This window comes from Dendropsophus ebraccatus, chromosome 1 (assembly GCF_027789765.1).
Source record: "Dendropsophus ebraccatus isolate aDenEbr1 chromosome 1, aDenEbr1.pat, whole genome shotgun sequence".
NCBI classification, from domain to species: Eukaryota; Metazoa; Chordata; class Amphibia; order Anura; family Hylidae; genus Dendropsophus; species Dendropsophus ebraccatus.
Window position 1 is genome coordinate 156,770,508 of NC_091454.1, and position 144,179 is coordinate 156,914,686.

The window sequence follows — 144,179 nt, forward strand, 5'->3', positions numbered from 1 at the left end:
TCTGCAACAGCTTTGGGTGGGAAATAGGGTGGAGGACTGTGAACAGCTGAGGGAAAGCATTGCATTCTGGAACCTGTAGTACTGTGTACAACTGATAAACCAGGAAGTGCAGAAACACAAAACAGAACAAAACCCCCCAAAACAAATGGATTTTTGGTAGTTTCAAAAATGGAATAGATAGGTAAGTAATGCTTTAGGCTTCTGCAGAAGTATATTTTTTTAACCTCTACCTGGAGTTCCCCTTTAACCACTTAAGGACAGAGCTTTAAGGGTCTTTTTAAATTTTACATTTTTTCCTCCTCACTTTCTAAGAGCTCTACCTCTTTTATTTTTCCATCTACAGGGCCATGTAAGGGCTTGTTTTTTTCAGAAATAAGTGTACTTTGTAAAATTAATGTTTGCGTGGCTGTGACAGCACACCAGCGCAAACTCTGAAATAGTATCAGAGCTCCTAACATCATAATTAATCATGATGCAGGGACCTCTGAGATCCACTCTGCAGGACACTGTCCTTGCTATGGACAGTTTGGGAAGAATGTGTGAACTCGCCCTAACACATTACAATGCTTGACAGGCAAGGCTTTTTTCCTAATAAAAATAAGCAGAAAAAAAGTGTGAAGAAAGTTGCATAAATTGCAATTCCCTAGAACTGTGTTCCTCAATCTGTGGCTCTTCTGCTGTTGTAAAACTACAACTCCTAGCCTGCATCTGTCAGTGCATAGTGGAAGTTGTAGTCTTGCAAATGCTAAAGAGCTGCTGATTGTTGAACACTGCTGTAATACATTGATGCAGTTGCTTTTTTACAAACTGGTTTTATTCCCACAACAATCTCAAATTTGCCATGCAGCAGAATACAAGTGATGTTGGATCTACTGCTACCTGTACTGGATCTAAAGGCCCTTTTACACGGGCTGATTATCGGCAAGTGTAAGGGTGGGTTCACACTACGGAATTCTTGCGGATAATCTCCGCGGAATTCCGCCGGCTGTCCGCGCGCCTTTCCGCTGGCTCCATAGACACCATTCTATGGGCCGGCGTATTCCGCTATCTGCCGAAAGAAGTGGCATCTTTCGGTGGATAGCGGAATACGCCGGCCCATAGAATGGTGTCTATGGAGCCGGCGGAAAGGCGCGTGGCCGTGCGCGCAGGCAGCTGACGGAATTCTGTGGAGTTTTGTGAGAATTCCGTAGTGTGAACCCACCCTAATAGTGTAATCGGCCAGTGTAATAGTAAGTGCAATCAGCCAATACGTGGTAAGACGTTGGCCTATCGCATCTTTTATTCGGTGGTAAAATTTGTTATCGGCCGCACATCTCTGTGTCAGCAGCAATGAATGTGATTTATTCTACCTACATATACATCACTGCACAAGTGGTAATGTTTAGTCAGTACAGCACTGTATGAAATACAGACTTGAAGCACATCCCTATACACAGTCAGTCAATGTGACATCACCAGACAAAATGTTGGCCCTTGGGCGCCACCTAGCTGTTGTGATTTTAACAAACATGAGCACATCCCTGCTGTCCTGTGTATATGGCATTAATAAAAGTTATGTTATAATGAGGTGATGAGAAGGGGGTCTTCAGTGGGCTTCTGGCCCTAGGTGGGTTACATTTCTGCTTAGTATTATCCCCCCAGCAGCCCCTCATTCCCTGTGACACCCAGTGACATTGTTCTGTTTGGTTCAGTAATGTGACACACACTCTCTCCACATGCCTGAGCTCTGCTCCCCTCCCCCTCCTGCACAGGAGGATGCACTATTATGTAGTCCCGGCCACTCCAAGGTTTCCCTATGTCCAGCGCCCCCCACCTCGGTGCACTCTCCCTCCGCCTCCTTCCACCTCTAGGAAAAAAAAGTCCTGGAGGGCTGTGAGGAGTGCCGAGTGCGAGCTACAGAGACGGAGAGCAGCCGGTGAGGAGAGCCCGGCATGTGTGCCCGTGCCCGGTGATGGCAGCAGCGGATTGTGCCAGGATGGCCCGGAGGGTCCTGCTGCTGTGGGCAGCGCTCTGCAGCCTCCCAGGTGAGTGCCGGGCCATTTCTGGGCAGGAACTTTGCTTTAGTGTAAAGAGGATGAGCCGTGTCCTCTGCAGCCGGGAGAGCACATAACGCTACGCAGTGGGAACAGTGCCCGATGGTGCTGCTGCGATAGTGTGCTCATTTGCCGGGATAGTGCGCTCATCTGCCGGGATAGTGCGCTTATCTGCCGGGATAGTGTGCTCATCTGCTGGGATAGTGTGCTCATCTGCCGGGATAGTGCGCTCATCTGCCGGGATAGTGCGCTCATCTGCCGGGATAGTGCGCTCATCTGCCGGGATAGTGTGCTCATCTGCCGGGATAGTGCGCTCATCTGCTGGGATAGTGTGCTCATCTGCCGGGATAGTGTGCTCATCTGCCGGGATAGTGCGCTCATCTGCCGGGATAGTGCGCTCATCTGCCGGGATAGTGTGCTCATCTGCTGGGATAGTGCGCTCATCTGCCGGGATAGTGCGCTCATCTGCCGGGATAGTGCGCTCATCTGCCGGGATAGTGTGCAGTGTGCTCATCTGCCGGGATAGTGTGCTCATCTGCTGGGATAGTGTGCTCATCTGCCGGGATAGTGTGCTCATCTGCCGGGATAGTGCGCTCATCTGCTGGGATAGTGTGCTCATCTGCTGGGATAGTGTGCTCATCTGCTGGGATAGTGTGCTCATCTGCTGGGATAGTGTGCTCATCTGCCGGGATAGTGTGCTCATCTGCTGGGATAGTGTGCTCATCTGCCGGGATAGTGTGCTCATCTGCTGGGATAGTGTGCTCATCTGCTGGGATAGTGTGCTCATCTGCTGCGATAGTGTGCTCATTTGCCGGGATAGTGCGCTCATCTGCTGGGATAGTGTGCTTATCTGCTGGGATAGTGCGCTTATCTGCCGGGATAGTGCGCTCATCTGCTAGGATAGTGTGCTCATCTGCCGGGATAGTGTGCTCATCTGCTGGGATAGTGTGCTCATCTGCCGGGATAGTGCGCTCATCTGCCGGGATAGTGTGCTCATCTGCTGGGATAGTGCGCTCATCTGCTGGGATAGTGTGCTTATCTGCTGGGATAGTGTGCTCATCTGCTGGGATAGTGTGCTTATCTGCTGGGATAGTGTGCTCATCTGCTGGGATAGTGTGCTTATCTGCTGGGATAGTGTGCTCATCTGCTGGGATAGTGTGCTCATCTGCTGGGATAGTGTGCTCATCTGCTGGGATAGTGTGCAGTGTGCTCATCTGCTGGGATAGTGTGCTCATCTGCCGGGATAGTGTGCTCATCTGCTGGGATAGTGCGCTCATCTGCCGGGATAGTGTGCAGTGTGCTCATCTGCCGGGATAGTGCGCTCATCTGCCGGGATAGTGCGCTCATCTGCCGGGATAGTGCGCTCATCTGCTGGGATAGTGTGCTCATCTGCTGGGATAGTGTGCTCATCTGCTGGGATAGTGTGCTCATCTGCTGGGATAGTGTGCTCATCTGCCGGGATAGTGTGCTCATCTGCTGGGATAGTGTGCTCATCTGCCGGGATAGTGTGCTCATCTGCCGGGATAGTGTGCTCATCTGCTGGGATAGTGTGCTCATCTGCTGCGATAGTGTGCTCATTTGCCGGGATAGTGCGCTCATCTGCTGGGATAGTGTGCTTATCTGCTGGGATAGTGCGCTTATCTGCCGGGATAGTGCGCTCATCTGCTAGGATAGTGTGCTCATCTGCCGGGATAGTGTGCTCATCTGCTGGGATAGTGTGCTCATCTGCCGGGATAGTGCGCTCATCTGCCGGGATAGTGTGCTCATCTGCTGGGATAGTGCGCTCATCTGCTGGGATAGTGTGCTTATCTGCTGGGATAGTGTGCTCATCTGCTGGGATAGTGTGCTCATCTGCTGGGATAGTGTGCTCATCTGCTGGGATAGTGTGCTTATCTGCTGGGATAGTGTGCTCATCTGCTGGGATAGTGTGCTCATCTGCTGGGATAGTGTGCTCATCTGCTGGGATAGTGTGCAGTGTGCTCATCTGCTGGGATAGTGTGCTCATCTGCCGGGATAGTGTGCTCATCTGCTGGGATAGTGCGCTCATCTGCCGGGATAGTGTGCAGTGTGCTCATCTGCCGGGATAGTGCGCTCATCTGCCGGGATAGTGCGCTCATCTGCCGGGATAGTGTGCAGTGTGCTCATCTGCCGGGATAGTGCGCTCATCTGCCGGGATAGTGCGCTCATCTGCCGGGATAGTGTGCTCATCTGCTGGGATAGTGTGCTCATCTGCCGGGATAGTGTGCTCATCTGCTGGGATAGTGCGCTCATCTGCCGGGATAGTGTGCAGTGTGCTCATCTGCCGGGATAGTGTGCTCATCTGCCGGGATAGTGCGCTCATCTGCCGGGATAGTGCGCTCATCTGCCGGGATAGTGCGCTCATCTGCCGGGATAGTGCGCTCATCTGCCCGGATAGTGCGCTCATCTGCCCGGATAGTGCGCTCATCTGCCGGGATAGTGTGCTCATCTGCCGGGATAGTGTGCTCATCTGCCGGGATAGTGTGCTCATCTGCCGGGATAGTGCGCTCATCTGCCGGGATAGTGTGCTCATCTGCCGGGATAGTGCGCTCATCTGCCGGGATAGTGTGCAGTGTGCTCATCTGCCGGGATAGTGTGCTCATCTGCTGGGATAGTGCGCTCATCTGCCGGGATAGTGTGCAGTGTGCTCATCTGCCGGGATAGTGCGCTCATCTGCCGGGATAGTGTGCAGTGTGCTCATCTGCCGGGATAGTGCGCTCATCTGCCGGGATAGTGTGCTCATCTGCTGGGATAGTGCGCTCATCTGCTGGGATAGTGTGCTTATCTGCTGGGATAGTGTGCTCATCTGCTGGGATAGTGTGCTTATCTGCTGGGATAGTGTGCTCATCTGCTGGGATAGTGTGCTTATCTGCTGGGATAGTGTGCTCATCTGCTGGGATAGTGTGCTCATCTGCTGGGATAGTGTGCTCATCTGCTGGGATAGTGTGCAGTGTGCTCATCTGCTGGGATAGTGTGCTCATCTGCCGGGATAGTGTGCTCATCTGCTGGGATAGTGCGCTCATCTGCCGGGATAGTGTGCAGTGTGCTCATCTGCCGGGATAGTGCGCTCATCTGCCGGGATAGTGCGCTCATCTGCCGGGATAGTGTGCAGTGTGCTCATCTGCCGGGATAGTGCGCTCATCTGCCGGGATAGTGTGCTCATCTGCCGGGATAGTGTGCTCATCTGCTGGGATAGTGTGCTCATCTGCCGGGATAGTGTGCTCATCTGCTGGGATAGTGCGCTCATCTGCCGGGATAGTGTGCAGTGTGCTCATCTGCTGGGATAGTGTGCTCATCTGCCGGGATAGTGCGCTCATCTGCCGGGATAGTGCGCTCATCTGCCGGGATAGTGCGCTCATCTGCCGGGATAGTGCGCTCATCTGCCCGGATAGTGCGCTCATCTGCCCGGATAGTGCGCTCATCTGCCGGGATAGTGTGCTCATCTGCCGGGATAGTGTGCTCATCTGCCGGGATAGTGTGCTCATCTGCCGGGATAGTGTGCTCATCTGCCGGGATAGTGCGCTCATCTGCCGGGATAGTGCGCTCATCTGCCGGGATAGTGCGCTCATCTGCCGGGATAGTGTGCAGTGTGCTCATCTGCCGGGATAGTGTGCTCATCTGCTGGGATAGTGCGCTCATCTGCCGGGATAGTGTGCAGTGTGCTCATCTGCCGGGATAGTGCGCTCATCTGCCGGGATAGTGCGCTCATCTGCCGGGATAGTGCGCTCATCTGCCGGGATAGTGCGCTCATCTGCTGCCAGTGCATGCCGACTGTGCCGGTCCCAGAGTCCTCCAGCTGATCGCTAGGAAAGTCTGAGGGTTCCTGGCATCAACGTTTTCAGTGCTGTGTGTGATGTGCTGTGCATTATGTGTGTTATGTGTGGTGGGATGTGCTGTGTATTGTGTGTGTGATGTGCTGTGTTTTATGTGTTATGTGTGATGTGCTGTGTATTATGTGTGGTGTGCTGTGTGTTATGTGTGATGTGATGTGCTGTGTGTTATGTGTGATGTGCTGTGTGTTATGTGTGATGTGCTGTGTATTATGTGTGCTGTGTGATGGGCTGTGTGTTATGTGCAGTTTATTATGTGTGATGTGCTGTATGTTATGTGTGGTGTGTTGTGTGATGTGCTGTGTGTTATGCGTGATGTGCTGTGTATTATACGTGATGTGCTGTGTATTATACGTGATGTGCTATGTGTTATGTGTGATGTGCTGTATGTTATGTGTGGTGTGTTGTGTGATGTGCTGTGTGTTATGCGTGATGTGCTGTGTATTATACGTGATGTGCTATGTGTTATGCGTGATGTGCTGTGTGTTATGCATGATGTGCTGTGTATTATACGTGATGTGCTGTGTATTATACGTGATGTGCTATGTGTTATGTGTGATGGGCTGTGCATTATGTCCTATATGTTGCCGTTCAGTAAACATTACATAATAAGGAGGGGAGGAAGTCATCCTGCCATTTAAGGTGGTTATACAAGATGCCAATCTGTAATTTAAGGTGGTCCTGCTGGTACAGATGTGGCCATTGATGTCCCTAAGCAATATAAGGTGGCCATAATAATACAGATGTTGCCAGTAAGCCCTATACGCAGGTTTTCATGTTGTTGTTATCATGGAACCCTAAGCGGCTGATATAGATACAGATGTTGCTATTGATGCCTATAGGCAGTTTGAGGTGGTTTATACTGATACAGATGTTGCCATTGATGCCAACAGAAATGCTGCTGTTTATTTTTGCAAGCAGTTTAAGGTGATTTGTACTAATACTGAGGATGCCACTGATGCCTGTGAGCAGTTTAAGGCTGGACATACTGAAACAGATGTGGCTATTAGCATACAAGACTGTGTGCAGTAAAAGACCATCTAGTCTGCCCTATGAATATTTCTTTTCTTGTTGTCTTAGGACAGTTACAAGTTTAAGGAGGTCATACTAATACGGATGTTGGCAATGCCTATGCTGTGATCACATGGTAGACTATTGGTTAAATGATAGTAATAAAATAGATAACATTTGTCTGAGCTCGGTCAGAAGAAGAATTCCATATCTTTTACTATAATCGTCTTTGAAATAAAATGCTGCTATATTTGCACCCGTATAGGTGCAGATAATCTGATGGTTGCAGAGTCTAGAGGTGCTGGCATGTTTCCATCTACTGGGCAGTCTCTGGGTATTAGCCGGGTATAGCATTACATATCATGCTTACATAAATGACAACTCTAGATACATTCCATGCATTTACTAAGGGGAGTGAATGAAGTGACAGAGTAGTGTGGCAGCATAGTTTGATAGAGCCCAGCTACAGGAGTATTGCTGGAAGGTAGATTTGTACAGTAAAACAATTCTCACGGTACAGTGTGCTCCCACTTCCATGAAGGGATTGGCAGTCTTGTTTAGTAAGCAGCGGAACTATAAACTTCCATCCATGTAATAAAGATCTTACTTAGATAATATGAACAATCAATAGTTTCTCATATACACAGGATGGTTATTGTTATGAACTGTCTGAATAATAATCTCTCTTGGATGAGGAGACTGGATGTAAGCCCCTTATAATGTCCTGCTCCTCTGTGTTTTAAGGGTTTGTAAAACTTGCGTAATACCATTTTAGTATTTGCATTTGTACACACTGGCTTCTGTATTAGGTGATGACTGGATTCACACAATATTCTTCTTTTATCCCACTCGTCACATTACTTTAGCATTATAGCCATTAACACTTTAGCTTGTAAAGAAAGTGTAGATGTCCTGGATCATTTAAGGATGTGTATTGTCAGGAAGATCAGCATGCCATTATTGAGACCTCTGATCAGATAAAGCACGCTTGTGATGGATTTCACACTTTTGGATCAACAGTGACACATCTCAGGCTGTGTAAGATTATATATATATATATATATATATATATATATATATATATATATATATATATGTGTCAGAGTCCACTTAGTGATTCTGATTTGAAAACATCAGTTGTTGATTGGGAGTCCAAAACTATGTATATGTATCACCTTAATGCCCTTGAAAACACAGCCTAGATAAAGAGACTGATAATGTGGCTTGCAGAGATTGTGTCCTAAGGCTGGGGCTCTTGGAGGGATCTGGTTTCTTTTTATCTGTGGTTTTGATGGATGGAGAAACCAGGCTTGTTGTTTTAGGTAAAGAAGGCATGTTACTTCCTTGAGAGATCTGTTCTCCTTAGAAAATGTGTATTGGGTAATTAAGTAATCCCCACCGCATGAGACAGTAAGCAGCCAATTAGTTCCGCATTTCTGTACCAGTTGGCAATACACAAACGTGGAAATAAAGGTTCCCTAATCCCTCTCCCACTGAGATCTAGCAGCAAGAGTCACAAATATTAGGAAGTTGCTTTGTCCTGCATTTAAATGCATCTGTTAAAGTGTAAAAAAAAAAATTGGTAAATCAAGCAAGTTGGAAGGTTCTGAGTAGTCCAAGCAACATAAACCATGTGGAGCATTAACAGACCCTAAACACTTTCTGACCTAGGACGTATAATCATCCAGCAGAAGGGAAATAATGGCTTTACCATTCACCTACATGCTACGAATAACTCAGGCACTCCAATAAAAAGTAATACAAGTGCAGTTATGAATCTGAAGGCAACCATGGTGGGTGTGGACGTGCTAAATGTCCCCAGGGTTAAAACCTGCCTGTTTATAAAGAGGCAGGGATGTTAATGATTTCTTGTAAAAATCAAACTTTTATGGCTTTCCTTGTTTAGGATCTCTTTGACAAGCTTGTAAAATTAGCAAACAGCTTTACCTCTTGTTTCCCTGTTAATGACGGGGAAGCCTGACATTGTGACTTCTCGTCTTCTTGAAAGTGGCCTAGTTTACGAGTGCTTGGTAAATAAATATCAGAGGGTTGGTTTGTAAAAAAGTCAAGAAGAAAGTTTTTCTTTCTTTGTGACTTCATTTGGGTTATTGGCTTAGGTGTATTTATAGATAGTATCTATGTCACCATTTACAGCCTGAATAGGTGCAGGATTTCAGTATCAGAAAAAAAGTTCTAGTTTCATTTAGCAAACAATCAGAGATCATGTTTAGTTATTGTAGTACAGTATAGAAAGGTTATCTCTGACATGTGGTGTGTTTACACAGTCAAGTTTTTAACTGCAATTAATGAAGCCAAAGCCAGGAATGGGTTTGAAAAAAGGAGAAATCTAATTTATGGTCTGTCCTCCGTTTTCCTGGCTTTGGCTTAAAAACCTGACTATGTGAACACACCAGAGGGCAGCAGCTTAAGCACAAAAGGAATCGTGGTCTGTATTTTATATAAATCTTTATAAACCCAAACCAGGAGCGGAACCTACTCAGATAAAAACTATAGTAGAAAGATTTGCACCTCCCTCATATTGTGGACTAGAGCTCTTCCTTTTGTCTTACAAATAATGAGACAAAATACTGAGGGTCCTATTACACGGTCCTATTACACAATTTTTAACGATTAACAATAAACGATCGCAAACTAGATTGTTTATTGTTACCCTGAAATCGTTTACCATACAGAACAATGGTTGTTAGATACGATCGTTATTTTGATCGTGATTGCAATTGTTACTATGATTGTTTATTCCTTCTGATCTCAGGAAAACAATGAACAATGTGCTATTACACTGAACGATTAGTGAACAAATGCGGAACTTGAGCAAACGAATGTGGAATTACAGCGAACGATTAACGATAATTTTAGATTCAGATCTAAATCAACGATCAACGACATACGAGCGATTGTCTGATCGTTGCCTGCAATTACACAGAACGATTATCATTTAAATTCGAACGATATAACGATTTTTCGCACGATAATCGTCCCGTGTGATAGGGCCCTAAGTACCATTCCATGTCAGCATGATTTACCCCTATGTTATGTGACCACTAGAACTATGTGAACACAGATGTAAAATCCAGTAATAACAAACCAATGCCACCCATCATTGTAATGTTATGGGCACCCTGGATTCTTAACAAGAAGCTGCATGGAGTTGTGAAACAGGTAATAATTTGTAAGGTAAATATATGAGGTATTTTTGGCCAGAAAACCTCTTATCTTTGACCGTGCATTGCAAGTATCACTTTGGTGGAAGCTGTTCTTGACTAATAAGATTATCTGCAGAGTATTGCACTTTATGGACACATTTGCCTCATACATTCATTTACTCTATAAGTACTCTGCTTGCTTTCTGATCAATGTTATTTTCCCCCCCATAGGATCCTGGTGTGCCAGTGACCTGTTGTTTGTGAAAGAACCGGAGGATGTCATGGTTTGTCGAAAAGATTCTGCAATATTAGATTGCTTGGCTCAAGGGGAGCCTCCAGTCACAATCACATGGCTAAAAAATGGAGCAAAGATTTCAGAGAATGAACGGATTTCAACCCTACACAATGGCTCCTTGTCCATTCAGGAGGTGGAAGGCAGGAAAGGAGAGCAGTCCGATGAAGGATTTTACCAGTGCTTGGCCCTGAACAAATATGGTGCCATTTTAAGTCAAAAGGCTCATCTTTCATTAGCAAGTAAGTTTGGTGTTTAGTTTCGTCTGCGTTGTCAGTCATGGTTTGCTATAGACTTTGGAGAACAATTGAATCGCATTCACGCTAGTATTTCAGCAAAGTGGAGACGTTGTTCATTGTGACACCCTCCAGTCTTTAATTAAGGGTGTGTATGAGATAAGAATATTTATAAGTATCTCGGATAAAAGGACCTCAAACAACCACTAGTCATGTTACCATGGTAACTATCAACCATAGCCTTTGATCAAGATGACTGCCATGTTTAGGATATCTCCAAATTGGAAACATACAAAGGCGGTTGCGTTAAGAGATGTGCAGAGAAGTAAAAGGAGGCATCAAATGCATATTTAATACATGTGATGTAGGTCAGGTGTGTAAAATGCATTCTTTATTTCAGCATTGAACAGATATGACTTTTTAATGAGATGTGTGAGTACACATCAAGGACGGTTTGATTAATTTATTTATTTCACTCCGGAGTCCATCAATTTACCAGTGGAAGGAGAATTTCCCAGTCAGTCACAGAACATGTCTAATACATTAGAGACAAGTCCACAGGGTGCAAACGTGACTGCAGACACCTTTGCATAATAACAGTCTTTGTAGTAAGATCACGCTGTGGCCAGAAGTTGTGCTATAGAATCTGACGCAAGGCCTTTTCCTGAATGTATCAAAATCAAAAGACCGATGTTAAGTGATATAAATCCCACATTGATCCAAACCGTCCTGCTTAAACACTACTTTTCCCTCCAGTCTATGCCATAACCGCTGCTTTCTCTAATTGCTTGGCCGCGGCACGTGAGAGATGCCACATATAATCCCTTTCATTCAGTTTTCTCAGCATAATGGGCTCTCCTATTTGACACCTGTGTATAGAGTACCCTTAAGGATTAAACATTTATCTGTGGTTGTAAAAGCTAGGCTGTGAACCAATTGATTTTTCCATTAGCCTGTGTTTTCAAGGCAAGCTTTTTGCCTACCATTTCATATTTGTACCAGATAACGTCTCTCTTTTCACATCCACTATTATTGTTCGCTATAAACAGTAGGGGTGTATTTAATGTCAATGACAAGCAATTCTCTCGACGACACTGTTTATTGCTACCATGCCTAAGTTTCTTCTTGCCATTGTATGCTTCTGCTTGCCATTGTGTGTTATTTGGACGTTCTGAACACTACATTTATTTATGTATTTAATATTTGTGAAAACATTGGGTTCAGTGAACACAATGCAACACAAATGAATCAGCGTCATGTTTAGATTGGCAAAAATATTTACGTGGAGATTATATATATATATATATATATATATATATATATATATATATATATGCATCTTCTTATTTAGCATTGTTACAATATCTATAGGTTCTAAATCCTTTTGGATAGATGAAGCAATGAAGGCACTTAACGGCTCTAGCACATGACCCTACTTACTTTATACAGATAATTGAGACCCATAGGGACATGCAGCAGTGCCTTGTATTCAAATTCTTAGATAATACAGGCTGTGTCAGCAAAATAGAAGCCAGTATGCTTATTAACTTATCATCATAGGTTCAGGATTAGAATTGAACACTGCAGCCGGCCATACCTTTCCTTTACAGTACTGCAGTAGGTAACTGAAAGGCCATCTGGGCCTGCCATAGTAAAAGGCTAGTCCTTGTTAGCTGTCCCTTTATGATGTCTTTATATTTTCATGGGACATATAGCCGTTATCTTACTAAAAATCTATAGTAACTGAATGTGATTCAGATCAGTTAAAGGAAATCTGTTAGCTGTATATTGTGCTAAGGGCTCAAGTAGCCAGGAGGCAATGCCCACCCCTCCCTGCCTTGACCCATAGACATACAAGGCTTGGCTTCCAGCACTGAGCCCTGTATTTCAGTCTGAGGGAGGAGGCATGCATGCAGCATCTCAGCACTGCCTTCTGGACACAAACCATGACATAGGGCTGATAGATTCCCTTTTAGTCAATGCTGCTGTTTGTTTTCAATGTTTAGATGATAATGTTATGCACCCCATATCAGTGAAAAAAAATGTAGCATCTGCTTGGGTCTTTACACTGCAATTAGTGTTTACAGTGGTACCTCGGTTCCCAAATTGCTTGGAACTTAAACTGTATTTTCAAGGAAAGTTTGCTTTGGTTCTCAAACTCTTGATCGGTTCTCAAACACTTTTTGGGCCCCCAGTCTTGAAGTACTCTGTATCTGAACGTTTTTGTGAGCGTGGTGGTGGGTTGTACCTGGTGAGTTTAGCACTGGTGAGGCTTCACATACAGTACAGTACTGTATAAGACTGCTGGAGTGCATATACAGTACAGTAGTAGTACAGTCAGTTCACCATCATCTCCCATCCTGTACAGTACTGTATAAGACTGCTGGAGTGCATATACAGTACAGTAGTAGTACAGTCAGTTCACCATCATCTCCCATCCTGTACAGTACTGTATAAGACTGCTGGAGTGCATATACAGTACAGTATTAGTACAGTCAGTGCACCACCATCTCCTATCCTGTACAGTACTGTATAAGACTGCTGGAGTGCATATACAGTACAGTAGTAGTACAGTCAGTGCACCACCATCTCCTATCCTGTACAGTACTGTATAAGACTGCTGGAGTGCATATACAGTACAGTATTAGTACAGTCAGTGCACCATCTCCTATCCTGTACAGTACTGTATAAGACTGCTGGAGTGCATATACAGTACAGTAGTAGTACAGTCAGTACACCACCATCTCCCATCCTGTACAGTACTGTATAAGACTGCTGGAGTGCATATACAGTACAGTAGTAGTACAGTCAGTACACCACCATCTCCCATCCTGTACAGTACTGTAGAAGACTGCTGGAGTGCATATACAGTACATTAGTAGTACAGTCAGTGCACCACCATCTCCCATCCTGTACAGTACTGTATAAGACTGCTGGAGTGCATATACAGTACAGTATTAGTACAGTCAGTGCACCACCATCTCCCATCTGTTACAGTGCTGGAATGGGGGAATCTATACAGTAAAGGATGAGTGAGGAGTTAGTGACTACTGTACTATAACTGCTGGTTTTGATGAATGTTCCTTGTTTAAAATGTGCTGTTCTGTAATGTATAGTGCTGTACTGTACTGTAGTCATTAAACTGGGTACTTTTCAATGTAATAAATTACAGTATTGTAGGTAATTATCGGTTGGTGCTGGACCAATACCATGTAGGCCATAGATCCTAAAGAGTAGTAAGGATGCAGAACATCATGCAAAGAAACTGGTGGATGCTTTGTCAGGCTCTAATACCCTACTCATCCTTTAGAAACTGAAACGGACATTTATTACGTTAATAACTGGTTAAACTAACAAAGTGAAGTTTTATATGAAGGTAAACCAGAAACCTAGACTGGACCCTTACAGTTTGAAGTTGAGCTGGAATGTACTCTGTTCATCCAGAAAGTGGACATTTATCTTGCTGGTTGCCACATGACCGCTAATAACCTATTGAAGTTGGTGTCTTCATTTTGTGCGAGGCATCTGATGGCTTAATGAGTCTAGACTCTCCCACAGTATGTGTATAATGCTGGGCACAACATGGCACTGTGTGTAAGCAGATACATACATTAGCAGTGGGGATGATAATGGGGAGCTGGATGGAATTAGCACTGTTTTGAATATCAAATACATTGTTAATCACTGCCCCTAATAGAGACATCAGTGGGTAACTCTGAGAATATCCTAAAGCCGTTTTCACATGGGATAGAATGGTAAATAGGAGAAAAGGGGCAGTGTGTACTCAGGCTTAAGGCATTTTTCATTCTGTTTGCCCCATGTAAACTTCTCTTTAGAGTCGCCTAGAGACAACTGCAATAGAGCTGAACGTCTTAAATGAACATCTTCTAGATAAATACACACGCCTATGGAAATTGGCGTTGGGGGTCAAATTTACCCTGGTACAAAGCTGTATAAAAATATACGAATGGCAGTGATTGCTTTATCAGCATGTGTCCTTTTTGTGATATTCATCTACTTACTAGCTTAATTTTTTGTCATGCAACATTTTTCCCCACAAAGCTATAAGCTAATATATGCAGATGCTCTGATTTCTCTGTAACCAGGGAAATTAAACCAAAAGCCTCTAATTCCTAAAGATCTTCTTTTGCCACAAGCCGTGGGTAACAGCATTAATAGCACGAACAATGTGTAGATATTTAGACGTGAATGCAAAGATTTAGCCTCAGTTTTGTTGTTTTTTTTTTTGTTTTTTTATATGAGCGCCTGGAAACCCGGATGACTTTCTGGTATATTTTTGCAGAGCTATACATATTAAACAGGTGAAGAATAGACATTAAATGGGAATTCTTTCTAGTCAAAGAGCAAGTACTATCTTAGACAGTAGCAACAGCAGGGGGCAAGGATGTGCTTTTTCTGTGGCTGCCCATAGCATTGACAAGTAAGATAGCAAGTAGCTTTAGGATCACAATGCAGTTTTGCATTTGGAGATGTGCACAGCTTTAGCTTGTGCGGTGGTTTTAGGAATTGAACACACAAGTAGACCGGGACCAGGTTTCTAGAGTTTAAGAAGTGGAAACTGGAGGTTGCACTCCATACAGGAATGTCATTATGTCTGTGCAAATGAAGGCTTCAGTGGGTTAAAAGGTTAGAAACTGGCCAGGGTGCGGCTTACCCTCCTGATAAAGGGCAGATGACCCTGATTCTATGACCAATGCTTTCATGTCTGTCCTCTCCAAAGAGTGATTGCCAGGGATTGTTCTGTAGGAATGCACAGATTGGAAAGTAAGCAGACCTCTTTTTTTGGTGTCCTTTAGAACCTTATCTCCTGTTCCCAGCAGGTCCACCAGCAGACTCTTCCTAGACTACTCTCTATTTAGTCATGCAGCTGAACTGCTTTTATCCATTAACCCAGCTTCTCTTTCAGACACTAGTGACATTATTGAGGCTGGGTAGTTTAGTGTTCACAAGCAATTTTTATTTTGAACTGAAATGTAACTGTGCTTGTATACTTATTAGCATTGCTATTTCTTTATATAGCTCATACATATATCACAGTACTATATAAACACATAGATCCTCTATGACAGAAGCAACAAAATGAAAAAAGTCCGGCTCACTAAGTGCTTGAAGGTTTACCAGGGAGGAACCGGGCCTTTCACCGGAGATACCAAATGTAAGAGAGTGGTTTCCACAGCTTCATGCAGTAAAAGTAGAGAATATTTATTTCATTACTTAAAAGTGTTTACACAAAGATTTTAAAAAGTGCCGACGCGTTTCGGGATGACTATTCCTTAATCATGGCCATGATTAAGGAATAGTTATCCTGAAACGTGTTGGGGATTTTTATTTTTTTTAAATCTTTTTGTACACGCTTTTAAGAAATAAAATAAAGATTCTCTACTTTTACTGCATGAATCTGTGGAAACCACTCTTTCTTACACCCTCAATGACTGTATGTTAATAAGCACAAGGACACTGTTTAAGTAAAATCACATGATTCCTATATAATTTCTCTTCTATGGTAATAAGTTTGTTTACTAAACAGTTGTTAGTAACAGTAACTCCTTGTTCTCATTGTATACTGTACCTTAAGGCATCTTTTTGAGATCGGCATAATAAACAGTTGTATAGCTATACAGACAGTAAAGTTGCTTCCCAGTGTACCCAAACAGGAACTCCAAAAGACTCCAGATACATTGTGTTTATCTAATATGACACAGACATGGTATTCAAAGTCAAGCCAGAGCTTTCTCCATCAGCTTGATCTTTCTGTATGGGCATGGAAAAGTTTAGTGGCAATGTTCTGGTATTGTATAGTGCTCAGTATTTGCGTAGTCTGGTCATCTGCTGTTTTCGGCAGGCAGGTAGGCTATGCTGGAGGCATTCCTTTAGAAGATGCTGGACAGCGTAGATATGTAAGGAGCCGAAACTCCCATGTGGCCAACACTTCTGAGCTGGCCACCTCCTTGGCTCGAGAATACCTAGCTGATGGAGGTATTCAACTTGTTTCTTTTGTTTGCACCCCACGACTAGTGAAGAATGGTTTCCATCTCAAAACAGTTGCTTAGTCTAAAGTCTATTGTCATGTTATCCCATTCTGCAGCTGTGCCTATTGTGTACAGTGTAGAATAATTTATGACCAAAAGTGAAATGGTTCCCATTCAGTGAGTACTTTTTAATGAATTTCTCCATTCATCCCCTTTATTATAATATCTTGGTTGAATAATCTGTCATTTAAAATCAGACGTCTGTGATTTTATAGGACATCCTTGACTATCTGTTAAGATAATGTGCTTGTGATTACATAACTATATATAAAATCTCTCATGTGTTATTACCTTTTCACGTAAATCTTCTATTTTTAAAGCACTGTATTGACATAAAATGTGTCTGTATAGTAGTTATGGTAATTCACCAAAGACTGTGATTGAATGGGATGTGAGGGTTGCATGACATGAATGGCTATATCATTTTTTCCTAGACTGCCTTGAGAACCTTACATTTTTCTTTCTTAAGTGGTCTGATTCCTCTTTGCTTTCTAAAAGGGAACTCTGACACTTTGTTTCCAATTGTAATAAAAATCACTCAAAGTGTAAATTTTTTTTTCATCCAAGGATTTGTATGTGTCAGTAGAAGGCAAATCGTAGATCTCTTATCACCACTTCCGATGAGTCAAGGAATTAGACAAAAGTAATTTCGTTTTATCTGATTAACGATAAACAATTGCAAACAAGTGCTTTTGCAAAGGACCTGAAATCAATCACAATAATACACAGATACTATAGTATAGAAAGTATACGAATGATTGTAATAGTGAACGAACGATGTGTACTTATACCGAAAGATTTGCGAATCTGCAATTTTATTGTCGGCTCAAAAGATGCGATTAATGTCACTCAAACAAGTCCATGTTGGAGTGAAGCACTGACTTAAAAGGAAAGCTACCTCTGTAAGGTAGAGAGCTATTTTGCATATTTCTTCATTTGCCCGATCGGAAGAAAACTTGGTAATTTACACCTATAGGTTAGAAATTGACTGGTCTAATTGGTCTAAACTGAATAGTCTCTAGTTTGACTATGATAGAATATATACAGTATTCCATTAATGTGGTACTGTGCTGGGCACATTCTGCATATATGATCAGATATAGTTCTGTTGTGTCATTATTATTATTATTATTATTAGAGTGAAATGACTGGATTTTAATGGTCAAGCAGTGAAATTTGATCACTGTTTGCAGTCCTGCTTGCCATTGTGGTTGACCTTTGGAGGTTGTTTAAATTATATCCAAGAAAGAGGGTTATAGAGGATGGGGGAGTACTGTGCATGTGAACATCAATACTGCTAACCTGGACACAGGGAAAGGAAAATGGATTCCTGTCATAGCAATCCACTATTTACAGTGCATGTGATACAGAGGTCCCCAATTAGTATTTACAAGACGTGATTTTTCTTTTTACAATTGACCTATTGGATGGATGTTTCAATAAAATGTAATAAAGACTTCCTGTACAGCTTGCATGTTTTGTTATAGAAGGCTAAATAAATACCAGGAGAGCTCTCCTTTAGCTCTTATACAAGCAAAGTGCTGACCACCCATTGTAAAGAACTACACATTATGTACTATCGACCTCTTAGAAATTCCTCCTTACACTTACCGATTAGGTACCACACACTTTCAATAGAAACATTCTCCTAGAAGCACTGGTTTATAAAGCATAAGCTATGTTAATATATGTGGCCTGCTACACCATTGGTGAATAGCTGCTCTGACTAAAGAAAGAAAAGAGCGAGCTGCTAAAGTTGTTGAAAAGTCTTAACAAGTGATTCAGAAAATGACAACATGTAACTGGCAGCTATGGCAAGGTGTCATTTATAAGCGCATTTATGACCTTGGAACTTGTATGTACAGTTCATAACTCATTGAACCCACGGTTGCAAGATTTTGCTTCTAATATATTCTTTCTAGCAGATAATGTGAAGGCCGCCATACAGTTTAGATATGCTTGTTTAATTGACTGTCCCCAAGTATAACTGACATCCCCAAGTATATGCACGTTTGGCTCAGATTAACGTTGGGAGGGAAGTAAACCATTGGCAGGCACCTGATGGTGGCTTATTTCTTATGGGAATAGAAGGATTAGGCATGTTAAAATGTGACATGGCTGATCTTTCTTTTCCCTGATATCTGCTTTTAGGGGAAATTTGGATCCCCAACCGCCTCCCAACCCACCCCCACACACACACTTTCAGTGGGTCACTCCTTCAGCTGACCATGAGCCACATGGAGCTGTTCAGGGTTCCTACAAGACTTGTGACCATACAAAAAATGCTGCAGACTAACGTGGAATAAAGCCATTTTTTTTTTCTGGTGGCCTATAATCATTCACTTTAAAGGTCCCCCACACCTTAAGGCCCTATTACATGCTGTCACTATTACACGCACCGACAGCAAGTGTGGGGGGGTGCCCAGGCGATCGTCAGATAGTGCGGGCAGCCCATAGGAGATAGTGGCGGTCTGCTGCTGCTGCTCCTATTACACTGGGCGACGGCAGCAGATCATTGCTAGGTTGTGCGTTTGTGCTTCAGCCTGTTGAAAGACCGCGATCAGCTGATCGTTGTCTTCTAGTCAACAAAGCGATAGTCGGCTGATATAGTCCTGATATGGCCAATAATCATTTTGTGTAATAGGGGCTTTAGACTTTATTCTCCCCTCCCCATAGAGATCACAGTAACGCTCGGCCGTTCAGAGTGTTCCTGTGTATGGGGAGGAAGGGCAGTGGGTGGGAGAGATAACTGATGGCTAAACAATTGTTGGCGGTCGGTTATTGAAAGTGTATGGTAAGGCCTGTTGTGCCTTTTAATGACGCTAAGTAATTGTGGCTCCTTCCAGAACAAAACAAAAGGTTCCTGTACTGAGTTAAAATAACTCTTTATGGTGATTGGTCTGATAAGGCTCTGTTGAAAAAAATAAAAAAATCAGTGTTTACCTACGTGTCACATTTCCTGTGATTTTTAGGAATGCTCTTATCTGAGATGTCATGTAAGTGTTATTACAGGATGATTAGTATGTTTTTGTTGTAGTCAAAGATATTGACTATGATAGCTATCCTTGCAGCCATCTCTAACAAGCTAAGTGAACTGAAGGGAGCCAAAGTGCTATGGCACCTTCCTAATAGGACATCATTCTAGCAGTCAAATGGAGGCAGGGGCTGGCATCTTGATTCAACATTGGTAGCATGTCCTTGTCACTGGCTTTATGTGCGATTGCATTCAACATTTCTTTCTATTTAGAAAGTTTTATTGTTAATGCCAATTTTGTTACTGTTTATAAACGTGTTGTAATGATAAGTAACTGAAAGGGTATTAACTTTTCTTGCCCCCTAGTGCTCTATTTGAACCTTGGTTGAAATTATAAGACAAGAGGGTGGTACTGTATATCACAGGCAGAGAAAACCACTTTATGTGGTCACCAATGTCACCAAGGGTTATCAAGCAATGATATTCTTAGGATAAACTCTTGGCACTCCCACTAATCAGTTGTTTGAAATTCCCTTTAAATGGTTTGATTTATGTTGAGTTTGGCTTTGTTGCAGTGTTGCAATGCATTGCATGTTGTCCTTGTAATTCGGCTGTGAAAAGTACAGTGTTTACATAGTGTGAAACAAGCACAAACTATGACAAAGACAGTAGCACCCTGATGAAACTGTTCAGCAGGGGTGTCCCACAGATATAGACCATCAATTTAAAACATTGGATAAACCCCTTTAAAAGGGTTATCCAGTGGTATAAAAACATGGCCACTTTCTTTTAGAGACAACACCACTCTGGTCTCCAGTTCAGGTGTCCAGTTCAGTAAGCTGCAAAACCTGCACCCAAACTGGAGAAAAGAGTGGTGCTGTCTCTGGAAGAAAGTGTCCATGTTTTTGTAGTGCTGGATAACCCCATTAATACTTGGTGTATCTTTCTGCTATGAGTCAACGAATCAGTGTTTGTTTCTTTTGGGTTTTATATGTACATACTGGCCCTCACAGTTTTTTCACTGTCACTGGTTTTTTGTGTTTTTGGTATCTTATTCACTTTTTTGGCTTTGGCTTTGAAATTTGAAATCACAATTTTATAGCCTTTTTAACCTGTAGAACCATTCATTTCACCTATGATAAATGCTTAACATTTGTAATGTAATGTTAGATTAAATAGTTGTGCTTTGTAATGTCATCTTCCTAGAACTACCTTAATTACAGTACCAACCGCCTAGGGCTGAACATATTCATGTATTATATATGCTCCCATAACTCCAGTACGCAATACCAACAGATATTTATCACTCGCTTCATTAAACTTGTCTTTGACATCCGGAAAATTAACGATGGAAATATTTTGGGGAGTTTGGACATGACACTTTGCCTGAGGGATAAAACTTTTCATGAACTTAGCACCTGCTGAAAGTGCATCATTATCCGTTTACAAGCTGTGCAGGTCCAGCAAAGTAGAGTCTCCGTTTCTCGTGACTCCTGTGCTGATTTACATAGCAGTCAATATGCAGTTATCATTACAGAGTTCCTCATGCTATACAGGTATATTATTATACACTATAAATAAAGGGTGATATTGTACCAGTTTACTTTACTCTATGGTTGCTTTTAGTTTATTGTTTTTTTTTATGCTCTAGCTCATATTCTGATCTTGTTTCAGTTTCCTCTTTTTATTTAGCAGGAATCATTTTATATCTATAGCAATTGTGTTTTTCTTTGTCGTTTAAGAAATATATTCATGCCCGCTGAGCACATAGATAGTTTATTGCTGGAATAAATTATGGGACCATCTGAAAAAAAAAAAAAAAAATTATATAATTTTTTTTTTATTCTCTATCTCCCTTACTTATTTTCTTTTCCTTTTTTGTTATTATTCCATTAAATCAGAACATTTGTGGGTCTGCTTAATTTTCTGTAGAGCGTGAAGATTTTGCAGACCACAAGCATTGCTGCATGCTGCACATCTCACTGGTAGTAATTCACTATAGAACTGGAAATGGGCATCTCCTTTGTGCTGGGGACATATGCTCTCTTTTATCTTCATTCATTTCATGGTAATCTGCCTAAAGCTGCTCAATAGCCAGTGATATTTACTTTTCCCAATCTTTGTATGTCATGGAAATGCAAATAAATGCCACGCAAGGCAGTACAAATGATTAGATTTCTCAGACAGGATACGTCCTCCTTTCCTCACTCTTTTTCATCACTATGTAGGTTTCCAAGATCAGTGGGTCTAATGATAATACCATCGTACAAGATCCAATAACCTGTTCAATAAACAATTTCATCTCACACCATTAACACTCAATGCCCATGTTCAGACTGGGGGTGTTGCAGGGCATCTTATCGACCTCTTGAGAAGCAGAACAAAAACAAAAGAGAGGCAAGAAGATTTAACCCTTTACACGGAATTAGCTGTTACCATATTTTGCGTTATCACAGGAAGCTGAACATTATAGACATTATTGACCTCCTATGGTCCCAATGTCTTTAGCTGCAGGGATTGGAATCATTGTAGACAGGTTCTGTGCTATGGAATAAGTTACGATTATGTAAACCATTATAGAAATGAATAACAAACAGATAGTATATTTACACTTGGAAGATTTGATCCAGAGTATTCTGTGACAGAAAATAGATTCCAACCATCTGCATGGGGCTATTTTGGCAGCAAGCACATGGATTTCTGCACACTTCAGATACGCCGAAGAGTCCCACTATTTCTACAACCAATCTTCTGAGTGCACATTCACCATTAATATTTTTCATAATGAACTTTTGAGTTTCATGATCTGCAAATATTTCATTGAAGCAGAACATGGCACTGGTGGTAAAATGTGGCCCTGGACCTGTACATGCCAACTAGTGCAAACCAGGTACTTCTCTGAAAGAATCCACCAAACGTTGGCTTCAGGATTTCTCATATTTCAGTATTCTCTTTTATTTTGTCAGCACATACTGCCTAACGTTGACTGGATTTTACTATATCACCAACAAGTCATGCGATTTGTAAGATCATAGTTTTTTCATTCTATACAAGTAAAGTCTGTTTTGTCTGGTTGAACACCAGAACAATGGACACAACTATAAGGAAATAGTCCTAGCTGGAGGACATCTGAGAAAAATAAATGGGAAGATCTTTCAAGGGGCATCTTCACTGACCCTGGGGTGACTGTTCCTTTCAGAAGGTCTGCAGCTTTGCAAGAAGCTTGACCACTGGTCAGTGAACCTTGTCAGGCATTTTTGCTAACCATATAGGTCGCAGGCTAGCAGCTGGAGATTGATTTGTGTGACTATCCAGCCCCACATTCTTCAGAGAAGAGCTTGTCAAGAGACAAAACAGCTCTATGGAGAGCCATTCATTTCCTTAAAATGGAGGAGACGTATTATATGATTGAGTGGATTACTTTTGGGTCAGAAGACGCCTCTTTGCTGCCAGGTTTTAATTTGGCTAGCCATCAAAACCGGATTTAGGCAAAAACTGTAAAATGTTTGCTCGAGGATGGAGTAAATTATTGCATTCCTTGAGGACAATAACCTTCCAAATTGAGGGTGTCTAGCCTAGAAACACACATAAAACACTAGCAAAAGCCTTAAAGATGTTGCCTCTTTATTGAGACTATTTCACCAATTGTGTATTTCTTATTTAAAGTTAAAAACAAGACATTTATATATGGACTGGCTAAATGGAATTCAGGAATTTGGCAATTTGACCTTTAAAATGGGTCATGGGGCTTTTGCCTTTTTGTTTGAACTTATGTAACCTATAAAGGAGAAGTCCCTCCAAACTGATTATTACACTGTGGGCAGGGGGTGGGGTGAACATAATAAAGAACCTGTACTTACTGGTCCCCGTGCCCTCACAGCGCCACATTTTAGGGCTCCCGGACCCCACCGGATGTCCTCTTCTCTTGGAACATCACAACCCGAAGTGAAAGGGTGGGAGATAGCCCACTTAGTCATGTGGTGTCCCGCCCCAGTCACTAACAGTCCCAGTCATCTATCTATCTATCTATCTATCTATCTATCTATCTATCTATCTATCTATCTATCTACTATGTTAGTCTCAGTTTTTGAAGCCTTTACATAGTCAACTATTAGATAGATAGATTGCACTTTATTGAGAGCAGATTCCACTGAATCAATGGTCTTGCAATTTAAAAGGGTGTTGCCATGCAGCAGCCATTTTGTGGCATGCACCGTGATGATTATGACACTGACTTCCTGTCCATATGAAAACCAAAAAGACACATTGCACCATTACTTCACAGTTAGGAGCTATAGTCCAACAAGTGGACCAATCTCACAATTGTGCAGTCGATTTCCCTAAAGCATGCCATATTATTTAAAGAATTGCTTGGCTGGTAGCCATGTTTCTATATATGTAGGAAGATAAGAGACTGCCATACACATAAGAACTGATGGGCAGTCCCCAAACATGTGAGATGGGGATCTGCTGACAAATAATCTCCGTTTTATGGTCAGGTTAATACTTGAGCAATTGAATTGCTTTCCTCTGTGCACATCTGGTGGCGGTGGGATGGATTTTATTGAATTTATGTGTTTACACATCAAACAAAAATCTGCATTGAAAATGGTCCTGACAAACAATAAACTCATTTACATGTCATGTCCCCTCCTGCTCGATTAAATATCAAGGTCGGTTTCTCAATAACCCAGTGAGTATAGAAATGAGTTTTGTCATAATGACTTACAGCCCTCATTTACAGGCAGTGCATTAATTGTACTACTACTTGCTGAGGGCAAATCTCCATACCCCCCTTCTCTCCTGTCCCTTGGGGTTTTCCCTTTCACAGCCTGGCCATTAGATCCCTTACCTTCAATGTATTTTATCATAAAAATGTTAGAATCCCTGATTTGTTTTTTGTTTTTTTTATTATATAGCACCAAAATAATAAACAAAAACATTAAAATAAAGGAAACTTTGTTATACTTAGTGATTTAATGGGTTAATGTTAATTACTTTACTCCTAGTTTTGAGTAGCTCAAGGTAGTCAGAAATATTTTTAACCCTTTAATTTTTTTGAAATTATAGCCCTCTCTGCGGCCACGTTCAGACCTATCCATTAACATCTCAGTCATGCTGTGTTAAAATGTAATTTAATTCCACAGCAGGCGAGTATTTGGACACTACAAAGGCAGATTGCCTCCCCCATGGCTGGAAATTTGATAAATCCTAACATACAGTAACTTTAGGAGGGCTGGTTGCCTCTGTGCTTTGCTGCAGTGGTCATTCTACTCCCCTACGGACCTAGGCCTTTGCAAAGGTCATGTAATATTATCTTTAATAATTAAAGGCCGATTGTTGTTGATTTCCCCAGGTTACCAGTTCTGTGCTCTTTATATGTAGCACCTAGTGAATGCAGCGTACGTGTGTTTAGTGTATATTTGTTATGAAGTGTGTTTGTTTATTTCTTATAACTAACATTCACTGTATGTATGTATGTGTGTGTGTATGTATGTATGTATGTATATATATATATTATACACCATGAATAAAGAATTTGTGTAACTTGCTTTTAAAGAAAACTTGTGGCTTCTTGTGCTGTCATGATCCATGCAAAGCTGGTTCTACATCAATTTTCTTTCTTTAGGCTTACCAACTGCTAACTACTAGTGCCGTTCTAATATACAATACGCTATATTGAGATATGGCTATGGGGGGGGGGGGCTCACTATAACTCTTTGTTTTAAGAATTGAGCAGTGTTGACTGTCCCCTTGCCTCTCTGGTTCCTCAACAGCATATTGGGGCTAGCGCCAATGGCTAAGGGATAGGGGGGCCTAAAAAAAGCACCTAAATCCATGGAGGAGCAGCTCCAAATGAATCATAAGGTTGCAGTTTTTTCATAGACAAAAAATGGGAGCTGTGGGAGGGGCTCCCCAGACAATCTTTAGTTTTTCCGGGAAGCCCATAGGAAACGGTGGCGGTCTGCTGCTACCGCTCCTACTACCCAGAGCGGTGGCAGCAGATCGTTGCTATCCTCGTCGTTGGTCTTTCAACGGTCAGCTGACATGCAATTTTATTACACAAAGCGATTATCGGCCAAACACAGCCGATAATCACTTTGTGTAATAGGGCCTTATCACTCCTTTCTGAAGAGTTTGTCTCAGAAGTGGTGGTGGCCACACAGAGCTGGGAACCCTGCAGACTTTGCAACAGGACACTAAGGGAGCGTGGAGAGGTAAGCACAATATAAAGGGCAGCATTATATAAAACAAATTTGTAATGCAGGAACTCCTTTAACACTCAGAATTTTAGAAGGTGATGAGCTTGAATGTGTTTTGCTGGAAGCTGTGGGATTTTATTTCTTTCTTTGTATCCTCCGTGTTGCTTTTATTTTACGCCTGTGGTAATAGTTATTGTGAAGTGTTGAGGTTTTAGCTGCACTAGAAATAATAAGCATTCGGGCGTAGATCCCACAGTTAACCTCCTGCCGCTGTCTGAGCATTTATACCAGACTTTCACAGATGAAATATGACCTACATGTTTCTTTAAGTGCACTCATATAAACCACAAATTGTTTTGATATGGCTTATTCCAAGCATTATGGTTGATTTCCAGTTGGCTCAGGGCCAGAGCGTCACACTTTAAGTCTTATGTGTGATTGAGCTGAGTGTGCAACTGTTGTTTTGGTTGTGCACTCATGATGTACTCCTGTGATGTAGCAGAATATGTAAGAAATGAAGATAATGTGTGGCTCAGGGATCCAAAGTTCAGCTTTTATATATATTATCTGTTCTTCCTGTATGGAGCTTAATTGACTAGCTGAAGGACAGGACTTATAACAAGATTACAACTTGACTGTCTAACTGGCGTGACCCATTCTCTTCTGCACAAGTTAATCCTTTGTAATTCCCCCTAAACTTGCTCTTTTCTTTAGATGGGCTATCTAATGGACTAGGCCATAATTTAGTTACAAAGGTTGATGTCTCTGGTTTATTCTGCAACCACTCTGAAAAGTATTTGTGATTAAACCTCAATAGGAATTCACATGAAAAAGTTACTTATACACATGGGAAGACACACAAGCTTCCTTGTTTTCACTTGTTTGTTCCCTTTATCAATGTATTTTCTTACAGCATTGTAGAGGTAACGTAACTATTAGGGCTCGGCCATACTAGCGTTTTTACATGAAACTGACGGATCCGTTCATTTTTTGTAAACAGATAGCTAAAGACGGATTTGCTAACAGATGCAAACGGATAGCCAAAAATGTTAGTGTATCCGTTTACTTTAGTACAATTAGCAGAAGCTTGCCATCCGTTTGCTTCGGTTGTCATCCGTTTGTAATTCCGTTTGTGTCCGTTTTTCACTTTTTTTCCCAGAAGAACTTCCTGTCTTCTCTCCCCTTCTGCGCATGCTCCAACTAGAAAACGGAATGGGACGGAAACTTGAACGACGGACACAAACTGATTAACCTTCCGTTTCGATCCGTCACTATTGACTATCATTATGAAAAAAAACCCACAATTTTTCCGTCCGTTCAGAAAAACGGAACTTGAACGGATTGCATGCTAACTGAGCACTATTTGGTCAAACGGAGCACAATAAAATATCATTGAAACCTATGGGAATTATAACTGATCCGACAATTTCCGTTTCGCTTTCTCTAAAACTGAAAAGGATGATGGAATGGTGCTGGAAGGACGAATGCTAATGTGAATGTAGCCTTAACTTTTTTTTAGTCTTTACATACGGGACTCACCTGTATCTGAAGTTCTCTGTAATATGTTATTTTTTAGCATTCCATGCTAATCTAGTTACCAGTAGAGTTTCTTGCTTGATGTCCATCTCATGTGTGCAGAGGTCTAGAAAAATGTCACCTTGATGAACTTTGCTGAGAAGTTTTGCCTGGACATGTGTCAGGAAGTCCTTGCTCAGAAGAAGAGGTTGCGCTTTGCTCAGCTGGAAGAATAACACAGACGGAGCCCTTTGAAGTATAAAAAATTGTTCAGTGAAGCTTCATATGAAGGCTGCATGAGGGAGAGAATGAATATCCCTAATTACCAACAACCTAAAATTGTGCCCCTCCAGGGTTGAAGCCTATCTGTGAAAGTTGTTGTTGCTTTCCTTCTTACTTATTATGGTATTATGCATGGCCAAGAGTGTGCCCTATTCTAGTAAGGTGTTCCTTAGGGAATGATTCTTGTGGATATACTCAGTCAACAGTGAGTTCCATAAACCTTTACAGAATGTCTCCACCAGTTTTATGTACATTTATGTGTTAAAATGCAATGCAGGTACAGTATTGTAGTTTCCCATCAGTTTCAACATCAGTTTGCAGTCTGTGAATGGCAACATTTTTGTTGACTTTCAGGAGCTGAAACTAGTACAGACCTGATACTGTCAGCTGAGAGTTTCATACAGCCCTTTTGTTTAGAGTAGCAGGGTTTTATTTGTTTAGAAATAAAATAAGGCAAACGGATACTCTTTTTTTTTTTTTTTTTTTTTTGCTGCATTGACTATAGATTTTGGCTTAAACTATGCAAAATACTGATGATATATGTCCATGTAAATGACACCTAAAAGTCTAGATAACAGGCTGATATTTTACCTCCACTCATACATTGTACTGTGTGTCCTGTTTATGCATTTAGGTCACAGAGCACTGCACAGAGTGAATGTAATTGTATCCACTTCTCTTCTGTGAGCAGTGCTGGGTCCAGCCACATTCTCACTGTAGACAAGGCTTTCAATTCACTGAGAAGAAGCAGAGATCTTACAGAGGGTGACCAATCAAAATACAGACCTTTTCGAAGGCACAAGCAATCGTGCGGCTAAGTCACATGAACGATCAGTGGCTTGTTTGTGCGGCCATTGAAACTGCTATTGGCTATACATCCTCTGTTTACACAGGCCGATAGTAGCTGCACAAAAAATGCGATCAGCCATGGATTGAACGTTTAACTGTTGCTCAGCTGAACGTTGCCTCTTTTACATGGTGCAATTGTCGGCCAAAGGAGCATTTCTAGCAACGTTCCCAGAAATAGATGTGTAGACTTGAAAAATCCGCATGGTCAGTTTTCTTGGAAAATTTCACAACATATGGATCAGATTTGTTAGATCTAATCCATATGCCTAGAACTGCAATCCGCTGTGAATTTTCCATAAGGGAATCTGCATAGAAAATTTTCATAAAGACCTCATTCACGTGTTCAGTACCGTTTTTCAGGACCTGTATATTACTTCCACAATCTGGAAAAAAAAAATGTCTGTAGTACATCCACAAAAAATAGGAAGGTGACTGTTACATTAACCCCTTTGTGCTGCAGCTAGTTTGGGCCTTAATGACCAGGCTAATTTTTCAAAATCTGACCTGTCTCCCTTTATGCTCTCATAGCTCAGTGATGCTTTAACGTATGCTAGCGATTCTGAGATTGTTTTTTCGTGACATATGGCACTTTATGTTAGTGGCAAAATTTGGTCACTACTTTGTGTGTTTTTTGTGAAAAACATCAAAATATCATGAAAAATTTAAAAAATTTGCATTTTATGAACTTTGAAATTCTCTGCTTCTAAAAAAAGAAAGTCGTAGCACATAAATTAGTTACTAAGTCACATTACCAATATGTCTTCTTTATTCTGGCATAATTTGGTAAACATATTTTACTTTTTTAGGGTGTTATGGGGCTTAGAAATTTATCAGCAAATTATCACATTTTCGTGAAACTGATTTTTTTAGGGACCAGTTCTTTTTTTAAATGGATTTAGAAGTCTGGTATCCTGAAAACCCCCATAAGTGACCCCATTTTGGAAACTACACACCTTAAAGAATTAATCTAGGGGTATAATGAGCATTTTAACCCTACAGGGGCTGGAGGAAAGTATTCAAAATTAGGCAGTAAAAAAATTGAAAATTTAAATTTTCCAATAATATATACGTTTAGATTAAAGTTTCTCATTTTCAAAAGGAATATGAGACAAAAAGCACCCCAAAATTTGTAATGCAGGTTCTCTTGAGTACAACGGTACCCCATATGTGGGCGTAAACCACTGTATGGGCACACAGCAGGGCTCAGAAGGAAGGGAGCGCCAATTAGCTTTTCCAATGCAGATTTTGCTGAAGAAGTTTCTGAGCGCCAGGTGCGTTTGCAGAGCCCCTGTAGTGTCAGCAGAGAGAAAACCCCCCATAAGTCACCCCATTTTGGAAAGTACACCCCTCAAAGAATTCATCTTGGTGTGTGGTGACCATTTTGACCCCACAGGTATTACAGGAAAGTATTCAAAAGAAGACAGTAAAAATGAAAAACTTGAATTCTTCCAATAATATGTTCGTTTAGTTTGAAATTTCTCAATTTCACGAGGAACAAGAGGAAAAAAGTACCCCAAAATTTGTAACGCAGGTTCTCCTGAGGACAATGGTACCCCATATGTGGGCATAAACCACTGCATGGGCACACAGGAGGGCTCAGAAGGGAAGGAGCGCCAATTAGCTTTTTCAATGCAGATTTTGCTGCAGAAGTTTCCGAGCGCCAGGTGCGTTTGCAGAGCCCCTGTAATGTCTGCAGAATAGAACCCCCCCAAAAGTCACTCCATTTTGGAAAGTACACCCCTCAAAGTATTCATCTTGGTGTGTGGTGACCATTTTGACCCCACAGGTATTAGAGGAAAGTATTCAAAAGTAGACAGTAAAAATGAAAAACTCAAATTTTTCCAATATTATGTTCTTTTAGTTTGAAATTTCTCAATTTCACGAGGAACAAGAGGAAAAAAGTACCACAAAATTTGTAACGCAGGTTCTCCTGAGTACAATGGTACCTCATATGTGGGCATAAACCACTGCATGGGCACACAGGAGGGCTCAAAATGGAAGGAGCGCCAATTAGCTTTTTCAATGCAGATTTTGCTGAAGAAGTTTCTGAGCGCCAGGTGCGTTTGCAGCGCCCCTGTAGTGCTAGCGGAGTAAAATCTCGCCATAAGTCACTCCATTTTGGAAAGTGCACCCCTCATAGAATTTATTTTGGGGTGTGGTGAGCATTTTGACCCCACAGGTATTTGAGGAAAGTATTCAAAAGTAGACAGTAAAAATGAAAAACTCGAATTTTTCCAATAATATGTTCCTTTAGTTTGAAATTTCTCAATTTCACGAGGAACAGGAGAGAAATGTCACCCCAATATATGTAACACAGGTTCTCCTGAGTAGAACGGTACCCCATATGTGGGCATAAACCACTGCATGGGCACACAGCCGGGCTCAGAAGGGAAGGAGCGCCAATTAGCATTTTCAGTGCAGATTTTTCTGAAGAAGTTTCTGAGCGCCAGGTGCGTTTGCTGAGCCCCTGTAGTGTCAGCAGAATAGATTCCCCCCAAAAGTCACCACATCTTGGAAAGAGCACCCCTCAAAGAATTCATCTTGGGGTGTGGTGACCATTTTTACCCCACAGGTATTAGAGGAAAGTATTCAAAATTGGCCAGTAAAAATGAAAAACTCGAATTTTTCCAATAATATGTTGGTTTAGTTTGAAATTTCTCAATTTGACGAGGAACAGGAGAGAAAACGTACCCAAAAATCTGTAACGCAGGTTCTCCTGAGTACAACGGTACCCCATATGTGGGCATAAACCACTGTATGGGCACACAGCAGGGCTCAGAAGGGAAGGAGTGCCAATTTACAGGAGCAAAACCGCAGCTAGTAATGGTTATTAGAATAGCGCAGTTACTAAAATAAGATAAAAAAAATTAGATTACAGGTAATGTGGGGTGGTTACGGGCAACCAGGGGTGGTTATGGGCAACCTGAGGTGGTTACAGGTAATCTGGGGTGGTTACGGACAACATGGGGTGGTCACGGGCAACCTGCTGTGATTACGGCAACCTGGGGTGGTTACAGGCAACGTGGGGTGGTTACAGGCAACGCGGGGTGGTTACGGGCAATGTGTGGTGGTTATGGGCAACGTGTGGTGGTCACGGGCAACCTGCTGTGGTTACGGCAACGTGGGGTGGTTACAGGCAACGTGGGGTGGTTACAGGCAACGTGGGCTGGTTACAGGCAACGTGGGCTGGTTACAGGCAACGTGGGCTGGTAACGGGCAACGTGGGCTGGTTACGGGCAACCTGCTGTGCTTACAGACAATCTGGGGTGGATACGGGCAACGTGGGGTGGTTACGGGCAACCTGCAATGCTTACAGACAATCTGGGGTGGTTACAGGCAACGTTGGCTGGTTACGGGCAACCTGCAGTGCTTACAGACAATCTGAGGTGGATACGGGCAACGTGGGGTGGTTACGCGCAACCTGCAGTCCTTACTGACAATCTGGGGTGGTTACGGGCAACGTGGGGTGGTTACGGGCAATGTGGGGTGGTTACGGATAAACTGAAGTTCTTATAGGCAATCTGGGGTGGGTACCTGTAATCTGACATGGGCACCGCAATCTGGAGGGGGTCATTGGCAATTTGGGGTGGTCAGAGGCAAGGTGCGGTGGTCAGAGGCGACGTGCGGTGGTCAGAGGCGACGTGCGGTGGTCAGAGGCATTGTGGCGTGGTCAGAGGCATCGTGGCGTGGTCAGAGGCATTGTGGCGTGGTCAGAGGCATCGTGGCGTGGTCAGAGGCATTGTGGCGTGGTCAGAGGCAACGCGCAGTGGTTACGTGCAATCTGGGGGGGTTACATGTAATCTGGCATGATTACGGGGAACCTGGGGGGGTTATGTGCAACCTGGAAGGGTTACAGACAATCTGGGATTGTTACTGATAAACTGAAGTGCTTATAGGTAATCTGGGGTGGGTACATGTATTTGGGGTGGTTACGGGCAATCTGGAGGGGGTCACTGGCAATTTGGGGTGGTTACGGGCAACGTGCGGTGGTTACGGGCAACGTGCGGTGGTTACGGGCAACGTGCGGTGGTTACGGACAACGTGCGGTGGTTACGGGCAACGTGCGGTGGTTACGGGCAACGTGCGGTGGTTACGGGCAACGTGCGGTGGTTACGGGCAACGTGCGGTGGTTACGGGCAACGTGCGGTGGTTACGGGTAATCTGGGGAGGGGTTAGGGGTAATTTGGGAGTAAACTGCAATTATTACTATAATAAAAAGTGTTTTATTTTTTTGTATGTTTGTCACTTTTTGTACTTTACATATTCATTTTCACTGTATTACTATGATTACTGTGATATTTTCTATCTCAGTAATCATAGTTCAGTGACAGAGACCAAATTGGTCTCTGTCACTTTAAATTTTCAGAGTTGGCTGGTTGTGAAGCGCATGCGCACTTCATAACCAGCCAGGACGTCGAGGAGGAAGGAGCTCCGTCGATCCGGTGAGTATATGGGGAAGGGGGGGGTGACTGGGGGACGGGGGTGACAGGGGGGGTGGGGGGCGACTTGGGGGGTGGGGGGACATCACTTTTTATCCCCTGTCACCAATCATTCATGGTGACAGGGGATAAAAAGTGCCGGGAGCACATGGCACAAGCGATCAGCGGTATATAGTATATACCGCTGATCGCTTGTACCGGGACCCCACAGGGGGGTCCCCGATGACTGCCCCATGCTCTCCGCTACCTCCGGTGGCGGAGAGCATGGGGCTTTCATTCATTTTAACCTTTTAATCGCTGTGAACCGACGTTAGTCGGTTCACAGCGATAGCGGCGGCCATCTTGGAAATGATGGCCGCCGGGGGAGGGGGGTTAGTTATCGGGGCACTAGGGGGGGCTGATCTGAGGTCTGGGGGATACTTATTTCATCTCCCCCCGCCGTAGATTCACGGCGGGGGGAGATGAAAGGTGGCGGCGGCACCGGTACTCTCATTTACCGACGGTCGCCGCTATAACGTTAATAGCGGCGATCGTCGGTAAGGGGGGGGGCCGGGACGGACCTCACACACTGCCCCAACCCCTCAGCTACCTCCGGTAGCCGGGGGGATGGGGTGGGGGCCGTCCCGGCCCCGCAGCCTTATTCTCTGCCATCGCCGTAAAAAGCTGATGGCAGCAGAATAAGGCCCATTAGTGACCGCCGTAGAAAGCCGTATCGGCGGTCACTAAGGGGTTAAGGTGTATTTTTTGTACATATTTCTTCTGTAAAGGTCCTGGATCTGCAAAAATGACAGACCCTATTACATGGGACGATTATCGTGCGAAAAATCGTTAAATGGTTTGAATTTAAACGATAATCGTTCTGTCTAATTGCAGGCAACGATCGAAAAATCATTTGTGTGTCGTTGATCGTTGATATAGATCTGAACCTAAAATTATTGTTAATCGTTCGCTAAACATTCGCTGTAATTCCACATTCGTTCGCTCAAGTTCCACATTTTCCACTAATCGTTCAGTGTAATTGCACATTGTTCATTGTTTCTCTGGGATCAGAAGGAATAAACGATCACAGTAACAATCACAATAACAATCATAACTAACGATTATCGTTTTGTGTAATATGGTGAACGATTTCAGGTTAAAGATAAACAATCTCGTTTGCGATCGTTTATCATTAGTCGTTAATCGTTAAAAATCGCTCAGTGTAATAGGACCCTTAGACTTCTGTGGGTGAATCCGTACTGTAATAACGGCCCATACATGTCCTGTTTTTTTGTTTTTTTTTTCATTTGCAGATCTGTAAAACTACGGACAGTGGGAATAGCCCAATAGAAATCAGTGTGCCCTAGATTTGTTTATTATTGTGAATCTACAATTACGGATAAATTTACTGAACGTGTGAATAAGACCAAAGTACCCTTGCTAAGTTTGGAATTAGTAAGCATATTATAACATGATATCATGGAAGTTCTCAGGTGTGTGTTGTCACATATCCTGCAGGCTGCAGACAGATGAGAGGATTATTAGCTGCAAGGAGGAAAATGTATTTCCCATAAATTATTTTCCTAGTATTTAATTGCTTGTGAATACTTGCAGGGATCCTATGAGTGTTTCATGTGACTGTTTAGCTGCTTACTGGTGCTAATACTTAATGGAATGGAAGCAAGCCCTGGGAAAAGGTATGTGTAGGATTAGTTATCAACGCAAGAAGCCAATCACTTGGCAAAGTGTTCAGAAAAAGCACCCCTGGCAAGGGGGGATCTATGTGCCCTTTGGCCCCTAAAAGCATTGTGGCCACACAAGATGAAGAGCTTTGAAGCTGTTTAATGTGGCTTGTTGCTTGCCTGCCTTGTACTGTTTTCTCCTTTGCTGAAAACTTTAAGGGGCCAAGGGAAGCTATTTGATAAGTGTATTAGCATTTATTGTGCATTTCTCCGGCCACACACTGCAGCCTGGATGATAGATAATCTAAGAAGAGGAAACCCATCTGGGATGCCTTAAAAGTAAGAAGATCAAATCGCACTTGCTAAGCTCGCAAAATCAAATACATTCTGTCAACAGCACTTGGACTAAGCGATAGGACACATGAGGCTCTTAATTAGAACGCTTAACCCATTCCCTGCCAAAATGACATAAATGCGTATACATTAATGTGCGACAAAAACAGCTAAAGTTATTAGCGTAAACTTGGCCGGGGTAAATACATTTCAGGACTGACTATACAATTTCTCAAATATGTACACAAGACACATATGGTTGCATAGAATATGGACTATAAATGCCTTATGAATTCTGTATGGCTTCCTTTTATATTGGTTTGTAACCACTGCAATAAACAAGGTTAATGAGATGCAATCATTCACACTAATAGTCTAAAAAGTGAAGGTAACTTAAAGGGAAACTGACAGCATGGATATCAGTTAGCACCTGCCCCGCACAGTCCCAGCCTGCCTGAAGCTACAGCGGCGGCCCGACAGCAAGTTAGCGTCACAGACACACCTCTTTGACACTGTCAGCCAGGTATAAAGATGCTTTTTACTGAAGACGCCGGATCACAGAGCATTGCCCAAGGTATGTATACAATGCTCCTGTGATCGGCCCCTGGAAACTGGCAGCATGTATGTATTCCTATACGTGCTGTCCATTTCCCTTTAAAGTGAGCAGTGTGTGGCAGTTCGTTCCATTGTCCGTTGTCTCTGTCCAGGCAGTCCTATGGGCTTATAATAGCACTGCCTAGAGGGAAATCTCTGAGAGCCAGGAAGTGAACTGTGCTTTCAATCTCTTCTCTCAACTTGTTTTCCTGATCGGTACCCATTAACGATAGCTGTCTGATACAAGCACCATTGAGCTATGTACAAGTCAATCAGCACTTGTTTAAATGACTAATGATTTTTAGTCCTGCAATATTCCAACCCTAAGGCTATGTTCCAACATGCTGGTAAATGTCCGTATCCAAAACCATGCCCTCATCACTCACTCATGCGGTCATCATTGGCAGTACTATGTTGACCATATTCCCAGCAACTTGGCATGAACGTTGCTAGATGTGTGGGAGCCTGATTTCAAGTGTGTGCATTCACTAACACATGAGAACACAGCCTAATGCTGCGTTTACACAAAATGATAATTGGCCCGATCGTACGATTAACGGTGTTGGAGTAACGTTTTTTTTTTCATAACGATCAGCGTTTAGACGGTACGATATATATCGTACGGAAAATTCATTTGCGATCGCTTAAAGCGACTCCGTACCCACAATCTGCCCCCCCCCCAAACCACTTGTACCTTCGGATAGCTGCTTTTAAAACCTCTTAACGACGCATGACGGGTGTTAAGAGTAAACAGAGAGGGCTCCCGGCATGAGCCCTCTCTGCAGCGCGCGGTCCCCGGTTGCTAAGTGCAGCCAGGGACCGCGTGTATTAGCCTGCGCGGCCGATTGCCGCGGCCGGCTAATTAACTATTCAAATGCCGCTGTCAAAGCTGACAGCTGCATTTGAATAGCAGCTGTGCCCCCTCTTCCTGGTGTCCAGTGGGGGATCTCCCCCCCCCGCGATGCGATCGCGGAGGAGAGATCCGTTCTAATGAGCCGGCCGGGGCTCAGCGTCGGAATGACGCTGATCCCGGCTCGGCAATCTATTCAGATGGTCTGCAGCAGACCATTATAATAGAGCACCGATCTGATGGATCATTGCTCTATTATATACACAGGATTGATCTCAATGGGAGATCAGTTCTGTGTATATAGAAGTCCCCCAGGGGGCTTCATATTACTGTAAGGGAAAGTTAAAAAAAGTGTTTTTATTAATAAAAAATCCCCTCCCCTAATAAAAGTCTTAATCACCCCCCTTTTCCAATTTTACAAATAGAAATAAATAAATAAATCAATAAACTTGTTTGCTATCGCCGCGTGCGTAATCGCCCGAACTATTAATTAATCACATTCCTGATCTCGCACGGTAAACATTGTAAGCGCAAAAAAATCCCAAAGTGCAAAATTGCGCATTTTTGGTCGCATCAAATCAAGAAAAAATGTAATATAAAGCGATCAAAAAGTCGCATATGCGCAATCAAGGTACCGATAGAAAGAACACATCATGGTGCAAAAAATGACACCTGACACAGCCCCATAGACCAAAGAATAAAAGCGCTATAAGCCTGGGAATGGAGCCATTTTAAGGAACATATATTTGTTAACAATGGTTTTAATTTTTTACAGGCCATCAGATACAATAAAAGTTATACATGTTACATATCGTTTTAATTGTAATGACTTGAGAAACATATATAACAACTAAGTTTTTCTATAGGACACACGGCGTAAAAATGAAGCCCCCCCAAAGAAAAATAATTGCGTTTTTTTTTCAATTTCACTGCGCATATAATTTTTTTCTGGTTTCGCAGCATATTTTATGGAAAAATTCAGCCTGTCATTGCGAAGTACAATTAGTGACGCAAAAAATAAGGGCTCATGTGGGTCTGTAGGTGTAAAATGCAAGTGCTATGGCCTTTTAAGCACATGGAGGAAAAAACGAAAACGCAAAAACGAAAGTTAGCACGGTCCTTAAAGGGTTAATCCAAGATCTGTCCTGGGGTCCGTTCGGCAGGTGATGCAGTTATTGTCCTCAAAACAACTTTTAATCCGGCAGCCCTGTGTCTAACGGCCGGGGCTTTCATTTGTATATGCATTAGGCTGGCACAACCTCTCTGTCCTTCCTCCCCACCCTCCTCATCATTAGGAATGCTCCAGGCAGATTGCTTCCTATTCCCCACCTGTGGCAGCCCGGCACATGGGCTGGATCGTTAATACACCTGTGCAAAGCTCAAACAGCAGTAAATGTTCCTCGATCATTCCTAATAATGAGGAGGGTGGGGAGGAAGGACGGAGAGGGTGTGCCAGCCTAATGCATATACAAATGTAAGCCCCGGCCGTTAGAGACAGCGCTGGAGGATTAAAAGTTGTTTTTTAGGACAATAACTGCATCACCTGCCGAACGGACCCCAGGACAGATCTTGGACTAAAAGCAGCTATCCGAAGGTTCAAGTGGTTTGGGGGGGACAGATTGTGGGTATGGAGTCGCTTTAATCTCACACATTGGTTAAATCGGCGAACGACACTTCACACGGAACGATCTGCTAATTTTTTGCGAACGATCAACGACGATTTGAGAACATGTTCAAAGATCAAAATGAACGATTTCTCGCTCGCCGTTTGATAGTTTGCTGCGTTTACACGTACGATTATCGTTCGAATTCGATCGTTATTGCGCAAATTCGCACAATTCGCACGATAATCGTTAAACGCACCATAAAAGAGGAAAATATCGGGTACCAACATTCATTACACAATGATGTATCAAACCAGAATCGGCAACTTCCCCTAAATTTCTTTAGGGAAAAAAACAGAGGAAATTTACAATTTTCCAGTTCTTGGTAAATTCTACCAATGTGTTAGCAACCATAATCTGAACTATAGACAATGATTAAAACACAGTTTACAGAAAATAAAGATATACTAATGTATACCACCCCGATGGAGGCCAAAGGGATGTACTTTGGCCACTGTTGGGTGAGTGGGGGATACAAAAGATACATTTGATTTTGTTCACAATATTTTACATTTTATCTCAATTTTCCTAAATCTATTTGTTTTCTGCCATGAAAATGATTTTTTGGGCTTAGTATTTGGGATTTCTTCCTTCCACATATTGCTGTTGGCTCCTTGACCTTTTAATGACTGCCATGTGGTGGAGGGTGTTTAGCTGGTCATTGGAAATGTTTGTCCGTTGTAATGGCTGCTGGGCAGCTCCTCACATCCTGAACTTTGAAAGAATTTGGTGATTGACATAGCAAATGTGTATATAGCTTGTAGAGCTTCTGAAACCATAGTCATATGGGGAAGAAAAATTGCATTGTATTGTGGTATGTATGTTATTCTAGAATGAGCTTTTTGATATTTTGTTGCATTTTGTAAATCATCCATCTAAATGTTCTCAGCTTGTTGGCAAAATAAGGTGTTTATGGATTGCTCCATTCATAATGCATCAACACCTATCCTATATGCCCTGTGCACACTGTAAGCATCACGCTTATGATTTATTCTCTGCTTGCCAATAAGTACAAACATATGTACTTTATAGAAGTACATCCTAAAAGAGCTACAGTTGTTGAACTGCAGAAATATGTAAAACTACTCCTACAAGATAACCAGTGTAGTGTTGCCACATATATATGTACACATGTGGGGAGGGATTAAGCAATTTCCTGTAGGGAGCTATAGTTGACTATCTATTATCAGTGGGCGCTGCAAATGAATGTGAAATCTGATAAACTTTCATCTTGGACTGATTCATTCCCTAAGGCCATGCTAGAGTTACACGTGGTCTGAGTGCGGTTGATAGTAATAAACTCTGACAGCTTGGGGAAGTAACAATTGTGTTTTAGGGTATTTTGATTTGTAAACCACAGAACAAATTAGGAAGATGTGTCCAGGAAATGAAATATACCATGCATATACTTTCCAGAATTGGAAATAAAAGCATCTACTTTGATACATGACAGATCTTTCATGCATTACACTTATAAGTAATATTGTCTCACCTTCAGTAAACTATTGACTGTTTTTTCTGTAATGTGAAAAAATTGGACAGATCTTCAATCTATATGTAACTGATGTAGGCAAATTTCAAGTGGTGGTGATGTTACTATGATCAGCCATAACATTAAAACCTAATTTTGTGTAGGTCCCACTAATGCTGACCCATTGAGGCATGGACTGCTGTGGGGATGCCAGTGCTGTGGTCCTTTATTTTTTTTGAACCGTGGCCAGGTTCCTGTGCATGGTGCCGGTCTATTCCCGGTCACAGGCCCAGCCTGAAGCACTGGAGGGGAGTGGGGAGGGCAAAACATCACACTAGGGGCAGGCTGGCCCACCTCCAAAGCTTCAGGCCAGGCCAGTGACCCTTTTTTTGAAGCACAGCCCGGTACCTGCGCACTGGCATCCCCGTGCTGATGCTGGTATATTGATGCTGCTGGTACATTCACTTTAAGCAGCAGATCCTTTACATTTTGCAGGTTGCAACGTGAGGCCTCCAGGGATTGGTTTGCTTGTTTAGCACATCTCACAGACACTTGATTGGGTTGATTGGTGGTGTAATGCATTGGGTGTTCTGAAGCTCTTCTTACCCGTGCCCCAAAGCATACCTATGTGGTCCAATGTGCTAAGCATTCGGTACATGTTGGGTTTGTTTGGTCCTTCACAATAGTATTGATCTTATTTCCCGAGTGTAGGAAACACAGGTGCTATGAGCATCATTTCACCAGGCTTAATGTTGTGCATATAACACAATAGCCGGTGTGGTTTCTGCCAGGTTGTAAACTTGAGAACTATCTACAGACTAATAGAAAGGGGTGAACCACTCATAAAAAGGCAATTACATTTATGGTGTTGTGCAGGGAGCTGTTTTCTCAAACAGCAGAAGCCTCTGGCGGACTTTGATGTGGAGGCTGTTTTATGGCTTGGTCCTCCCATCACAGCATTGCTTTTACAGTTTGGGCTTTAAATTGACATTAGCACTGACTAAAAGGGGCATTAACAGATTGTGCTACTAAAAAAGGCACAATTGTTCTGGAAATGACATTTAAGCGGATGAGATGGCTGCTGTAGCCAGAAATGTGAACTGTAGAAGAACAAATAATAATTTGCAATAGGAATAGTCTGTCTACATTTTATAAATGTAGCCTCCGTGAGTCTAATGCAGCTACAGCTTGTCTCTATGGAAGAGCTGCTTATAAATATTAGATTGCTGACAGTCCTGCAGATTTCTGTAGAATCCACCAAGAATCTCATGTGTATGGAAACCCTCAGCTGTTGGTAGATATTTGCTGAAATAAAATTTGGACATATTCGGTTTCAGGATGCTTAAAGGGGTACTAAAGCATCTTTTTTCTTTTTAAATCAACTGGTTTCAGAAAGTTTTATTGGTTTTTTAAATTACTTATTCTTAAAAATCTCCAGTCTTCTCGTACTTGTCAGCTGCTGTATGTCCTGCAGGAAGTGGTGGATTCTTTCCAGTCTGACACAGTGCTCTCTGCTGCCACCTCTGTCTGAGACTGGAACTGTACAGAGCAGAAGCAAATCCCAGTAGAAAACCTCTCCTTCTCTGGACAGTTCCTGTCTCTGACAGGGATGGCAGCAAAGAGCACTGTGTGAGCCTGAAAAGAAAACAACATTTCCGCCAGGAAAGACAGCAGCTGATAAGTATGGGAGGCCTTGAGATTTTTAAATAGAAGTAAATTACCAATCGATATAACTTTCTGAAACCAATTGAAAAAAAAAGTGCGCTCCTTTAAAGTGAATCTATTAACTGCAATAGCTGTTCCAAACTGGTCCCTTTTAAACATACAGATAAATCACTTCAGCTTTTGTTTAGCAAGACATTTAGATAAAAAGATAAATCACTACAAAAAGTTATTACAATCATTTTAATATTGTAATATAATTCTGTTCCCTGGGTACGACCGAACGTCAAGTGCTTATATCGAAAGACTTGCAAACAATTAACAATGATTTTGAGTTCAGCGATCAACGACATACGAACAAGTTTTTATTCGCTGTTTGGACATTGCCGTGTTTACACCAGAAGATTATGCCTCAAATTGAACCAATATATCGATTTACAGTACGATAATTGCCCGTGTAAAAGGCCTTTAGCAGTTAGGTCAAGAATGTGTTAGGTTTTACAATTTATTAAGAAGCCTGATTTGTACAACTGCCTGAAGATGGTGTTTCCTTTTTTTGTGTCTTTTTGTCTGGAATATCCATTACCCAGTAACTGTAGAAATGCTTGTGTGAAACAAACATAGGAGATACATGACATGTAACAACCTTGCATATTGTTTGCTGAGTATAACTGAAGGCAGTGTGCTAATATTCTTGACACTAAAGTCTTCTTTGTTATAATGTGATTGTTGATGGTGCTTGTAAATTGTCCTGCTATCGTACTTATATGCACTTTTCACCTTTCACCCGGGTTCTCTCCATTGTACATTGTAGGCAATATTCTCATTAGTATTTCTAACCAGATTTTCATCCTGGTGAATCAAGTCAGACCGCACACTTATAGGTCAGATAATACATTTAGAGCTGACCGGATATATTTTTAACAATATAATGAAAATATCTCTTTAATACATTAGCAGTCAGTTATTTGCGCACAATATTCAATATTCACTCTTGCTTTTTTTTATGTATTTTAGGCATGTCTGCCTTTGACGAACAACCAATGTCAATAAAGGTCCAAGAAGGAGGGATAGCACGTTTCTCTTGTAAGATAACCGCAAACCCTCCGGCTGTTGTTACTTGGGAAGTAAATCGCACAGCTCTACCTCTTGCTATGGACAGGTAAAGTAACACAATCTTACTGTTTACACTGACACACATCATAAATTTGTTCTCAGGAATCAGTAGAGCAGGCTATACACACTACACTATTCATTTTTGAGGTTTTCCATTTTCAAAATCAATAGAATCTTTTTTTTTTGTAGTCGTTTGATCACAGATGGCCCCATTGACTTTCTTGTGTGGCCACTAACATGCCATAAAGCATTTCACACAGTGGTGTTTCTCCATTTAGTGCTGGCTTCTTACAAGAGCTGATCAATAGTAAGTTAACATATGACTATGGCTGATTTTATCTGGAATTCGTTCTGAAAAGTAGCAGCAAGTTCCTCTAATGTAATAAATGATATCTGCAATCAAGTGTATGGATCTAGTACACCCTAGGTGATTGCTATTACCATTATAACAGGTTTGTCATGTCATGACTGTCTAGCTACATGTCTATTGCTTTATCTACATACACAGATATTTTTATTATAGAGATAATTATTTAGCACAGATAGAGCCTTGCTCACTATAACAAACCCTGCCTATAATTTATATATATATATATATATATATATATATATATATATATATATATATATATATATATAGTGTGTGTTAACATATTATTTTTCATGTATTATTTAAAAAGGATTACTGTGCTGCCAAAAGGTGTTCTTCAGATCCATGGCATCACTAAGAAAGATGCGGGAAATTACAGATGTATAGCCACCAACCTATTAAATAGACGGAAGAGCGCTGAAGCCACATTGACTGTTGTATCAGGTATGTTGTAACCAATTTATGATAAGGATTAATAGCTGCTTATTATAATTTAATAGAATATAATCACTAATTCTGTGTAGTCATTAAGTTAAATGAGAAGTCAAGTAATAATAAAATATCCCGGGGTGGGACATAATAAAGAAGGTATACTGCACAGTATCACCCCTTCTAGATGCCTGTGAGGCTCCTGCAGCTACCGCTGCTGCAATGTCACAACCCGGCTGATGGATGTCCTGTTTTGCCAGTCAGTGAGTGGGCAGTCCATCTGCCGGACCAGGTACTTTTATGTGACGTAACAGGAAGTCGGAGGGTAAGTGAGTTTCACCAGCGGTCAGAGAGTCGGTGCTGTGGGGGCACGGGGATGAGTAAGTATACTTTCTTTATTATGTTGCCGTCCAACCCCCACCCCAACCCCCTGCCTGCCCAGGGTTTTTTTTTTATTTTCGACTGACGTCTTTAAGATACATAGTGACTGTGAATTTGAAGTGGTATGGTAACACACAACATTCCATTGATAAATGCAAAGTCGGGTCACAGTATTATGACCACAAATCTAGCAGCTCTGTGCAGCACTGTACAGGCTGGGAGTGACTCTGTAAGATCCCAGAAAGTTGTGACAGTTACCAGGAATCATTCTGCATCCCAAAGCTGCTGCATGAGGGGGAGCCTTAAAGTAAATGCATGAATCACAGACGCTCAGTTGGGTTCAAGTCTGGGATATTAGGAGCCCAGGATCTTGGTCATCTTCTTTCAACCAATTTCGGTCAATTCTAGCTATATCCTGCAAGGAGTTTTCCTTCCATACTCTAAAAATGTGAGCAATGCAAGCTATGTAAAGTGCTATATAAATAAAGGAATTGTTACTTATTAATGTCATACTGGAAATCCTATATGCCCAGGGAAGATAATCAGCAGATATGGGTGTATGTGATCTGCAAGGATGAATTCCTAGGCAAACCAGTCTAGAATGTATTTCACGTGGATTAGTGGGCGCAGAGAATGCCACGGAAACCTTCCCCACACAATAATAATAATAATTTATCTATATAGCATCAACAGATTCCGCAGCACTTTACAATTCCATACACCGTTACCACCAGGTTACGTTCTTCCAGCAATGGCTGTAAAACCATTCACACGCTGTAAAGCTTCCTAAATACTGTCATCCTTGGCCAGAAAGCCAATAATCATCCCCTTTTGCAGCTCTGATAAATCACCCCTTTTATCCATGACTGCAGTGAGGGATGTGTGTGCAGACATCACACACCTTTATTCTGTATAACCACCCAGCCAGCCCATGACACGTGACTTCCTTCATGACCTAATGGCTGCTCATAATAATGCGGCTTTATTGTGCATATGGAAGAATATCGTTGCACAAGTTAAAAGTTACTCTTGCGTTTTGTATATGTGTGCCAACTATCTGAATGTATTGACGTGTATATTCATTGAAGGATAAGTCCAGTGAAAATTTTTATTAAAGTATTGTATTGCCCCCCCAAAAGTTATACAAACCCCAAATATACACTTATTATGGGAAATGCTTATAAAGTGCTTTTTTCCCTGCACTTCAAGGCTTCACTTCCTAGATAAAATGGTCATGTCACGCCCCGACTCCCAGAGCTGTGCGGGCTGTGGCTGCTGGAGAGGATGATGGCAGGGGGACACTGCGGGACACAGGGCACTGGAGGGACACTGAGCATCCCTCTGCCATCATCAGCTCTGGGACTCGGGTCGTGACATCACCATGTTATCCAGGAAGTGACATCACCATGTTATCCAGGAAGTGAAGCCTTGATGCAGTAGTAAGTGCAGGGAAAAAAGCACTTTATAAGCATCTTGCGTAATATTGTATATTGGTGGGTTAACTTTTGGGGGGGCAATACAATACTTTAATAAAAAAATTTTGCTGGACTTCTCCTTTAATTTGCCTTTGTGACTGTAAATCTAAAGGTTTTTTGTACATTTCTTTTCTAGCTTTACAGGAGGAACCTATCCAAAAGCCAGTCATTATAGCACCACCACAGAATACAACTACCTCTGTGCACCAAACTGTTACACTGGAGTGCATGGCTAGGGGGAACCCTAAGCCAATAGTATCCTGGAGCAGGCTTGGTAAGTATGTCACTAAAATGAGTAACTTGTGAGAATGTTTTCTGTTCAGTGCTCTCTATGTCGTCATCTCTCTGTGAAAGGAACTGTCCGAAACAGTAGCAAATCTCCATAGAAGGCTAATCCTGAATTGAACAGTTCCTGTCACAGACAGAGGTGGAAGCAGAGAGAACTGTGTCAGGCTGGAAAGAATACACAACTTCCTGCAGGACATACAGCAGCTGAAGTACTTGAAGACTTGAGATTTTCAAATAGAAGTAATTTACAAATCTGTATAACTTTCTGATACCAGTTGATTTAAAAAAAGTTAAATTATCTCCCTAGTACTACTTTAAGCTAATCACAGTGGCTATCCCATGCTTCACTTCTTTGTGTTTTACTAAAATGATATAAAGCTACTGCCTCATTTTATTGGCGGTTGGAACCAACTGATTTTGAGCTATTTTTCTGTGACCAAAACACAGTCATCAATCCTTAGTTCTTAGAGAGTTGGATTGAATTACCTTTTATTTATTTGGCTCTTTAAAGTGAATGTACTACTAGCGCTTTGGATTTTTTATATTAACAGACTGGCAGGAGATGCCGGTGGGGCAGTCCTTTTTTTGAACTGCCTCCCGTTTCCCGTGCACTGCATCAGTCTTTTCCCTAGCATGCCGTAGAGCACTTGGGGCAGGCCCGCCGGCCTCAGTGTGACGAAACCCCTCCCCTCTGTGACGCAGCTCCATTAGAATCGATGGAACCGCGTCACAGAAGGAAATGTGAAAAGAAAGGCATAAAAGGCCAGAATTAGTGATATTCCTTGTGTATAGTCATGATATCTTATCCTGAAGATAAATTATTGATTAAATGTTAAATAACTTAAAAAAAACCTGAGAACTTCTTTTTTAGACCAAAAACCTATTGATGTCTTCAATACCCGAGTAGTGGGAAATGGAAATCTTGTGATATCAGATGTAAAGCTGCAACATGCAGGGATCTATATTTGCAGAGCAACTACACCAGGGACTCGTAATTTCACCGTAGCAATGGCTAATGTTATTGTCTTGGGTAAGGTTTAGAATTTGTTACTTTGTTTTCTACATTTGTTTGTCATACCATAGTATCTAGGAGAGGAAATAATTCATAATAGTATCTTCATCGTTCCTTGCTTTTCAATTAACTTAAATGAAAACTTTTAGACTAGAAATTGGAGTGATCTTGTTTATTTTTTCTATATCCACCACCGTTTTCCCTTTCCCTATTCCCCCTTCCCCTATTGCTATCCTTCCTTTAATTTGTAAACTTGCAATGAAAATAATTTTGGGAAAAAGTAAAGAAATTGGGCTGATGGCTTTGATCTGCCTGATACATTCATAATAAACATTTGGTTTTCCATACTATATCATGTTTCACACTCAAATCTCTCACTGTAATTCAATGACTTAAGGTGCTTATATGCTTTAGACCAAAGGTGGCCTAACCTGCTGTTTTTGGCAGGTTCAGTCTACTGTCCAAAGTGTATGGCAGCCTCTTGACCATCCACAAAAGATGATGTTGGGTTGTTGGATTTCAACTTCTTCACCCTGTTGTTCTGGAAGATATAAGCTGCTGCAAGAGCTTTCTGGCTGTGGCTTACTTACCCTTATCCATAGAGGGCACATAAACATGGCTGTATATATAAAATTTTTGTGTGAACGTTCTGAGCAAGTGGTATAAAAATAAATAAACGCAGGGGCGTAACTACCACTGTAGCAGCTATAGCAGCTGCTATGGGGCCCACCACATCAGGAGGCCCTGTTGTCTGTTCCTGCAATACACTGGGCCCCCTATTGGGGGCCAAGCGGGCCTCCCAGGTTCTGCAAATGTCCCTTAAACAGCAAGCACTCCTGAAGAGCCCTTGCAGTTTTAACTAGACTTGATGGCTGAGTGGTCAGTCGGGAAGGGGGGGCCCCAATCAAAAGTTTGCTATGGGGCCCAGCCATTTCTAGTTAAGCCCCTGAATAAACGTGTTTATACCCGACCCCAGGGGCGGATTAACTTTACCATAGGCCCCGGGCTGTTCACAAATCCACTACTGCCCGACCCCTCCAGTTCCCCGCAGACGTTCTGATGCTTCTGGATGTCTCTTCTTCTTCTGGGTTTTGTGCTGTCCGTTACCCACAGGAACTGGCTGCTCGGCTAAACAGTGACCACATTAGTGCCCTGTCTCAGTCAGTGATGGTCTGAGAGGATAGGTCCTGTGGGGTCAGGACAGCACACAACCGAAGATAAATGGACAACCCCTTTAATATAAAAATCAGTCCCAGAATGCAGGGATTTAGAAGATTCTTTTTTTTAGTTCTACTCTATTATCTTTTAGAGAAAAAAATCTGGGTGCTTAACATTTGTAACAAGCCTCTACATTTGTGACTTTACAGCGCCACCATCATTTATTGAGCGGCCAGAAAGTTTGACAAGGCCGCGTGCAGGAACTGCTCGTTTTGTATGTCAGGCAGAAGGAATCCCAAGCCCCAAAATCACCTGGCTGAAAAATGGCAGAAAGATCCATTCTAACGGGAGAATAAAAATGTACAGCAGGTAAACAACAATAGGAATGGAACCAATAGGGACAAAAAACCTTTACCTACATTTGCTTTGATAAAAAAAAATGGTAACTTGGTCACAGACACTAGTAACTAACATGTTCACTAACACTAGTGACAGTATTTTAGTTGCTTGGGAAGGCAAAGCTTATAACTGTATGTATTTTTTATATAGTATCCCCTTAATATTTTGTTTCTTCTCTAGTAAACTTGTGATTAATCAGATCATTCCCGAAGATGATGCAGTGTATCAATGTATGGCCGAAAATAACCAGGGTTCTGTCGTGTCCCGGGCAAGGCTGACTGTTGTGATGTCTGAAGACAGGCCTAGTGCTCCACGTAACCTCCGAGCAGAGACAATGTCCAGTTCAGCCATTATACTATCGTGGGAAAGGCCTCTGTATAACTCGGAAAAAGTCATTGCTTATTCTGTGCATTACATGAAGGCGGAAGGTAAGAATAAGTGAATTGTAGCATGTGTTTATGAAAAGCCTATAGATATCTGACAGCTGCACAAGCCCTTTGTCCTTTTTTATAAGATTTTCTTTTCCAGAACTACCTTAGAATGTGCAGCTAAAAACGTCAACATACAAATGTTTCAGGTGCTTTATCTCCACTCAGCAATGAATTTGCTTTCTCTTTGTGTTATCGCTTGTACCGTATTCTTAGCTTAATCTACTTGCCTTTTTAGCAATGGAAATTATGCTTGTATCTTATGCTAGAGATTGTTTTATCTGATTCTGCCAATAGTAAAGTAATGGCATTCAATATATACAAGTGTACAGAGTCCCCGCTTTGTTACAGTGCTTTTATCTACTGAATTGATGTTTCTTTAGATATGTAAAAGGAAAAACAAACATCTTTTGTGACTCGGCCTACGGAACTTGTGCACAATGATATTTTCTATAGGGATGAATGCAACTTAATATATAAGCAGTTAGTGTGTAATGGAAAGAGATGCCATTCAAAGAAAACCAACAGGTGTTCTTTAAAAGAGAGACAGATCTTGCATTTAAATTAGCGGGTTAGTGCGCCGGGCAAACGAAAGGTCTGATGAGAGTACATGAGTGTATTAATTCCTTGTTAGCAATTTGGAAGCGCTACAAAGGGTGTAGTGATTCTGTTTGTAGGCCGGTCTCACCCCCTATTATGGCCATTTCATCAGGCCTCCACATGAGGCCCAGTGGCTCATTCACTCCAAGAACAAGGCCTTTTAATTTGAGCTTAAGGATCTTGTTTAGCGGGTCAAAAATCGTGCCACGACATTCCTAATTAACAAACCATCACCGGCTCTGTTGTGAGATGCCAGTAATCTTGTCTAATTAAAATGCTTTTTAGTCAATTCAGAAATGTGGGAAAGCTTAATAGCTGAATTTGGTCTTGGGTTTTGTTTATAAATTTAATGGTAATGGGCGGTGGGGGAGTTTTGATTAAGTTGACATGCATTTTGGTGTGAAATGGACTTGAACCACAACAGCCTTCAGCAACCTTATTCCGCTTACCAGTTTCTGTGTATAGGAATTAGGAGCCAACAAAGAGAATCACGGCAATGCAACCCTCTGCATATTTCAATATGAATTGCTGAAATTTTTCCTAAGCTCATTAAGACACAACACATTTATAGAGTGCATTCTCTTTCACTGCCCCTGCCTTCATCCTATCCCAATGTCCAGAATAGATTTCAACTATATAATCGCCTCTTTTACAATGCAGCTTTTTGTGCAGTTGTTGTTTCTTATAAAACGGCTTGTTCTTGAATGGCGCAGCTGAGAAAACGGGGTTTGTTTTTCCCAACGTTTAATCACAAGGATTTAGGATGAAGGAATTATAAGGGGGTAAATGGTCCATCGATTAGCCATGTTTTGTTTTTTTTTCCCCCCACTTCAATGAAACAGTTTACCAGAACTTGTTGTGACGAGTTGTGGAACACAAGTCGATTGTTACTTTTCATGCTCTTGAGTTAGATATAATTAATTATAAAAAATAACAAGAAACAAGATTGTTACACGATAAGCATCCTCTGTGTGATCATTCTGTATAGCAGCCATAGTAGGAAGAAGCTTTAGGTTATATAAAGGGTGTTGCTTTAGGCACTGAGGGGAGTAAGATGGGTAAGTATAATGCTGTTTTTCTATATTCTATCTGCCTGGGCATAGTTCTTGAAGAGAATTTTTTTAGTGTTTGTTAATGTTAGTGGGGTAAAAGCTTGTGGCTGAACAGTTACCATTAAATATAGATGTGTAGGACGCCTGGGCTAGTTTGCAATATGTTACATCATTGCTTAGCTATCAAAATGATTAACAATTTGTGGATTTTTGTATAGAGTTACCATAAGTATTTACCACATGATAGTTCATAGCTCATCTGTAGGGGAAATTTACAGAGATTTTTTAATGTATAACTTAAAGGAAAACTCCAGTGAAAATCAGTTTCCCAGGAGGAAACATATAAAAATATAACACATATATAAATGCTACTTACCTCTACCTGTGCCTTTGCAGCACCGCGTCACAGGTTACGGCACCCACAATGGAACTCCCCAAAGTTGTGCTGTAATCACTTTTGAGAAAAAAATCCTGACCCAGCTGATAAATTGCCTGCTCAACCAATCAGTGACTGCAGCAGTGTCCCGCTCTAGTCACTGACTAGCCGATTGGGCAATACATATATTGGCTGAGCGGGCTTGTTTATTATGTTCCTTCCTGCCCTTGCCTCCTTGGAAATTATCATTTTCGCCAGACTTCTCCTTTAAAATAAGAGTGAACATAACATTAAAACCTGTTGTAAATGGTTAAAGTCCTATTACATGTGTGATGTAACATGCTGTGTTTTTTATGTTGTTCCATAGGATTAAATAATGAAGAATATCAGGTGGTTATTGGAAATGACACAAATCATTACATTATTGATGATTTGGAACCAGCCAGCAACTACACATTTTACATTGTTGCCTACATGCCGATGGGTGCGAGCCAGATGTCAGACCATGTGACACAAAACACACTTGAAGATGGTAAGAGATTTTTCACATTGCCCGCTTAGTATTCTGTGTGTGTGTGTGTATGTGTATGTATACATGTGTGTGTGTGTGTGTGTGTGTGTGTATATATATATATATATATATATATATATATATATATATATATATATTTAAATATAAATAATCTGTGTGTGTGTGTAGAGAGGTATTCAGTTGAATCATGGGGCCAACGTTCCTGAATAATTGCTCCCCTCATCTATCTATCTTTAGGTTCTTTCCATTGTCTGTCTGTTAACCCATATGTCATGTTACAGTAAGAGGCAGTTCACACATGTCATACTGGCAGTCTATGGGAGGTCTCGTGCCTTCTCTCTCCACGCGGAAGAATTGACATGTCAATTTTTCCAAATGGAGAGGCGGAGCGCGAGCCCTCCCATAGACTGTAAGTATGACACGGAATTCCGCCAGTTTTACTCTGTGTGAACTGGCTCTTAAACTGATAAGTACAGTAACTAGCCACATTAAAACCGCCTGATGTGTAGGGTACCTCTGCCCCACCAAAACAATTCTGACCTATTAAAACATAGGTGAGATTTGTTTCCTCAGCACAGCCCACAGATGCTTGATCAGTATGAGATCTGATGAAAACAAAAACAGTCTGGTTTTCCCCACAGCAACCAAGCACAGCTCAGCTTTCATATCCTAGTGAATGAAATGAAGCCTGAGCTGCTATAAGTTACTAGGGCAAAGCCAGACAGTTTTTGTTTTCACAGTCTTTCTTTATTTCCCTCACTGTCATACCTTTCAGACCATTCCTCAGTGATTTTGCAGTGCAGCAGGTTGTATTATTCTGCAGAATGAAGTCAGTAATACCATTTCTATGAAGGGTTGTACTCGGTCCACAGCAATGTCTACGACATGAATAACACATGATGCGAGACTTTTGGTTGGTACTAAACACTGCATACTGGGACGCCCCACAAGACCTGCCATTTTGTAGATTGTCTGGCCCAGTTGTCTAGCTATCACATTTTCATTTTTGTTATAGTTGCTCAGATCTTAACATTTAGGCAGGGTTCACTGTGTTATTGCAATCTGTTTTTTTTTTTACCTATTTTTACCATTATACCTCCATTTAAAAAAAAAAAATGGATGAAAACACATCCTTTTTTTTTTTTTTAATAATGGAAGTCAATGAAAAAAAACGGTTCAAAATGGATGCACGCAAATGCATCTGTTTTTTCTTTCATTTTTTGCATGAAACAGATGAAAAAAATGGAGTGCAGAAATGAAATGTGAACCCAGCCTTATCCATTTTTTTTTTTGTTTCCAATGTATTAACTTCAAGAACTGCCTTGCTGCCTGTTTGCATGTTACCTAATGTATCCAGCCGCTTGAGAGGTGCCATTGTAGAGTAACATCATCCACTTCATTGCCGTAGTTTTACAGTTGTGGCTGATCACTTTACATAGAAAGATGTTTGAGCTTGCTTCATACAGTGAAATCTCCAAAAGACCTTTTCAAGGCCAGAATGTTCTGTGAAAGGTCTCCAGTTCACTTACATCTTATGTAAGTTGACTCTATTCTTGAGAAGGTCACCACTCGTCTCAATCATGTTTGACTGTATGTAATTTATATTCTATGTATTATATTTCTATGTAGGTACATTTTGTAGGTTGCTGTTCAGTATGAAAAAATTCACATTGTTTTTCAGTTCCACTCCGGGCTCCAGAAATCAGTTTAACAAGTCGCAGTCCGACAGATGTTCTGATCTCCTGGCTTCCTATTCCATCGAAATTTCGGCGAGGAAAAATCAACCTGTATCGCCTATCTTTTCGAATCAGCACTGAAAGCTCTGTCCAGGTTCTAGAACTTCCAGGGACAACATATGAGTATTTCTTAGAAGGCCTGAAACCTGACAGTGTTTATTTGGTCCGCATAGCAGCAGCAACAAAAGTGGGCTGGGGAGAATCCTCAGTGTGGACCTCACACAGGACTCCCAAAGCGAGCAGCATTAGAGGCAAGTGCTTTGTCCAAACATACAATTACATATGAATATTTATGTGCAGTTATTCTCATGTGCTTCTGTCAAGGGAATCTATATATGTAGATGCAAGGCAGTTAGACTGTACACCTTTTAATAACAGATTGCCAAACAATTGCTCGGCTGTCCGTTATTTTTCCCCTCCTCCACACTCCTCATATTGGGGAGGGGAGAGGTAAGCTCACGCTGTGGCTGCGGCTTATCTCTCCGAGAACAAAGGGGTTCAGCAGTGATTTGCCGTCATGCCCAATACATTTTACCACGCATATCATCTATTTATAGTTGTTTGGGAGAGCCCGATACACTTCATGCCAACGGCCGAACCAGGTGTATGAGGACCTTTAGTTGAAATCATGTTGCTGAAACATTTTGGACTTTTATTTTTTATCAAATGTGCAGTACGTAAATGATCCTTACTAGTCAACGGATACTTACATGTGGGGCACTAACTTCAGCTTTTCCTGTGATTTGTAAAGAATTGAAGTTGAAATTTGCAACAGTTAGTACATTCCCCCTGTGGTTTCTTCACCATTGCATAGTTAGGTTGTTCCCACTCATTATAAGGATATTATAAAATATAACAATTTACCTGGGTTTTTCTATTTGTGTGGATTCCTAATTTACTTCATCTACATAAGGCATAGAACAATAAATGAGTGATAATAGGTTTCTGGTTATGTGATAAGAAAGCTAGAATTGGTGGAAAAGCCTACACGTATGATGGAGTCATGAAAGAATCATGTTATACAAGGTTAAATAGGATCAAATCAGGTAAACTGAAAACTGGGGTCAGAGAGGCTGCACCTAGTTGACAGCCCGAGCAAACAAAACTGTAGCTCCAATTTCGTGACATTGTTGTTCCGTGTTGACATAGAAGCCTATCAGTGGCTGAACTTGATATACCAGTCGGCTTTCTACCTTGTAATTTTGTGTTCAAATCTGAAAAGAATGTAAATTTCATATGGCTTAAATAGAATTTGTCTCTAAAATATATAGAAAATACACTGAAATGTTTCTGAGTGACATTTACTTTGTCATTGTTTGTCATTGAGTATACCAATGTATCCAGTGCAGATTTTTTTTTTGCCACCCAAGGCCTAAAAACTTAGAAATCCCTAATTTATTGGTGCCGTATTAGTTGTCATTATGGTACTTTTTGAATTCCAACACTTAATAGATTATGATATCTCATAAAACACCTAATGTAATATTGGAGGACCTCATACAATGTGATTTAGTAGCCTGAACTTCTTATCTTAAACAGTTTAAACCACAGTATACATTTTCAATGTGCCACTTCTTACTTTATGAGTTTTGAAACATCATGTTTTATTGTATAATCAGCACAAAAACCGGTAAAAGTGTTTGCCTGTTTTAAAAATGGGCGTCAATCCTCAGGCCCCATTCACACGTCCATGTCAGTTTTTACTGTCAGGAAATCCTGATCAGGAGACCTCAAATGTCATCAGGAAAGTATCAGGATTTCCTGACAGTAATCCGTTTTTACCATCAGGAAACCATCAGGAAAAACCTTCAGGATTTCCTGATGAGATAATATGGTCTAGTATGCCAACATAAATCACAGGTACCCATGTACCTGGATGGCCACAGGCTGCAGAACTACAACTCCCATCATGGCCTGTCAGCAGAGCCATGATGGGAGTTGTACTTCTGCAACCTGGATGGCCACAGGCTGCAGAACTACAACTCCCATTATGGCCTGCCAGCAGAGCCATGATGGGAGTTGTACTTCTGCAACCTGGATGGCCACAGGCTGCAGAAGTACAACTCCCATCATGACCTGTCAGCAAAATATGGTGGGAGTTGTATTTCTGCAACCTGGATGGCCACAGGCTGCAGAACTACAACTCCCATCATGGCCTGCCAGCAGAGCATGGTGGGAGTAGTAGTCCAAAGGGGTAATCTCACCTGTCCTGGATCCTGCTCTGTCGGGGCCGCGAGGTTGGGATCCGGGTCAGAGTGCAGTGCAGAGGTCCGGGTGGCGGCGGCGGTCGGAGGTGCGGAGCATCCGGCGGGTGGCCCGGTGGTGAGTTCGCGGGGGGGGCGGGGGGGTGGGGGAGAGGGTCAGATGACAGAGAGCAGGAGTTCCAGTGGTGAGTGGTGGCGGCGGCAGGGGGGGCTGGGTGTTGGGGGTTAGGCGGCGGGGGGGGGGGGGGGGATCTGCACCGCACTCTGGCCAGCCAGCCCTGTAGTGCCGGGCAGAGTGTGCGTTGCGGTGCGTTGCGGTGGGGATGGGGGTGTGCGGGTGATCGGACGGCTGGCTCTCTACCAGTCCGGAATCGCGGGCACTTTCCTGATATACATCAGGAAAATGCCCGTGATTCCGGCGCTCCCATAGACTTCTATGGGGGCGTCCGTGCCGGATTTCCGGAAGAAAATAGGACAAGATCTAAAAAATCCGGTCCTATTTTCCGGAACGGACACCCTTCCGGAAAAATCTGGAAGAGTGTCCGTGTCTAATGTTAGCCTATGAGTCCGGAAATCCGTCCGGATTTCCTGATGGGAAATCCGGACAGATTTTCCGGACGTGTGAAGGGGGCCTCAGACTTAATCACTTAGATGCTGGTTTGGGCCATGTTCACACACCATCAAAATTACATTTTTATTAGATGGACATCATTTAACTGCATATAACGCCCATTATTTCAACAGTGTGTGAACATAGCCTTGTAGTCTACTAAAGTGTAAATATTTTCACTAAAATAAAAAGACAATATATAATAAGTAAAAGAATTCAGGTCCTCAAAAAAATGAAGTTTAAAAAAAATGCATCAAAAAACCATCCGGTGTTAGGATATGCTGTAATCGTTTGATAGAATTGAATTACACTGATCCTGAGAATAAAGGTGTCGCAGGACTGGCAATGTTCACAGCTTTGTTTGCACAGAAGCGTTTATTGCACAGTAGGTGACTTGGAGCGCCACTGTGCAGGGATAATGTTTAAGAGGGCAAAGTGCGATCTCCAGGTCATTTTTACATTTTAGAAAGGATTACAATTATATCGTTTACACACACACATATATATATATATATATATATCACATATATTGTAATAGGCCATTACTAAAAGTATAAATTTTACTCTATAGCACCAAGATCCCCAGAATTACGCTTAGATCCGTTGAACTGCACAACAATAGCTGTGAGATGGCAACAGGATCCTGAAGACACAGCAACAATTCAAGGTTATAAACTGTATTACAAGGAGGAAGGGCAACAGGAGAGTGGGCCTATCCTTTTGGATGTTAAAGATTTTGATTACAACATTGGTGGATTAGGTAAGTACATACACTCTAGAGGCAAACATTCTTGTGTAATATTTTTTCAAATGTCCATTAATTTTTTTTTTTTGCTTTGTAATATAACTCCTAATGTAACAAAAACTAGTGCCATATTCTCTATCGGTACCACATTGGTTTATTACATCTTGCCTCTCATGTTTGGAGACTTAGGTTTGGCTAACCCATGATAAAACAGCAGATTTGTCTCTTAATAGGAAATGCTGAGTAGAGGACCCCTATATGATATCTGTATGCTCTCTTATCAGCCAAACCCTTCAATGAGACTCCCAAATCCTTGGTCAGTCATGTTTACTACTATTGTTCTATAATATCTCCCTGTAATGATTTGTACATAGTTGGCACACACTTTCCACATTAGATTGTGACAGTAAACAGACTGTCTTCCCATCTGCTCCAATTAGATATATTCCTTCCATGCTCTGTATACAGCATCTTTAGTATTTTGACTTTTGCAGGTCAAACTCTTCCAGTATGTAGACTAGAGAAGTTGTGAATCACAGATCTCCATTTAATGCTAATGGCTTCGTTGCTAGGCCAGTCAGTGGATGTTACAGGGAAAATGGCTGAGCTTCCACAAAATTAAGTTTGATAAATTACTCAATTAAATCATGAAGATCAGTCAGGGCAATATATCAGCTTGCCTTTCAAACAGTTGACTGAAGATTTCTGAAATAGATGTGAATGCAGTTGTAGCCCAGTGTTCAAGCTTTCCACCAGTCTTAAAGTGTTAAACCCTCAACATATTTTCTTCATGTTTGCACCAGTGTAAAAATCTGATCCTTAAATATTTAGATTTTTTACATTTCTAATATTCCAGATAAGCCACTTCAGTCACTCTAGTTGTAGATGTACAGAACCCGGGTGCACACTTTTCTTTCTCTTTTTTTTTTTTTTTTTTTTTACTCCAAAGACCACATTTTCAAATCGAGCCTCTCCTAAGAGCAACAGTAAAATTTGAATGGGCACTGTCTTCTCCAAATGCTTTTGGTACAAAACAGCCACATGTCAAAAGTTTTTATCGTTGGCCTCTTGAGTCTCTTGCTGTTGGTTTATATTTTAATTACATAGCTCCATTTCATTGGTCCATTTAGTGCTCATTCATGCTTTTGCATTTGCCCCTAAGCTGGTGGGCTGCCCTTAGATCAGTTAGTGTACTCAACTGCGGCAGTGCCCAGGGGTGTGTATGGCTGCTGGTCTATCAGCCTGTGCAGAGCAAAGGGACAACTGACATCCCCTCCTGCACTTAGTCTCTCTTTTTGCTGTTACTACAAAACAAATGGCCGCAGTAATGGAGCCTTGACTGCCATTTTCCATTAAGCGAGACAACCAGTGGTGAATTTTATGGCATTGTATTTCATATAGAAAACAGTGAAAAAAACAAAAACCTAAATTAAGTAAATTGCAAAGACCTCCCCTGCTGATGTAACATTATTTACAGTGCCCCTTTAAAGGGGTATTACCATCTGAGACATGTGCTCTAAACGTTTGACAAGTATAGGTTGCACAGACTCCTAAGCTCCACAAAGAGACTAATTCTGTGTATAGGTGGCTAGGGGCTACATAGAGTAGCATTACAGGCCTGAGTTGTTTCCTCATGTTTTAGGTTTTAAAAAGAATTGAAAAAAGGAATGAGAACACATTTTAAAGTGATGATATGACAGGAATGTGGAGAGCTCTTACATTAATATATACAACCAAAAAAATCTTTTAAGTTGCATGTGCCACACCTCTATGACTCTTCATTCGGGCGATCAAAGGCATTTTGTCTTGGATGGCAGCCACGGACATAAATATTACAGGTAATGTTACTCTGTCAGTAAGCTATGCGGCTGTATCGGCATAGCAGTTTCTAAGGTAGTTACCCTTTAATTTAGAAAAATTAGGAACACGTCATCCACTTAGCCACTAAGACACTCACCCAGAACAAATCCTATTCTTGAAAAAAAAATTTTTTAGACAAATAAAACAAAATGCAAGATTCTTGTGTATTTTACTACTCAGAATATCCCTTGCTGTTTCTTGTGTATCGCACATCAAAAAAACATATCCATTACTTAGAGAATATTACCTATCTCATTGTGTTATCATAACCTTGATTTATGCAAAGTATGATTGTTCTCTTGTGAATATATAGCCCTTTCTGTAGCAGATCTGTCTGTTCTCCGTAATTGCCCTAGTTCAAAGCAGGAGGACCATGTTTTATTGACAGTATAGGCACACGCAGCTGATATCAAAGCATTTTGCCTTTTTAATGTCTTGGGTAAGTTAATAATGAAAAAGCTAATTTGCATGTAGAGATTTTTATGTTCTAAGTATGCAGTGATAAAAAGATGAAGACAGGTAATTCATAGGTTAAATAGACATGAGATAAAGATAGATGTTTTAAAATTATATACACAGTGGTGCCTTGGATTACGAGCATAATTCGTTCCGAGACCGTGCTTGTAATCCAAATCCACTCTTAAACCAAAGCAAATTTTCCCATAAGAAATCATAGAAATGCAGATAATTGGTTCCACACACCAAAAATAATGATTTATTATTCTGAATAACACGTAAAACTAATGAAACAAACATTCATAAACAGCAGAATATGTGATATTATAAGTTACTGTACAGTAATGAAGAGGATGGGAAACACAAGGACTGCAGGGAGCAGGAAGGAATGAGCAGGGCAGATGTGGGCACATACATGCAGCACTCTGTCCGGGGAGAGAGGGGTTACAGCTATGAAGAGATTACCTCCACAGTCCTGTCCCCTGATTGAAACCCCAGCCTGAAGTGGATTTGCTATGATTTGGAAGGTGAGTGAGACTTCCTGGGTCAGAGTACAGGGCTGCAGACCACCCTGTGCAGACCATGCCCCTCCCCCACTCGCCCTCCCACCAAATACAGGGAGCTCTTAAAGGGGTTATCCAATGCTACAAAAACATGGCCCCTTTTCCCCCTACTTTTGTCTCCAGTTCAGGTGTGGTTTGCAATTAAGCTCCATTTACTTCAATGGAACTGAGTTTCAAAGCCCCACCCAAACTGGAGACAACAGTAGGGGGAAAGTGTCCATGGTTTTGTAGCGCTTGATAACCCCTTTAAACCAAGTCACAATTTTGAAAAACTGTGAGCTCTTAAACCAAAACGCTCTTAAACAAAGTTACTCTTAAACCAAGGTACCACTGTATTTGGAAGATGATGGTAAATAGATATGAGATTGGTGAATAGATATGTTATATAAGAGATGATAGATAAATATTGCAAGTAAGTTGCAGCAACAAATGAAATTTTTTCTGGCTGCCCGCACATATCAGAGGCATAACTGGAAGCTTCTGGGCCCCACAGCAACATGTGTAAGTCTAGGTTCACACTCGCCTTATTATGTCCACCACAGTTCCGTTTAGCTGTTCCTTTTTTAAAAAACATAAACGGAATCTGACATATCAATCCAACACCCCATTCATTTCTATGTATTTTTATTGTGCTCCGTTTGTCCTAGTTGTGCTCCATTTGCATGTATTCCGTCAGTGTTCCGTTTTTGTTTTTTGTTTTTAAAGGGGTAGTGCGGCGCTCAGAAATTATTCACAGAATAACACACATTACAAAGTTATACAACTTTGTAATGTATGTTATGTCTGTGAATCGCCCCGTTCCCCGTGTCCAATCACCCCCACCCGTGTACCCGGAAGTGTGGTGCATTATACATTACCTGATCCGTGTCGAGGGCCGTCCGCCATCTTGTGCCAAACGTCATCTTCGGACGGACGGCCGAGTCGCTGCCGCCCGTCCCCCCTCCGCCGCGTCACAACTGTGCTCAGCCGCGATTGGCTGAGCACAGTTATGCTCAGCCAATCGCGGCTGAGCATCTGATGACGCTGCAGAGGGCGGCCGGCATTCGGGACAGTCTGAGCTGTTCGCCGTCCGTCTAAAGAAGACGTCACTCGCTGAAGATTGGAGACGGGTGCCGGCACGTGACAGGTGAGTATAGCGCACCACACTTCCAGGTACACGGGTGGGGGTGGTGGGACACGGGGGAGGGGGCCATTCACAGACATAACATACATAACAAAGTTGTATAACTTTGTAATGTGTGTTAGTCTGTGAATAATTTTTTACCGCCGCACTACCCCTTTAATGTAAAAAAATCCTGCACGCACCTTTTTTTTTCTCCGTTCAAAAAACGGAACACAAACGGAAAGTGCACATCCATTTTTTTTTTTTTACATTATAGTCAATGAGGACGGATCTAAACAGAAGGTTTCACTAAGCATACACAGAAAAAGTGAGAAACCAAAGGAAAAAAATAAACTGATATGAAAACGGATGGTGACTGAAGTAAACTGATGGAGAAGTCAGTTTTTTTTTTAAACAAAAATGCAAAGAGACCATTAAAAAAATGAAAATTTTGCAGTCAGTTTGCATCAGTCTGCTCATCAGTTTATGCTTACCCATTCAATTAATATAGACGGACCCGTTATCAAATAAGAAAAACGCTAGTGTGAACCCAGCCTAACAGGATCCCATTTCTACCATGTGCCATTTATACTATTGGTGTCTTCTCATGGGGCTCCAGTGCAGCTGCTACCTCTGCTCAGGAAGGTGCACTTTACTTGTAATATATGGGTAAATGAAAGACACATTTATTTTCACCATCTTAGCCAGTTTGGACAGAGTTGTGTATCCCGGACTGCCTGCTCTGATGCTTCTTTTATATCTTTTCTACTTTATTTACAGATTGTATTATGTATTACTACCTATTTTATGTTATTTAGCAGATATATTGTTTTGGCAATGATCTATGTCGGCGTAAGCACTGGTTCCTTACTGGAGGTGTGATGTGAAATCTCCACTTGACGTACCAGAAACCTTTATTACAGATTCCGGAAGTTGTGTTTTTCATTCTTTCATTCCAATTTGAATGTGTCAGTGTTTAATGGGTTTCTTTGTGGCAAGCACTTTGAAGAGTGAGTTGTCCGGATTTCATTAAACGGTTTAGAGGAAAATGAATTATGTGGCCATTTTCATGAGGTTCGAGATAGCTTTTGTTGTTGAAGAATTTATGCAGACTTGTGAGTGTCAGGTGGGAGTTTAGATGCAGAGGTCATGGAGTACTACTCAGAGGAGGGAGAGGAAAGAAGGTGGGTTGATGACCCCAGAAAAAGACGACTTTAATAATGAAACATTGGAGATTACCTATTAAAAATGCATTGTACTTCGAGTGCTACTTCAGTTGGATTAAGAGGAAAAAGGCTTCTCTTGTAGAATTCTTGTAGCATTCTGCATTATTTAGACTCCATTGCTTGTCTAATTTATTCTATCTATGTAGCTTACAATCTAGCTTTTCAGTTGGTAGTTAAATAAACATATGTAGTGCCATTAGGGTTTGTTCACACAGGCAAAATACTCAGATTTTCACATCAAAAACTTAACAGCTTAACTGGTTTCAGTGGGGAATGGCAAAAAAAAAAATCTGCGTTTAAATGCATAAAAAGCTGTGTGAAAATCCACACCACAGATTCCGATTTTGAGTTGGTTCCTCGGAATGTTTTTAGCGTTTGTCAATATACCCGGAATGTAAAGATTTCATTGGGCACAACTTGGAGAAGCTTGGCTCTGAGACAGACTGACACAATCAGAATGAAGAGAACCAAGCTAGCCTGGGAATTTATTGCAGGTTTTTATGAATTCAATGCTCTTTAAGATGGTGGGGTTTTACCACTAAAGATGGCGGTAGATTATTTTGATAACCACTCCATGAAAATATCAAGACATCTTTCTTTTTGCTTACATAATTCTACAAGTTGTATCAAGAGACCGCTGCATATTGCATTGCATAGTTTGTTTTATTCCTATGTAAAACCACTATAGGAAAAAAAAATAAGTCATTGTTAATCATTAGACTTCTCCACTAGAATAATTTGGATCTAATCCCTTTTAGCCTTGAACATTTAGTTGAATTATGACTGTGTTGTTTGCGGGCTGTGCTTCTGCTGTGCTCTTTTGTGATTACAGAGGGGTCTGGGAAGTCCCCTCCTCCCTTATTCCTTCAGGGCAGGAACAGATATTCAGCACATAGTTTAATGACATTTTTGTTAAAAGAAGGGTAAAATCTCCTGGGATTGAAGAGGCCAGTAGGTGAAAGGTGATGGGGAGGCAGTAAAGAAAAAGTGCAGCTTTGCTTCCTGGCTGGAAGCATTCAGTCTTCCTTCTTTGCAGATGATAATCTTGGCTAGTTGCAAACAGAAGACTCTTATGTCCCCTTCCAAACAAACTCTACTACTGCCTCTTCTAAAAAAGCCAACTGATGAAATACCAATGCTAGTCTCCAATAAAAGTGAATACATACCCATTGCAGTGTAAGCAAACATCAGCAAACCTCGTAAGAAACGGTTATGTCCCCACAACTAGCATTAATATATTATCATTGCACCTTTTATTATCAGCAAAAATAACGTTTGCACATGTGCGGCAGTGGGGGTTCTAAGCTTCCTATTATACTATATATGCACTTTGCCCTGGTAGATCAGAAGGTCCTTACAAAGCTATGATAATGCATATGATTTTAGTGATTGTGTGTATAAATTTGCAAAGAAACTGTTTTAGAAAGTCGAAGCTATGATCTTCTGGCTTGCTAAAACTGTCATTGTATCACCATAAAATCACAGGGAAGAATATAGCATATTGCATTTTTGGCACACACCATATTTGCACTACAGTTTGCGCCATTCGCTCTTTAGTGATAATATATTTTGCTGTTGAAAATTTGCCAGCCATGCCGCTAATGGTTAATTCACCCACATTTCTCAACATCTTTTACAAGTCAGCTAGGAGGAGACAAGTATTTAACAGGTAATAATCACTAAAATGGTGCAAGTTGTAGCACAAATCAACATCTGCTCATAGCAAACTATTTTCCGTCTTTACAATGGTCCATGGTGCTTCATTTTTATGAAGAGGCAAACACTTCTTTAAAAATGTGACACCTCGTACTTCAACACATATCAGTGTAAATTTCTTCCATGGTGTCTAAATTCAATTGCTCAATGGTCTTACTAAAAGCTGAGCTTCATGTAGAGAGCCGAGAGAGGTTATTCAAGACGTTCTGCAAATAGAGAATATGCAAACAATCCACTGATCTGAATACACACAGGGTAGTCCGCCAATAAATAAGCTTTTGGAAGCCGCTAAAGCCCCTATTACAGGGGGCGATTCAGAGGAGCAAACGAGCTTGCTTGCTCCTCGTTCCCCGCTTGCTGCCGTTGCTATTACACGCATCAACAACAATCAGGTGTGAAAGCCGTGGGTGATCACTATATTGTCCGGGTAGCCCATAGCCTGCTGCCGCCGACCCTATTGCACGGGGCGATAGCAGCATATCACTGGTATCCTTATCGTTGAACTTTCAACAATCAGCTGACATCGTGCATGTTGGCTGATCATGGTCTATTACACGAGAAGATTATTGCCCATAATGGCCGAATTCGGCTGATAAATGCTTTGTGTAATAGGGCCTTAAGATCCATGGTTGCTACTCAGTTAAAAACAACACACACACCTATGCCTAGATTTTGTAAAAAATATTTTGCGTAATCATAACGCGCCCCCCCCAACAACTCTCTTACTTAGTCTTTCTCTCTTTAATAAAGTGTCTCCCACTCGTCCTCTCCTCTTTCATATAGTGACCTCTTTCACTCTCTCTTATCTCTTTTCTCTCTGTCTCTCATAATCCCTCTAGCTTTGTGGATGTCAAGTAGACAGAGTATATCACTTTGTATATGTAATAGTTTGAAACATGATATTTGGATCTCTGGATATCCTGGGGTTAAATATGGATAGGTTTTCATCAATAACCATTGACATTTATTAATAGGGGTTCCTTTCAGTGGCCAATAATGGATATTTATGCTGAAGTTTAATTTTCATCCACCACAGAGGGCAGTAATCCAATATGCTGTGAAACTTTCATTAACTTTAGTGCGAATTTCAGCCTGTGGCACTTCTCTCTGGGAAATACAGGATCACTTCTGAAGAGACATTATTTAAGATATAGACCTTCAAGTACAGGTAGCATAGTTTAGCATTAAAAGGGTAGTGCGGCAGTAAAAAATTATTCACAGAATAACACACATTACAAAGTTATACAACTTGTCTTCCCGAGTGCAGGTCGCGTCATCAACTGCTCAGCCGCGATTGGCTGAGCAGCTGATGACGCGGCCGGCACTCGGGAAGATCGGAGGTGTTCGGGCCGGCCGGCCGAAGATGACGTTTGGCACAAGATGGCGGACGCGTGTCGGCACGGATCAGGTATGTATAATGCACCACACACTTCCGGGTACACGGGCGGGGGTGGTGGGACACGGGGAAGGGGGCCATTCACAGACATAACATACATTGCAAAGTTGTATAACTTTGTAATGTGTGTTATTCTGTGAATAATTTTTTACCGCCGCACTACCCCTTTAAGAATGCAACTATAAATGTGCTTTTTCTAGAGAAAAACTCTGTGTTTTCCTTATGTAACATTAAAGGCAGATCTAAATCAGTCTTACAAACAGTATTGAGTATAAGATACTATAGTATAAGGCCTACATAGCCATGGTCATCACTCATGCTAAGTGTAGGAAAAGACCTAAAAGACAAAGCACTTCCCAAAGACCATGATTTATAGGTGGGCAGCTGGAATTTAGAAGTTAAAACTCAGTGACCCTTATATAATAATAGCGGATCTCTGCTTTAGAAAACGTGAAGCCTTAAGGCCTTTCTCTTGATAAGATGTCACTGACTTAAGAACTGTGAATAGCAGTCTATGTGTGTTTAGCAAATCTGTGAAATGTAAATGTGCTTGTTACTAATAGTCGGGTCAGTGTCACTGTGGCCATACATGATTAAAACATACATAATATACACCAAGTTATCGTGCCATATTTCTAGCAGGTTCTAGCAAGTTATCAATTATTACTAGTGACTACAGTGAAACAAAAATAGCCTATATCCCTTGAGGCACTATGTGGCTTAACCATTAACCTCCCAGTTACCGGTTAACTAAATACTATTGTCTTCTTGGCCTCCCACCTCGATTTAGTACTCAGAACGTAAAGAAGAGGGAAAATATCTGAGCAGCTGAGGAAAATGAATACATGCCAAATATGTCAGTCAGCTCAAAAATCTCATCCTTCTGAAAGAATGTCAGTGTTAGGTTGGGTTTACCAAGGGAATTGCATTTCTTTTTTTCTGTATTGTGCAGATGTATAAAACCCCTATTTATTTCTTGGGAGTTTGGTGTAGACTGCATCCTTACTTCAGCAAGCTGGGACATCACAACTACCAGCGTACCTTGACAGCCAATCAACCAAGCAACAGTAAAGCTAAACGTAAAAAAAACACACACACATGGAATAATATGGTCTTCACAGACTGGCACAATAAATTAGGCCTTTTGTTAGGGCCCTATTACACGAAGCGATAATCTGCCAAATGAGGCTAATTCGACAGATCATGTCTCCTTGTAATAAAGACAATGAACAGACGATTACAACAGTCATCGACTTATCGTATCTTTAGGTCCTCACCTAAAATCATTGGCCCCAGGATGTGCATTGCTATGTGTAATAGCGATGTGGAGCTAATGGGTGATGGCTCAGTAAAAAAAATATTTAAGTTCATACATACCTGACCATGCTCCTCGGTGCTTCTGCCCGCTCCCTGGTACTGTCCTAGCTTCTTTCCGCAGCTGCCGGTGGAACTGCAGAGCTGGCCTCTGAAGTGACAGGCCATTTAGCCAATCACTAGCAGTTGCCGTCCCTTCAGAGGCCAATGCTGCAGTACTCGTGGCAACTGCGGACAGTGGGCAGAAGACAGGAAGGTACCGGGGAGTGGGCAGAAACACTGGGGGGAGCATGGTCAGGTATGTATGTACTAGGCAAGGGCAGCACAGACATCGCTAACTATGTCTGTGCAGCCCTTGCTACGCAATGGTCAAGCCATGTAATAGTGCTCATTTACGTTACTGATCGGGCTGTGTAATACAGGCCTTAGATGTCTTACAATATCTGTTGTTTAAAACATTTGTTTCTTCTCAGCACTAATATACAGTACAGCTGAAGTGCAGCCTTTCTATATAAAAATGTTGGTTGGTTTCCATCATGCCACATTGTCTTGTGTTTGAACACATGATATGGACAGCTTTTTCTGCAGCACCAAGCTGTAAAATGCAGATGTAAATTGACTTACTGGTATCTCTGTGTTTATCAGCTAAGAACTTACATATCACCCAAAACATACAGATATGTCAGTTTAGATTGTGAGCCCTAATGGGGTCAGGGACTAAAATATGTAAAGAGCTGCGAAATCAGTTGGCGCTGTACAAATAGAAGCATTACTATTTATTATTATTTATAATAAATATTTTTAATAAGAAAACATAGATCATATGGAAAGATAGCACTGTGCTGACTTGTCATGGATTTTTTCAACTCCCCCCCCCCCCCCCCCCAGAAGTTTGTTGTATGGTCTCATCACAGAACAGAGAAGAGTTGGTATGATGTATTCCGCTACACCTCTTACTATTAGGGAGAAATAAAGCAAATAACATGGTGGCAATCTTTATGTCTGCAATCTTTACGGTGAATTCACACTAGACAGTTTTGCAAAGAAAAATTAAAATACAAATGGGCAACATAAATGCATAAATTGGCTCATGGCATCTCTTTTGCTCAAAAATGCTGCAGCCAGATATTAGCCAATAGTCAATTGTGTTCAATGGGATTTCCACTTTGCTGTTTACGCGCATAATATTCCGCCATGGGTCCGCTTTACGCCCAAAGATTTGACCTTCCTATTCTTTGGATGGTTTCCACTCGATAAATCCCATAGAAGTCAATGGGGCTTTGAATTTCCGCTTTCCGCCTGTATGCCACGGAACATGCATTGAATATGCATGGAACATGCGAGAAATATGCGCAGAAATTTATAACTTGGAATTCTACTTGAATTCTCCACCAACTCAAGAAGAGGAAGTTTTCCTCTTCAATTCTTCGCCTAGTCCTCACCTATTACTCAGTGTGAGCATACCCTAACACTTCCTCTATAGGTGTGGAAAAAAGCTAGAAAACACAATGGGGAAGATTTATCAAACATGGTGTAAAGTAAAACTTTTCATTCCTCACAGACTCTTCGGAAAATGAAAGGTGGGATCTGATTGGTTGCTAGGGGCAACTGAGCTAGTTTCACTTGACACCATGTTTGATAAATCTCCTCCAATGTCTGCATGTTAGCATTTTTTCGGATTTTTCTTTTTAATTCTTCAATAGAAATTCTGGAATTACATGATGAATGATGATAAAGATAGATGCTGTTGAAAAAATGCCCATTGTGTTGCTGTGCAGATTGTACATATATGTGCTTCACAGGTGAACAAGGAAAAAATGCACTTCTAGTACAATATCATTAGTGGAATATAATCTAAATAAGCAAGGAAAGTCAGTGGATTACTCATATTTTTATGGTGTCCGATTGGTACAAGGCATGCAATTGAAATATACAAAGTGTGGAAGTAAAGAATATGGGACGTTTATTGGCACAGTCATTAGACTCAAACGTTGTCAAGCAAATTGGCAAATCTGAACGATTAGAACATTTTCTATTGAATTATCCAGAAAAAGAAAATTGCTGGTAACCACTAAAAATCTCTGTATTGCTGCTTCCTGTACCACTTTCTGTAAGTGTGACATAGAAGGAAACAGGATTTTGAGGTTAACAGTGTCATGCCTGAATTTTCTCAAGGTGTCACATCTGAAATGAATCTCCCCCTTTTAAATAACATTCCACAGCCCAAATCTACTGTTGAGTGACTTTGTCAGTAGTTTGCTTTGTTTGCCATTTTGTCCATTTTCAACATGGAAAAAAGACATGCAATAATTCAAACACTAAAGCAAGGAAAAAAAAATGTTTTTTCCCCCCATTAATAAAGGTAGTGAGTGGGTGAATTTTTACAGTTTTTAAATTACAGCACGGTGACTTTCCGATAATTTACTGGCTCAGATAGTAATCAGGTTTCGTAGGCATTACTTCTATTGATTATAGGGTTACACGTGACTAAACATGACAAACTCTCTTAATAAAAAAAATTGAGTAAAGCTCTAGGCTTACTAGAATTAAATGCAAGGTCATGATTTTGCTAGCAAAATATAGAGCTTCTTACCTAACAGTGATTGGAATATTAAACATTCATTATGATTCCCCACTTCCGTTTTCCTTCTCCAGTGCTTCATCTCTCAATGAAATGTAATTATTTTTTTCCTGTTGTACATATTCAGGGGACCTTAGCATACCAATTCATCTTGGTTGTCTTATTTGCCTTAAGTACCAATAACACTATTGTCAGTTTAAATGCCACATTATTGAATGAATTTAATGGTTTACATGTCGATTCTTTTTTATTCTTAATCCCAAACTACATATAGTTGTATAACCCCAGGCTCCATGTTTTCAGTTTAATCTAGGCATATTTTATTTCATTCTAGACACAACTTTAATGTATAATGTTGTATCATGTATTATGAGTGTAGATTTACAATAATCACAGACAATCCTTTTAATCAGATAGTTGTCAGACTACTGAGACCTCCCAGCAAACAGCCGGTTTTCTTGGGGGAATACCCAGTCAACCATACATTTATATTGCAGCAACTGCTACGATGGCTATGTAGTATTACATAGTGGTTATTCAGATAAATGGTCTTCCATTTAACATATGGACAGCCTGATTTTCACCAGTATTAGAGCTGCCACTTGTTGGCGTCTTTCCCCTCTGGGGAGAGGCCAAGAAGAGGACGCTTATCTATGATGTCCTTTTATCCTACTAGGACATTTGGACAGGTTTAGCATTTATGGAACGGACTCTTTAAAGTTATTACCCAATATCTTAAAATTTGCAGTAAATAAAAAAAAGTGATACTCACCTCCCTTGGTTCACTACAGCTCCTGTTCCAGTGCCTGTTGTTCCCCCGCTCATCACTGCTTGTTTCTGCTTCAAGTTATCTCAGCATGTTCATTTACTGGCTCCACTGGTGTCCTGCCTCCGTCAGTAATTGGCTGAATAGGTAGATCCTACTAAAGGCGACTCATCTTAGAAGCAGGAGCAGGCAGTGAAAAGCGAAAGAACTGAATTGTTGAACAGTAGCTGCAGGGGAGCAGGATAGGCGAGTATCACTTTTTATTTATGCTTCATAATAAAATCCATTGAGCACACATGAACAGAACATGGTGGGAAAATGTTTCAAGCAGTGTACCCCTTTCTTTGTAGTTGTATTAATAGATTTGCAAGGTATTAAAAGTTAAGTTACCGTTATTATTACAAATTCCTACTAATTTATGGGCCCAGCCATGCTTTATGGAGCTTGAGTACTACTTTAGTATGTCAGTATAGAATACCACAGCTAATACCACATAGCCAAGTCACAGTTCTGCAATTGTATGTCTTCATCCCCAGCATCATTTCTCAGCCACACAGAACAGACGCCTGAAAGGAGACCATTATTGTCTTTTAGGTACATATCTCCCAAGGTAACTTCTCTGCATGGGAGAATGATTATCAGGGTGTGAACCAAATGTGTAATATTAATATGTTATCTAATAGAATTAATTACAGATTATTCAGAAAATTATGGAATGCCACATTTAGTGCCAAAATGGTTTGGATTGTTTTTGGGAATGATTTCAGGGCAAAAATTTTATGATTGGCAAAGTCATGATTTTGGCACTAAATACAAAACGTCTGCTTGGAACTTCTTTTAGGATTTTATTCCTCACAGAACCCCTTGAAGTGCATATCAAATTAAATGAGCTATATTAACTGCATAGAATTGAAAAAATGCTGGACTAAGTATCTGAAGTCTATTGCAAAAAGTTGAAGTATTTGTTTGTGCAGCCCATACATTGATTTAGAGCTGTGTCTGAATGAATATATATGTAGACTGGATAAACTGCTGATGAAACCTGAGTATTTTTCTCCTTTATATTGTAAACATAAATAATATAGTAGGTGGATAACATTTAAGCGCTGGCTATTTGTAGACATGCTGTCAACAGTCTACAGTGACCTTTTGTGCAACACTAATAGAAGTACTTTTCAATGCAGCCCCCCTGTAGCTTAAAGTGTGACATTTGGAGTGGGATAAAAAGTTATCTCACCCAGGGGGTTAACAATGATAGTGGGGTTGTGTGTTTTTTAAACCTAAAAATATATACATCATATAATAACCTTTAATGCACTTTTTGTGTAAGTTCATCTCACAGTGGGAAAACACATAAAACTCGAAATGAACCATAAAAACTGAAGACTTTTAACAAAAATCCCCTGAAGAAAATTAAATCAGTATTGTCCATTAATCATAGTGCATGCCAGACCTTAGGCCTTTATCAATTGTTCTTTGTGAATGAAAGTCACCATTTAGATGTGTGGGGCCTTTCTAAGGTCTTGAAAAGTCAAAGGGGACGACATGAGAAAACAGGACCATTACCACATGAAAGCCTAGAGAGTGGACAGCAGAAAACATTTACTATGCTTGGGAAAAGTAGTGTAGTCTTCCTGCATGATCTCATTGTGTCTAGGACCTCAGTGATGGTCATCAAGACATTCTGTCACATAGGCTTAAGATAAGAAGGGTCTGGATTGCTAAAAGAAGGAGAACATACTTGATATGACACATTCCTGACGATGCAATGTTATTATGCTGATATGCACAATGGAGCTACTTAGTCCTGACATATTGTGCATGCTATTGGTATGGAGTTTGTTGGTTGGATGTATAGTGTGAACATAGAGCCACAGAAATGGAAACATGGTTTAATGCTTTTGTTACATTGTTATTTTATTAACTTATGTTATTATAATATAGTAGTATAATATAGCATTATAATTGTATTCTAACTACCACATCTTTCCACCCTTTCACATCACAATTTTGTAGTGAGTTTCTGGGAACTATACATTAAATAACCTTTACCCACAGCTGCTTCCTCAGGGGGAACTGGAGATGCTATCTAAAAATTTAAAAGCCCCTTAAGCCTTGGATCCATATTTTATTTTTTTACAAGCTGATACATCTGATCTTGGGGTCCCCACTGTAGGGAGCTCCCTCTACCAGGCATGCAGTCACATGGTGGAAAGCACAACATAATATTACATCAATTCTAAATAGGCTTGTCAGCTAATAAAGGAAGTGCCCCTTGACATTGAGTAGACATGTCATAAATGGAATTTGAGAAGGCTTGCCTGAAAATATAAACACCCTTTAAAAGTGCTGAAAGACATGAGATAATTTTCAGCCAGGCTGCACGATTACAGCCGTATCTGCCAACAGTCCCTCATTCTTCATTCCCTTTAGTTCAACGCCAACGCTGACACCAAAAGAAAAGGATCTGCAGGTTTGGAATTTTATAGCTGATTCTCATGCCTGATCTAAACTTTTGTAACTGGCAAGTAAACATTAACTATAATAAATCAGGATTTGGTCCTATGTGACTTTGGGAATGTTTTTATCACACAATGTTTGAGATTTTGGAAATTTGTAGCAGTATCAGACAAAACTGCAGTCGTATGCCAGAATGTTTAGACACCCGATGGCAGATTTGCATGTAGCTTCTTTCAGCAACGTAAAGCTACTTGTATACTATAGATAGACGTTGACTGGACAGAACAGATTTCAGACAGATGGTTGTGTGAAATGGTGCTGTACAAATAAATATTGCACAAATGGGTAACATCCAACAGACCTCTACAGCAGTCTGCTGTCAGAATGTTGTCCTTACCTACAATGTAGGATGACATTTTATTAACATGGTACAGATTTATAGGGCAGAAAAACACATCCTACTAACAATTCTATGGATGCTAGTCATGTGATTCTCAGTGCATCTGATAAATCTGTTAAATCTACCAAGTTCACACAGCACTTTTTTCCCTTTAAAGCCTACTATACACATAAGATTGGGATCTGTTAGGATGGAGCGGATCAGTTATATGTTGGATCGGTCATGTAAATTATCACACTGTTGACATGCCACATTAAACTGCCAGATCAGGACGTTGTAGGGAGATTACCAGTACTGACGGATTTGCTGACGGTAGTGTTTCAGAAAAAACACACATAGTTTTGGACCAGATTTATTAGTAAATTTATCCTGCTGGGTCATGTGCTAGACGTTGTCCTATCATGTACCAGAATCTACCCAAACATTAACTTTTTTTATGTATCTATTTTATTATGTGTCAAAAAATACCTTAAAAGACTTTTGGACAAAATAATATGTATTTACGTGTGATGATAATGTGTCACCAAAAATAACAAAATACAATGGGCTTGTGCAAAAGGACAAATGATGCTCTATAATCGAACTATCATGCTTTATATATCTAGATTCATCTAAAGGCTATGATTAAGAACTGTTATGATTTGAAGGATATGAGAGAGAGATTTTTATTTTTAATTTCTACTTTTCTTTATGTACATTTCCATGTTTTCTTTTTTAACTGATGCAATAAAGAACCAATTTTTTTTCCCGAGCATCTGAAGTGCTGGAACAACAAACTGTTCTCTCCACGTCTAGTTTTAGCCAGCAACAGGCTTGTAAATACAACAAGACAGATGATTAGTTTAACAAACTGCAGTTGTGAACGTCCATTCATGTATTATCTTAAAGTAAAGGTTGGCCAAAATAGACAGAATGGTCTATTTTAGATGACTACAACTTATGTGTATAGGCTAAACAATAAATTGATTGCCTTAGAAAGTCAACTACAGTCAAACAGTTGCATTGCATGAGAACAAGTGCCAGACTATCTACAGGGTTGACATTTCGGATGAAGTGGATTTGTGTTGATTTACATATGATTAGCATCTATTTTTTTTCCTGTCTTGGTCAGAAGCACACATGCCTCCTTTTGCAGTGTAAATAACGTGCACAATGTTATGTATGAAACGTTTAAAGAGTGTTCATGTCCTCAATAAGCAAAGATTCAAAAATAAAATATTCCTGGTGATAAGTTTCTATTTATTCCCTGCAGATAGTCCAGATGTACAGTATTGGCTCCATACAAATTACGCTGGGTCCATATGCTTCTTTATGATAACACAAAAATATTGTAGTGTTTTTAAATAGCAAAAAATAGACAATTGCTTCACACAGCAGTTGGTAAAACTTGGAAATACTAGATCCATTGCTCGCAGACATACTCAGAAGAAGGTCACTTCATTACAAATGCAGTGGCAGCTGCTGATTGTACCTGTGTAAGCTGCTGTAATGGCAGCATCTGCCGCTCCATTCAGATCCTGGAAAGCAAAACATATTCTGAAAAAGAGTCTTAGAAGACCCGATTCTTTGAGTTACATGGGAACCATTGAGAACAAACTGGAGATTAACATAATGATGATGAGAATTTACTTTGGCTGCTGTAGTATTATAATATTAACTAATTGCTGTGGCATTAGTCTTCCTGGTGTCATGCCCCCCAAGAAAAAAAAAAGCCCTTATTTCAAAAAACCACAGGAAATCAGAGAATTGTCATAAATATTCACTAGTTGCCAGCAGCCAGGGACCTACAATTGTGGGATCTGACTAGCTGTCATATCAACTTTTTCCTCATATTCTTTATTGTTGTTTTTTTTTTATTTTATTTTTTGTTAACAATTTTAGAACGCAAAAAACTTGGTGAAGAATGACTCTTTTGATCGTGGAGATTTAACGAGACTTCAATATTTAACATGTTATGTAAATGAAAGGGAACCTGATCTTATTATCTCGTAGGGCAGAGGATGCTGGTTACTAACGTACCTTTATTTTTTGTTAAACTTTAGTAAAATGCAATGTTTTATTCATACGCTAATTTTTGCATTTGGTGCACTAGGGGACAATACTTTACCCCTTGGTGCACCAACCCTCCTGTAAGCCATCTATCATTTCATGATTATTCGTCTGGCGCTTTGCAGTGATGCACAATGAATATTTATGAAGGGGCAGCAGGGAGGTGAGTGGAGTGGTGCACCAAATGGTAAGGTATTGCCGCCAGTGCATCCAATGAAACAATTAGCATGTGATCTAATATTGATGGCCTATCACAGTAATTTTTGCCTGCTCTTCTCAGCACTTTCTTATACAGGGTTTTGCCGAGACAAGTCACAAAATACTTTATGATTTGCGACTTTTGCGTGGAAATGCATACATTTGGCTTTTAATGGAATGCATACATCCTTCACATAGACATAGGTATTGAAAATATTGAGATGCAAAATTATTATAATGATTATGAACTTTATCTTAATTATGGGCTTAAAAGCAATCTATAAATATGACAAAGTCTTTAGCTATTCTTAGAATCATAAGCTCCATCAGTAATTATAGCATCTACAAGTGGCCATCTCCACTGAGTACAGCTTAGCTATGGTTAGCTGTTATTTATGTGTTTATTTATTTCCCATGTAGTGGCGTAAATGTATTCTTTTAACTGCACACCTTGACTAAATGTCCATGTAAAGTACGTTGTTAAGAAACTGATCATTTAGAAAATTACAGCTCAGGAGTCAAATCTCTCCTTTTTCTGTGAAGTCAGTTTTTCTAAGAGCATAATTACATACTCCAGTACAATGTCACCGCCGTGTAACATAGCAACCGCAGAGTGTTAGTGAATAATTTCCAATAAATCTAGTCATGGCCACTTGTGTTTATTTCTTTAATCATTTCTGAGAGAATCAACTGAACATCTCTCTAATTCTCTGCATCGAAGACATATTCAAAAATAATATTTTGGTTGGTATTTTAGTCAAAACCTGGAATGGGTCAAAAACAAAGAAAACTGCAAATTTTCCCATTAATATTTTTCTCTGTTGGTTCCACTCCTTGTATTGGCTAAAAATACTAACCAAAATACTGACCAAAACAGCCTAAAGGAGAATGAAATACATTTTGTTATGGTAGTTAATCTGGAAACAGACTCTTTGAAAAATGAAAGGTGGAATCTGACAGTTTCACTTCACACCATGTTTGATAAATCTCCCCCCCAATGTTCTTATAATTGTATTGTATTTTGCAGGATGTTTATTGGTGTTGTCCTACTATGTATTTTAGACAAAGAATTCAAAGGGTGTTTTTCAAGCTAGTTGCTTAGAGTAATGCACATGAAATAGCATTAGTTTATACTGTGAACGATACTTTTGACGATGCAAGACGCCACCATTCATAAAAGTTAATCTTGTCTCACTAAGACTTAACACAAATTATTGGTGTAGGTTTCAGAATCTAGATGGTTGGGCCGGTTTTATTACAAAAAGGGGATTTGGCGAGATACCTGTCTGTTCATCCCTCTTACATCTTGGAAGAATTACAAGCGTCACTTGTTCAATAGTGTTTCTGTTTCAGAACTTGTACACTATAGATTAGGAGAAGAATGGATTGCCTATAGGATGAGCAGTTGTTTAGTTTGAACATTATTGGAATAGGGTCACCTCTGGACCTTGTACACTATATAAATCTGCAGTGCAGTAAGTTTTTACTTTATTTATTTCCATGAAGGTTGACTTCCCATCCAGTTTTGAGTGTCCAGAATTGTGTCCATATGTGGTACTTACACAGCTTTTCATTGACTTGGCCTTATATAGCGTTCAGTGTAACTATCTCTAGGTTTTAAAATATATAATCTTAAAGGGGTAATCTGTCATTAGAAAAAGCACAGCTAATATCCTGCTTAGATCACACAACCCCTGTCCTTGTGTGAGATGCAAAACCCCACCTAAACTGAGGACAAGGGTGGTGCTGTTTTTGGAAGGAAGTAAGCATGTTTTTTAAGCCTGTGAAATTAAAATCGAAATGAAGTTATACCATTTAAAGAGCAGTGTTAATATATGCAACAAAAAGCACAGTTTCTATAGCATTCATTCATATGGTTTTATGCTAATATGGTCATAGTTTAAGTGTTCGACTCCTGAAGACAACCCCTGTCCATATGTGACTATAAGGGCATATGGACATCATAGAGTCAGAAATGGATGGATGGCTGTGGCTTCCCCTAGGAAAAAAATCATCTGTTTGCCACATTTTGACAGCAGTTATGTCTGATGGGACAACCCCCTTAAGTCAGGCTTATATGAGCAGATGGATTTGCTGGTGAGCTAGTCATTTTGGCCTATAAGAGTATAATATATAAATGTGGCTTCACATACTAGGTGTTTTTATGCTTTTGACCTCCCAAAATATTAGTGTATTGGGAAATTGATAATCCCTCTCCCCCCCCCCCCAATAAGAAAAATAACCTAATTTAAGCAATGTTTCTTTGTGTTTGTACCTTACAATGCCCCAGGCTAGTACAATATATTAGATCAACCTCTAGACACAGTTCTTTATTAAGAACGTAAAGCTTATAATACATATATTGATCTGTTGTACATGAGTTTCCCCTCTGGCACTGGAGAGGTTAAATGTACGCTGGAGAGGTGTGATAATTACCCCCTGCTTAAGACCCAACATGGTCATATAAATTCTTGGGTCCTGTGCATTTCTTTCTTCTTCCATGTGGTTAGCTGATGAAAGTAATTCGCTTATGGGACAGAAAATGCGTTAAATAGGCCCTTAGGGGCAATCCGAGGTTACAGTGGACACTGAAAGTGTGGCAGTATCCTAGTGATGACCTGTACAATATACTAGTGTTCATTTACCTTCAAAAAACAACACAATTGAGGGTCGTCTTGTAAAAACATGGTCTGATCATTATACTTTCCCCAAAACTCCTAAAATATTTTCTGCCAATTCTACTACAGGGGAATAATAATATTATACAGACCTCTCACATCCCAGACTACATCCCTTGCTACATCTGTTTATTTATTTTTTTTTTTTTATATCATTTACATTTTGTTGCCAGCAGTTTTTCTGTTTTCCCACCCATCCCCCTCTATCAGTTGCACTGCACATCAATTGCTACAAGCACACTTTGGTCAACCCCAGATTTTATGGCAAAGGTCTTGACCCAGATGTCACACTGGCCCATACTGCTGCCCCTTTGGCTGAATGATGATGTAGACGTTATTGTGTTGAGAGGTTGGTCATGAGGGCAGTGCACTCACCCTAGAAATTGGGACCAATGAGCTTTCCAGCCGGACTGTTGGAGAACAATGGGTTGGTAAGACACACAAAAACAGCACAATACAAAAGAGCTTGTAAAAAATGTACATTTGACCACACCATACGTCTAACCTTAGCACCTCAGTTCAACCCTTCAACTTCTCTTAAAGTTCAACAATTTATTAAAAAATTATGGATTGGTATGTCTGTAAACTAGATATGTACTCTACATTAGTGTCCGCTGACAGTAAAATAAATTTTATAGTTTTTTTTTTTTTTTTTTTGTTCTCTGTAGGGACATGTTTGGACTTGATATGCCGCACTAGGACCATATCAATCCTACCCTTGGGTTAGGTTCAAAGCTTATATGTTGCAAATTTTATACTGGTGTTACATCATTTATATTTATTTACACATTGGGAGGTATAATCTGCCCAATAATTTTAGCTTTTTCGCTTTTCTGTGCTGCGCAAACATCTCTGGTCCATGTGAAAAAATTATTTTGATAAATATTGTGTAATTTTGCTAACAAACTACGCCAGGGTCTGCCTTAAGTACTGATGCACAGTTTTTCCGCAAAAATTATCCGCAGTTTTTCTGCAAAATTACACAATATTTATCAAAATAATTTTTTCACATGGACCAGAGATGTTTGCGCAGCACAGAAAAGCGAAAAGCAAAAATTAGTGGGCAGATTATACCTCCCAATGTGTAAATAAATATAAATGATGTAACACCAGTATAAAATTCACACAGGGTAACTCTGGCTACAAAAAGAGGTAAAAGAAAACTATACCCCCTCCAAGTGAAAGAAATGTAAAAAAAAAGTTGCAGCAAGCGTAAAGTGCCTGATAAATGCTCTTGTGCGCAAAAACACCCTTTTCACTAAAATAATGATGCCAAACGAATGAAACATACCCCCATAATGGGTAAGCTATGGATTTTATATAGTATTCAATTATTTATTTATATTGATTTACCCACAAAATATAAGGTGTGGATTTAATGCTGCAGATTTTTTGTAGTGTAAATCAATATAAATAAATAACTGAATGCAGTATAAAATCTGCAGCTTATACCTTCCGGGGAAATCAATATAAATAAATAATAGTACAAAGGATCAAATCTGCAGCATAAAATCCTCCGCCTAGATGTTATAGGTGAATATACCCTTATACTATGTGCTTCTTCAGAACATTACCTATGCTTCAGTAGTGAAATCAATCTTCCTGTATCTGTGTGTTAAAGATGTAGCCATAAAACACCAGTGTCCTCTAGACCACTAGGAAAAACATTATCCAAGATGTCAAACATTGATGTGAAATATTAAGTTATACATTATGCCATTAAAAGATAATAAATTAGTGGTCCTCTTTGTTCCTTGTATATCAGTCTAGCAAATATACCGTGTTCTAGAAGGATGTTACTGCTATATGTACTGTAAGGCTACTTGGAAAAGAAGCTATCTTTATATTATTCACTAAAGGACCTTCTGCTTTTTTCTTAGAAACAGAGAGATGTAAAGAAAAATTTGAATGATATGAATTATGGATTAGATGTATAATTATTTATGACTCTATCCCAAGGCATTGTAGATTTTTATAGGGCTGAAGTGAAGTATTTACATTCCCAGCCTGCTTGAAAGCACATTGCTTTGTGAATGGAGAATTAGTCCAGTATAGTATCATATAGAAATAGAAATTGATGTAGAACATCCTTGATTTCCTTACGGTCGTTGAAGAATCAGAGATCTATAGAATTAGAAATTGCTGTTCTGCATGCTGAAAACCTTTAAGGGGTCCTGTACACAAGAATTACATTACATTTACTTTACAGCGTTGCTAATGGCTTTATTGCAAGCAGCATTTTTTTTTTTGGTCAACACAGTAAGCACTTCAAATTCATTGACTCTCGAGCAGGAGTGACTGTCTATTTCAGAAAGGTTAAGTGCTTTTAATAGTGTTATTAATTATTGACACTTGACTCTCCTCCTTCTTACCGCGAACATCATTACCTAGTCCTTTAAAAGGTGTGTAAGCAGTGACATCTGCTGGTAGCACGCACCCACAGGCTGAATGCATCAGCTGCCGTCAGTGCTGTTCCTTCTAGGAGTAATCAGCTTCGTGGATGAGAATGAGCTGCCCTCATTGCCGTTCTTTCTAGGAATAATCAGTATCTAGGATGAGAAGCCAGTGTGTAGTTAATATAGAATATAGACTTTTATTTAAGATCTGCACCCAACTTGCATTACTATTAATTTTCCCTTGTAATTGTGTAGTCCGGCCCTCTGACTCTGTCCTTTAGTCAATGAAAACTGCGCGGGAAGCGAGGCATGTTGAAGAGCATTGCTGTTAATATTAATCTTATCTGTCATTTTCCATCTTGCGCTGATTGACTGTTACTCACCCCAGGGGAGATCTGTAAAAGAAAAGTGTGCCATTTGGTATTCTGTTCAATTACCTTCAGCTGTCATCCTCAATTTGAAGTGAGCTGCTTGTTCATAGGAAAGTCCAGAGAACCAAGCAGTGAACCGTTTACAGCTTTCTATCAATGCTCTATACGCAGGGGGCTTCAGATAAGTAGGACCCTGGTTGTCTCTACATTTCAGAGATACCATGACTAAACCTGTGGTAATGATGAGCCACTCAACTGGAACTCATAAATAAGGATTGATTTTACAGAGAGCCCTGAGGTACACTGCTGTGCAACATGGCGTAGACCTTGAAAGAGCACAACTGGGTTCCCATTACCTGTTTGCAGGATTTGCAGAATGGTAATCTGTATCTTCCAGTAGTGATGAAACTTGCTTGTCTTTAGCTACATAATAAAGCTGTCAATAAATGTAACCTAAATATTTTCACATTGTTCTGATCATCCATTATTGCCCAACAACAACCAATTGTTCAATTTAACAGAATAATTGTAGCTCTAGTATTGATTCTGAACATTCTTGAGCATTGGCTGAGAATTATGGAGCACTTACACGTAGTGGTCATGGCTGCTACATGGGTATTTAAATTGCAGGCGACACCTAGACTTGCTTTTCTAAGCCCAGGTGCTGCCCACAAATATCGATGGATCTGAAGTGCTAGTGGCAGTGCCCAGGTACAGCCGGCAGTTCAGAAACACATACTGCAGGATGGTCTGTACACTTCAGTGTAAAATATTGGATAGACCCTAAATACACAAATTGAATATATAAAAATGCTTAAGATGCACAAGCCTTGAGAACACAGAAATGGCTCCACATTGCACCCATGGTTGATACTAGAGCTTGTTCAGCTACATTAAAAACCAACATTAGAAGTTAGTATATAATTTGATCAAACCATATTGCCTCATGTACCACGTGCAGGTCTTCTGATACACATGAGTCCCTACTCTTGCCATGGGGCAGCGTTCGCCAGCGACCACACTGCTGCAAAGCCAGTGCCCACAGGGGGGAGCAGCACAGCGGTCCAGCGACCCCCAATGCCGCAGAACCAAGCCCCCAGGGCCAGAGCGGCACCACCCAGCAGGCACGGCCAGCAGAGGCAATGGCCGGCAGCCAACACCTAGTGTGAACAAATCTAAAAGCCCACTCCATGTGCTCCCAACTAGACTGGAAAAGAGTAGGTACTCAAATTATATGCTAACTTGTTGGTTTTTAATGTAGCTGAGAAGCTTTGGTATCAACTATGGGTGCGATGTGCAGCCATTTCTGTCCTCCAGGCTTGTGCATAAAAATACTGAAGCACTGTAGGTATTAAAGTAAGACATGGAGATACTGCAAACGACTCCAGGGGAGGTTGGAATAATGGGGGGGGGGTTGGTTGGAATGATACAGAACACAACGATAACTTAAGGCTCTGTTGTATGTCCTGCCGTTCTGTGAATTGATGAGAAGTGTTGATAAATGGGCATCAAAAGGTTAAGAAAACATGTTCCTCCACACTGTGGTCTTGTGTGGGTTAAGAACACTCTATACGAATTTTGGACGCAGCGTGATTAATCCTCAGTTTCCACACACAGATTTGTAGCAACAGAGTGAGTTCCTCAGCTGTGACAGAGTGTAAAGAAGTCTGTCTTCCTGATATATCATCTTGCCAATGGCATGACTGAGTACCATTGTGGTGCTGAGAATATTAATGTGTAATTTTTTACGAAACCTAGTCATTTGTTTCCCAGGATAGCTTATGGACAGCATTCGGTCTTGTACACAAGTGACGAATACGGTGCCCATATGGACCCATACTGTAGCTCCCTGTGCCTTGTATTTTTGTTTTCCTCCATAACCCATTCCATCTCCAGCAATGTGGTATTCATTCTTAAAAGTATTATATTCAAGAGGGAACATAATGTCACACTAAGGCACCACACAGTTGTCTCTCTGTATTCCACTTGCCATGTGCAGAGGCCTAAGTTCTTATTTATGTTCACGTTGTAGGCATCTGTGCCATTCTATCATTTTCTTCAAAAACAGATACAGATCCCAACAGAAGTGCTCACACTATGTAAAAAAGACCGCATTTCTTAACAATGGCCGTTGTACAAATAACGGCCGTTGTTTCAAAACTAATGGCTGTTTGCTCAGCAACAGTTGTTATGAAATATGGCCGTTTTTACATAGTGTGAACATAGGCTAAATCAGATTTTGGTGGGATCATAGACCTCAAATATAGCCATATGACAAGATATTTAATTAATATAATAAATATAACAAGAAGTAATACCACAGTTTTAGAACTAATTTTCTTCCTTCTACTTGACTTGTTTATTCTTATCTTGTATTTGTTTGATTCTCAGATCCCAGGAGAAAGTACCATGTCAGGTTGCTTGCATATAACAATATGGATGAAGGGTATCAAGCAGATCAAACAGTCAGCACACCGGTTTGTGTTTGTAAGTAACTTTGTGTCTCTATAAAGAGAATTCCATCAACTTCTGCACACTGTCATTAGAGGCAGGCTCTTTTTAGGCAATACATTTTATGAGAATGCAGTCTATTACTTTAGTAGTCAACAGCTAGTGTTACAAGTATCACCTAAGGGCCTGGACACAAATAGCTGCACTAGTAACAAGATGTTTGTGGCCATCATTGGCAATATTTAAAGCGAATGTATCACCGGTACATCGCTTTTGTGATTCTTACATGGATAGACTTGGGCGGGGATGCCGCTGCCGTGGTCCTTTTTTTGAACCACGGCCCGATTCCTGCATACGGTCGCCTGTCTATTACCTAGCATCGGACAGGGGTGAAGCACTGGTGACAGGCCAGCCGTCCCCCAGTGTGATAAAACCCCCTCCCCTCTGTTACACTGCTCCATTAGAATCATGGGAGCTGCATCACAGAGGGGAGGGCCGATAGTCACACTGGCGGCAGACGGGCCCACTTCCAGTGCTTCACCCCCGGCCATTGCTCAGTGATAGACCAGCGCCATACGCAGGTCCAGTCCGCGGTTCAAAAAAAGGACTGTGGCACCGGCATCCCCGCGCCCATGCCAGTCTATTGCTGTAAAAATCACAAAAGCGATGTACCAGTGGTACATTTGCTTTAATAGCAAAATATGATTGCTATACATATAAGATGGCTGTAACATCTTCTCTCCACACATTTTATAATTGTTTAAGTTGAAAATAGACACACATCCATCAAGTTCAACCTTTCTCAATCATTGATACATCATTATTTGCTATTTGCCTCTTCCCAGCCCCAGCAATTGCAACTCAACTCCTTATTGTATGCAGTCACTTTGGTGCTAGGAAGATGGTGAAGGTGGTAGCAGTGTATATATATAAAGCATCACATTCACTGAATTAGGAAGCAAGAAGAACGTTGTACCGTGTTTTGGTGGATGAGTGGGGTGTCGCAGTATCTCCAGTTTGGTTATTTTCTTGCAACTCCGATACTTGAATAATTTTTTGTGTTCTCTACCAGCCGTCCCTGATCACATGGTTCCCCCACCTCCTCCACCTCATCATCTCTATGCCAAAGCTAACAGCTCTTCTTCCATCTACCTATATTGGGGACGACCTGCATTCTCCTCTGGACAAGCTATTAACTATACTGTACGCTGCAATCCTGTGGGCCTGCAGAATGCTTCTTTAGTGCTTTACCTCCAAACGTAAGTAAAGTACAGTACTCCTACTATTGTCTATGTAACCAGCTTTCACTAGACATTCTACACTCGTTCTGTTGTCTCTGTAACCACACAGTAAAGGTTGTGCAGCCTTAATAGTTCGTAATACGTTTTTTATGAGGGCCATTACAGCACAGAACTGTATCTAAGATTTGTGATGTAATATCTGCCCGATATTGTCTGTCGAAAAGTCAAAAGCGCCAGTACGGTTGCTTTATACTGTAACTGCTTATGAAAAAGTGATACAAACCCTTATTGTAGATGCCGACCAGTAATGTGATTTCCCACATCACCTCCTGTTATAACAATATATATTCTGTTCTCTGCATCCACAGGTCTGAACCTCATATTTTAGTTCAAGAACTTGAAGCAAATACCAAGTATGAGTTTGCTGTGAGGCTGCATGTAGACCAGTTGTCAAGTCCCTGGAGCCCTGTGGTTTACCATTCCACACTTCCAGAAGGTATGAATTATGAAAGCCATTTACTTTTAGAGTGTATTGAATAGTCCCACAGCCCTTGTAAAACAGTGACTGCATTGCCTGCTGGCGTATGGACGCAGGGCCGTTATTTTAAGCGTCAGTGCTAAACGGTATTGTGTGATGTCTGGATGTACATGGATAAGGTTAGGAGGCTCTTTCACTGGAACTGCATAGTATCATTTGCCATTTATTAATGATAATAGGTTCAATAATGATAATGTGTATTCATTACAGACTACAGATGAACGAAAGGGTAGAACCAGCCTGTGGCTGCTTGTGGCCCGCCAGGGGAGCTGCAATGAATTAGAATTTTTCTTTGGCTTCTCTAGTGATTTGCATTATAGCTATATACAATGTACTAGACTTATTCTGTATGCATTAGTCATAGATGAACCTTCATGTGAAATGTGTCTGCTACTGGCACATGTCTTTCTATTCTGTTGTCATATTGCTTCTGCTAGTCTTTGATTTATCTGCATCCTTGTAGCTGTAGAAAGAGCGCCATGGGTATGTGCCAATAATGTCTGTAAGAATCAGATCTTGGTACAAGGCTGTGAGCGTTTTCCAGCTTCTCCACCTATTATCATTGCTCCATACCTATGTTGTGCTTCACATGTTTATTTTCTTGCAGCTCCAACCAGTCCACCTGTGGGTGTCAAGGTGACACTGATTGAAGAGAACACGGCTTTGGTCTCCTGGAAACCCCCAGAGGACTTGGAGTCAGCTGTCACCCGCTACACAATCTTATATGCTTCTAGAAAAGACTGGGCTGTCGGCCAGTGGCAGATTATGCACCGAGATGGTAATTTACTTGCTGCTTTCTTTATGCATTAATGATATTGTGTATATGTGTGTGGGTGGTGGTGCTTTTGTTGAGGCCAGCATGTACAGCAGTATATGAACTTAATAGTAACTTTTAGATTATAGGACATCCATGATTCGCATTTGATGTTGAGATTTATCCCTGCTCTTTTTCTGCTCTGACACTTTACGCACAGTATATATAACACTTCATTAGTAAGAGGGTGTATTAGGCCAATTATTACATATTTATTACTATGCTACTTTTCTTGGCTTTGGTCTCCACCACCTAACTTGAGATCATTAGGATGTGAGATCATTACCAGCCATTAGTGCTGGGTCGGAGCATTCATTAATGATCTAATGGGCTCCCGTGGATTGGAACACTCTGGAGGTTTGCACACACATACATACAAGTCTTTTTTAATTTAAAAGCTATGCATAGGTAGCCCTAAATCTGACTTCACTGGGAGTCAATCAGACTTGCAGTCTCTTTACTGGTATTTGATCAGTGTTTTATAGTGTGAAAGTCTGTGAAGTATCCAGAACCCTGACAGCTTTATAACACTATAGCAAAGGTTATGTCACAAAGGACAAGACACAGCTGCTACAAAGAGTGCCCGATCAGCTAGCACCTCATAACATGGGGAGTTTTCTGGACAGTTCTCATCCTATGAAGTGCTCGCTCCTTTCTTTGATGCAAACAAGCTGTGGGGAAATCTTGCTGGCTGAATTTATACATCTTTTAAAGTTACCATACAAGGACTTACACATCAGTCATTTTATAGTAAAAAAAAAATATAGCTTAATTAGACCGTGTAGCCGTTCTAAACAGAAACCACAATGCTTTGCTTGGTCCATCTGACGACCAACTGCAGGGTCCCAGGGACTCTGCTAACCAATAATTTAATAGGTTTCATCAAGGTGTCTGCTATTTTAGGGTACGTGCAAACTAGGGAATCGCGATGGAAACCTGTTGCGGATTCCGCAGCTCGCACCCGCTCGCGGACTCTGGCGGCTGCACGCATCTCTGCAGGTGCCATAGACTCCATTCTATGCATGGGTGGATTCCGCCTTCTGTCCAAAAAATGAACAGGCTGACAAAGTCCGCAAGCAGGTGTGAGTTGCGGAATCCGCAATGCGTTTTCCATCGCAATTCTGTAGTGTGCACGTACCCTTATATAGAAAAATACTGTTGCATGCATGAAGCCTTTAATATATGCAAAAAATACTGCTTTTATCTATGTGTTTAATTTTTAAACTGTTTATTACGTTTTCAGACATTTACACATATAAACTAGTATTGTAAGCAGCAAATTAGGTGGTGCAGCTTCGTAAAGTACAATGCATATTGACAAACAGCACAAAAAAGGATTATGAACTGGTTCCTTATAATATATATGTCCTTAATGGGGACTATGTTCTATAAACAGATGAATAGGATATACCCTACAGCAATAAACAACTACCAGACGTCACAGAGAAGGGAGCGCCACCTCATCATCTCTATACCCTGCATTTCACTCACAGTAAAAGACAAGGATACAGAGCTAGGAGGTGTCATACCACAGGGAGAGTCTTGGTATTAAAAAGTCTTGGAAAGGAATTAAATCTTCCAAATTTCTCAGGACTACACTGGTGTGGTCAGAACACACAGGCATTTGTAGCCAACACGTGAGCGCAGGAAAACACATGTTAAATATCCTACATTTCTAAGATTTTCTCACATGCCTTTTCATGCATTATTAATGTGTCCCTGTGCGTGGCTCGGTGTGTTTATACATGTGCTTAGAAGCAGCAGCTAGCTATCATGAATGCTTGTTAATGATACACGGAATAAATTGCAGTGCTTTTCATGCATTCATGCATAAATGGATTAAGGAATTGCATAAATAGTGATTTGCTTTCATGCTGTATTACTGGACATATGCCTGTTAGCTGTGTAACAAATTGTATAATATACGAGTGGGAAATCAGCCTGTACTTTCCCATAAGAAGATAGATGGCAGATTTAGAGTGAAACTTGGGTCTTTATCTTATCTGCTGTGGCGTTATATTCACCTAATTTATTTAGACACACAACTCCTAATAAATTAGTAGCATCTTTAGCTGGCTACAGCTACAATTAATGCTTGTTTTTCAGGGGTAGATATTAGTACCCAGTTTCCCCAAAAATAAGACATTCCTGAAAGACCTAGCAAAGTTTTTGTTTGGAAACATGCCCAACAAACAGAACACCAGGGCATGCAGTTGTGTTACTTTTTCGCCTGCCACTGTTGTGCCCCACCTTCATCGTCCATTGCAGAGCAGCTGCCTGCAGGACATGAAGATCATCACTGCCGCCAACCCTGATGTTCCCTTCTGTGGCCGTCACTTGTAAATGTACAAGCAAGTCATCAAGAGGCCCATTACATTCCGCCATCCCTGTTGTCCCCTACCGCCATATGTAGAGCTGCACTAAGTCTGCCGTTAATCCGGCCCTTGCCGCCATACCATACGCTGTCCCTGCCCCCCCTGGTGGCCGGAAACTGCAATACTGTCCCAGCTGTACAACATAGTAGTCCAGGACCCACTGTGGGACATTACAGTCTCCAGACTGTACAGTATGTAATAAATGTTAGTTTTTTTTTTTGTTAAATAATAAATATTAATTCTTCATGGAAAAATAAGACATCCATTGAAAATAAGACCTAGCGCATCATTGGGAACAAAAATTATTATAAAACACTTGGTTATTTTCGGGGAAAACAGGGTAAATATGGCGGTACAGAAAGCCATGGTTCTTTATATAAACCTTACCCATTTTCTAAAAAGTCACAAATTTTTGGACAAAACAAGGGCTTTAGATTGTGGGTGGAAAAGTCATATTTCATAGTGGCCTGGCCTGGCTTGGCTGAAATTCCCACTCTGCCTTCATGGATAAAAAATGTATATACAAATAGGTTGTATTGTAACCTGGTCATTTCATGTGTGTATGTCCTGCCTGTACATTATCACCATGATTGCATTGGCTTTGTGAGTGGCCACTAAAAAAGCCCTGGTAGTCCAGTTTTGCGATAAAACTGTATTGCTTCATTTTTTTTCCCCAGAGAACACGTTAAAATAGCCTTGTGCTAGCCTCCTTCACAATGCTGTGTGAGCTGCTCCTGAGAACGCGTGAACTTCCTGACCTGTAGAATAATACAACAACTGTAGTGTTTGCTACTTATCTTTATTGTTAGGCAAACATTCATTCTTGAATAAAAAGAAATGATAAGGACTGAATACAAGCTAATTATTAACTTATGTCAGGGGTCACCGGATTGTCATTTTTTATGATTTCTATGTGCATTCTAATACGGAAAGTCATACTAATTCATCTACTAAAGTACAGTTGTAATATTATACAATGTACTGTAGGAGAGAATTTATTTTGAGCATACTTGTACTTGCAGAGATGTGCTGGATCGTAATACACCAAACCTAGTCCAGGCTACTTAATCACTTTGGCACATCTTTGACAGTCTATGCACCATGCTGAAACTGAACAGTAGGTTTATTGCCAATGTGATAAAAACTGAATATTAATTCACAGGAGCAATAACCATGGCTCTACTGGAAAATCTTATACCTGGAAATATCTATCTGGTCAAGATCTCAGCTTCCAATGAAGTAGGCGAGGGCCCATTCTCGAATACAGTGGAGCTGGCAGTGCAACCCAAGGAGACGGTGCGCAGCAGCATGAAGTCAAAACAGTTAAATTCTGCCAGTGGTCAAGGTCAGTTTGGAAATACTTACAGTAAACAAGGCGAAACCATTTCATTATTTACTTGGACATATAAATTCTTGTAGACACCCATCTGTGGCTTTGTGTCTGCCCAGCAGTACTCTGTTCAGCTAAGACAAATGACCCCAGGCAGAGGACCATCGCAGTGCCTCGGAATTACTATGTGGAGGTGATGCACTGTCATTGTAATAAACTTAAAATAAACAAATTAATGACAGTGATTTATTTGTAGATAAAAGTGCAAGTCTAAATCGTATATCACAAAATTTGCCGTTCTCAGCAAGACGTTACAGATCAGCAATAGTAAATGGAAAGCTTTGTAATTTATTCCACGCGTTATTGATTTTAAACACTTTTCAGGTTTTGTTCTTTTGTTTAAATTTTTTAGATGTTTAATTTTCAAGCCTTTATTCTTCTAATGGTATTGTTAAAGTCTGCTCTTTCACAGCAGAAATCATGACCAAAATTATGGGTGCCCATTGCTGCTCTTGCTAGATTGATGGTGTTTTTATGGGTAATAGAATAGTGATGTGAACTTACAGAAAGCAATATTTGACATATTGCAAGGAGTAAACAGTACAATTGAAGTTTCCATTTTGCATAGTTCTAAAGTAATAATAGTTTGAGTGATGCTTTTGTGTGAACATTGTGAGGCAGGACTAAAGTGGTTGAGAAATTAAGTGATAAATCATATATGTATGTCAGGATAATTAAGACTTTTAATTATATCTTTCTTGCAGATTACTTTTATCACCTGGACCAGAAATCAATGACTGGCATTGTTGTGGGTGTGTGCATTGCACTTACTTGCATCCTCATCTGTGTGCTTATATTGATATACCGTACCAAAGCCAGGTTTGTATGAGGATTATTGAAAAATATCTTTATTTGGATGGAATTTTATGGGTTTACTTATGAGTATATTATATAAGTTTATGCTCCAGTGTTTAGTTCTTCATAGGCAACAATCACAGTACAATGCAAATTATCGAGTAGCAAAACAATTGTCTAAACCAAGGTTTTCTGTGCCATGGACGTCTTTGTCGGTCAGTGAGCTCTCTTCTAAATAAAATTTTCATAAAGTGTAGAGTTTCAATACATGATATAAAAAAAAACATTGTAACTTCTTTTGGGAGTATGTTCTTATTAATATTACTGTGGTTGGTTTGATTAATTGAACATAACGCCACATTTTAAGGAGAGCTCATTGAAAATAAGAATTTGTTTGATCTACTATTGAAGTTTACGAGCTTTGTGAAATCTGTGGACTTTCCTTGTGGGTCCATGTAAAAGGAAAATGATTTTTAAAGGGATTGTACCATCAGGCCCGGGGTGAAGCACTGAAGGCGGGCCGACCCGCCCCCAGTGGGAGAAAATCCCCGCCCCTCTATGATACAGCTCCATTGATTCTAATGGAGCAGTATCATAGAGGGGCTGGGGTTTCCTCCCACTGAGTGTCGGTCGGCCTGCCTCCAGTGCTTTAGCCCGGGCCTGATGGTACAATCCCTTTAAAGGGAACCTGTCACCCCCCGTACCGGGGTGACAGGCTCCTGACCCCCCGTTAGAGACCCCTATACTTACCTCATCCCGCCGGGTCCCGCTTCTGGATTCGGTCGGGTCCCGGAGATCTCAGCCGCTGCAGCCCGGCGCGCGCGCTGAGAGATGAGTCCAACACCCATAGAGAATGACAGGAGAGTCCAGCGCTCCGTCATTCTCTATGAGCGTTGGACTCATCTGTCAGCGCGCGCGCCGGGCTGCAGCGGCTGAGATCTCCGGGACCCGACCGAATCCAGAAGCGGGACCCGGCGGGATGAGGTAAGTATAGGGGTCTCTAACGGGGGGTCGGGAGCCTGTCACCCCGGCACGGGGGGTGACAGGTTCCCTTTAAAGATGACATATAGTCCACATTGATTAACTCTGATATAAGTAACCTAATAGATAAAATAAACTTAATAAAGCATCGTTCTGCCATTTTCCTCTAGTTAAGCAACACACAAAATGTGATCTTCCCTTGGTAAGAACTATTGTATCTTTTTTTTTTTTTGTCCTGCAGGAAAGCATCCATAGCAAAGATTGCTCAGCAAAGAACTAACGGAATACCTCATGCAGATACTTTAATTTCTCATGAGACTCAAGAGAGGAAGGCCATGCATCAAATAGAGGAAAATGCAGATCCCTTAATTCCTACTGTTCAAGTAAATCAGTACCTAGATACAAAGGTAAAGATCTATAGAGGTATAACCAGATGTGCAAAAATAATAAGATTGTAGTAGAGTTTCAGCATGACCCAGTGCTAAAAGCTTTGAGGCACTTTTAATAAAATGTTAAGGGATTGTATATTAAGTAACCAGTATATGGATATTTACTAGCAAAATCAGTACAGCAGAGTAACCGTGAGAGATTTCTCTTCAAACTGATAAACTGTTTATTAAACATTTATTTGGCAATATATATATAAATCCTGTGAAAGATTTTGTATAAGACCTTCAAAAGCTGTTAGCCAAATATTCATTTGGCCAACAGCTGTCTATCCCAGTTGCCCCATACACAGGAACACCAAGTTTTAAGAATTTCTAAATAGAGAAGAAAGGTATCCCACTGCCCACTGGTTTGACACTTGAAAACCATCATGCCTTATCCTTCTTTACCTTGACTTAATCTTTGCCGCCTAGCCAGAATCCTACTTCACACTGATATTACATAGGAACATAGTTACTAAGGTTGAAAGAAGACAAGAGTCCATCAGGTTTTACCCGGAAATACAGTAGCTGTCTGTGGATGGATACCCGGCTTTAGTATTTTCCTTGTCATGTCCTTAAACTCATAAATTGACTGAAAGGGTCACTTAAGATGGTGGTTTGGGTGGTCTCTCTACAGGAGCCTCCTCTTGGCTAGGTCCTTGTTCTAGTGATATCTGGCTAGTCCCATCTTTCGAGACTCTTAAATGAGGCTCCATGGACTCTTTTTGCATATTTGACATAATCTGTTGGGGCCTTATACATCTGGAGGCCTTATACATATTATATAGTCACTCCCTTCCCAGCCTGTCAATAAGTTAGTTTTTGTCAGTCTATATCAGAGGTTAAGGCGCAACTATAAAATATTTTGACCATTCAGTTTTAGTTAGCTTAGGTCATAATAAGAATTTTTCCAATATACATTAATAACCTAAAATGAACAGTTTTTTAAATACATAAGGCTGATTAAGCCCTTATAGCCCTCTCTGGCTGTGACTCATTTCTGCATTCCTGCTGGACACGCCCCCTCCCTGCAGATCCGTCCTGACTAAGCAGAGCTGAGGGTGTTGTGTGTGAGGAGCAGCGCAGGGGAAGAGCTGGAGCTGACATTATCCTACAGTGTTATGAGAGCAGATGACTGTATCTAATCCCACTGTGTGTGATACCATCGGCTGGGGCTCTGTATCTAATCTTACATTGTGATACTGTATGCTGGGGCTGTATCTAATCCCACTTTGTGTGATACATCTGCTAAGGTGCTGGTCAGTGAATGGAGGGACACAGCCAGGGAGATGAGGGATAGGCCACGCTCACTTTCTCTCAGCCAGAAGAAAAATTCATTTATTCCTCTGAGCCAAACAACTGGTGATATCTCAGCGAGCATACACGCTATCAACGCAGTTTAGGGCTCTTTTTAAAGGGTAACACATGGGCTTTTTATTTGAGGAATTTCATTTTTTTGGGTACTGAAATTATAGTTACGCTTTAAGTATAGGTTGAGAGTCGATGTGCAAGACAATAAAACAATATTAAACATTGAGAACTAAGACCTCATCCACACATCCAGGATCAGTGACTTCCTGAGAAACCATTAGTGCAGCATCAGTGAGGCATCAGTTTTTGCGGATCTGAGGGTATTGAAAGGCAACAGGATAAAGCCTACCTGGGGGTTGCTAGGTAAAGCTTCAGTGAAAAATGGACGGCACATAGATGGTCCATCAGTTTGTTCAAAACTGACCCATGAAACCGATGAGTCCTTTATCTCTACGTGAATCAGGATCCTGATTCATGGATAGAAAAGTGTGCTAAGAAAACATGAAATGTGTAACATATGCAGAAGTTTTAGAGCTAAATTTGATATACAGTACAATTTTATATCTGGGTGTATTTTGTATTTTACCACTTACATATGATCATAATTGAGGGCTCCTATGTTAGGGCATTCAGCTGAGGATAGCAAGTTAGATGTGGCTTCTACACTGCTGTATAGTATTCATGCAAAAGATAATATTTCAAATGATGTTAAAATGTATCTTGTTGTTCTAGGGTGGTTCAGATCTTATCATTAATGGCTATGGTCCGATTGTAAAGAAGAACACAAAGAAATGGTTGTTTTTCAAGGACAGTGGCAAAGATAGCACAGGACAGGTTAGTAGTCATTGTGTCCGCAGTCAGTTTATTTCCTTTTTTAATAAAATACAATGAGGTAATTTTTTGTGTTTTGTTTTTCTTTCGTTTTTTGTATTGCACACAGTCAAAGAGAAGAATTGTTAAGACTTCTTGTTTATATCGTCCTGGCACAACTGTACTAAGGGGAGAAGATGGGTCTCCCACTTCACCTGGTCATCCTGGCACTTTCCAGATGCGACATAGCATAGCAGCAGACACAGAGCATTCTGGGAACAGTGAGGAAAGCCACGAAACGAATGATTCTGGGAGGTATTCCCATGAGTCCACCGATGAAATTCACCTCTGTTCTGTTATCAGTACCTCACCACCCACATCCGATACATTCAGTGTTCAAGAGTGTGGAAAGGACCCAGCCTTAAGCAAACATGAAAAGCCTCCAAGTGTCTGTTCCTGAGGATATCATTTCTGCCATACCTCAGATGATCCACATTCCCTAAACATTTCAAGAAAAATCTCTAAAGCCAGATATTCCATCCATTGGTTTCTGTTCGAAGGACAATGACAGAGCAACAAAAAAATGAGTGTGAAATCTGGTTTGTCCCATCAAATATATTTCACTGTTCTGCAGAATGTTCCGCTGAGTAAATCTTTTGACATTGAAGGTTGGTTTGCCGGATGGTGAATGGCTTTGAAACTCTCCTATTTTTCTGCCATTTGTCTTTGTTGTAAGGGGACGTCAAGCAGTCTCTTTGATTTATGTCTACCTCAGCTGGTCACATTATGAACTCCATTTCGCTGCTTTACCTACATTTGTGTTTGTCTCCCCTTAACCTCCATCCAAAGTACTTCCTAAATGTGTGTTTTTGTGTGTTTTTTATTATTATTGCTTTTTACCTGTGATGAATGTGTTACTTAAGGAGTTGTAAAGGCAACACAGATACATGCCATTTTCTAGAGCTCTTCTTACACGTTAAAAATCTATAATGCTATGAACTCTCTCTACCTAACTTAATAAATGACTACCTCTAAATATGTCTTTAAGAAGACCAACCTCTTCGTGATCATTTCTACCAGTAACAGTCACTACCTTGTAACAACTGTGCCTTCAAGTATCTCAGTTACACAGAACTGCCTTATTGCAGGGAATTCAGGACATCACTCAGGACGATGACAAGATGCCTTAAATCCTAGAAAAGTAGTGGAGAATAATAAACCTCAACATATCTTTCTGTTTACAGATGCTATGATATGGAGGCAGCGATCTATCTATGCTCTTCTTTTGGGAGCTTACATTATTATCCATATTTCTGAGCAGTCCATTATTCTCATCCACCACCATGACAGATTGCAGCCTGTATAACACAACAATAGAATACAATATTACCATGGCACAGGCCAAACTTGCTGCTGGGATCAGTAAACTGGAAATCCACCAGTGATCCCCCTCAATGACAGTAGAAATTACTCACAGGTACAAATCATTGTATTTTTTATTTGTTAGTTATTAGCTGTAAAGTATATGTTTCTACTGAATCTCAGGGTGACCAAGGGTGGTCAGTTTCACAATAACCCTTTCACTTCTATTCAGTGGATTTTGGGAAAAAAAACCCCAGCAATTAGACTGTTTATTGCTGATCCAATGTTAAAGAGAGCATTTGGAAAATGGTGTGACTGTTGCCTTTACAATTCCTGTTTTATACTACCTCTTTTTTACATTGATGTACATGTTTATTTCCTGGACTCAGGGGATAGTGTTTATGTGTCTATATCCCATGAATATTTGGGGCAAATGTGACAGGGTATCATGCTCATATTTGATATTGAAAGGAGATGAAGTAAGTCGATAAATTAGCTACATTATCAAAGATTACCATTCACTTATGACACCTTGACAGCCGAAAGCCTGCCATAGACATTTCATAATTGTTGGCCAATAGAACTTTCAACTAATAATTTAGATGTCTGATTCTCTTAAAGTGTATTTTTGGTTGGCCCAAATGTGCACTTGAGTTCCATTTTGCCTATGCTCTCTAGTAGCTATATCATTTATCCTACATAGACAGACAGATCTGCCAGCAAATATTTAATGTCTAAAAGGAACCTAAAACTTGATAAGTGAAATGTGAGTGCGAATAATGTCCAACCAAAACTCATATGTACCGGAGTTTAGGAACTTGGGCTCCAGGGAGTCCTGGCAATGCAGAACTGCTTTAGTTGCATTTGTGTCTGCATAATATAGAGGGAACCAGGTGATCAGAGTTATTTTGCGTCTACTTTGTCATGGTTTTATATTTTGTTGACCACCTTGTTCCCTTAGGCTAGGTTCACATCTGTGTTATTTTTTTCATTACTATGGTCCATCTTAATGGTGCATTTTGACCAGCATTTGTGATGGAATCTGCACTTCTTAGACTTCTTTGGATACAAGTGGATTGGTGGGTAGTCGCTACCATCTGAATTTTAGTTCACTAGTAATGGCATTCATCAATTATGCCTTTAATTCCTAGAGAATTGAAGGCAGCGTTTGCACAGATAATTTCTTTTAAAGGAGACATCCGGCAAAATTTTTTTATTAAAGTATTGTATTGCCCCCCAAAAGTTATACAAATCACCAATATACACTTATTATGGGAAGTGCTTGTAAAGTGCTTTTTTCCCTGCACTTACTACTGCATCAAGGCTTCACTTTATGGATAAAATGGTGATGTCACGACCCGACTCCCAGAGCTGTGCGGGCTGTGGCTGCTGGAGAGGATGATGGCAGGGGGACACTGAGGGACACAGGGCACTTGGGGACACACTGAGCATCCCCCTGCCATCATCCTCTCTGGCAGCCACAGCCCGCACAGCTCTGGAGCTCTGACATCACTATTTTATCCAGGAAGTAAAGCCTAGATGCAGTAGTAAGTGCAGTGAAAAAAAAACATTTTATGTGCATTTCCCATAATAAGTGTATATTGGGGATTTGTATAACTTTTGGAGAGCAATACAATACTTAAATAAAAATTTTTGCCGGACTTCTCTTTTAAATATGGTTGTCTCTTTTCTGTGTAAGTGATTGGTAAACTTTGATACATTTTTTTTTTTTAAACTGTGTTATTTCATACCAAAGATTGTTCTTCATTTTTAAGGGATAAACTATTTTTTTTTCCATAAAAAAAAAAAAACCTAAAAAAAAAACCCTACTATTTTGTTGTTGGCATAGCTGCCAAGTAGTAGTAGTAGTGACTGTATTAGTGCAGAAAAGATAAGTTCACTCTGCATTTGAAACTACCTTAGACTTTAAATAGTCGTTTCAAAAAAACTTCCAAGTTTAGTATTTAGCTATTAGCTCTTTATTATAACAGTATTAGATGACCTATTTTTGAACAAATTGCTTTATATGCTAAGGGAAAAAGTGTAACCAAAGATTTATTTTTGGGTCTTGTCTTGCTATTTGTTTAGTGTTAGATGCTTTGTGTATAACTGTTTATATCTTGTGATCATCAGTTACATGCTAAGCAGATAATATGCAGGGGTAATCAAAACCATAAACTTTTATTTTGTTAATCTTTAAGTCAGATTTGCTTTTGGAAAGTTTGCTTAAATTATCACAATTGAGACACACCAGCTGACATATCTGTGAGCTATATCCAGCAGGTCTCCAGTGTCAACCTATCTTATGAAAATGGATGGAGGAAAACATTACTGCAGGAGGACGATGTCCAGAGGGTATTGAAAAAATATATATAATCTGTTATGGCTGCTTCTTTACCCCAACTGACTGGCAATGGCAGTACATCAGTGTCATGTAGTTATGTCTTCAAGGGCTATTGGTCCACTGAGTCTGATATTTGTAAGATAACAGGCAATTTTTCATATCTTTGCCAAATATATCACTAAACAAGAATTTTGGCATGTATTGCCCCAAACTTCTGATCTCATCAGATTCTGTCAAAGACATTCCTTGACAGTTTGTTACAAACCTGTGCAGCCATGTCTGTAGTAGATGTGGTTTATAGTTTTGGAAGGCTACTATATTCGTTCCATTAAGAAGCCAAATTGCGGTTCATTATAGCACATTGTAGCTATGGACAATGACTTATTAAAGCACAGCATAGTTAGTCATCAGTGTGTCCAAAAGCCAAGATGTAAAAATCAACATTGTGCAGATATTGCTTTCAACATCCATGCTAAACACTGTCACTGTTACCTCAATAGTTCAAACTATCATTGAAATCCATATCCTGTAGTCGTTGCTGTGGTTTTGCTAAAATTGAGATTTTTTGAAACCATGGCAAACAATACACCTAAGGGCTGGTTGACACTAAGGAATCGGTGCCGTGATTCTTTGCGGAACCACCCTGCGCAGACTCAGCGCTGAATCCTGCCTTCTATCTGTTTGACTGGGAGGGCTCGCGCACCTCCGCTTTCTGCTCAAATTTACATGGCAATTCTTTGAGCAGAGGCGCGGGAAGAGCGGAGGCACACAAGCCATCCCAGTCAAACAGATAGAAGGCAGGATACGGCGCCGAGTCCATGGGGGGTTGGGGGCGGTTTCCGCATGGAATCTCAACGCCGATTTCATAGTGTTAACGGGGCCTAATAGTAACCGCAGTGATGTGGCCCTGTGCAAGTTCTGTGCTGCACCATTAATCCTGTTGTGGTGAAGTCTATGGTTGTGCTATTAATTCTCATTCTCATAATTCTAGATTAACAATTTATACCAAAGATATTTATGGTTACCTCTGCATATTAGGCATTGATAAGGCTTTAAAAGTATATTATAGTTGCTGGTATTTTGGCCAAATGTATTGTTTATACTCTTAAGAACCATTTCCTTGTGAAATCGACTTTTTATCATAGTTTTATCACAGTAGGCATGTGTTCTACCAGTGTTTCAATTAGTGTAAGCAAAACTTCTAGAGATGAGTTGACATCACTTTGTATATACTGTATTTCCAGCTTGTATGGCTAGCTGCTCTTCAGTTTTTATGGATTTTTCCATAGGTCTTAAGTTTTGCATTCACAACTACAGTACACATCTGTCCACTACTGCAGTGACAACCATACTGTACCATGTTCTGTTGTGTCTCTCATCTCATGGAGGACAGTGATAGCTCTGTATTTCCTAATTGCCATGGTTTAATGTTTTTATTTTATATGTAAAGGTAAAAGTTTATGTATTTATGTATGTATTTAATGTACACTATTAGTTGTAATGTTTCTTTAGTCTCCAATACCAGACAGTCCTTCGCAATTGCCAATTTTATCCTTAAAGGGGTTGTCCATGGAATCCTTTTTTGAGCTACCTGTCCCATTCAACCTGCCACCACTGTTCAAGCAGTAACTGGTCCTGATGCTTGTTACTTTCTGGATGTACAGACTCGTCTTTGTGTAAAGACAGAGACCAAGAAGTGCCACTCAGCAGGATCAGGCACTGTCAAAGTGTCGGCAGGGGATAAGGGCAAGTGAGTACATGTTAGATTTTTTTTTTATTATTCTACCCCAGGCTGGCCACATTTAATACAATTTTTTTTTTTTTACTGGACAACCACTTTAAATATTACTGCAGACACTGATATGCAACAACTTGGCTGCTACGCTTATTCAATGGCTGTGTATGAGGACACCCATGTGTGATTATGCTAAAGCCCTGTAATGCAGTAAAAGATATTAGAAACCAGTTCATCCTTATGACAGAAGGTGCTAACCTGTAGTATATAATGTCATTGTACATTTCATAAAATAAGGAGCCACATAAAGTAGTTGTCCCATTCCACAAAGAAATGAAAATGTTTGGGAACAGTTCCTACATAAAGCTCTTTAGCTGTGGAAAATCTGCCCACTTTTCCCTTTAGGATTAAACAGAAAAATAGATTCTAGAATGCAAAGACAACAGAAATGTCCCATCTGATCTAAGGTCCTGTTAGCAAATTATAGTAAGACGTTACAGTATATTAGACACAGATAGCAGACTGCTGCAGGGTGAATGAATATGCCCCACTGTATATTCAGAGTTCCCTAAATGGGAGCAGTTAAGCAGTAACAATGAAGTGTTATTATCCATTGTTCTGGTATGTTATATGGTTGTGTATGGCCTACAAGAGAATATGTAAAAGAGAAAATCATTTTATATCTGTGTGCTTTTCTGTAAATGGAAGCCTATTGGTTATAGGAGTATACTGATATCTGGGACACTTAAAGCATCTTCACAGGATATGCCATGACTGTCCTGGATGTGGATCATCAGTCAACTCTGGCCTGTTTACGCCTGCCTACAGTGGTTGGAAAGCTAAAAACAGCTGAAGCCAACAACTAATGCAATTTGTGAAACTCCTATTGACTTTAATGTAATACTATAATAGTAGTTGTGGAAACAGCATAGCCGCCAAGATACAGTACTCCGGCAGTCATGCTGTTTGCCCAACCCACATTAACGTCAATGGGAGCTAGACAAATTGTGTAACTCTGCCTATTCTTGGCCTTCTGACCACCTCTGGCAGCTGCAGAAAGGGCCAGAGACCCCCAATCTCATGATAGGTGTGGTCTCAAAGGTGAGACATTTACAGCGTATCCTGTGGATATTTCATAAATCTCCTAGATGGGTATGTACCTTTTAATTTGTGACTATCATAACCCTGTAATGAACTTTAAAAGAAATAACTGAGAATCATCTGGATAAAGCCAGACTATTATTTGTGTATATACAGGCATCCTCACCAAGCCAGTGTCCTTGGGTTTTAGTTTGTATGTGAAACATGTTTTCTTTGTACATTATCTTTTTAGATGTACAGTGATTTTCTGGGGCTGTGCTTAACATTTGTTTGAAGGTGCAGCTTTATGCTTATTCACACAAGAGTATCAAACTGACCCAAAACTTGCTGATATGAACAAGCCCTTACACTGCCCTCTATAATTAAGCTACATACAGTATAAATTATGTTATGAAACCCTGACATCAGCATATATTTCTATGGGTGTTTACCTTTACATGGAACATTTCATACTATTTTATATCAACACACAAAATCAAGCCAGAAGGGTTAGGGAAGGATATTGGATTGGTGCTGTAGAGAAAATTGTCATCGTTATTTACAGAGGTTTTTGGATTTTTAAAACTATAGATTACTTCTTTTTAAGTTAAATACACAGGGTTGTACCCCTTTGGCAGTTTTTTCATTTACTCGAACAGGCTTTAAGATATTGTATATCATTTCTATAAATGGTGTCACCTTGTCCAAATAACCACCATTGCCAACAGGTCCACTAGCCAGTAAAATTTAAATAGTGTGGCATTTTATATGTACATTATATATAGCAGCTTCAGATATTTCAGTAAATATATACCTTTGAATGTATTTTTGTCGTTTTGTGACTTATTTTTCTTACAGTTATGCCCTAATCTTTTTTTGTCCTGCTCGTCTTTTTCTTCTCTTTCTTTCTTTATGTAAAGGTGATACTGGTAGTTTCTGGTAGATAGCAGAGCCGATTAAGTATGGATTTTTCTCAGGGGATCTGCTGTGACACTCTACCTCATTCTACCCAGTTGTTCTCCTTGAACTGTGAATGTAACTCATATTTCCAGCTTTACTGTAATTCTGTAAGTTTGTGTTCAGTGTTTTTTTACATTGTTTTTTATATATAGAAAATTGCTTTAGGTTTTTTTTTTTTCAAATTCTTGTTTAATTATTCATTTCATCAGAGAAATAAATTTTTCCATAAGTCTTGCCAAAAAGTATAACTGTTAAAATGCCAAATGTTTCTGCTGTGATAAGTCAAAATATCAGTGAATTGCACAGTTCTAATAAAGGTTTTCTTAATGAAAGTTGGATGGTTTATGGCATTAATTATTAAACTGTGGTGGCAGTATCTAAATGTTTTTAGAAAAGTAAACTATTCCTGATCCTAAGGGCTACACTTGCTTAGAAAAAACAACCTTTTAGTGCATTTGTGACTGAGCGCACCTTCCGTCTTGCCCTATCATACATATACCAGTTATTGATTTACCCCTCTACCTGACAGGGAGGCAGACCTTAATATGTCATTTTCTGGAGAGCAGAGAGTGAGGATTTTCACTCTAAGGGCCCTATTCCACAGGCCGATGAACAGTGTAAATGAGCGCCGATTTGTTAGATCGGTGCTCGTTTATTGGAACTATTCCACGGCCCGATTATCATTTAGCGAGGGCTGCAGGGACATCGTTACTGATGTCCTTGCGGCATACATTACCTAGCAGGGCTTCTCCTCCGCTCAGTCTTCCTCCCAGGGTCCCGCGGTGCAGCATCAACTCCGGAGTGGCCTGACTGAGCTGTCAGACCGCTCAGCCAATCACTGGCCACGGCCGTCCCAACCAGTGATTGGCTGAGCGGTCTGACAGCTCAGACAGGCCGCACCGAAGCTGTGCTGCGCCACGGGACCCGGGGAGGAAGACGGAGCGGAGGAGAAGCCCTGCTAGGTAATGTATGCTGCTTCTCAAATCGTCGGTCACCCGCCATGTACCGCTATTCCACGCAGCGATGCGCGGTGGGTGACCGATGATTTTAGATTTGGGTCTAAATAAACGATCAGCCGATGACACTATCATCGGCTGATCGTTCTCTCTATTCCACTGAGCGATAATAATTATCGCTCCGTGGAATAGGCCCCTAACCCACAAGGTGTCAATTTCAAGCCAGGGGAGGTGGGCTTTAAGCTCCTCTCCTGGTGGTTCAGAGTCCCTTCTAGGTTACATAGTACGGTTGAAAAGACACACATCCATCAAGTTCAACCAAGGAGAGGATGGATGAAGGGAAGGGGGAGGGATGATGGGTAGGTTCTATACATATGCATCAATGTTATTTTGTTTTAAGAACTTGTCTTAGGCCCCATTCACACGTCCGTGTCAGTTTTTACTGTCAGGAAATCCTGATCAGGAGACCTCAAATGTCATCAGGATAGTATCAGGATTTCCTGACAGTAATCCGTTTTTACCATCAGGAAACCATCAGGAAAAACCTTCAGGATTTCCTGATGAGATGGTCTAGTATGCCAACATAAATCACAGGTACCCACACAGCCCCTAGTGTACCTGGATGGCCACAGTCTGCAGAACTACAACTCCCATCATGGCCTGCCAGCAGAGCCATGATGGGAGTTGTACTTCTGCAACCTGGATGGCCACAGTCTGCAGAACTACAACTCCAATCATGGCCTGCCAGCAGAGCCATGATGGGAGTTGTACTTCTGCAACCTGGATGGCCACAGTCTGCAGAACTACAACTCCCATCATGGCCTGCCAGCAGAGCCATGATGAGAGTTGTACTTCTGCAACCTGGATGGCCACAGTCTGCAGAACTACAACTCCAATCATGGCCTGCCAGCAGAGCTATGATGGGAGTTGTACTTCTGCAACCTGGATGGCCACAGTCTGCAGAACTACAACTCCCATCATGGCCTGCCAGCAGAGCCATGATGGGAGTTGTACTTCTGCAACCTGGATGGCCACAGTCTGCAGAACTACAACTCCCATCATGGCCTGCCAGCAGAGCCATGATGGGAGTTGTACTTCTGCAACCTGGATGGCCACAGTCTGCAGAACTACAACTCCCATCATGGCCTGCCAGCAGAGCCATGATGGGAGTTGTACTTCTGCAACCTGGATGGCCACAGTCTGCAGAACTACAACTCCAATCATGGCCTGCCAGCAGAGCCATGATGGGAGTTGTACTTCTGCAACCTGGGTGGCCACAGTCTGCAGAACTACAACTCCCATCATGGCCTGCCAGCAGAGCCATGATGGGAGTTGTACTTCTGCAACCTGGATGGCCACAGTCTGCAGAACTACAACTCCAATCATGGCCTGCCAGCAGAGCCATGATGGGAGTTGTACTTCTGCAACCTGGATGGCCACAGTCTGCAGAACTACAACTCCCATCATGGCCTGCCAGCAGAGCCATGATGGGAGTTGTACTTCTGCAACCTGGATGGCCACAGTCTGCAGAACTACAACTCCAATCATGGCCTGCCAGCAGAGCCATGATGGGAGTTGTACTTCTGCAACCTGGGTGGCCACAGTCTGCAGAACTACAACTCCCATCATGGCCTGCCAGCAGAGCCATGATGGGAGTTGTACTTCTGCAACCTGGGTGGCCACAGTCGGCAGGCCATGATGGGAGTTGTAGTTCTGCAACCTGGATGGCCACAGGCTGCAGAACTACAACTCCCATCATGGCCTGCCAGCAGAGCCATGATGGGAGTTGTACTTCTGCAACCTGGATGGCCACAGGCTGCAGAACTACAACTCCCATCATGGCCTGGCAACTCCATCAAAGCATGGTGGGAGTAGTAATTCTCAAAAGGGTAATCTCACCTGTCCTGGATCCTGCTCTGTCCGGGCAGCGAGGTTGAGGTCCGGGCAGAGTGCAGTGCAGAGATCCGGGCGGCGGCAGCGGTCGGAGGTCCGGAGCATGCGGCGGGCCGGCGGTGAGTTTCCGGGAGGGGGGGGGGTGGAGCGGGGCGGGCGGGCGAGTGGAGCGGGTGGGCGAGCGGAGCGAGCAAGCGGGCGGGCGAGCGGAGCAGGGCGAGCGGAGCGGGCGGGCGAGTGGAGCGGGCGGGCGAGTGGAGCGGGCGGGCGGTCGGCCCCGTGGTGAGGTCCTGGCTCTCTACCATTCCGGAATCACGGGCACTTTCCTGATATACATCAGGAAAATGCCCGTGATTCCGGCGCTCCCATAGACTTCTATGGGGGCGTCCGTGCCGGATTTCCGGACGAAAATAGGACAGGATCTAAAAAATCCGGTCCTATTTTCCGGAACGGACACCCTTCCGGAAAAATCCGGAAGGGTGTCCGTGTCCAATGTTAGCCTGATAGGAAATCCGGACAGATTTTCCGGACGTGTGAAGGGGGCCTAAGCCAGTAGTGAAGCCCTCCACTGTTTTTGCTGTGACCAGATCCTGGGGTAGACTGTTCCACAGATTCACTGTTCTCATTGTAAAGAAGGCTTGTCGCCTCCGAAGATTGAACCTTTCTTTCTTCAGTCGGAGGCAGTGCCCCCTTGTACTTTGAGGGGGTTTTACCTGGAACATCTTTTCCCTATATTTCTTGTAGGGGCCATTTATATATGTAAATAAATTAATCATATCACCCCTTATACGTCTCTTCTCAAGACTAAACAAGTTTAATACTTTTAACCTAACCTATAACTAAGATGCTCCATTCCACTTATTAGCTCTAGGACATCTTTTCTATGAATCAGATTTTAAAACTGGATAGCATACTCCAGATGAGGCCGCACCAAAGCTTTATAAAGTGGTAATATTATATCCCTGTCCCGTGAGTCCATGCCTGTTTTAATGCATGACAATATCCTGCTGGCCTTAGAAGCAGCTGACTGACATTGTGTGCTGTTCTGTAATCTATTATCTAAGAGTACATTTAGATCCTTCTCCATGAGTGACTCTCCCAGTGTAACTCCCCCTAGGACATATGATGCATGTGGGTTATTAGTACCCAGGTGCATAAATGTTTGCCAAGTGGATGCCCAACCACTCAATGTGTCTAAGGCAGCCAGCAACATACACACACCTTCCATAGACTGTAGAACTTTTATTTAAAAATATAAAACATTACAACCCTAATAAACAATAACACAACAAAGAGAACATAAATAAAATATAGCTATACAATAAATAAGTCCCATAGTCCATAGAGATATTAGCTTCCATAGACTGTACTTTACTACAAAGCTTTGCGTCATTTGCAAAGATAGAAACCTTATTGTTACTACCATTCTCAATATCATTAATAAACAAGTTAAACAAAAGGGGGCCCAGTACTGACCCTTGGGGTACACCACTTATAACCAGGGACAATTCAGAGTAGGCATCATTGACCACCACTCTCTGGGTGCGATCATTAAGCCAGTTTTCAATCCAGTTACAGACTAAACTTCCTAAACCCATAGACCTTAATTTAGGGGTACTATTACACGGGCCGACTACGGCCCATTCATTTAAGTAAACTAGCATTGATCTGCTAGATCAGCACCTATTAGGCAGTAGTAAGAACTGCATGGCCATCGTTAGCAATGTCTATGCACCTTGCCCAAACACCTGACAGCTTACTGTACCTCTCCCCACTCCAGGTCTCCTCTGCTCTGCACCTTCCCGGTCCTGGCAGCTGCCGCAGCGGTCCAGGGGAGAGGTAAGGTGTCAGGTGTTTGGGTAATCATCGGCTGTCGGTCGGGCATCCATATTACACATAGCGATGTGCGGGCGGCACCCAACGATTTTAAAGGACAACTCCCATGGGACCCAAAAAAACCCCACAGACACCATACTCGCCATCCCTCCGATGACGATCGCCACTCGGTTTGCCCGCCGTCCGCCTCTTCGTAATCTCCGTCCGCGGTCCAGCGATGTCTCTCACTTCCGGGTCCATGGGAGAGAAAAGGCAGTCTTTTCATTGGCTGGAACGCTTCACATGGCTTCCAGCAAGCTCAGCCAATCAGGGCTGAGCAAGCTGGAAGCCATGTGATGCGCTCCAGCCAATGAAAAGGCTGCTGGTGCGCATGTGCACCAGCAGCCTTTTCTCTCCCATTCACTTTCTATGAAGACACCGAGGAGGAAGAAGACCCGCCTCTTCATAAAAACATATTAGGTTGGTTTGACAGCTTCTGTCCTTAGTAAAACCATGCTGGTTATCACTTATAATACTATTAGCCACTACATATTCCTGGATGTAGTCCCTTATAAGCCCCTCAAATAGTTTCCCCACAATGGACGTTAAGCTTAAAGGTCTATAGTTACCTGGGGAAGTCCTAGAGCCCTTTTTGAAGATCGGCACTACATTTGCCTTACGCCAGTCCCTCGGCGCAATACCAGTAAGCAAAGAATCACTGAATATTTAGTGCAAGGGTAAAGAAATTACAGAACTGAGTTCCCTAAGAACTCTGGGGTATAATCCACCAGGCCCTGGAGCTTTGGTTATTATATTCAGTTTATTAAATTTATCTTGGACCATATCTATAGTAAGCCAGTTCAGTACATTACATGTGTTAGCAGCACTGGCCCCACCCACCGCAGCACTGACCACACCCACCTGGCTTCCATCCTATTCTTTTCTGTATACAGAGCTGAAGAACCCATTCAGTAACTTTGCTTTCTCCTGATCCCCAGCTATTTGCTCCTCGTCACCATGAGTCCTACATGCTCTGACCTTTTTGGGTTTTTTTTTTGTATTAATATATTTGAAGAATTTTGGGGGGATTTCTTTTGCTATCTATGACCACCTGCCTTTCATTCTGAATATTTGCAGCTTTTATTACCTTTTCTACAGGTTTTATTAACCTCTAGCTAATTTTTAAAGGCTGCATCTGACCTCTCTGACTTGTATTTTTGAATGCCCTTTTTTGTGATTTATAGCCCTTTTAACCTTGGTTGTAAGCCTTTCGGGAAATAATTTTAATTATTTATATTTGTTACCCATAGAAATACATTTAGATTTATGTGACAGCAGCCGCTCCCAGTCTATGATCTTGAAGTTCAGCAGGAAATTGGCCTTTTTAAAATGTAAATGTTTTTGCCCTCCTAACATGCCTTTTGTTTTTTACACTTCAAGCTAAAAGTCACTATATTGTGGTCACTGTTACCCAGGTGTTCATGGACAGTGACATCCCCAACCAGCTCAGCATTGTTAGAAATAACCAGATCCAACAAGGCATCACTTCTAGTTGGCTCCTCCACAAACTGGCCCAGAAAATTATCCTGCAGTAGGTTATGGAATTCTCTCCCCTTTGTGGTTTTAGCTGAACCGTGACCATTTACTTATCATTTCTAACTTAGATACTTACTCCTCCTCCCTTCCTGCCCACCTGCGGAACAATATAAATCCTTGACAGCCCAGTCATGTGAGGAGTCCAGCCATGTCTCAGTGACACCAACTACATCAATGTGTTTCTCCAGAACACAGCCCTCAAGCTCCCCCATTATGTTGGCTAGACTTCTGGCATTGGTAAACATACACTTTAAGTTGCCATATAGTTTAAAGGGGTGCTCCAGCATGGGGGCACTTTCTGGGGGGACCGGGGAGGAGGTGGCTTCCTGGTGTCTGACGCCGCCCGAGACGCTACGTCTCAGGGCCGCTCAGCCACTCAGTGAAGGAGGCGGGATCCGAGCGGACTTCAAACGTATCCTGCCTCCTTCACTGAGTGGCTGAGCGGCCCTGAGACATAACGTCTTGCGTGGCGTCAGACACCAGGAAGCGACCGGGGACCAGAGCGCCGCAATGAGTGACCCGCCGCTGGAACCGGGGAGGTGAGTGGATGCCTTTTATTTCAGCCACCTCCTCCCCGGTCCCCCCCAAAAAAGTGCCCCTACACTGGATAACCCCTTTAACGCCTTCAGTATCAGAAATGGGATTTATTCGAAAACTGTTGGTACAATCATACTTGGTACTTGACATGAAGCAAAAATGCTGGCTGGTCATTCTCTATGAACAAAGCACATTAAGGGTTCATTCACATGTACCATATCTCCCAGAGCTAGTGATTGGCTGAGTGGGCTGTCGCTGAGCAGGGAGCCAGGGGAGGCAAGTAGGATGGCTCAGGGGGAGTGCAGACAGGTAAGCATGGTCTCTTTATTATTTTTAGCACCACAGCAGCCCTATATCACATTTTGCAAGACTATGGCACTATATTTTTAGTGGAATGAAAATCCTTTGGGAGAATGGAGTGCCATAGACTTTAAAGGGGTTATCCAGCGAAAATCTTTTTGTTTCAAATTAACTGGTTTACGAAAGTTATGTCCATAACATAAGGCTACACATTGATTATATGGCTCCGTCCCCCTATATACCGCTATACACTCAGTATAACGCAGCCCCCAGAGTCCTCCATAGAAAACAGCGCTCCCTGGACTCCATGATAAGCCATGACCCTGGGGGCTGCACAGCGCTCGGCGAGCAGCAGATGGCGCCCTCCCCGCTCCGTTCTTACATGAAGTGTGTGTGACAGCTCTGGCATTACATAGCCTGCCTCTGCCTGTATGTGCGGCCGAATACCGAGCCGCCTCTCCTCACCTCCTCCCGGTCAGGGCAGCTCGGTGCTCCGCTCTATAAGTAATAGCAGCTGCCGTGACGACTTCTCAAACTTTCCCCAAAGTGTCCGGAGCAGCAGGAGGGGAGGCAGTGGCGCCGCTCCCGGCCGGGTCCCCGCTCTTCCGGCTCCATGTGTTTGTTATGTCCGCAGGACAGGAACAGAAAGCTTATAAGGGAGAGCGCGGTGTGCCGGGCCGGACTCTACATGTGCAGCTCTGGGGCCTAGGACTCCACCGGGGACCCTCACATGGACAAGGCACTGTGGGACAAGGCAGGTCTGTATGCTGGCTGTGGGGAGAGGACATATATATATACAGCTCTGATGGACACACAGATTATATACATATAATGGGATACACATCATCTCTTTACATAGGGGATTATGTATATACAGCTCAATGCTTTACATAGGGAATTGTAATATATGTTAGTGATCATGTGTGATCCTCTACAGCTCTCAGTTCTGTACATAGGGGCTTGTATTCTGTTATTATGTGTCTAGGTGATCTGGGGAGCCCTAGTTTACATAGTAACAATGAATGCACACTGCACTGACTTGCTTCAGATATTCAGCACAGACATTTGCAGGGAGAGCGGAAACTTTCCCTATAGGAATATACTGGCGTGTCCGTTTACGCTGTGGATTTCTCCTGGAATGTAAAAGCCGCCACCAATGATGATGTGGATTGGTTTAGGGGGAGCTTTACCATAAGGCCGCACAGCGTTTACAGCTTATAACACAGTGGATGAGAGTTTATTCACATTGTGGCCTACAGCTGTCTATCTGGGAAAACAGTGGTGTAACTCACCTGTAATGACCAATCAGAGCCCAGCTTTCCTTTTACCAGAGGTCATTAACCCCTTCCTGATTGCCCTGTTAAAGGAGAAGTCCAGCGAAAATTTTTTATTAAAGTATTAAAGGGGGACACTGAGTATCCCCCTTCCATCATCCTCTCCAGCAGCCACAGCCCGCACAGCTCTGGGAGTCGGGTCGTGACATCACCATTTTATCCAGGAAGTGAAGCCTTGATGCAGTAGTAAGTGCAGGGAAAAAACACTTTATAAGCATTTCCCGTAATAAGTGTATATTGGTGATTTGTATAACTTTTGGGGGCTATACAATACTTTTAATAAAAATTTTCGCCGGAGTTCTCCTTTAATGAACAGGCTAGGCAGGGGAAGGGGTGTATGGAGCAGGCTCAGAAACTGAGCAGACACCCACTGCTAATGACTTACATCAGGAATCACACTGGTGTCAGTCATTTAACCATTTTATTACCACTTAGAGTTGAGCAAACTTCGAGCATGGATCAGAGCGTGCAGCATCCGACTAGGGCTGCATCCAACTTCAGCAGCCGCTGCTAATCACATGCCATACGATTAGGTTTGGACAAACTCGAGCATGCTTAAAGTTTGCTCAGCCCTATTAGCAATCAGTTGAATGCTTCTGAAGGGTCTGCATCAGGTGGCCTCACCCTTGTTTATTAATGTTATCATTCTCATCTTATATTCATTTATGGCAATCCTATGTAAGCTGTGGCTCTCCATTGGTAATACTACATGTTCCAGCATGCCCTGACAGCCTTCAACATACTTGTATTTCTTTCTTTAATGCCAGTGCAATAAACCAGAGTGTATGTACATAGATATAAAATAGCCTAAGGATTATTCTTGTGTAATGCATCTGTAGGCTAACTGAAAGGGATTCTACATGGCGTCAATTGTGTGACTGCACTGGCGTTCAGTTATCAACAAGGTCACATAACATACATATTGTAGGGCAACACATGTTCATGTTAGAAAGCTTGGGTGTGTCTATTGTATGTGTCGGCATACCATGCTTTTGTTTTTGGCAAAATAGGTAAATGTTTGGGAAATTGACCATACATAGTGACAATATTTGTCTATTACAGTGAATGGATGTACCATGGTTAGGTTGTGGTATATGTCAGCTCACCTTTCTTTGCGTATTACGACATATACCACAGCTGTACAGGGCTTACGGAAAATGAGCCTATCTGGGCATACACAAAAATAGCTGCCAGCTGACCCTCCTGAATCCGTGTCCCCCCCCCCATACTAATGCATGTTCTACTTGGCTGGGTTTGCATGATCACTGTCTCAACATCAGTGATTGGAAGATCAGGAGGCAATATAAACATTAAAGGGTCAGCCTCTTCTGACAACTTTGATCTGGTATCTGTGACATGCTTAAAGGGGTTGTGCCACTGATAGAAGAAGACCTCCTGTCTACAGCATAGGGGATAGCTTTTAGATTGTGGCGTACCAGCAGGGACTCCCCCCCCCCCCCCCCCCCCCCCCCATCTTGAAAAGGGGGACCCGAATCTCCCATTAGGGCAGATTCACACATGCCGTATTGCAGTGAAATCCACTGTGATACTCAGTACCATTCGTCTATGGCCCTACATCCGTGGAGCGCATTATCTTTCCGCTGCAAGAACTTAGTGACAGCCATGTTTAACTATTTAGCTGCCATACCTGTAAAAATAATAAACATCCCATGTTTGCATGTCTGCACTCCCTCATTTCGCTCCTGCTTGAGTCTCTGCTTAAAGGTAACCTGTCACCCTCCGTGCCTGGGTGACAGGCTCCCAACCCCCCGCTAGAGCCCCCTATACTTACCTGAACGCGCCGGGTCCCGCTTCTTGATCCGGTCCGGTGACAAAAATGTCAGCGCCCGAAGCCTAGCATGCGCGCTCCTGAGATGAGTCCGACGCTCAAAGAGAAAGAATGGAGCGTCGGACTCACCATTCATTCTCTATGGGCATCGGACTCATCTCAGGAGCGCGCGTGCTGGGCTTTGGGCGCTGAAATCTCCGGCACCGGACCGGATCAAGAAGCGGGACCCGGGGATCAGGAGCCTGTCACCCCGGCAGGGGGGTGACAGGTGCTCTTACTAATGGTCCGCAGAGCCACTCACTGGCTGCAGCAGGACACTCACCGATTGCCTGTCCTTTATTAGGGACCCAGAGACTGAAGCAAGGAGCACGATGAGGGAGCACGGGCAGGTAAGCATGGGCTGTTATATTTACTGACACGGCAGCTAAATAGTTAAACATTGCTGTCTCTACATTCTTACAGCAGAATGAAAATCTGCGACGAGAATGGAGGGCCATAGGGTACAAAAGTACAGAGTATCACAGCTACATATGAAGGCACCCTTAGAATGGAGCAGCAGTGCTCTGCTTCTGTATGGGCTCCTTTCAGTGAGAGCTGTGGCTCTTCATTCTTACTTAAGATCACGTTGGGGTTCCAGCACATATAATACGGCTGCCCGTCTCTGGGTGACATGTAACATGGCCTCCCCTCTCTGGGTGACGTGTAACATAGTTGCGTCAGAATCTTCTCCCGCCGTACAGCGCATGCGCGGCGTGCTAAAGACTTTGCTGCGCCACCGACGTGAAACGTAGGCCCCGGGTGACATCGGCGGAACGCAGGTCTTTACAACGATTTCACTGCCCAGGACCGTGACTAGATACGCCCAGGACCGTGACTAGATACGCCCAGGACTGTGACTAGATACGCCCACCGTGACTACTTGCCCGGCATTTACATACAGAGCGGGACATCATAAAAGTAAGAATACGGTCTAATAGAAGGGGGCACGGAGGGTACAGGGGGATGTTTGGGAAGCGTGCTGGGTGATGTGCCAGCGCGTTTCCTTATCATTAGGGCGATTTTCGGCGTGATTGGTTCCCTTTAAAAGAAGACAGACATGCAGAGATGTGCGGTGTAGTTAGCGACATTTAAAAAAAAATTCTTGCTTCCTAACCTGTTTATGCCCTGATGCTGTACATGTATGTGCACATACCCTTACGATAAAATGAAGTGCCGAGCACAGTCTGTTATGCGGGGAACATGTCCCCATATGACTCCATCCATAGAAAAATACGAGTATTGGCCCTATTACACGGGACGATAATCAGCCAAATCAGCACGATTCGGTAGATTATGACTCTGTGTAATAGAGACAACAATCAGCCTATGACAACGATCATTGGCTGCTCATGTCTTCTGTCACTTTAGAGACCGTTTCTGGAGTTGCAGGAAGACAGGAAGAAACTGGGGAGCAGGCAGAGGTAATGTATGAACTTTATTAATACACTTTTAAAGCAAGGGCTGCACAGACATCGCTAACAATCTCCTTGCTGCACGATAATCGAGCAGTGTAATAGGCTCAGTAAATGAGAGACAATCTAGCACATCGGCGCTCCTTTACTACAGTGATCGGGCCATCTAATACGGACCTTAGGAGGAAAACAAATGCAAAAATTTGCATTTTCCCAGCCAATAAAGGGTTAAATAAGCACCCGGTCAGCACTTTGAAACCCCTCTAAACAAGTAAGCATGATGGCAGTCACGTGATCTGCAAGTTCTAAGTGTCTTGTGACAGCACTTGTCTCATAACTCTGTGGATAAGTGAAAGCTGATGGTCACACGACAACAGCGTGTAGGTCATGAGACTTTCATTTTTAGTCCACAGTGTTCCCCAGTCGATGTCTCTCTAGCTGTTGCAGTACTGCAACTCCCATCATGCCCGACAGCAAAAAGTGGTCAGTACATAATAGGATTTGTGTGTGTGTGTGTGTGTGTGTGTGTGTGTGTGTGTGTGTGTGTGTGTGTGTGTGTGTGTGTGTGTGTGTGTGTGTGTGGTGGCGGCGGCACTGTTGTAGTGAATCCAATTGCTAACAGGACTAAACGTGGCATTATGTCATAACCTGCTCAGTGCCTCTTTTAAGAAAGTCTCAGATTTTTGTGTTATTCATAGAGCTTTTTTTTTGTCTTTCCATAGAAGTCAGTGTCAATATAACACTTTTTTTTTTTATTGAGTCCTATAGATAAGCCAGTGGTATGACACTCATTGAAGAATGCACTTATCTATAGAATGTAGCTTAAAGGGAACCATTCACCCCGTGGCCCCCGTTATAAACAGACAAACAGTCACATAAAGGTCAATATACTTACCATATCGCTCCCGGTCCCGTCCCGGATCTCGTTGTTGACACGGAGAAATCGCTGAATCTTCTTCTCGCGCCCATTATGGTAATGAGCGCCGCCGGCCCGAAGTCCAGCCTTCTCCCCGCCTCCGACACTTGATTGACGCCGGGTCTTCTTCGTCTTCGTCTTCTCTCTTCTCGCCGGATCCCGCGCAGGCGCCGTGACGGTCGTTTTCGGCGCATGCGCAGTTCACAATTGAAGCCGCTCCACAGCCTCAATGTTTACTGCGCGTGCGCCGATTGTCAGAGCTGGTTACGTGTTGGACTTCGCGCATGCGCGGTACACAGGAACGTCAAGAGCACGTATCCTGTTTACCGCGCAGGCGCAGAAGAGATGACGAGACCTTCGCAACGGCGCCTGCGCGGGAATTCGTGAGGAGACTGAAGACTGAAGACGTCAATCAAGTTCCAGGAGGCGTGGATGGGCGGCGACGAGAAGAGGACCTCATGAATAAGTTGGACTCGTCCGTCGTTTCCTATGGACGTTGGACTCATCTCAGCTCATTACCATAATGGGCGGGAGAAGAAGATTCAGCGATTTCTCCGTGTCAACAACGAGATCCGGGACGGGACCGGGAGCGATATGGTAAGTATATTGACCTTTATGTGACTGTTTGTCTGTTTATAACGGGGGCCACGGGGTGAATGGTTCCCTTTAACACAATGAGGCCTACTGTGCAGTTGTCATGCTATACTTCCTCATACTAGTTTGGTGCTACAGTTGAGTTGTCTAATTTAAAGGGGTACTCTACAGATTTTTTTTGTAATCAACTGGTGTCAGAAAGTTAAACAGATTATAAATTGCTTCCATTTAAAAATCTCAAGACTTCCAGTACTTATTAGCTGCTGTACATCCTGCAGGAAGTGGTACATTCTTTCCAGTCTGGTACATTCTTTCCAGGTGGTACAGCTTTCTGCTGCCACCTCTGTCTGTAACAGGAACTGTCCAGAGCAGGAGAGGTTTTCTATGGGGATTTTTTCCTGCTTCAGACAGTTTGTCACGGATAGAGGTGGCAGCAGAGAGCACTGTGTCAGACTGAAAGGAAAATGCGACTTCCTGCAGAACATACAGCAGCTGATAAGAACTGGAAGACATGAGATTTTTGAATAGTATTAACTTCTAAATCTATATAACTTTTGGACACCAGTTGTTTTCAAAACATTTTTTTTCTCCGAATTACCCCTTTAATGTATCCAAGAAGGTAGCCAATCTGGCTGAAATGAGTCTGATTCTTGTCAGATAATAACCAATCACATCTTAGCTTGTCTTTGGTTATCTGTCTGAGACAAAATTCGGACACATTTCCTTCATGGACAGATTGATAGATCCGGGCCTCAGTGTTGCTTTTACTGTGGCAGCAAAGCCACAACCCCAATAAAAACCTTTGAAATGAAAGCGAATCCATATTCAAACACACTTTCCTCATCCTCACACCTAGCCCACAGAGTCTACTACAGCCGAGTTATTGGCAAGGGAAGGAGAGAACAAATGGGCATTGTGAAATGCATACCTAAATGGGTCAGCTTCAGTAATTACAGTGTAATAGAGGAGGTCACCAATTCACTACTCTGAAGTGTTAAAGGGGTTTTCCAGGATTAACAGGTCTGAAAGTTCCTCTGTGTCAAATGTAAATCTTTCATTACAAATTAATATGGAAATCCTGCCTTTTTATGTTTTGTACTGTTAAATGTGGTAGCATTCTTTTTCATATTATACCTGCTTGTTGTCTGGCAGGAGACGTCGGGGGTCTGGAGGGATTAATCAGACCCGGTTCACAGTTGGGATGCCCTGAAAAAAAGAAGCGCAAATCGACTGTACAGGTAAATCTCACATAGGGGAATCTATTATTTTTATGTCTTGTACTGTTAAAGGGGTTATTTGAGATTCTGAGTTAAAAAACAAAACAAAAAAAACACACAGCTTCTTTCTTCCTAGAACAGCGCCACTCCTGTCCTCAGGTTATGTGTGGTATTACTTTTTAGCTCCATTCACTTAAATAGAACTGAGCTGCAAAACCACATCCAAACTGAGGACAAGTATGGTGAGTTTTTGTTTTTTTTGTGTTTGTTTGTGTCAGTTTTAGTTAGCTTAGGGCATAAGAATTTTTGCAATATACATTAATAACCTAAAATGAACAGTTTTTTTTTTTTATATACATAAGGCTGATTGTCCCCTTACAGCTCTGTCTGGCTCTGAGTTATTTCTGCATTCCTGCTGGACACGCCCCCTCCCTGGAGATCTGTACCTAGTGTACGGACTGTGACAGCAGCATCAGATAACAGCCCTGACACAGACAGAAACAAAACCTCCTTTCCCCTCCCCTCACAGAGGTGACTTAGCTGAGGGTGTGGTGTGAGGAGCAGGGCAGGGGGAAGAGCTGGATGGAGGGACAAGTACCCAGTGCTTCACCCAGTCATGCCAGCCATGACTCCAATGTACTGCATAAGGGAGAGTGGGTGAGTCACTGAGGGGAGGACTACAAGTCCCAGCACAACACAGCTGTAGTCCTTCCATAGTACATAGCAGCAGGTGCCCCCACCTCCATGGCTGACATTATCCTACAGTGTTAGGAGAGCAGATGACTGTATTTAATCCCACTGTGTGTGATACCATCTGCTGGGGCTCTGTATCTAATCTTACAGTGTGATACTGTATGCTGGGGCTGTATCTAATCCCACTGTGTGTGATACCATCTGCTGGGGCTGTATCTAATCCCCCTGTGTGTGATACCATCTGCTGGGGCTCTATCTGATGCCACTGTGTCTGATACCATCTGCTGGTGCTCTGTATCTAGTCTTACATTGTGATACTGTATGCTGGGGCTGTATCTAATCCCACTGTGTGTGATACATCTGCTGGGGCTCTATCTGATGCCACTGTGTCTGATACCATCTGCTGGGGCTCTGTATCTAGTCTTACATTGTGATACTGTATGCTGGGGCTGTATCTAATCCCACTGTGTGTGATACATCTGCTGGGGCTCTATCTGATGCCACTGTGTCTGATACCATCTGCTGGTGCTCTGTATCTAGTCTTACATTGTGATACTGTATGCTGGGGCTCTATCTGATGCCACTGTGTGTGATACAATCTGCTAAAGCGCTGTATCTAATCCCACTGCCCTCTGTGTGTGATACCATCTGCTAAGGTGCCGGCCAGAGAATGGAGGGACCCAGCCAGGGAGATGAGGGATAGGCCACACCCACTTTAAGGCAGAGGAGGCCACGCCCACTTTAAGCCAGGCTGAGGCCACGCCCACTTTCTCTCAGCCAGACAAAAAATTAATCTATTCTTCTGAGCCAAACAACTGGGGATATCTTAGCAAGCGTACACGCTATCAACGCAGTTTAGGGCTCTTTTTTAAGGGTAACACGTGGGCTTTTTATTTGAGGAATTTCATTTTTTGGCTACTGAAATTATAGTTACGCTTTAAATCCTTTAACATTTTTCTCAGGCAGGGCCAGATCATGACTTAGTGGTTACCTTTCAGATTTATTTTTACTCCTTGCTCATAGTTCATACATAATCACAAAAAGTCTTTCCTATATCTAGTCCTAAAGTCTAAGTCTAAGCAGCACCAGTCAAGCAATATGAGCTTGGGTGCATGTCTCACTGGACCGGACCTGGTGTGATTAAAGTGAAGATTTTTTGGGTGTGCAGTCTCCTCTACACAGTCCTAAAGGAAACCTGTCATCACTTTCATGCTGCCTGAACCACAAACCATCAGATGGTGTACCTACTTTGATAGATTCCTTATACCCTGTTTGGGCATAAGGAGTAATCTATCGATCAAGGATGGCAGAAACCGCTTGGATGAGCTGTGGTTCGGGCAGTATGAAAGTCATGACAGGTTCCCTTAAAGAAGTGATCCTTTGAATAAGGTTTATTTTACTTCTTTGACTCCTGGTTATTGGACTACAGTCGAGGTTATGAAATTCTAGTTGTTTCATTTGTTAAGAAAAATGTTTGGGGTTGAAAATCCAGCCTTCATCCTATTTTCTACTTTGTTTACTTCTAGGGGAGCATTTTTCCTCCTCTCTCGGAATATGCTCCACCAACGAACACAAGCTCAGACCATCTCATTGCCTCCAATCCTTTTGATGATGACTATAGTATATCCCCTCTTTCTGGGTACACTTACTTTGGAAAACCAGGATATGCCAATGTGGAAGCCTTCAACGCTTTTAAAATGCCACCTAATACATCACCAAAAAGGTCTTCTCGTAATGGTGGCTTACAAAACTATAGAGATCAGCCACTGTCTTTTCCAAAAGACATGAAAAGTATGTCCCTGGGGAGAACCTTCTCATTGAGCAATATCCAAGAAAAATCACCGTTTGAAAGTGAGTGTTTTTTTAACAGTGGACTTGGACAAACTATTACAATGCCTGGGCAGCACTTTAGGCCTAACCATAATCAAGATGTCTTTCACATGACAAATCACAACTCTGGCCAACGAAACAACTTCCAGCCTTCCTCTTATAGGGCTCAGGGTGGCAAAGTGCACTTAAATCAGCAACCTGAGGGATGCCACCCATATGAACTGGCACAACCTCACTTTATGCATCCAAAAATATCTAACCATAAGCAAGAATCTGATTCTGCAGCCAATAAAAATTCTAACCTGAACCCAAGTGTAAATGAAGGTAAATCTAGTCCGGCTGACTTTACCCAGCTTACTAATGATCTCCAGGGTTCTAACAAACGCATGGTTCATTCAGAAAATTTACAATCCGAAACCATAGACCTAACAAATTGTGGTCCTGGTAATGGAGCCCCCAGCAAGACTTCACTTTCTAAACTTTCAAAAAGTGATGTGACGCCTAGTGAAAAGTGCAATAGGTGGCTTCTCCAGTCAAGCTTTTGTGGCCCCACTGACACAATGAACCCATGTGGCATATGTTCTGTTGAAGTTAATAATGTTAGGGATGCCATCATGTGCGAAGTGTCTTGTCAGAAGTGGTTTCATCGAGCATGCACTGGGATGACAGAGATTGCCTATGCACTACTTACAGCAGAAACCTCTGCCATTTGGGGTTGTGATACCTGTATGGCAAAGAAAGATGTTCAGTTGGTGCGTACACGTAAATAGAGCACCCTCCATGATTTTTATGTAGAAGAACAGCGTTGGTAAAGTGGATTTAGTTCTGAAGTAAGCCATATGCTTTCACAATGGAGGCCGGAGATCCTCCTTTACCAGCACTGTGTTCTATTTTATCTTTTGCTGTTGAAACAATCATTCAGCAACAATAATGGTTAAAGAGACATCCAAGGACTGAGCACTTTTATTTAAAGGGGTTATCCATGATAAGCTAAACATACTATTGTCTTCCAAACAGTGCCACACCTGTTCTCATGGTTGTGTGTGGTAATACAACTTGGCTCAATTCTCTTCAGTAGAATTGAGCTGGAATACCACACACAGAGGTCAAGAGTGGTGCCATTTTTGGTAGAAAACAGCTATGTTTTTCTGTTCATTGATAACCTCTTTAAATTATCTTTTTCACCCAAAAACATCAAATCTTGAATCTTACTGATAGAAATATGAAAACTTTTTTGCAGGACTTTTCTTTGTCTAATCTGTCAGATGATTTGAACAATATATGCTGCTCTGAGATCTTTTGCACTATTTAGAGTACCAATATTTTTTAATACAGATCAATTTTTTTAGGGGCAGCACAAAGTGTAAACCTAAGTGAGAAAAGGAGAATTGCACTAGATGACTTGTACTGATGACTGACTTGTTCTGTGTGGGGGGTTATTAGGCACAATGGGGGAGATTTATCAAAGGGTGTAAAATTTAGAGTGGTGCAAACTGGCCACAGCAACCAATCACAGCTCAGCTTCCAGCTCTGGTAAAAAGAGAGGAGCTGTGATTGGTTGCTGTGGCCAGTTTGCACCAGTCTAAATTTTACACCCTTTGATAAATCTCCCCCAATGTATATGAATCACAGCACTTATCCCTTTTGAATGTGATCTCTAGATTTAACCATAATGTCTTGAATATTTATACAGTTAGCACATTGGAGTCTGGTTGTTGGTTTAATTGTTTGGGTCACAGTTGTTTGCTTTGCTTCTACAATACCGGTCTGGGTACAAGTACTGGGCTGTATGCCTGTTGTGACACTGTGGGACAATTTGCAATATTGCTATTTAATTAGCTGGTCGCATATAATCAGAATAGCATTTACCTGTATATTCATTGCTTTGGGGCAAGTAGCGTGTTATAGATTGGTGGAAATAATAAAACATTAGCACCTCTGTTCATATGTTGCTGTCATCCTGACATTCCTGAAGGCTTGAACCCACTATTGCATCATATGGAGATGTAGACCTTCTTAAAAGGTCATTTCTTAAAAAAAACAAAAAAAACACTCGAGCAAGATCAGTCTTTTTTTTTTTTTTTTTTTTTTTTTTACTGCTACATATGATGTAACTCTATTGTTTTTGTTCCCTTTAACTAGCCTTGCACTATTGACCTGAAGAACAATTTTTATAAGATGAGTTTATCATGTACTTAGGGCTTTATCTGTTTGCTTCTAAATATTGTTTTCCCACATTGGTACAAATGTTTTCTGACAAGTAGGAGACTAAATAAAGTACCGTGCCCTTGGAGACCAGCAGAATATTTTTCTCTACTGATAATTGGTGTAATAAAATAAGATTACCAAACCGACTCCTGTGATTATTTAGCCTCACTCGGTGACACAACATTCTGAATTCCCCTTTCATAGTCGTTAATAATAAACATAGAGGTCTGAGACCCACATCATGTGACCCCTAAACTAACATGCTCCTTACAAGTACAATGATCAGCACAGGACAGGTCGATGTTCTGATTTATATGAAAGTAGAGATTTTAAAGGGAGTTCTTAGAAGATAACATTATAGTATAGTTCTATGCCCAAAGATATTGTACCTTGTAATATTTGTATTTTAAAACCATGCCTGTGTCTGATCTCATTGTACTCACCCTTCTGAAAAGCCGGGTACTTCTATCTTTTCGATTGCTTATCGGCCTTTGCTTGCTCCCACTCCATTTTGCGTTTCACATGTAACATGTTCCTTCAGCTCAGCCTTGTTATACCTGTTACTTTGGACATGATACTTTATTTAACTATGGTATCTCTTCAGCCCTTTACATTTCTAAAGGCTAGATTTATGTTCATATAAAGCAAAATGTCAACCACTCCATTTCTACAGGTTTCCATAGTGTATCCTGTGTAGGGGAACACCATGGTGCCTATTTATCAATATTGTGCCAGTGCCGTATGCCACAGAGTAGGCACAGATTCTTACCTTCTCCATGGCGTACGTCAGCCATAACCCCCTCACCTGCCTGACGGGTGTGCAGCATGGTGGGGAGGAGGCTTGGCCTCCACCCGCGCCTTATTTTTCACGGTTTACACCTGCAAACGGGTATACTATGAAAAGGCTGTGTTCATGGTTTTCTGGCCTCCCTAGGGCTGCATCCAACTATTTCAGCTACTGGTATCCAGATGCTGAATGATTAAACTAGAGTATGCTATCATACATTTTAGGAAGGAGTTGTGTTCTGCTGCCTACACATAATAAAGTTTCAAAATAATCTATATCAACATGACCTGAATGACCACTTGGCAAGAAAGAAGCCACTGCTTCAGGTTACAATAACTATCAGCACACATATCTTACGTTTTGGAGAAGTGTCCTGTGATCTGGTAAAACAAATCATGGAACTGTTAGGTCATAATGACTGTCAATAGTCAGGTTAATCACAGTGCAGGAGGCATGGTCAGAGTTGCACACACAAACACCATCACCCTGATGACTAGGGATGGTATGCACCGAGTTCGGTTTGGGTTCGTATAAATCCGAACCTTCGGTAATGATTCCCGCTGTCTGCCTGCTCCGTGCAGCGGGCGGATACAGCGGGAGGACTGCCTGGAAAACTGGGATATAGCCATAGGCTGTATCCTAGTTTTCCAGGTGGTCCTCCCGCTGTATCCGCCCGCTGCATGGAGCGGGTAGACAACGGGAATCCGATGCTGAGCGTTCGGGTTCATCCGAACCCGAATCTCGGCGGGTTCGGACCATCCCTACTGTTGACTTTTGGTGCGTCATCTATATACTGCACATGGCAGAATAAAGTTTAATACTATTGAGTTTTATACCATTTTTCAGACACGCTTGGCACCAGTATGTTTATAATACACTTAAATTCTCTATACCTTGTTGCCAGCAGTTTTATAAATGAAATAATGTTACTGCTGGTAACTGATTCCTGAAATCCTTAAAGGAGAAGTTTGGCAAAAATGTTTAAGTATTGCCCCCCAAAAGTTATACATATTACCAATAGAAACTTATTACGGGAAATGCTTATAGGGTACAAACCCACTTGGCGGGTCTGCAGTGAGTCTCCTTGCTGCGTTTTTGCAGCGAGACTCGCTGCAGATCCCAGCCCTATATTTTCATTAGCAGAGAAACTCGCAGCAGGGATGTACATCCCTGCTGCGATTTTGTCTGCAGCCCTCCCCATTAACCCCCTAGCCGCTGGACATTATACATTATTCCTGCTTATTACACACTATTTCTGCTTGCTTGCTTCGGGGCTCCCGGTGTCTTCACAGCCCGCCCGGCCAATCAGTGCGCTGCGGCAGGGCAGCACACTGATTGGCCGGGCAGAACGTGCCGGGAGCTGCCGAAGCAAGCAGGAGCGGGGACCTGGTAATGTATATCCTGCCCGCCCACCCCCCTGCAGCCCCGATCGCCCCTGGCCGCATGATCGCCCCCCGCACCCCCCGGCCGTACGATCGCCCCCCCCCCCCCCCCCCCCCCGCAGCCCCCGGCCGCACGATCGCCCCCCGCAGCCCCCTGCAGCCCCGATCGCCCCCCGCAGCCCCCGGCCGCACGATCGCCCCTTGCAGCCCCCGGCCGCACGATCGCCCCCCCCAGCCCCCGGCCGCACGATCGCCCCACGCAGCCCCCGGCCGCACGATCGCGCGGCCAGGGGCTGCGGGGGGCGATCGGGGCTGCGGGGGGCGATCATGCGGCCGGGGGCTGCGGGGGGCGATCGGGGCTGCAGGGGGGTGCGGGGGTCGATCATGCGGCCGGGGGCTGCGGGGGGCGATCGTGCGGCCGGGGGCGATTAGGGCTGCAGGGGGGGCGGGCAGGATATACATTACCAGGTCCCCGCTCCTGCTTGCTTAGGCGGCTCCCGGCACATCAGTGCGCTGCCCCGCCGCAGCGCACTGATTGGCCGGGCTGGCCATGAAGACACCGGGAGCCCTGAAGCAAGCAGGAACGGGGACCCTGTAATGTATAATGTCCGGCGGCTAGGGGGTTAATGGGGCGGGCTGCAGACAACATCGCAGCAGGGATGTACATCCCTGCTGCAAGTTTCTCTGCTAATGAAAGTATAGGGCTGGGATCTGCAGCGAGTCTCGCTGCAAAAACGCAGCAAGGAGACTCGCTGCAGACCCGCCAAGTGGGTTTGTAGCCATAAAGTGCTTTTTTTCCTGCACTTACTACTGCATCAAGGCTTCACTTAGTGGATAAAATGGTGATGTCATGACCCAACTCCCAGAGCTGTGCAGGCTGTGGCTGCTGGAGAGGATGATGGCAGGGGACACTGAGGGACACAGGGCACTGGAGGGACACTCAGCATCCCTCTGCCATCATCCTCTCCAGCAGCCACAGCCCGCACAGCTCTGGGAGTCGGGTCGTGACATCACCATTTTATCCACTAAGTGAAGCCTTGATGCAGTAGTAAGTGCTGGGAAAAAAGCACTTTATGTGCATTTCTTATAATAAGTGTATATTAGTAATTTGTATAACTTTTGAAGGGCAAACTAACTATAGGGGAAGATTTGGTTGTGATCTTTTTTTCATGAACTTTTTGCAGCATTTCTCCCCTCCCCAATCCTCCTCCAGTACAGTTGTGATCCAGGATACTGCTGATCTCCACTTTTTGGTTCCTTCTGCAACTCTCTGAAGCAGGTTACCACAAATTATTTCCTTTGTGTTAAGGTGGAGCTCAGCAAAGACCCCAGTGGTCATTAAAAGGGTACTCTGGCGCGGGTGCTTTTTTTTTTTTCCGATCTGGCTGCGGAGGAGGTGGTTGAGGGCAACGACGTCCACTCACCTCCCTGGTTCCAGCGGCAGGTCCCGTATCGCGGCACTCTGGTCCCCGCTGCCTGGTCTCTGACGCTGGCTTGAGAGGTGACTGAGGTGGAATCCCGCCTCCGTCACTGACTGGCTGAGGGGACTTGAAACGTCACGTCTCAAGCCTGCGCCAGACACCAGAAAGCGTCGCAATAAGGGACCCGCCGCTGGAACCAGGGAGGTAAGTGGACGTCGTTGCCCTCACCGGCCTCCTCCCCGGCCAGATCGCCGGAGTACCCCTTTAAAACTGTGGGGGTGGGTAATGCTTATTTTTTTCAGTCAGTCTACCACTCTTAAAAATACTTCTTTCCCATAGACCAACACCTTTGAAGGATGGAAGATAAATGGATAATGACTGGGACCGCCTCCATTTGCTAGAATAAAAATTCCAAGCCTGCACTCCTCTTCACAACATAACAGCAGTAAGGAAGAGTTAGGTTATGGTGGTGGTCATGCATGTGCCCTATCGGTCTATTCAATGTATACAGGGGCCATTTGGAAACAGCTCAGTTTTTTTAAGGGGTACACACTTTAATTGAAATTTAAGTGTACATGTCACAAAAACCTTTCCCATGTCCTAGCGGCATGTCAATAGTTTTTATTGGTCGAGGTCTTGGTGTTTAGGCCCTGACTGATCAGTAGAACAAACAGTGAGACAAATGCGCTGCCGTGTGCTCCTCTCCCCACTCCGTCTGTGAGACCTGGACAGCCCCATAGATTTGCATTAGGAGTCTGTATAGGCCAGGTAACACAGAGCCTGAACCTGCAAAGCACATACTTCTCCTGGGTCGTTCTCCTGATTGGTTGTGCTCTGAACTCTCAGACTCCCAGAACAATAAAAACGTTTGATATGTCTTTGTTTTTTCAATGACAGGTATGATTTTATGCAAATTGTTATATTAGAAACCTGTTCTTAGGTCAGTTCCTCTTGGCTGTAACACAGCATTGTTTTAGGTTCTGTATTGTGGGAGTGATTACCATATAACTCAGTGTTAGTCTAAGTTTAGTACAACTATTGGGAGTCCTGTGTAATATGGCAGAAATGGCCTTAGAATGATTTTCCTCTGGTGGCATTTGCTTCTGTTTTTTTGGCAAGCAATATATGGAACTAATAAGAGCTGCTCATACAGTCGTGTAAATGCACCCTTATGTGAAGGCCTTTCAATAAAAAGGCATTCTCATTTGTATGGCTCGACAATAAATGGAAAATTACAGTCACTTGCAATGTAATTATCACTCAGTTTGGAGATCAGCCTTTATTTGACTGCTGTGCTCTTGATCTTGCTTGCTAGGCATTTGCATAGAATTCATTGAACAGCCACCCTTGACACTGAACTCCTTGCCAACAACGGCGTGTTGCTATGCGACATAATGGGACAGGATATTAAGGGCATTATCGTTAGAGCCTGCTGCTCTCCAAGGAATAGATTGTTTATCTGACACAAAAATAACTAGGTAATTGCAAAGTAGTAACATCCAGTAACAGTCTGTATCAATGAACTCTCGTGTGAACACAGGCAATTACTGGAGACCCGGGCTCGAATCCCGCAGGAGTCATTATTTTCTCCATATGTCCTAAGTATCAGAAACTGTAATTGTATCTGGATGCTGGAGTCTTGTACCTGTTTAGATTTTTGCATTTGTCAATTCTATAACGGGTGAAATATCACTTTTTTTTCTTTTTAAACACTGTTCATGTATGCATATGTATTTTAAGTGACATTGTCAAACCCCTTACTCTATGTGCGGTTCTCTGCACCATCAGCAAGCTTAGATGCACATTTGATATATACCTGTATAACACTTGTCTGTGTCTGATCTAAGATGGCTTCATTTCATCAGTGGATGGTGTCACCTCATGACAAGTCCCGTCTAGGTGATACTGTCCATCGTACACAACTGTACAAAGAGTAAGGGGTTATCTGAGCTTATAGGATTGATGGCCTATCTATACGGTAAGCTATCAATCACTGATTATTGAGGTGCCAGCACTCTTTGCCGATTACATGTTCATTGCCCGCTTTAGGCCCAGTTCACACTGAGCAAAAACGGCGGAATTACACCGTGCTCAGTGCCCTGCAGTGAGTGAATCGGAGGGCGCGCATTTCAAAGAATTGACATGTGGGTTCATGCACAAGGCAATGTTATGTGCACAAACCATACTATGGTGGACAAACTGCATTACGGGTACACAATGTAGATCACAGGTGTCAAACCCAGGTCCTCCAGCTGTTATAAAACTACAATTTCCATCATGATATCATGATGGGAATTGCAGTTTTGCAACAGCAGAAGGACATGAGTTTGGCACCCCTGATGTAGATCTTAGGACACTATGTGGTTCCCCCAGAATGTGTGCATTTAGCCTTTGGAAGCAACGTAATACTACTGGAGAGTACCTCAATAATATGACATGTTGGGACATTATATGATTGAAAAAAACTGGAGATACAGTATAGAGCAGCATGAGCTGGAACCCTTAAAATAGTTCTGTTTAAGAAGATCATTTAGACGGCCCAGTTGTTGGGTGTGGACAGTGGCATGAACAATAGTACAATGTAAATTTCCAGCACTCTCAGTGGCACGCTTATACTGGTGGATACATGAACACAATACATGAAGCATGCTGTAGTTTTAGAAAAAATGCTGCTGAACTGAAAAATGCAATACATTATAATAAAATACTGTGCATGTACTGTAGATGTTATAATATTTTGCTACTGTCACCCCCTGACCACCTAACTGGCTGGTAGGCACAGCTGGCTTGATATCAAGCATTCAGTATATACCTTTGTTGCCGGTGTCTGTGTTTTTATTCTCATAAAAAAAATATTTATTATGGTTGTGAATAATGTCAAGGAGGTGGGGGCCTATGGTTCCCTGGGCTCTAGTGCCACTATGCCTCACTGTGCTGTATGTCTGTTACTTTGATGAATCTGTGATGTGCACTGTGCATAAGTAGCAGTGCCAGGGCCCAGGGAATGATGGGCTCCACCACCAACTTGACACTATTAACTGCCTTAGTTAAGGTGTTTTATGACAACAGAAGCACAGATAGCTCCAACAAAGGTTCTAAATGCTTTTGTTTATATATATCTGGTGGAACTATCAGCTTGGTGTGCAGTCAGAGGGTGAAATATTTGCTTTAAAGTGTAGCTGAGACTGCAGAAAACTTGGTATTGTGGGGAAGTGGAAACTGATAGCTAGAATGAGAGGGCAGAAGTGCTTGACTGAGCCATGGAAATCATGCTATTTATCTCACACTGATTTTTGTAATGGTTTTAAAACAGTGAAATGTAAGAAGGCAGCGATCCCTAACCTGATGCTTAAAGGGGTTATCCAGCGCTACAAAAACATGGCCACTTGCCCCCTACTGTTGTCTCCAGTTTGGGTGGGGCTTTGAAACTCAGTTCCATTGAAGTAAATGGAGCTTAATTGCAAACCACACCTGAACTGGAGACAACAGTTGGGAAAAAAGTGGCCATGTTTTTGTAGCGCTGGATAACCCCTTTAACACAGTTCCTTCACATATTGTTGTTTTGCTACAGCTGGGGAGTCACAGGTTGGTGACTACTGGCCCAATGTCATTAGGTTCTGCTTTCCGCTCTAAATTCCGGGCCCTTTTATAGTTGTGTGAACAATAGAGATAAGCACAACCCCAGCATGCTCTAGTCCGATCGTTCAACATTTGGATAATGGTGGATACAGACGTAGGAAGTTCAGGAAAACACGGATGCAATCTATGGCTGTATCCATGTTTTCCAGGCAGCCTTAGGGCTGCATCCAACTTCTTCAGCCACCGAAAATCAATTGCTGAATGGTCAGACTTGAGCATGTTGGGGTTGCCCTATGTTCTTATGAGCAAGCAGGCTAATGGCTAACGGGACAGATGGGCTGTTACGATCATATTTCCTGGCCTTTTAGAGGAACTATTAGCAGGTTTGACAAATCTAACCTGCTGATATGTCCCAATTGCATTGGGTGCGCTGAGGATGAAGGTGTGTATCTTACATTCATCCCCTGCTCCTTTCCTGTCCACTTAGCCGTCTAGTCCACAGTTTGGTAGGATCTTTATGAGCACTGGGGGGCCAGTAAGAGCACTGCCTCACCCCCCATAACGGCAATCTGGCTCCATTGATTATTATTAGATGAGGCGGGACAGCCGGGGGTGGATGGGCGCTATGGGGGTGGGCGGGCGCTATGGGGGTGGGCAGTGCTCTTACCAGACCGCAGACTAAGTGGATGGGAGCAGCGCCATGGATGAAGGTAAGAGACATACCATCATCCTCAGCCTCTCATGTGCAGCAGGTTAAATTTGTCCAATCTACTGAAAGTTCCCCTTTAAGCATTGTTACTGTTCTAATATTAGATTGGATAAAAGTATGTTTAACACTTAGTATATTTGCCAAAAAGTGAAAAAAGAGCACAAACTTTAAATGACACTTTTTTTTATTTTTTAAAAATGACTAATATAAGTACGCAATAACATAAATAGAACTCGAGAAATGGGTAAATAAATAAATAAATAGGAAAATAAAATTAGAGAAATAAAGAACATTAAGTAAATGAATAAAATAGGATAAAACTAAATGGGATGAATAGATACTTGAACGCAATAAGCGACAAGCAAGCAGAGAAGGCGGCACTTATCCATGTGATGACATAGTCCCTCTATGAGCCGTCACCATTACTGCACTCTTATAGTCATTTCCCACCACTGAAATCAGAGAGGCGCGCAGGGGATGTTGGGAATTGTAGTTCCCGGCTGCTTACACTTGCTGACTGACGGGTGAGACAGGAAGTGCTCTATGTCCGGACCGGAAGTTTACAGTTACCAATAGCAACCAGTAGTAAGCGCGTTCCTTAAGAAGTGAAGATGCCGATCTTAGTGAAGGATTATACATGGCAGCAGAGCGAGAAGGAGATCTTTATATCAGTACCGCTGAAGGGAACCGCAGCGGGTCACAGCAGTGTAATGTGCACGGAGCACTACATCAAGGTGAGTGCGGGACCTGCTGCATATTCTGTGGCGCAGTACACACACTGTCAGCATTCTCTGTTCATAGGATCAGATGTGGGGAATAACATAGGAAATCGCTGTACTCCCTCACGTTGTGCTGTGGCTCTGGTGTCCGGAGGTTTGGTGCTGTCCTGTACAATCAACGGAGAACGGAGGGCATTCACCCACTCAGTGTATGGAGTAGTAGTGTGCGTGCTCAGCAGTACAGTGTGCGTGCTCAGCAGTAGTGCAGTAGTGCGCGCGCTCAGCAGTACAGTGTGCGTGCTCAGCAGTACAGTGTGCGTGCTCAGCAGTACAGTGTGCGTGCTCAGCAGTACAGTGTGCGTGCTCAGCAGTACAGTGTGCGTGCTCAGCAGTACAGTGTGCGTGCTCAGCAGTACAGTGTGCGCGCTCAGCAGTTGTGCGCGCGCTCAGCAGTAGTGCGCGCGCTCAGCAGTAGTGTGCATGCTCAGCAGTTGTGTGCGCGCTCATCAGTAGTATGCACGCTCAGTAGTTGTGTGCATGCTCAGCACTGCTCCATTTACTGGCTATGACTAGAGACTGAAGAAACCCCATAGAGAATTAATAGATAGGGGGGGTTATGGGGCAGTAGTTAAACCCCCTCAAGTCAGCCACTTATTCCCAATCCTGTGTATAGGGTAATAGGTTTCCATTCCGATTTTCATAAGTTTCTGGGCAAAAATATTAAAACTTTGCTATGTTTTGGTAGGCCACACCTCTCCTGCTAAACTCCACCCCTTTTTAAGTGATGTAAGCAGTATAAAAAGTTGAAAATTTGTGAGTTTTCTAGAAAACTGGCCTATATCAATGATAAATCCCCATTTAGGGTATATGCACACTGAGTAATTCTCGCGGAAAACTCCATGCGAAATCCGCCGCTCGTCACTGCACACTTCCGCCTCAATTCTATAGTCGGGCAAATTCTCCTGTCCTCCCAAAGAACTGACATGTCATTTCTCTGGGCAGACAACGGAATCCGCTCGAGCATATCATGAAGCTTATGTGACGGGCGGAACTTCAAGTGGGAGCGGGGGTGAGCAAGCGACGGATTCCGCACAGAGTTTTTCACCAGAGTTACTCTGTGTGCATATACCTTTGGTGTTCAAAGCATACCTGTTGTTTCTAGTGTATTTGTTGTCCTCAGGGCCAATTCTAGGTTTTCTGCTACTTGAGGCGAAACCTGAAATGGCGCCCCCCTCCTCCCCCCCTCCTCCCCCCCTCCTGGTGACTGGGGATAACAGAGCATAGCTCACCAGATTCACCATACACTGGACATGAGAAATAACCCTCTCTTTTTATCTTTCTGAATACAGGTGAATTTCCCACCTTTCCTGTTTGAGATTTTTCTCTTTGCACCAATTGCTGTAGACAGAAGCGTCACAAAGATTGGAAATGGAGTCATTCTGTTTACTCTGTACAAGCAAGAGCCCGCTGTCTGGGATTCACTCTCCTTGCCTAATGGTAGGTGCCGAAAGTCCATGATGACCTGCTCAATGGTGTAGCCAAGAGGGGTGTAGAAGGAGCCTAAGGGCCCTATTCCATGGGCCGATCAATAATGTAAACGAGCGCCAATCTGCTAGATCGGCGCACGTTTACTGGGCCTATTCCACGGCCCGATAATCGTTTAGCGAGGGCTGCAGGGACATCGTTACCAATATACTTGCAGCCCTTGCAGCATACATTACCTAGCAGGGCTTCTCCTTCGCTCCATCTTCATCCCGGTCCCTCTCGAAGCATCAACTCCGGAGCCGTTTGATTGAGCTGTCAGACCGCTCAGCCAATCACTGGCCGCGGCGGTCCCAGCCTGTGATTGGCTGAGCAGTCTGACAGCTCAGTCAGGCAGCACCGAAGCGGCTGCTGCGCATGGGACCGGGATGAAGACTGAGCGGAGGCCCTGCTAGGTAATGAATGCTGCTTGAATCGTTGGTCGCCCGCCGCGCATCGCTTTTCCACGCAGCGATGCGGTGGGTGACCGATTATTTAGGTTTGGGCCTAAATAAACGATCAGCCGATGACACAATCATCGGCTGATCGTTTTCTCTATTCCATCGAGCGATTCTTCCGATTATCACTCCGTGGAAAAGGCCCCTAAGGGTGCCTGTATGCTTGTATTCCATTTATTATGAAGGGGAACACCAGAAGTGTGATGCCATGATATATCAGCAATAAAGTACAGCATAGGCAGAGCTTTGTTTCCGGGCAGCAGTATAACAATTTGCCTTTGGATTGAAAGTAATCCAGTCTATTACATAACCCAAAACTTATTTTTAAGGCAAATTTCACTTTTATTAAGAAATGATGAATAAATGGAGCTGCTGTAGTGCTCTGGGGCTTATACCTATGTTTTGTGGTACATCAAAAGCTATAGAGATACTTTCATAAAAGATCAGTACATGCACGCTGCACCTATGGGCACAGATCTATTCACCTTTGCACTGAAGGCTCCATTGACAATTCCATGAGGTGCTGCTGGGACCTGTTGTAAGACGGATCCATCGTAGCTTCATTTCTTTTGTTGGGGCCAAGCCGCACATGAGAACAGTTGTGATTGTGAAGTTGTGAATCTTAGGATTATCTCATTTTTGAGAGCTTATATTTTACAGTGTAACCCCTTATGCTGCGTTTACACTGAACGATTATCGTGCGAATTTGCAAGATAACGATCAAATTCGAACGATAATCGTTCGTGTAAATGCAGCGAACGATCAAGCGACGAGCGAGAAATCGTTTATTTTGATATTACAACAAGTTCTAAAATCGTAGTTCGCAAAAAATTCGCAGATCGTTCCGTGTAAACAAATGTTCACCGATTTTTCCTATGTGCGAGATAGGCTTAAGTGATCGCAAAACGTATTTTCCGTATGATATATCGTTCCGTCTAAACGCTGATCGTTATAAAAAAAGAAATCGTTACTTCGAAATCGTTAATCGTACGATCAGGCGAATTATCATTCCGTGTAATCGCAGCATTAGAATGAAATGTTAAAATCCCATGTAATAACTTCACTGCAGCATGTACAGTGCCCTGTAGTGGGCAGAGAATATCTTTTTGGTTATTGCTCCATAGGTTTAGGGGAAGGTAAGGCGCAGTTTTGAAGATTGCATAAAAAAATGATTAACCCTGTAGCAAAAGAAGACTATAAAGTAAAACTCAATCCAATAGTGTTCAGCTGGAACAGACGGGGGCATGGCAGAGATACCTTTTGCATTAGGTGAAATATTACAACAATTAAGCATGACAATGATAGTATTAATCTGAGGTAGCACTATAGCTGGATATACCCTGCAGTCAGCAATTGATTCTGTTACCGTTACCGTTGTCCATTTGTCACCAGAAAGGATTTTTATATTCAGAGCTCTGTTTGAAGTAACCATGTATCAAATGATATGGATTATTGAAGCGCCAATATATGTGAAAATGCACATAATAAATGTATAAAAGTATATCTATTTTAGGACTTAGCATCTGCTGTCTAGCAGCATACTACTGTCTGTATTCCATCTGCAGCTTATACACTGATGCAGACAGACTGTTGTGTTCTGCTGCCTAATTCTTGGGCCAAATAAGAGAACTCTGATACATTAGGAATAGCGTACAGAGTAGGGTTATATGTCTTTTCCCTGTCTTTATTTGCTTGTGTTCTGTCTCCTTTTGGTTATTATGTCTGAGAATATCGCACATGGAATGAGTGGTGTAAGTATATACTTATCCAGCAATCTTAACATAGCATTATGAAGTGACAATGTGGCTGATGCTGTGACTTATGATTTCTTCATTTATTAGTCAATAAGGAGACAATGCAAAAACTAAGAGAGAATGCCATTCTGAGACTACAAGAGAAAACCAAGGAAGATGCTCAGTCCAAGGCTGTGAAAAAAAGAGAAAATGAAAAGTATTCCCTCGAGGTCATGATGAAGGTAAGAATACCATCAAAATAATAGAAGTTATGTATGTCTATACAAGCAGCTCAGTTTATTTAGAGGTTGTCCAACATTTTTTTTTATTAGAAATGTGAATAATTTGTAATCTGTCCCTTTCCCTTAGTGGTTTTCTCTAACCTTTTTTCGCCTGTGTCCCCGGGCCTCCGTCCTCTGTTGGTGGTTCAGTGTCTGCCAATTACTTATGTTATCAAATCAACTAGTTTTTTCACTCTTTTATCTGTTGTAGGACTACAAACCCCAGCACACATGTAGGAGTTGTAGTCCTGCATTACATATACACTACAGTAGCCATCCTACAGCTGGGTGGGGGTTCTATGAGGCAGGATTCTGTTACCTCAGCAAAAAATAGATAGAATGGTGACTGCCATGAGGTGAAGTCTCCTCTCCATATTACACCCAGCAGCAGCACTGCCCTAACACTGTACATCCTTACACTACAATAATAACAATATAGGGGAAGATGTATCACAGCCTGTGCAGGGGAGCAGTTACCCATAGCGACCAATCAGATTGCTTCTTTCATTTTTAAAAAGGCCTTGAAAAATGAAACCTAGAATCTGACTGGTTGCTATGGGCAACTGCTTCCCTGATCCTCTGCACAAGTTTTGATAAATCACCCCCCCCCCCCATAGTTCCATCTAGTTATTTACATGTGCCGCAGATCCTGACAGTCTGTAGCATTGTAAGCTGAGTCTGATCTCAAGTTACGATGGTCCAGAAAGGGACATTGTAAATTGAAAATATTGTAACCTGAGGCCATTGTAAGTTGAGGGATGACTGTACATTATATATAGTTATGAGGTGAACTCTCCTCTGATGTCACAGCAGCCTAGCTGACAGGAACTCCCTTGTGACATCACAGCAGCCTAGCTGATGGGAACTTCCTTATGATGTCATATTAGCCTAGCTGATGGGTACCCCCTTGTGATGTCACAGCAGCCTAGCAGACTGGAACCTGCTTGTAATGTCACAGTAGCCTAGCTGACTGAAACTCCCTTATGACGTCATATCACAGCAGCTTAGCTGATGTCTCTAGTGATGTCACAGCAGCCTAGCTGATAGAAACTCCCTTGTGACATCACAGCAGCCTAGTTGAAGGAATATCCCTTGTAATGTCAGAGCAGCCTAGCTGATGGGAACTCCCATGTGGTGTCACTGCAGCCTAGCTGACAGGAACTTTATCTTTGTGATTGCAGCCTAGTGGACAGGATCTCCCTTGTGATGTCACAGCAGCCTTGCTAATGAGAACTTCCATATGATGTCATGGTAGCCTAGCTGACTGGTACTCCCTTGTGACCACATATTACAACAGCTTAACCCCTTAAGGTCAAAGCCAATTTTTGTTTTTGCGCTTTTGCTTTTTCCATTTTATGTTTAAAAGTCCATAGCACTTGCATTTTTTCACCTAGAGACTTATATGAGCGCTTATTTTTTGCGACACCAATTGTACTTTGTAATGACAGGCATTATTTTTCCATAAAATATGCTGCGAAACCGGAAAAAAATAATTTGCACTGTCAAATTGAAAAAAAAAACAAATTTGTTTTGATTTCGGGGAGTTTTGCATTTACGCCGTTCGCCCTATGGTAAAACTGACTTGTTATGCATGTTCCTCAAGTTGTTACGATTACAGCGATATGTAACATGTATAACTTTTATATTATGTGATGGCCTGTAAAAAATTCAAACCATTGTTAACAAATATATGTTCCTTAAAATCGCTCCATTCCCAGGCTTATAGCGCTTTTATCCTTTGGTGTATGGGGCTGTGTCAGGTGTCATTTTTTGCGCCATGACATGTACTTTCTATCGGTACCTTGATTGCGCAAATACGACTTTTTGATCGCTTTTTATTAAATTTTTTTCTCTCCTCATCTTCACGACGGCACCACAGGAGTTAACTCTACCCCCTAGGGACAGGAAAAAGCACAACACGAGAGGTTAAAAGCCCCTCCCCTTCCCACAATCACCAGTGCTTTTTCCTGTCCCTAACAGGGCAGGCACGAGAGGTGGGGATCCGTCGGGAAGATGAGAACCCCATGAAGATAAAAGACAAGCATTACCCCTCAGCTGGGTCGATCGAGGTACGCCCTCCTTCCTCCCGGGAGCAGCTGTGGATCTTCGGGTCCGGGGTAGCAGGATGGTCCAGGTTTCTGGCCATCCTGGTGTGCGGAATCTGCCGGAATCCCGCCCTCCGGGTCGGCTTTCCAGAGCGCAGGCAGACTCAGTATGGACCCGCCGCCGGGTAAGTAGCAGGGGACTTGCGGCCAGGCGAGTGCGGGGTCTTCTCCGGTGCGGCCTGGCGTCCTGACGTACTTCCGGTCGCGCGGGTTTACCGGAAGTGAGGCGGCGGGTCACAGTGACGTCCTCACGTTACGTGGGGACGTACTGACGTCACACCCGGAAGTAGCACTCCGGAAGCGCGAAATTCAAACCGCTGGGACAAGGTACATAAGAGGAGCGGGTCGTCCGATCTGATGAGGTCTGATCAGTCGGGATGGAGTCCTCTTCCTCTTCGGCAGCCGCTGCTGCGCCTGATAAGTCTCCCAAGGTGTCCCAGGTGGTGAGTGCTCATATATGTGTGTGGGTATCTATGACTACTCTGTGGGTTGGGGTTCTGTACTATTGTAGCACACCCTCTCCTACTCCTTATATTTTTGCACTGGGTGTTACCCTTAGTGTATTAATATCCTTGTTCTTTTAGGATAAGGATAAAGATAAGGATAAGGATAAGGAATCAAAGGAGAAATCTAAGACGATCCCTACAAGGAGATGTATTACTTGTAATAATCGCCTATCATCATCCTATAAGAAAAACATTTGTGCCACATGCATTGCGGACATTGTTAAAGAGGACAGATCTTCATTTCTTGATGAAATTAGGAAGATGATGAAGGATGAGATAAAAACATCTATGCAGACTACTGCCCCGACAGTAGTAACTCCTTCTCCTCCTGTGATTCCGTTTATATCTCCAGTATTACCAGCTTCAGTGCCCACTCCCCTTAACATAGCCCCGCCAGATCCAGCGGCGGGTAGTGTATCAGGAGAATCTTCTCGATCTAAAAGACGAAGATCTTCGTCCTCAGAATCTGAACATGAATCCGATCATTTATCAGACTCTGTAATTATCTGTGAAGAGGAGGTTATCACAGAACAGCGTCCTAAAAGATATTTATTTCCCACCGAGCGCACAGGACCCTTTATTGATGCGGTAAGACAGGCCCTTGGTATGGAAGTAATACAGGAGGACATAAATCCCAAAGACAAATTGTTTGCGGGACTTAGAGCAAGGGATAAGACTGTGTTCCCCATTCATGAGACCCTTCAATCTCTGGTGTTGGATGAATGGAAGGAACCAGAAAAGAGATTTATGATTCCAGGGGAAATCAAAAGGAGACTTCCCTTTAAGGAAGAGGACATTGTAAAATGGGATGAAGCACCAAAAATTGATGCACAGTTAGCCAAAGTGTCAAAAAAGATGGTGCTCTCCTTTGAGGACTCTTCACAACTAAAAGATCCCATGGATCGCAAAGCAGAGAGTCTACTGAAGAAATCATGGGATATAAGTTCCTTCTCAATAAATAACAATATCGCAGCTACAAGCGTGGCCCGCGCTATGCAGGTGTGGTTGGAACAACTGGAGGACAATATAAAGAGAAGTGATAAGGAAGATATATCTAATTCCATTACACTTCTAAAAGATGCGGCGGCCTTCTTAGCTGATTCTTCTGCCGAATCAGTAAGAGCAGCAGCCAGAGACGGGGCACTTACTACCGCTGCACGTCGTGCATTATGGTTAAAGGACTGGGCTGGAGATAATACATCCAAAGCCAAATTATGTGGCATCCCTTTCGAGGGTAATTACGTATTTGGAACAGGTCTGGATAAAGTTTGTGAGAAAACTTCAGACAAAAAGAAGGCCTTACCAGAAGTAAAGCCTCCAAGAAAGAAAGAACCCTATAAGAGACCTAGGTACCAGGATCAAACGGTAAATAAGGGGAAAGCGGGAGGCCGTTGGAGCTATCAAAAAGGGGGAAAAAACAAGAATATTTTTTACCCCGCCAAGGCCTCTCAGGATAAACAATGACAAAGGTCCAGTTGGGGGGAGACTGACCAGGTATGGGGAGACCTGGAGTCAGGTAACGCAAAATCCTTGGATTTTGGACATTATTCAGCAGGGCTACAAAATAGAATTCTCCCAGCCTCCTCCCAAAAGATTTCTAATATCCCGCCAATCCTCTCCTCATCTACAGCGGGAATTACTGGACAGTGTAAAGAAACTTATTCTTTCAGAGGTAGTAGCTCCAGTCCCAGTGACGGAACTTGGGAGAGGACACTACTCCAACCTGTTTCTGGTGAAGAAACCAAACGGGTCTTACAGACTGATCATAAATTTGAAGCCTTTAAACAAGGCAGTGACATACAAAAGATTCAAGATGGAATCAATAAAGACCACCACTCCTCTGATATCAAAAGACGCAGTGATGGCTTCGATAGACCTTACAGATGCGTACTACCACATTCCTATTCACGCATCATCTCAACGCTACCTAAGATTTGCACTGAGGATGGACGGTAGGGTTCAACATTTTCAGTTCAAAGCCCTTCCCTTTGGGATCTCTTCTGCTCCCAGAATCTTTACAAGTGTCATGGGGGAGGTAGCCTCTTACCTACACTTAAAAGGTATAAGTATTGTCTGTTATCTGGATGATCAGATCTTCTGAGAAACCTAGGATGGCTTCTAAACGAGCAAAAATCGGACTTAAATCCAAGCACACAAAAGGTATTTCTGGGGATCCTTTTGGATTCTTCCAGACAAATGTCTTTTCTCCCTACAGATAAAAAGTCTTCGTTAATAGACAAAGTAAAGAGCTTCAGACGTAAACGATCCTGTAAAATTAGAGAGGCCATGTCACTAATGGGATCATTCACAGCCTGCATCCCTGCGGTGCCCTGGTGCCAGGCACATTCCAGGATCCTACAAAATCACATTTTATCCTCCTGGAATCATCATAAATCAGGTCTGGATAAACTAATGATTATTTCTCAACAGGTACTCAGGTCCCTCAACTGGTGGCAACACCCAGAAAATCTTTCAAAAGGTGTCCACTGGAATCCAGCTCCCAAAATTACGATGACCACGGACGCAAGTCTGACGGGATGGGGAGCACAAGTACAGGGACGTCTCCTTCAGGGTCTATGGTCCCCAGAAGAAAGGAAACGGTCATCAAACTACAGGGAATTGTTAGCAGTCTTGATGTCCCTGAAACAAGCAGAGGAAGATCTAAAACATTGTCATATACACATATTGTCGGACAATATAACAACAGTCGCACATCTTCGTCACCAGGGCAGTGCGAAGAGGAATGCTCTACAGAACATCTCGGCCAAGATATTTCTATGGGCAGAGGGAAATATTCTTTCACTCAGTGCCACTCATCTTCGAGGCTCGGAAAACGTCAATGCAGATTTCCTAAGCAGACACACAGTCCATCCAGGAGAATGGTGCCTCAACGACAAGACATTCCTACAGCTGACCAACAGATGGGGTCAACCACAGGTAGATCTTTTTGCCACATCTCAGAACAAGAAGACACGACACTTCTTCTCTCTAGATCCCAGGGATGGGGCATTGGGAACAGATGCATTAGCGCATCCCTGGAACTACAATCTGGCATACGCCTTTCCTCCTATTCCTCTGATACCCAGAGTCCTACAAAAGATCTTGAGGGATCAGGCAACAGTAATCTTGATTGTACCTTACTGGCCGAGGAGATCGTGGTTCGGTCTACTTCAAAACCTCACAACAGAACCACCGATCCAATTACCGCGGGAACCGGACCTTCTATTTCAGGGCCCTCTTCTCCATCCAGATCCGGGGTCACTGAAGCTATCAGCATGGATCCTGAGAGGTGCATGCTGAGAAGTAGAGGTCTCTCGGAAGACGTGATAACTACTATTCAAAAAAGTCGAAAACCTGTTACAAACAAAATATACTCGAAGATATGGAAAGTGTATTGTTCCTGGTGCCCCACTAAACCATCCTTTCCAGCCGACCCGAACATTACACAAATTCTAGACTTTCTCCAAGCAGGTCTCCTTAAAGGTCTAAAACCAGCTACTTTAAGAGTCCAGGTTGCGGCTCTATCAGCTATCTACGACTATCCCATTGCTGAACATAGGTGGGTTAAGAAATTTCTTAGAAGTGCTCAGAGGCAATCACCTTCTGTAAGGAATCTTCATCCACCCTGGGACCTCAACTCAGTGCTTGAAGGTCTCACCAGAGCACCCTTTGAACCTCTGGAAGAGGCCGACATTAAGCTACTCTCATACAAAACTGCATTTCTTGTAGCAATAGTGTCTGCTAGAAGAGTAAGTGAACTACAGGCTCTTACTATCCGAGAACCCTATTTCCTGATACAGGACGATAGGATTACATTAAAAATCGACCCAAACTTCCTACCAAAGGTGGTTTCATCCTTCCATCAGTCTCAGGATATAATTCTTCCGTCATTTTGCTCATCCCCTAAAAACGACTTGGAAAGGAAATTCCATACGTTAGACGTAAAGAGAGCAATCTTACAATATCTAGATGCATGCAGCTCTTGGAGAAAAGAACAATCCCTATTTATTCAATTTCAGGGGAAAAATAAGGGCAAAAAAGTCTCAAAAAGCGTTTTGGCAAGATGGATTAGGAACGCTATAGAACAATCCTACATTCTTCAGAATCTCACTTCTCCACTGAGAATTAAAGCCCATTCCACCAGGGCAATATCCACTACCTGGGCAGAGAGAGCTTCAGCTTCGATTGACCAGATTTGCCGAGCAGCCACTTGGTCCTCTCCGCACACCTTCACGAAGCATTATAGACTGCAGCTTCAGAGAAATGAAGACCTAACCTTCGGGAGAGGGGTTCTTCAGGCTGTGGTCCCACCCTAAGGTAAATGGTTGGCATTCTCCTGTGGTGCCGTCGTGAAGATGAGGAGAGAAAAAGGTATTAGTCTTACCGGTAAGACTGTTTCTCCGAAATCTTCACGACGGCACCAACACCCCACCCTATACTGTGTATAAAAATATATATATAGTACTCACGTGGTGCCAAAGGTTGTTATAATACACTGGTGATTGTGGGAAGGGGAGGGGCTTTTAACCTCTCGTGTTGTGCTTTTTCCTGTCCCTAGGGGGTAGAGTTAACTCCTGTGGTGCCGTCGTGAAGATTTCGGAGAAACAGTCTTACCGGTAAGACTAATACCTTTTTCTGGATTTGATGCGACCACAAATGCGCAATTTTGCACTTTGGAATTTTTTTGCGCTGATGCCATTTACCGTGCGAGATCAGGAATGTGATTAATTAATAGTTCGGCCGATTACATGCGCGGTGATACCAAATATGTTTATTTATTTGTTTATTTATTAATTTATATTTATAAAATGGGAAAAGGGGGGTGATTTGGACTTTTATTAGGGGAGGGGATTTTTTATTAATTAAAACACATTTTTACTTTTTTTTTTTACATAAACTAGAAGCCCCCCTGGGGGACTTGTATATAGACAGCACCGATCTCTCATAGAGATCAATGCTGTGTATATACACAGCAAAGATCATTGTAATCGGTGATAGATTGCTATGGCCTGCTGCAGACCAGGGCCGGCCAGAAGAACGGAGATCCGTGCCACTAGACACCAAGGACGTGCAGTACAAAGCACTTCAATGCAGCTGTCAGGTTTGACAGCTGCATTGAAGTGCTTAATTAGCCGGCGCGGCAACTGGACCCGGCTAATAGAGGCACTGCCCGGCTGCAGATTGCAGCCGGGATCGGTGCCGTTCAGAGCGGGGACCCCGCTCTGAACACCCCCCGCGGCACCATGATGTACCAGGTACGTCATGGGATGCTAAGGGGTTAACTGATGTCTCTAATGATGTCACAGTATCTTAGCTGACAGGAACTCCACAAGTTACGATGGTCCAGAAAGGGACATTGTATATTTAAAATATTGTAACCTGAGGCCATTGTAAGTTGAGGGATCACTGTACATTATATATAGTTATGAGGGGAACTCTCCTTGTATTTTAACAGCAGCTTAGCTGACAGGAACTCCCTTGTGACATCACAGCAGCCTAGATGATGGGAACTTCCTTATGATGTCATATTAGCCTTGCTGATGGGTACCCCCTTGTGATGTCACAGCAGCCTAGCAGACTGGAACCTGCTTGTAATGTCACAGTAGCCTAGCTGACTGAAACTCCCTTATGACGTCATATCACAGCAGCTTAGCTTATGTCTCTAGTGATGTCACAGCAGCCTAGCTGATAGAAACTCCCTTGTGACATCACAGCAGCCTAGTTGAAGGAATATCCCTTGTAATGTTAGAGCAGCCTAGCTGATGGGAACTCCCATGTGGTGTCACTGCAGCCTAGCTGACAGGAACTTCCTCTTTATGTCATTACAGCCTAGTGGACAGGATCTCCCTTGTGATGTCACAGCAGTCTTGCTAATGAGAACTTCCATATGATGTCATGGTAGCCTAGCTGACTGGTACTCGCTTGTGACCACATATTACAACAGCTTAACTGATGTCTCTAGTGATGTCACAGTATCCTAGCTGACAGGAACTCACTTGTGATGTCACAGTAGCCTAGCTGTTGGGGAATATCTATCTATGTATTACATATCTAAATAACATCAGTATTCAAGAAGCTAATATTATCAAAAATACTGTTACTTACCAAACCCAGTATACCTCTACACCATGATTTACCATTACCACCAAATAATGACTAAAGCTACTATACTATTACTGAGTAAAATCCAGTATATTAAGACCAATATTCTCCCTAAGCAGTGACCATATAGAGGTAGTTCCCAGCTCTACACAGGTTCTACAGACTTTATTACATTCAGTGGCTCACAGGGGTCATCTTCTCTGCATGAATTACAAGTGACCTTTTTATTGTTATTTGCTTTTGTTTTTCTTCTCTGTCTAGCTCAGCCCATCATGAATAATCTACCATACAAACATTTAGGTTCCTTTCCTCAGCATCATCCTCACCTTTATACAAACTCCCCATGTGTGTTGCTTCACACAGTAACAATACTACGTCTGTGCAGTTGGGCCCAATATGTGCCTCCAGTATAGGTCTCATCAGTGCACCTAGATAGTAAAGGTCCCCTCAATGTCTCCATATAATAGTTAGGCCTCTCTTTGCATCCATATAGTAGTAAGACCTCTGTGTGTCTCCAAATAATACTACGGTCTCTCGGTGTCCCCACATAGAATATAGGTCTTTCTGGGTCCCCATATTGTAGTTTTATCCCTCTGTGCCCCCAAATAGTGGTTAGGTCCCCTCTGTGCATCCTTCTATTTAACCCCCCCCCCCCCCAGTAGGTAGTATCCCCCTGTAGGCAGTTCCCCTGGTAGTTAGCACCCCCAAATAAATTGTATCCCCCATGTAGGTAGTTCCCCCTGGTAGTTAGCACCCCCAATTAAATTGTATCCCCCATGTAGGCAGTTCCCCTGGTAGTTAGCCCCCCTTCAATAAATTGTATCCCCCATGTAGGTAACCAGTGTCGGACTGGAGTATCTGGGGCCCACCACAGGAAATGATCCTGGGGCCCACCGACACTGTAGGTAACCCCTCCTGCTGACAACCTTACCCCATATATGTAATCCACCTGTAAAGAACATCCCTTGTAGGAAATACCCCTGTAGGTAATGCCCCTGTGTAGGTAATCTCCCCTTGTAGGCTACTCCCCCCCCCCCTTTTAGAATAACCCTTCCCTCATGTCATGTAGACATTCCCTGATGTAGACGGCCCAAGGCATCCCTGGTGGTGTGCAGGGAAATGGCACATAACCAGGAGGCAGACCGAGGGAACTGGACCATCTAAGATTTGCAAAGAATGCCGGATGTCCAGTTCAGTGGTTATATTGTCTTTAGAAACTAGAAAGTATACCTGATTACCTGAATATATACCTGAATACCTAAATTTAGCTTACTTTAAAATGTAGAACACACAAATTAACCCCGTAGATGTCCAATTCATCGCTAATATCTTTTGCTTAGCCAAGGTATCGCTCACAAATCACTCTATTTCATCACTCTTTTTGATGCTGAGGTATTAATCATCATATTACTATTGGGTATTAATAATTATAGGTAACTCTTTCTTGCAAGGTTTTTACCATCTGATAGAACCCATAATAGTAGGATGTTTATTTATAAAGTGTTTGCCTTTATACTTATTCTAGACTCCATGGCCCAAATGTGTAAAATATAGACTGGTGTTAACTGCCCAAAGCAACCAATCACAGCTCAGATTTTATTTTACCTGAGCTTTTGGCCCAGTGTATATTTTACACCCTTTGATAAATCTTCCCCTATGAGTGTTAACCTTAAAACTATTTTATTATGCATTACTTAGATTGATGAAGAAGAACGAAAACGAATAGAATATTTAAAAGAGGAGGAGAGACGGAAAGCAAGTGAAGAGTTAGAAAAGTTTAAAGAGCAAGAGAGACTAGAAGAGGAAAAGAGAAAAGTGCAGGAGCATCAAAAGAGAAAGGAGGAAGAAAAGAAGAGGAATGCTTTAAATAAATCTGTGTTCTCAGATCCTCCCAAACCTTGCATACAAGGTATCTTGTGTATATAGTTATATTACATAGTTAATAATGTTAAAAAAAGAGTTCATTAAGTTCAACCCATAGCCTTGCTGTGTTGATTTAGAGGAACTAAAAAAAAAACCTTAGTAGGCAGATTCTGGAGATGTTGGGACTCGGCTGAAACGTCACAAGCGGGTGGGATTTAGCCGGTCTCAGCAGTGACAGACCACTTAGCCAGTCACTGGCCGTGGCTGTGTCTCATCTTGACCAGTTATTGGCTGAGCGTCCTGTCATTTCCAAGACCGGCTCACAAGTTCCAGTGGTGGCTGCGGGGAGCAGAGAGAAGCTAGAAGAACACTGGGGAGCATGGACAGGTATATATAAACTTTATTATTTTACACTTAAAGAGGATGTACCACCAGGTACATCCTCTTTAACCTAAACCCACTGATCGAACGGCGCCGGCACGGGGAAGCCGGTGCCGCGGTCCGTTTTTCTATGCACCGGAACCGGCCGGTGCTCAAGCACTGGAGGCGGGCCGGGCCGCCCCCAGTGGGAGGGAATTCCCTCCCCTGTGTGACGCGGCTCCCTTAGAATGAATGGTGCATAGAACGGTGCTGTGCACGGGAACGGGGCCTCGGTCCGAAAAACGGAATGCGGCACCGGCTTCCCCGTGCCGGCTTCGCTTTGGCTGTCCAGGCATGATGGGAATTGTAGTTTTGCAACAGCTGGAGGGCCGAAGGTTCCCCATCCCTGCTGTATAACTTTCTGGCACTTGTGGATTTGAAAGCTAGTTCTCCAGAGTACCCCTTTAAAGAGGTTTGCCAAGTAAAAAACTATTAATAGTCAATCTATTAATAGGCTATCAAAAGTTGATCATTCACCCAGCACCCCCGCCGATCAGCTCTTTGGTGCCTGCACAATACAGTCTTTGTACTCAGTGTAGCAGTTTAAATTTCACTACAGGTTTCTTTATTTTGTGTTCGCCCTCTTGTGGTGAAAGGTGTATAAGAATGCAACAATGACAGGCTGCAGATTGCAGATCATATATGGTCCGGAAAAGCTACTGAATGTGTGAATGTAGCCTTATTTTTTATTTTAAACACAATTTTGAATGAAAAAGACATTGTATAATACAATATCTTATTAACATGGCTGCTACCTCTTTCGGGTTATGGAAACCCATACATATATGGTAAATGTAAGCTATTGTAAAATAGTTATTTTCTATATCCTTAGCAGAAAAACACAAGACTGAAAAGATTGTGCCTCCCACAAGGAAATCCGGTAGCATTAAAATCCATTTTACCCCTCGAATCTTCCCCACTGCTCTCAGAGAATCTCGAATAGCAGAAGAGGAGGAGGTAAGCAAATTTTCAATATCTTTCTTTTATACCATATCTACAATCGAGATGAAATAGACATTTCTTGTCTCTGGAGGAAAGTGGCCATGTTTTTGTAGCACTTGATAACCCCTTAAATATTCCTTTACATATAGACTGTAGACACAAAAATCAGTCTTTGGATTTTTTATTTTTTTTAGCAGATATTTTTTATTGAAGTTTTTTACTATTTTTTTATTTTTTTACAAACACTTAGAAACAGTGCCAAAAAAGGGGTGGAAGCAATCTTACATATCAAATCAGAAGAACAATGCGAAAAGAGCGTCGCATATGTATAAT

The 144,179-nt window shown here is 42.2% G+C and overlaps 3 protein-coding genes across 4 annotated transcripts in view; all 3 read left to right on the top strand.

The window, feature by feature from the left end:
• The first annotated feature begins 8,856 nt into the window (after positions 1–8,856).
• PRTG (protogenin) lies at positions 8,857–93,292 on the top strand. The gene is made up of 21 exons (XM_069958423.1): positions 8,857–8,922; positions 9,959–10,072; positions 10,245–10,590; positions 42,149–42,293; positions 42,928–43,061; positions 45,039–45,176; positions 46,062–46,220; positions 47,570–47,729; positions 47,940–48,187; positions 50,583–50,747; positions 52,429–52,734; positions 55,869–56,057; positions 81,966–82,061; positions 83,098–83,284; positions 83,635–83,762; positions 84,412–84,582; positions 88,156–88,338; positions 89,088–89,202; positions 90,401–90,566; positions 92,631–92,732; positions 92,839–93,292. The coding sequence occupies exons 1-21, from the start codon at positions 8,857–8,859 to the stop codon at positions 93,166–93,168; spliced, it is 3,648 nt and encodes a 1,215-aa protein (XP_069814524.1). The 3' UTR covers positions 93,169–93,292.
• A 14,397-nt stretch (positions 93,293–107,689) lies between these two features.
• PYGO1 (pygopus family PHD finger 1) lies at positions 107,690–118,577 on the top strand. The gene is made up of 3 exons (XM_069956570.1): positions 107,690–108,044; positions 114,523–114,608; positions 116,807–118,577. Exons 1-3 carry the CDS (start codon positions 108,017–108,019, stop codon positions 117,878–117,880), a joined length of 1,188 nt encoding a protein of 395 aa, XP_069812671.1. The 5' UTR covers positions 107,690–108,016; the 3' UTR covers positions 117,881–118,577.
• A 9,144-nt stretch (positions 118,578–127,721) lies between these two features.
• The window catches only part of DNAAF4 (dynein axonemal assembly factor 4), a 22,916-nt gene continuing 6,458 nt past the window's right edge, over positions 127,722–144,179 (top strand). Inside the window, exons 1-5 of one of the 2 annotated variants that reach the window (XM_069982479.1) lie at positions 127,722–127,930; positions 129,265–129,412; positions 131,736–131,869; positions 142,320–142,530; positions 143,740–143,861. In XM_069982479.1, coding sequence (XP_069838580.1) covers positions 127,808–127,930; positions 129,265–129,412; positions 131,736–131,869; positions 142,320–142,530; positions 143,740–143,861 — 738 coding nt within the window. In that variant the 5' untranslated portion in view covers positions 127,722–127,807. Of the gene's footprint in view, positions 127,931–129,264; positions 129,413–131,735; positions 131,870–142,319; positions 142,531–143,736; positions 143,862–144,179 lie in introns of both variants that reach the window. The other variant, XM_069982469.1, reaches the window with a different exon arrangement.

What these genes read in the sequence shown, in the direction of transcription:
- PYGO1 (XM_069956570.1), top strand. Translation starts at nt 108,017, where the DNA reads ATGGACAAGGCACTGTGGGACAAGGCAG. An exon ending in GGCACTGTGGGACAAGGCAG is followed by an intron (nt 108,045 to 114,522) that starts GTCTGTATGCTG and finishes GTTGTCTGGCAG; the next exon opens with GAGACGTCGGGGGTCTGGAG. An exon ending in AGCGCAAATCGACTGTACAG is followed by an intron (nt 114,609 to 116,806) that starts GTAAATCTCACA and finishes GTTTACTTCTAG; the next exon opens with GGGAGCATTTTTCCTCCTCT.
- PRTG (XM_069958423.1), top strand. Translation starts at nt 8,857, where the DNA reads ATGACGGGGAAGCCTGACATTGTGACTTCTCGTCTTCTTGAAAGTGGC. An exon ending in TGCATGGAGTTGTGAAACAG is followed by an intron (nt 10,073 to 10,244) that starts GTAATAATTTGT and finishes TTACTCTATAAG; the next exon opens with TACTCTGCTTGCTTTCTGAT. An exon ending in AAATTCTGCCAGTGGTCAAG is followed by an intron (nt 88,339 to 89,087) that starts GTCAGTTTGGAA and finishes TCTTTCTTGCAG; the next exon opens with ATTACTTTTATCACCTGGAC.